General features: G+C 42.2%; 18 protein-coding genes and 1 pseudogene across 31 annotated transcripts; 5 read left to right on the plus strand and 14 right to left on the minus strand.

The window, feature by feature from the left end:
- Positions 1-22,318: 22,318 nt before the first annotated feature.
- LOC115679754 (beta carbonic anhydrase 5, chloroplastic) lies at positions 22,319-26,160 on the minus strand. 5 transcript variants are annotated; one of them, XM_030603450.2, is made up of 9 exons: positions 25,772-26,157; positions 25,606-25,673; positions 24,331-24,489; positions 24,178-24,226; positions 23,898-24,011; positions 23,641-23,694; positions 23,060-23,148; positions 22,858-22,960; positions 22,319-22,755 (listed from the first exon to the last, which is right to left on the minus strand). In XM_030603450.2, exons 1-9 carry the CDS (start codon positions 25,844-25,846, stop codon positions 22,552-22,554), a joined length of 915 nt encoding a protein of 304 aa, XP_030459310.1. In that variant the 5' UTR covers positions 25,847-26,157; the 3' UTR covers positions 22,319-22,551. The 5 variants fall into 5 exon arrangements, with proteins under 5 accessions (XP_030459310.1, XP_030459308.1, XP_056163374.1 ...); XM_030603448.2 differs by having other exon boundaries at positions 22,858-22,963; positions 25,772-26,155; XM_056307399.1 differs by lacking the exon at positions 25,772-26,157 and adding an exon at positions 24,597-24,658 and having other exon boundaries at positions 22,858-22,963; positions 24,331-24,510; positions 25,606-25,665.
- Positions 26,161-26,792: 632 nt separating this feature from the next.
- Positions 26,793-31,938, plus strand: LOC115679753 (dihydroorotate dehydrogenase (quinone), mitochondrial). Of its 3 annotated transcripts, none has more exons than XM_030603447.2 (11): positions 26,793-27,237; positions 28,356-28,438; positions 28,522-28,845; positions 29,061-29,316; positions 29,536-29,616; positions 29,689-29,796; positions 29,883-29,912; positions 30,702-30,839; positions 31,231-31,268; positions 31,352-31,451; positions 31,582-31,938. In XM_030603447.2, the coding sequence occupies exons 1-11, from the start codon at positions 27,103-27,105 to the stop codon at positions 31,654-31,656; spliced, it is 1,368 nt and encodes a 455-aa protein (XP_030459307.2). In that variant the 5' UTR covers positions 26,793-27,102; the 3' UTR covers positions 31,657-31,938. The 3 variants fall into 3 exon arrangements, with proteins under 3 accessions (XP_030459307.2, XP_056163367.1, XP_056163368.1); XM_056307392.1 differs by having other exon boundaries at positions 28,633-28,845; XM_056307393.1 differs by having other exon boundaries at positions 27,142-27,237; positions 28,575-28,845.
- An 880-nt stretch (positions 31,939-32,818) lies between these two features.
- Positions 32,819-37,520, plus strand: LOC115679738 (guanosine nucleotide diphosphate dissociation inhibitor At5g09550). The gene is made up of 13 exons (XM_030603429.2): positions 32,819-33,055; positions 33,251-33,313; positions 33,404-33,487; positions 33,708-33,815; positions 33,946-34,118; positions 34,235-34,346; positions 35,099-35,179; positions 35,263-35,325; positions 35,432-35,533; positions 35,665-35,789; positions 36,250-36,460; positions 36,927-37,001; positions 37,294-37,520. The coding sequence occupies exons 1-13, from the start codon at positions 32,969-32,971 to the stop codon at positions 37,345-37,347; spliced, it is 1,338 nt and encodes a 445-aa protein (XP_030459289.1). The 5' UTR covers positions 32,819-32,968; the 3' UTR covers positions 37,348-37,520.
- A 2,692-nt stretch (positions 37,521-40,212) lies between these two features.
- LOC115679727 (uncharacterized) lies at positions 40,213-42,557 on the minus strand. Its single transcript, XM_030603401.2, has 2 exons — positions 42,405-42,557; positions 40,213-41,804 (listed from the first exon to the last, which is right to left on the minus strand). Exon 2 carries the CDS (start codon positions 41,784-41,786, stop codon positions 40,266-40,268), a length of 1,521 nt encoding a protein of 506 aa, XP_030459261.1. The 5' UTR covers positions 41,787-41,804; positions 42,405-42,557; the 3' UTR covers positions 40,213-40,265.
- A 2,182-nt stretch (positions 42,558-44,739) lies between these two features.
- Positions 44,740-46,643, minus strand: LOC115679558 (nicotinamidase 1-like). Its single transcript, XM_030603171.2, has 5 exons — positions 46,391-46,643; positions 45,774-45,957; positions 45,424-45,557; positions 45,110-45,295; positions 44,740-44,983 (listed from the first exon to the last, which is right to left on the minus strand). Exons 1-5 carry the CDS (start codon positions 46,529-46,531, stop codon positions 44,891-44,893), a joined length of 738 nt encoding a protein of 245 aa, XP_030459031.2. The 5' UTR covers positions 46,532-46,643; the 3' UTR covers positions 44,740-44,890.
- A 1,228-nt stretch (positions 46,644-47,871) lies between these two features.
- On the plus strand, positions 47,872-50,745 carry LOC115679740 (fructose-1,6-bisphosphatase, chloroplastic). The gene is made up of 3 exons (XM_030603432.2): positions 47,872-48,556; positions 49,413-49,809; positions 50,091-50,745. The coding sequence occupies exons 1-3, from the start codon at positions 48,143-48,145 to the stop codon at positions 50,489-50,491; spliced, it is 1,212 nt and encodes a 403-aa protein (XP_030459292.1). The 5' UTR covers positions 47,872-48,142; the 3' UTR covers positions 50,492-50,745.
- A 36-nt stretch (positions 50,746-50,781) lies between these two features.
- LOC115679739 (UDP-glycosyltransferase 91C1-like) lies at positions 50,782-52,546 on the minus strand. Its single transcript, XM_030603431.2, has one exon. It carries the CDS (start codon positions 52,430-52,432, stop codon positions 50,963-50,965), a length of 1,470 nt encoding a protein of 489 aa, XP_030459291.1. The 5' UTR covers positions 52,433-52,546; the 3' UTR covers positions 50,782-50,962.
- Positions 52,547-53,681: 1,135 nt separating this feature from the next.
- On the minus strand, positions 53,682-55,894 carry LOC115679766 (costars family protein). Its single transcript, XM_030603466.2, has 2 exons — positions 55,741-55,894; positions 53,682-54,095 (listed from the first exon to the last, which is right to left on the minus strand). The coding sequence occupies exons 1-2, from the start codon at positions 55,819-55,821 to the stop codon at positions 53,904-53,906; spliced, it is 273 nt and encodes a 90-aa protein (XP_030459326.1). The 5' UTR covers positions 55,822-55,894; the 3' UTR covers positions 53,682-53,903.
- A 3,692-nt stretch (positions 55,895-59,586) lies between these two features.
- Positions 59,587-60,162, minus strand: LOC115679581 (uncharacterized). Its single transcript, XM_030603195.2, has one exon. The coding sequence runs from the start codon at positions 60,160-60,162 to the stop codon at positions 59,587-59,589; it is 576 nt and encodes a 191-aa protein (XP_030459055.2).
- A 632-nt stretch (positions 60,163-60,794) lies between these two features.
- LOC115679580 (probable glycosyltransferase At5g03795) lies at positions 60,795-63,850 on the minus strand. Of its 3 annotated transcripts, none has more exons than XM_056307395.1 (6): positions 63,578-63,850; positions 63,222-63,491; positions 62,808-63,098; positions 62,115-62,334; positions 61,447-61,604; positions 60,795-61,160 (listed from the first exon to the last, which is right to left on the minus strand). In XM_056307395.1, exons 1-6 carry the CDS (start codon positions 63,725-63,727, stop codon positions 61,059-61,061), a joined length of 1,191 nt encoding a protein of 396 aa, XP_056163370.1. In that variant the 5' UTR covers positions 63,728-63,850; the 3' UTR covers positions 60,795-61,058. The 3 variants fall into 3 exon arrangements, with proteins under 3 accessions (XP_056163370.1, XP_056163369.1, XP_030459054.2); XM_056307394.1 differs by having other exon boundaries at positions 62,115-62,338; positions 62,812-63,098; positions 63,222-63,497; positions 63,578-63,848; XM_030603194.2 differs by having other exon boundaries at positions 63,222-63,497; positions 63,578-63,846.
- Positions 63,851-64,571: 721 nt separating this feature from the next.
- Positions 64,572-72,873, minus strand: LOC115679579 (dynamin-related protein 3A). Of its 4 annotated transcripts, none has more exons than XM_056307390.1 (20): positions 72,144-72,873; positions 71,573-71,855; positions 71,462-71,490; positions 71,255-71,356; positions 70,914-70,982; positions 70,761-70,820; positions 69,926-70,039; positions 69,689-69,737; positions 69,478-69,587; positions 68,720-68,818; positions 68,517-68,609; positions 68,301-68,438; positions 67,647-67,760; positions 67,466-67,561; positions 67,228-67,270; positions 66,829-66,968; positions 66,562-66,708; positions 65,880-65,932; positions 65,652-65,751; positions 64,572-65,465 (listed from the first exon to the last, which is right to left on the minus strand). In XM_056307390.1, exons 1-20 carry the CDS (start codon positions 72,516-72,518, stop codon positions 65,184-65,186), a joined length of 2,496 nt encoding a protein of 831 aa, XP_056163365.1. In that variant the 5' UTR covers positions 72,519-72,873; the 3' UTR covers positions 64,572-65,183. The 4 variants fall into 4 exon arrangements, with proteins under 4 accessions (XP_056163365.1, XP_056163364.1, XP_056163366.1 ...); XM_056307389.1 differs by having other exon boundaries at positions 66,829-66,977; positions 72,144-72,871; XM_056307391.1 differs by having other exon boundaries at positions 68,726-68,818; positions 72,144-72,870.
- A 1,147-nt stretch (positions 72,874-74,020) lies between these two features.
- LOC115679719 (uncharacterized protein C6C3.02c) lies at positions 74,021-76,930 on the plus strand. Its single transcript, XM_030603388.2, has 5 exons — positions 74,021-74,162; positions 75,106-75,168; positions 75,306-75,386; positions 75,494-75,660; positions 76,544-76,930. The coding sequence occupies exons 1-5, from the start codon at positions 74,027-74,029 to the stop codon at positions 76,640-76,642; spliced, it is 546 nt and encodes a 181-aa protein (XP_030459248.2). The 5' UTR covers positions 74,021-74,026; the 3' UTR covers positions 76,643-76,930.
- A 956-nt stretch (positions 76,931-77,886) lies between these two features.
- On the minus strand, positions 77,887-81,427 carry LOC115679720 (gamma-glutamyl peptidase 5-like). Its single transcript, XM_030603389.2, has 4 exons — positions 81,059-81,427; positions 78,790-78,939; positions 78,493-78,660; positions 77,887-78,400 (listed from the first exon to the last, which is right to left on the minus strand). The coding sequence occupies exons 1-4, from the start codon at positions 81,365-81,367 to the stop codon at positions 78,296-78,298; spliced, it is 732 nt and encodes a 243-aa protein (XP_030459249.1). The 5' UTR covers positions 81,368-81,427; the 3' UTR covers positions 77,887-78,295.
- An 8,581-nt stretch (positions 81,428-90,008) lies between these two features.
- LOC115679641 (anthocyanidin 3-O-glucosyltransferase 7-like) lies at positions 90,009-91,424 on the plus strand. Its single transcript, XM_030603281.2, has one exon. It carries the CDS (start codon positions 90,009-90,011, stop codon positions 91,422-91,424), a length of 1,416 nt encoding a protein of 471 aa, XP_030459141.2.
- Positions 91,425-91,668: 244 nt separating this feature from the next.
- Positions 91,669-98,370, minus strand: LOC115679640 (methylmalonate-semialdehyde dehydrogenase [acylating], mitochondrial). The gene is made up of 19 exons (XM_030603280.2): positions 98,151-98,370; positions 97,951-98,048; positions 97,442-97,513; positions 97,164-97,325; positions 96,997-97,075; positions 96,723-96,877; positions 96,254-96,317; positions 95,844-95,923; positions 95,237-95,302; positions 94,888-94,938; positions 94,650-94,801; positions 93,574-93,664; positions 93,303-93,383; positions 92,870-92,947; positions 92,706-92,741; positions 92,567-92,610; positions 92,410-92,488; positions 92,072-92,162; positions 91,669-91,977 (listed from the first exon to the last, which is right to left on the minus strand). Exons 1-19 carry the CDS (start codon positions 98,173-98,175, stop codon positions 91,868-91,870), a joined length of 1,614 nt encoding a protein of 537 aa, XP_030459140.2. The 5' UTR covers positions 98,176-98,370; the 3' UTR covers positions 91,669-91,867.
- Positions 98,371-99,330: 960 nt separating this feature from the next.
- On the minus strand, positions 99,331-107,957 carry LOC115679639 (methylmalonate-semialdehyde dehydrogenase [acylating], mitochondrial-like). 3 transcript variants are annotated; one of them, XM_030603278.2, is made up of 22 exons: positions 107,866-107,957; positions 107,712-107,821; positions 107,059-107,140; positions 106,375-106,947; positions 105,636-105,730; positions 105,408-105,479; positions 105,148-105,309; positions 104,994-105,072; positions 104,756-104,910; positions 104,398-104,461; positions 103,636-103,715; positions 103,294-103,359; positions 102,913-102,963; positions 102,639-102,790; positions 101,669-101,759; positions 101,419-101,499; positions 100,413-100,490; positions 100,296-100,331; positions 100,162-100,205; positions 99,989-100,067; positions 99,681-99,771; positions 99,331-99,579 (listed from the first exon to the last, which is right to left on the minus strand). In XM_030603278.2, exons 4-22 carry the CDS (start codon positions 106,925-106,927, stop codon positions 99,470-99,472), a joined length of 2,139 nt encoding a protein of 712 aa, XP_030459138.1. In that variant the 5' UTR covers positions 106,928-106,947; positions 107,059-107,140; positions 107,712-107,821; positions 107,866-107,957; the 3' UTR covers positions 99,331-99,469. The 3 variants fall into 3 exon arrangements, with proteins under 3 accessions (XP_030459138.1, XP_056163291.1, XP_056163290.1); XM_056307316.1 differs by having other exon boundaries at positions 107,059-107,176; XM_056307315.1 differs by lacking the exon at positions 107,059-107,140 and having other exon boundaries at positions 107,866-107,951.
- A 460-nt stretch (positions 107,958-108,417) lies between these two features.
- On the minus strand, positions 108,418-109,778 carry LOC115679611 (uncharacterized). The gene has a single exon (XM_056307317.1). It carries the CDS (start codon positions 109,557-109,559, stop codon positions 108,537-108,539), a length of 1,023 nt encoding a protein of 340 aa, XP_056163292.1. The 5' UTR covers positions 109,560-109,778; the 3' UTR covers positions 108,418-108,536.
- A 1,996-nt stretch (positions 109,779-111,774) lies between these two features.
- On the minus strand, positions 111,775-113,885 carry LOC115679578 (L-type lectin-domain containing receptor kinase IX.1-like). The gene is made up of 2 exons (XM_056307296.1): positions 113,343-113,885; positions 111,775-113,250 (listed from the first exon to the last, which is right to left on the minus strand). The coding sequence occupies exons 1-2, from the start codon at positions 113,883-113,885 to the stop codon at positions 111,775-111,777; spliced, it is 2,019 nt and encodes a 672-aa protein (XP_056163271.1).
- A 3,102-nt stretch (positions 113,886-116,987) lies between these two features.
- LOC115679577 (L-type lectin-domain containing receptor kinase IX.1-like) lies at positions 116,988-125,274 on the minus strand (annotated as a pseudogene).
- Positions 125,275-133,653: the final 8,379 nt, after the last annotated feature.

Consider the following 133,653-nt stretch of genomic DNA (forward strand, 5'->3'; position numbering starts at 1 on the left):
TTTTTTTTGCTTTTGCACTGACTAAGCTTAGGCTTTGTATATGACCAAAAAATAAAGCTTAGGCTTTGTATGTTTGGGTGTGTAAAAATAGTAGCAATATTTTTACAGTTAGATTAACAAACAACAGTTAACTTCACTTTTCTTGAATTAGTTAACAGTTGGAATGCCCAATGAAATATCTCTTCTTGATAGATCATAAGAGATCATAAGTTCCACCTCATTAATATCTATAATTTAATAAATCCGATATAACGAAAAACTAACTCATTAAAAGGTAATTAGATACACAATGATTGAAAAACGGCACCTATATAAAGGGAAAATCATAAATGATTTGAAGGGCAACGTGGAAATTGACGCCACCGACCTATTCGATACATGTTGAAGGTAAACGTTAGCTTATTTAGAAACATGCCGTGATTAGAATATGACATGACGTTGGTATCGGTTCCATAAAACTTTACAAGAAAAACTTTTAGATGAATTTTATCGATTATGTTTTATCACTTCTATTCCTATTTCCATTCTTATATCTAGGCCGAATCTGCTTATCGTCAATCAAATTTTTAAAAGCAGGTTTGAATTCCCGAAATCCTCTTCGGACCTTTCGCAAACTTAATAATGTGATGAAGTCATCATGGATTTTTTTAGAAGAAATGCCCAAAGTAAATTGAGGTGCTAAAACATTCAATATAATGGAGCCGAATCACTTAATATTTTAATTGGAAAATTACAAAAACCATCTTCAATTTTACTTTGCTATATCTATGATTATCATTTCAAAATCAACAATTATCATTCTCACTTTTTACAATAAATTTCGAACTACATCTTCCGTCTACATATAATTTACCAAATTGTCATTTTGTGTTCCCAAGCTTGTTCCCATCTCTAAAAAATTCAACACTTTACCCAAACTCTCTTCCCATCGGACGGACTTGTAGCCTTACCCAGCCACTGCTACGTCTCCCCCTCCATCTCCTTCTCCTGTGCCCCCCGCCATTGCTTCTTTGAAGGCCGTCATTGACTTATGCTCCGTTTGTTTCGTAAAAAATATTTTCCTCATTTGCCGGCAGTTGAATCCCTTAGAAAAATGAGCCAACGTAAAACATACGCTTAAATTCAAGAATGATTTTCTCTTTAAAAAGTCGAAAATCATTTTCAAAAATATAACTAAATATTAACGCTTGAACCAAAGATTCTACGCTTAGGCACAGAAAACCTAATAGTTATTCTCAATCCCCAAAGTCTAGGATCGGATCCCCCGTGCCCAACTTGAGTTCAGGTCCATTGAGCCCAGGCTTGGGACCACTATGCCAGTGCCTGGGCCATTGAGGCCTCGGTGCCCGAGCTTGATGACCTAGCACTCAGGCCCGAATCCACAAAGGTTGAGTGCGGGACCCTAATACCCTTGCTTGGATCCCCAGCACTTGGCCTTGGATCCACAAAGGCCGTGCCTAGGTCTCCGATGCTTGGGCTCAGGTTGCCAGTGACCGTGCCTGGATCCCCCGAGCCCGGGCCTATCAAGGCTAGGGCCTGGGTCCCTAACGGTTGGGCTTGAATCCATCGAGTTGTAGCTTGAGTCCCGGAGCCGTGCCCGAGACCCCAATGCTTGTACCCGTGCCTGTATTCCACACAAGCCTTGGGGTTTCGAGCACGTGCACCGGGGACTCGAGCATGAGCATCGAGGACTCAGGTTCGACACCAACAACCCGGGGACTATTGTCAGGGACTCAAGCACGAGGTACTAGCATCCTAGGCCTAGCCTCCATGGACCAAGGCTCGAGTGTCAGGGACCTGAGTCTGAGCACCAAAACCATTGCCTAGGCCAAGGCAACGAGGTCCCGCACTCAGCTTTTGTGGACCAAGGCCTGGCTGCTAGGGATCTGGGCATGAGAACCAAGGTTTCGAGCCCTACTTCTGTGGACCTAGGACCAGTGCATGTGCTCTTGCTCAAGATTCAAGTGCCCGTGCTTGGGTTCCCGACGCTTAGGTCGAGATCCATCGAGGTTGGACCCAAGATCCTAGTGCCTGTGCTTGGTTTCCCAGTTGCTCGTTGCGTAAGTTACTAGAACTTGAATAATGTATGTGTATTTGGAAAAACAAATTAGATTTTCCTTTCCAAAGGACGAAAAGTACTTTCCAGATCTTTTTGGAATTTCAACTAAATACCAGAAAATATTATCATTTTTCTAGAAAATGACTTGTTGAAAAACATTTTTAAGAAATGTAATGTCTTCTACTAAATAAATGAAGCCTAAGATTTGAAGCCAGTGAAGGTCGATTTGCCAACTAACGGCCATTGCAGAGGTCGCGTGGCTCATAGAGCCTGTCACAGAGGTTCGTGGCTGGCCACGACCGTCCAATCTCGAGGCAATCTCGCATGACCTTGGCGATTGCGAGCTGTGGGCTCAAGCTGAGTTCGCGTAGCCTTACCGTCACGAGCCGCGAACGATCTCATAGACAGAGATAGGGTTGCGAAGAGAGACGCGGGCGAGGGCGAGGGCGTCGTCATCCATGTCGATGAGAAAATGCGGGAGACATTCTATGGACGTTTAGCACATTCGTCGTTAGGGTATACTGCGTTATTGGCTTACTCGTTATGAATGGACGTAAAAGTAAAGATTATAAACATACCACAGGTTCAAGTGCCTATATCAACATATAAATTTGGTTATCTGCTCGTACAAACATTTTAAGGTTTTGAAAAGAGTAAAATTGCGCACTTCATTGTTATTCGTCGTGTTCCCATGCCTTGTTCCTTGAATTCCATATATTAAATGTCTTTCTCTCATCCTTTAGGCTTTCCCTTTGCACATATTCATTTTCCCGTCAGTTCTCGTTTGAAGTAATCAAATTTCAAACTTGAATGAACGTTGTTTTGCATGCGGAGATATACAAAAACTTTGCATGGAAAATCGAAATAATGGGTAGTGAATTAAGGGGCAATAGTATGAAACAACAAAGATCATGAAGAGAAAGAACGACTACCTCCAGACGAGATCTAATTAGTATACATCACAGAAGTGCGTGAAACAGTACACAACCATACAAAAGCAGCGGAGAAGCGCAATATCAGCTAAGAGCTGACAGAAGTTCTGGCCTACATACGCAGCTCAAATGAATAACGCAATAGCAAGAACCAACGGTCTATGGATAAGTAGTGTCTGAAACATATGAGATGTCATACTCCTCATAAACTGAAGAAGATAACCCAAAGCACCCTGGCTCGATTATTTTGATGGCGGTGGAGAGAGGAAGGGAATGGACGGGAAAGTGGTCGGGATGGTGGTGGGGATCGAGGGAAAGCTGCTCGGAAGTGGGGGGAGAGAGACCTTTGGGACGGTTGGCATGGCGGGCAAGCCGGCTGGCAGCGGAGGGAGCGAAGTGGGCAGCGTCGGCAGGGAAGGCTGGGTGGTGGGCAGTGTCGGCTGCGGAAGAGTAGTTGGGAGGGTGGGCATTGGCGGCAGTGCAGTGGGTTTTGGGAGAGACGGCAAAGTGGGGATGGTGGGCAGGGTCGCCGCGGCCGGTGGTAGAGTCTTGTCCACGAGATGGCGTGCCGCTAGCCCACCGTCGAACAGCGCCAGCGCAACCAGCATTGCGAAGACGACCTGGCTGTGAGATGCCGTTGGAGTGAAAATTTGGTGATTCTCAAGGGATAGATCAAGCTTCGCTTTGGTTGGAGAAGAAGGTGCAATGGGGGATCTCTATTGTCAACTCAAATGTGTGATTTGACGATGGTGCGTAGGGTGCATGAGAAAGGCGTTTATAATACGAAGGTGGGTCCTTCGTGATTGGTTTTTAATCGATGGTAGGTGAATGATCGGCCATGTGTTTGATGAGAAAATGTGCAAAGACATTCTCTGAGATTTTCAAGTTTTTGGTAGTTCACCTTCACCCTCCTTCCCTGGTATAGTTGAGAAAACAGTTGACAGTTTCTTAACAAGTTTTATTTTTTTTTTCAAAAGAAAAAGGGGATGTTCCATCATGACATAAGTTGCTTAACTATGTGGCCTACAGCCATCTAACTTGGTAATTTCCAAGATTATGCTAATCTTTTTTTGTTCACTTTTATTCCTTGCATTTATGATATTTCTTTTGCACCTTGAGATCAAGACACTTAATTCGTATAAATAGCTACCTGAAATGATAATTAATTGTGTGCCCGGCTCTCAAAGTTGTAACGTAAAGAGACTATTTCCACCGCCGATATATAGAAGATAAATTCTTTTTTTTTTCCTTTCCAGTGAAGTATGGTGGTTTCTATATGTCATGGTCGCATCAACTTGTTGACTCTTAGGGTTTCCACATGTTGACCTTGCGTTTATGAAGTGGCGGGGATATTCTGGAGCCCCCCTTTAGTGGGTAACTCATGTAATCAACTTCGTAACAGATCATCGGTTAAAGAAGCTCTCGTTGCATCTGTACATTCGATGGATGTGAAGTTATAATAGAAATTATTGCTATGACTTTGCACTAAGGACTAATCTGTATGAAGTAACAAAACTCACACCTGTGGATAAAACTGCGCATTTATAAAAGGGAAAAAACCACCAAAAACCCCAAACTTTGCCATCTATGACATATTTACCCCGAACTTTTTTTTGTGACACCAAAAACCCCGAATTTGCTTTTTGTGACACATTTACCCCAATGTATTTAGTCCATGGGCATTTTCGTCTTTTTTGCTTTTTCTTTTTTTTTTTCTTTTTTTTTCCTTTCCGGCGAGGGTCGCCCATCGCCGGATCCGGCAGTGAGGGCCCTCGCCGGCGCCGAGCGAGGCGGCCCTCGCCAGATCCGGCGAGGGCGGCCCTCGCCCGCTCAGCGAGGTCGACCCTCGCCGACGCCGGCGAGGTCGACCTCGCTGAGCCTGGCGAGGGCCGCCCTCGCTCGCCCCAGCGAGGGCGACCTCGCCGGCGTCGGGCGAGGTCCGCCTCGCCGGGCGAGCGAGGGCGGCCTCGCCCGATCTGGCGAGGTCGACCCTCGCCGGCGCCGGCGATGGTCGCCTCGCCCGGGCGAGCGAGGCGGCCTCGCCCGACGCCGGCGAGGCGGCCCTCGCGGATCGGCGAGGCGGCCCTCGCCGGCGCCGAGCGAGGGTCGCCTCGCCCGACCTCGGGCGAGGGCGACCTCGCCGACGCGGCGAGGGCCGCCTCGCCGGATCTCGCGAGGGCCGCCTCGCTCGACGCCGGCGAGGGTCGACCTCGCCAGATCGGACGAGGGCCGCCCTCGCTCGCCCGAGCGAGTGGCGGACTCTCGCCCGACGCCGGCGAGGGTCACCCTCTCCGGGCGAGCGAGGGCGGCCCTCGCCCGACTCAGGCGAGGTCGACCCTCGCCCGACACCGGCTGTCACGCCCCGAACCCCAACGGGCGCGCGACACCCCTTCCATGGTCGTATTGAACGCGACGTCCCAGGACGCGTCGCCGACCCAAACGAACTACGCAAGCGGAAGCGAAATAAAACAACCCAGACAGTAAAATATGACGAAGGGATAGCACAAAACAATAATTCCAAATACACAACATTAAAACGGAGTAGTGGTTGGATATCCTACTTCGCTATACAAAAGAGGGGCACACAAAAATATGGGGCAACTTGACCCGTCCTTGATCTCCGAGATACCCTTGCAGTGTCTCCAGTCACTCATGGTCGCGGATCTGAAATGGTTATATAATAACCGTGAGAACGAGTCTCAATAAGCAACCCCCTATACCCCACGTAGGCCAATGCGTACCCCGACAAGTCGTACATGCAATCTACCCCATAACATATAAAATCCACGTCATTGTACTTACCTCGCCATCAAACGCATGCTCTGCACGTTAGTTAAACGTGGTAATGCAATATTAATAGTCTAATAACATATCACAATCACTCAAGCACCAACCACACTAGCACTCAATCAATCCAACCAATTCAATCACACATTCAATCACCACCAATCAATTCAATCACACTCAACTCGCATACGTGGCCGAACAACTTTCCACGACCTCCCAGGTCCTTTCACACTGCCCGCGCCACTGCGCCTCAGGCCCAATCTCACAGCCCGCGCCACTGCGCCTCAGGCTCAGCCCTTAGATCAAGCCAGGCTCGGTCCCGCGTAACCACGCCTCGGGACATTTTTCCCCTTCCATTGACCGCGTAACCTACGCCTCGGGTCCGGTCATGCCTTTCTCGCCACACCCGCGTAACCACGCTTCAGGTTGGCAGCCCTCCGATCAATCCGGGCTTTTCTCATGCACATGCACCATAACACAATTCGCAATTTTCACAAATCATACCAATCGAACTCAAGGCATGCTCATCACAATATTCCACCAACCCGACCTTCAAGTCGGTCACATTCAGCTATCAATTCCACTCACAAATGCCACGATAAGCCAATCATTGACCCACCAACAATAGCCACAAATATGTACCCTCAATCATCCCAATTTCAAAACACAAGCTCACGATTCCGACATTCAAGTCAACACATTCAATTAATCCAATTCACCCACAAGCGCCACGACAATTCAGTCATGCTATTTATCTCAGTCAATCACTAAATTAATCACACAATTACCGCCACAATAATTCACAAATTGAGCACAATCAGTCAAATCAGCCCACGCCTAATTTAATTCCTAACCCGGTACCAAACACATCCTAAACAAGTCTAAAAATACCCATAGTCCTAAATAAGGAATAGGAGGTCACTTACTTGATTTTGGCCCGGAGAAAATCGGCTCGGGCCTAAAATGGCCCGGGTGAACAGTGCCGAACTAGGCGCGGGCACGGGCCAACGGGCACGGTGGCCGGCCAACACGGGCACGGTGGCCGATCGGCGTGCTCGGGGCGCGCGGCGCGGTGGCCGAACGGCGTGCCCGGGGCGCACGGCCGAGCGGGATGGGCGACGTGCCGACGACGGCCCGGCCTGAACGGCAACGCGCCGGGTGCACGGGCGAGCGACCGAACGGGACGGGCCAAGGGCCGAGCCGGCGAGCGGCCTGGTCGCGTGGCAACGGGCTCGGCCACGGCCTAGGCAAGCTCGGGCACTGGCCGGCAAGCGGCTTTGGCCGGGCTGGGCTGCTGGTTGGCCGGGCTGGACGGCCGAGCGATGGCGGCGACGGCGACGGGCGGCGACGGCGACGCGGCGGCGATGGCGGCAGCGACGCGGCGGCGACGATTTGCCGGAGGGGAAGGAAAGGTGAGCCGGGGAGGTGGTGACAACGGGAGAGAGAGAGAGAAGGAGAGAGAGAGATCGGGGCAAAGAAAAAGGGGCGAACCAGCGGTGACGGGGCGGCACGGCGGCGCGGCCGGGCGGCGGTGCTTAGGCGAGCGGCTCTGGGACGAATCGGCCGTGGCCGGGACTCACGGACGCGGCGGCTAGACGGTCGAGCCGAAACAGGGGTGGACCGGGAAGAGAGAAACAGTGGGAGAGGGATCGAGGTCGCGCGCGGCCGGAGGCGGCACGGCGGCGTCCACGGGTGGCCGGGCGACGGAGGACGAGCCGGCGGGCGGGGCAGGGGCCGGGCGCATGGCGGACTCAAGCGTCGGCTGCTGCTGCGCGTCGCGGCCTTGAGCAGGCAGAAGAAAGCGGACAGGGGCCGACGAGCGGCGGTCGCGGGCGACGAGCGGCGTCACGGCTCGGTCGGGCGACGGTGGCGCGAGGCGGACGGCGAAGGGCGGTCGGCGGCGACTGGTTGGACGAGCAAAGGCAGAAGCAGAACCAGTCGGGGTCGACGAAGGAAGAAGGAAGAAGGAAGAAGAAGGAGAGAGAAGGAAGAAGAAGAGAAAGAAGGAGAGAGAGAGAGATGCGTGGATGAGTCTGACAAGGGGGGGGCCAAACGTGCGCAAGGGGAAAAGGTGACCGGGAGAGAGAGAGAGAGAGAGAGAGAGAGAGAGAGAGAGAGAGAGAGAACGTGCGCGGTCGGAAGGGGGAGCGTGCGCGCGGAGGAGAGAGGAGAGAGAAAAACAATAAAAAAAATTAACTTCAATCAAATATTAAATGCGATCCGATGACCCAAATTCAAAACCAAAAACGATCTACCGGTCCAAAATAAGCCTCGCATATAAAAAGGGACAAAGGCCGAATTAATTAAATCAAACTATAGCGAGGGAGGTCTACTAGTCCAAATTCGCACCTGGTCAAAAACTCCCCTTTTCCATTATTCCTGACAATCTCAACGCTGGCTACGATAATATTGACACCGTCCAATTTATTTCGTCCTGAAACTCCCGAAAATCGACTGCCAAGTTCGGGGTCTAAATAACGGCCGAATTCGATCGAGCGCGATTCTAGCGAAATCTCAATTTTAAAACAATAACCGAGAGTGATCAGTTCCCGGGCGAGATTTTACTATAAGCACACTGACGAATTACACGTTTTATAAATCCCAACTATGGGCCGAAATTCGGAATGTCACAACTCTTCCCCCCTTACAAAAATTTCGTCCTCGAAATTTACAATCCAACCCAACTATTCAAACAAATGGGGGTATTGGTGTCGCATCAACTCTTCACTTTCCCACGTCGCACCTTCGGTTCCATGGTGTTCCCAAATCACTTTAACCATCGGAATTGTCTTGTTCCGCAACACTCGCTCCATTCTGTCCTCGATCCGAACTGGTTTTTCCACGTACGACACTCTGTCGTCCACGTCTATTTCCTCGTAGTTCAGCACGTGGGTCGGGTCCGGTTCATACTTTCTTAACATTGACACGTGGAAGACGTTATGAACTTGCGACAAATTCGGCGGCAAGGCGAGACGATATGCCAACATCCCAATCCTTTCCAAAATCTCGAATGGGCCTATATACCTTGGACTTAGTTTCCCTTTCTTGCCAAACCGAGATAGTCCTCTCATCGGTGAGACCTTAAGAAACACATGGTCGCCAACTCGAAACTCCAACGGTCTACGCCTTCGGTCTGCGTAACTTTTCTGACGACTCTGAGCTGTTCTTAGCCTTTCCCGGATAATCTTTACTGTTTCTACCGACTGTTGAACCAACTCTGGACCCGTTATACTTATTTCCCCCACTTCATCCCAACACAACGGTGTTCTACACGCTCTGCCATAAAGTGCTTCAAACGGCGCCATCCCAATACTCTGCTGAAAGCTGTTATTGTAGGCGAATTCGACTAAATGCAGCTGTTCCTCCCAACCACCTTTAAAATCCAAAACACATGCTCGCAGCATGTCTTCCAATGTCTGAATCGTCCTTTCAGACTGGCCGTCCGTCTGAGGATGATAGGCCGTACTGAATTGCAACTTAGTCCCCATGGCCAATTGCAGACTTTTCCAAAAATTCGCAGTAAACCGAGGATCACGGTCCGAAGTGATCGATACCGGTACTCCATGCAATCGGACTACCTGCCGTACATATAAATCTGCATATCTTTCTAGCTCAAAATCCTTTCGCACTGCCAGGAAGTGCGCTGATTTGGTTAATCTGTCCACTATCACCCAAATAGAGTCGTGTCCCCTCTGGCTCCTTGGCAATCCCGTTACAAAATCCATTGTAATATGTTCCCATTTCCATTCTGGGATTTCCAACGGTTGCAACATCCCACCAGGTTTACAATGCTGTGCCTTCACTTGTTGGCACATCAAGCACTTAGCCACATGCCTGGCCACATCCGCTTTCATTCCGTTCCACCAATAGTGCTGTCGGAGATTCTGGTACATCTTCGTGCTGCCCGGATGAATGCTATAATTGCTCCTATGAGCTTCCGATAAAATCTCTTCCTTAAGTTCCAAATCATCGGGCACGCACAACCGTCCTCGAAACTTAAGAATTCCGTCCTCGGACGCTTGGAAGTCCGGTTTCCTCTTAGTGCCATCCATCTCCAGAATTTTCTGAATCTCAGGGTCCGTAGACTGTAACGCCTTAATCTTGGTTTGCACTTCCGGTTCAATCCTTAACGTTGCCACCAAACTGGAGAGGCGTCCTACCTCGAACTTAAACTCTGAGTCTCGCGCTTCTTCCAATAAAATCCACTCTTTGACTATTAATTGCACGATGCTCGATTTCCGGCTTAAGGCATCCGCTACCCGGTTGGTTTTTCCGGGATTATACAAAATATCACAGTCATAGTCCTTCAAAAGCTCCATCCAACGCCTTTGCCTCATATTCAATTCTTTCTGCGAAAATAAATACTTGAGGCTCTGATGGTCCGTATAAATTTGGAACCTTTCTCCATATAAATAGTGCCTCCAAATCTTAAGTGCGAAAACAATTGCTGCCAATTCCAAGTCGTGAGTTGGATAGTTCATCTCATGAGGCCTTAACTGACGCGATGCATAAGCAACCACCCTTCCATGTTGCATTAGCACGCATCCCAATCCTTTGAGCGAAGCATCGCTGTAAATCTCATATCCTCCCGAATCTGAAGGGATCGTTAGCACTGGCGCAGTCGTCAATCTCTGCTTCAACTCCTAAAAGCTCTCTTCGCACTTCTCCGTCCATTCAAACTTAGTCTCCTTCTTAAGCAACCTTGTCAATGGAGTGGCTATTGCTGAGAATCTTTCCACAAATCGTCTATAGTAACCTGCCAGTCCTAAGAAGCTTCGAACCTCAGTAACCGTCGTCGGTCTCGGCCAATCCATCACTGCTTCAATCTTTGCCGGATCCACGGAGATTCCTTCTCCGGAAATTACATGCCCAAGAAATGCTACTCGGTTCAGCCAAAACTCGCACTTGCTAAACTTAGCATACAGTGCATGCTCTCTTAACGTTCGTAGAACCTTTTCCAAGTGTACCTCATGTTCCTCGGGGCTCTTTGAATACACCAAAATATCATCTATGAAGACGATGACGAACTGATCCAAAAACTCCTTGAATACCCGATTCATTAAGTCCATAAAAGCAGCAGGGGCATTAGTCAGTCCAAACGGCATTACCGTGAATTCATAGTGCCCATACCTCGTCCTGAATGCCGTCTTTGGGATATCCTCCTTTTTAATCCTCAGTTGATGGTACCCCGTCCTCAAGTCGATCTTTGAAAACATCGATGCTCCTTGCAACTGATCAAATAGGTCATCTATCCTTGGTAGTGGGTACTTATTCTTAATGGTCACTTGATTTAACTGTCTGTAGTCTATGCACAACCTCAAAGATCCATCTTTCTTTCTCACGAATAACACCGGTGCTCCCCATGGAGACGCACTCGGGCGGATAAAGCCTCTATCTAGCAACTCCTGCATTTGGACCTTCAATTCCTTCAATTCAGACAGTGACATCCTATAGGGCGCTTTCGAGATTGGTTCCGTCCCTGGGGCTAACTCAATCACGAACTCCACTTCTCTATCGTGGTGGCAGTCCCGGCAATTCCTGAGGAAAGACATCGGGAAAATTGCACACCACGGCTATATCTTCTAGCTTCGGCTCTCCAGCCGTCGAATCAACTACATTTGCCAGAAATCCTTGGCACCCTTCATCCAGAAGCTTGGCTACTTCGAGCGACGAAATCCAAGGGATCGAGGTTCCTCCTCGGTTTCCCACAAACTCAAATCTAGGATGTCCAACCGGATTAAATTGGATCACCCTGCTACTACAATCCATAACAGCTCTCTGTTTGACTAGCCAGTCCATACCGACAATCACATCAAAGTCATGCATAGATAAAACCGCCAAATCTATCCTTTCTTCCCTATCACCGATCACTATCTTACAATCGGGACATCCCAACACAATCAGTACTTTATCATTCAGCGGAGTAGTCACACACAGCATAACATCAAGCGGTTTTGGCTCAATCCCAGATAATTTAACGAACTGCTCAGATATAAATGAATGCGACGCCCCCGGATCAAACAAGGCATATGCAAGCATGATCCACAGAGAGAGACCGTACCTGTGACCACGCCAGGCGCGTCCTGAGCCTCCCTCCTTGCCATTGCATATACCCGTCCTTGGGCCGGCGGCCTATTCTGATTGGCCGGCTGGATAGCTGTAAACTGATTCCCATTCTGGGGTGGCGGCGGCGGCGGCAGGAGCGAGTGACCCGGCCTCGCCTATTGTTAGGACATTCCCTCATCTCGGTGGCCCTTCCACCACATGTAAAACATACTCGCCCTATTTGGGCAAGGTCCATTCCCGTGCCTTCCTCCACATAGCCTACATGGGGCGTTCTGATAACGGTTTGGCTTCCCAATATTCCTCCGAACGGAAGGGACAAAGCGACTATTTCCTGCCATGGGTCTTTTCCCAAGTTGACGGTCGTCCCTAGCCGGGGCATACCGCGATCCAGAAGCGGCAGCTCGATCCGTTTGATCTCGCTCAATTGCCTGGGCCATTTCATATATCTCGTTATAACCCCTCAAGTTCAATGAGATCATCTGACTGCGAAGGTCCGGCTTCAGCCCATCCCGGAACCTCCTAGCTTTGTCCATTGGGTCCTCCACTATTCAGGGGCAAATTTGGACAGCCTTGCAAACTCGGCTTCATCGATCTACCGACCTCCGACCTTGGCGAGTCTCATGAATTCTCGCCGTTCGTTTCGGCACTTTCTCGAGAAATACTTGCCGTTGAAGGTCTCGGTAAAAACGGTCCAATTTGGGGCAGTACCAGCGGGGAACACTTGACCTTTGGTGGCTCTCCACCAATCGCTGGCATTTTCCTGAAGTTGGTAGACTCGCTAGCGTTACCTTCTCTTCCTCAGCACACCCCAAAGACCTCAAAAGCTTTCTCTAGCTCTTCTACCCATCTTGGTGCACTCGGGTCACCTCTCCCATCAAACCTTGGGGGTTTCAACCTCAGAAACTGCTCGACCAGCTTGGACATTGGCCTGATTGCATTTACTCGCACTGGACCAGGATTTCCACCAATCACATTATTCCCCTGACCTCCATTATCCCCAATAATCTCACTAGCAGCTGCAGCGGCGACAGTAGCACTTCTTTCCCCCGTCTGTCTACCTGATAATATTCCCGCATCCTCTAGCGCCCTCCACATTTCATCTACCCTGGGGTCCCCCATTAGTTCAGCTAGCGGGACTACGCGACCTCAACCTCGACCTCGACCTCGACCTCTACCTCGACCTCGGCCACTCATCTTATTGATTCTCACAAACGCTCACCTGCTAAGTTCCACGCAAGAATTAAAAACCTAGGCCAACTATACCAGTCTAAGCTCTGGGCAGTGAATCACAACAATAATTCACTAAGCAGACAGCCAATCACATACAAGACTCAATCTCGTCAACCGAGTTCGTGCACTTACCTCAAGTCCCGACGCACCCGCACCTCACACATTATTGCATAAAAATCACTTAGCAAATCACAATCACACGATCCTGGAGTACGCATTGCACACAAATTTCCCTAATCGGCTACCCCGAAGTCATCGCTCCTTATCACTCCAGATTTCGACCACTTGGATCGAGCTGACCTTGCTCTGATACCAACTCAACGGGGATGTCACGCCCCGAACCCCAACGGGCGCGCGACACCCCTTCCATGGTCGTATTAAACGCGACGTCCCAGGACGCGTCGCCGACCCAAACGAACTACGCAAGTGGAAGCGAAATAAAACAACCCAGACAGTAAAATATGACGAAGGGATAGCACAAAACAATAATTCCAAATACACAACATTAAAACGGAGTAGTGGTTGGATATCCTACTTCGCTATACAAAAGAGGGGCACACAAAAATATGGGGCAACTTGACCCGTCCTTGATCTCCGAGATACCCTTGCAGTGTCTCCAGTCACTCATGGTCGCGGATCTGAAATGGTTATATAATAACCGTGAGAACGAGTCTCAATAAGCAACCCCCTATACCCCACGTAGGCCAATGCGTACCCCGACAAGTCGTACATGCAATCTACCCCATAACATATAAAATCCACGTCATTGTACTTACCTCGCCATCAAACGCATGCTCTGCACGTTAGTTAAACGTGGTAATGCAATATTAATAGTCTAATAACATATCACAATCACTCAAGCACCAACCACACTAGCACTCAATCAATCCAACCAATTCAATCACACATTCAATCGCCACGTCAATCAATTCAATCACACTCAACTCGCATACGTGGCCGAACAACTTTCCACGACCTCCCGTGTCCTTTCACACCGCCGCGCCATCGCGCCTCGGCCCAATCTCACGGCCCGCGCCATGCGCCTGGTGCTCAGCCCTTAGATCAAGCCGGGCTCGGTCCCGCGTAACCACGCCTCAGGACATTTTTCCCCTTCCATTGACCCGCGTAACCTACGCCTCAGGTCTGGTCATGCCTTTCTCGCCACACCCGCGTAACCACGCTTCAGGTTGGCAGCCCTCCGATCAATCCGGGCTTTTCTCATGCACATGCACCATAACACAATTCGCAATTTTCACAAATCATACCAATCGAACTCAAGGCATGCTCATCACAATATTCCACCAACCCGACCTTCAAGTCGGTCACATTCAGCTATCAATTCCACTCACAAATGCCACGATAAGCCAATCATTGACCCACCAACAATAGCCACAAATATGTACCCTCAATCATCCCAATTTCAAAACACAAGCTCACGATTCCGACATTCAAGTCAACACATTCAATTAATCCAATTCACCCACAAGCGCCACGACAATTCAGTCATGCTATTTATCTCAGTCAATCACTAAATTAATCACACAATTACCGCCACAATAATTCACAAATTGAGCACAATCAAGTCAAATCAGCCCACGCCTAATTTAATTCCTAACCCGGTACCAAACACATCCTAAACAAGTCTAAAAATACCCATAGTCCTAAATAAGGAATAGGAGGTCACTTACTTGATTTTGGCCCGGAGAAAATCGGCTCGGGCCTAAAATGGCCCGGGTGAACAGTGCTTAGAACTAGGCGCGGGCACGGGCAAACGGGCGCGGTGGCCGGCCAACACGGGCACGGTGGCCGATCGGCGTGCCCTGGCGCGCGGGCGCGGTGGCCGAACGGCGTGCCGGGGCGCACGGCCGAGCGGGATGGGCGACGTGCCCGGACGACGGCCCGGCTGAACGGGCAACGCGCCGGGTGCACGGGCGAGCGACCGAACGGGACGGGCCAAGGGCCGAGCAGCGGCGAGCGGCCCGGTCGCGTGGCAACGGGCCTGGCCACGGCCTAGGGCAAGCTCGGGCACGGCCGGGCAAGCGGCCCGAGCCGGCCTGGGCCGGGTTGGCCGGGCTAATGGGACGGCCGAGCGATGGCGGCGACGGCGACGGGGCGGCAGACGGCGACGCGGCGGCGGCGATGGCGACGCGGCGGCGACGGCGACGCGGCGGCGACGAGCTGGAAGGGAGGGAAAGGTGAGCCGGGGAGGTGGTGACAACGGGAGAGAGAGAGAGAAGGAGAGAGAGAGATCGGGCCGAGGAAGAGGGCAAACCGGGCGGCGACGTGGCGGCACGGCGGCGATCGGGCTGGGCGGCGGTGCTAGGGCGAGCGGCCGGACGAAACTGGCCGGCGGCTGGGACTCGCCGGACGCGGCGGCTAGACGGTCGGAGCCGAAACAGGGAGGGACCGGGGAAGAGAGAAACGAGGGAGAGGGGCGAGTCGCGCGGCGGCGGGCGGCACGGCGGCGTCACGGGTGGCCGGGCGACGGAGGACGAGGCCGCGGGCGGGCTGGCGGCCTGGGCCGGGCCGCAGCGGACTCCGCCGGGCGAAGCCGGCTGCTTTCGCGTGCGTCTGTCATGACAGAGCCGGCAACAGGCGGACAGGGCCGACGAGCGGCGGTCGCGGGCGACGAGCGGCGTCACGGCTCGGTCGGGCGACGGTGGCGCGAGGCGGACGGCGAAGGGCGGTCGGCGGCGACTGGTTGGACGAGCAAAGGCAGAAGCAGAACCAGTCGGGGTCGACGAAGGAAGAAGGAAGAAGGAAGAAGAAGGAGAGAGAAGGAAGAAGAAGAGAAAGAAGGAGAGAGAGATGCGTGGATGAGTCTGACAAGGGGGGGCCAAACGTGCGCAAGGGGAAAAGGTCACCGGGGAGAGAGAGAGAGAGAGGGAGGGAGAGAGAGAGAACGTGCGCGGTCAGAAGGGGGAGCGTGCGCGCGGAGGAGAGAGGAGAGAGAAAAACAATAAAAAAAATTAACTTCAATCAAATATTAAATGCGATCCGATGACCCAAATTCAAAACCAAAAGCAATCTACCGGTCCAAAATAAGCCTCGCATATAAAAAGGGACAAAGGCCGAATTAATTAAATCAAACTATAGTGAGGGAGGTCTACTAGTCCAAATTCGCACCTGGTCAAAAACTCCCCTTTTTCCATTATTCCTGACAATCTCAACGCTGGCTACGATAATATTGACACCGTCCAATTTATTTCGTCCTGAAACTCCCGAAAATCGACTGCCAAGTTCGGGGTCTAAATAACGGCCGAATTCGATCGAGCGCGATTCTAGCGAAATCTCAATTTTAAAACAATAACCGAGAGTGATCAGTTCCCGGGCGAGATTTTACTATAAGCACACTGACGAATTATACGTTTTATAAATCCCAACTATGGGCCGAAATTCGGAATGTCACACCGGCGAGGGTCGACCTCGCCTGAGTCGGGCGAGGGCCGCCCTCGCTCGCCCCGGCGAGGGCGAACCTCGCCCGACGCCGGCGAGGGCCGCCCTCGCTCGACGCCGGCGAGGCCCCCCCTCGCCGGAAAGGAAAAAAAAAGAAAAAAAAAAGAAAAAGCAAAAAAGACGAAAATGCCCATGGACTAAATACATTGGGGTAAATGTGTCACAAAAAGCAAAATTCGGGGTAAATGTGTCACAGATGGCAAAGTTTGGGATTTTTGGTGGTTTTTTCCCTTTATAAAATTCTAGTAAAAGTTTTCTTGATAACGATTGATAAAGTTGCAATGATGATCAACGTGATCGTATTTAAACTAACTGCACAGAGAAATATTCTGGTGTTTTCTCAACTTCTCTAATTTCCTCGGGAGGCAATGCAGACATTGGAAAAGTTAACTTCAAACATCCAGCTCGTTGTTGCTCATTGTTTATGAAACCTTTCATCTGATCATCATAACCTTAATTGTGACAAGTGGTCTGTACACACTTGACTGGATACGATCACGTATAGGTTTAGATGTTAGTTACATCACCAGATTAATGTCTTGTCTTTGTGATGAAAATATCTTAAATTGCGTCACTTTAAAGTTAATTATTTTTCATCTTATATTCTTTCAAACTTGTGCTTCCCTCAATAACGTCCTTTTCCTGCTACATTTTCCACCAGGATATAACTTATAAGCACCATCTTCGTGTCAATGCATGGCATAAAGAGGCCAGAGAAGAGGTTTACACGTACATACTGAAAATGCATGAAGAGCGACGAAATGGGCAATCGCTAATTTTAATAAATATATCCAAACTAGTACAACACCACATAAACATCACTGAAAAACTTTTATTCAATACAAAGAACTGACTCTGAACATATGTCAATCGTGCACACAAATAAAAAAAAGAAGAAAAAGAAGGAGAAACTCCCAATCATGCGTACAAAATAATGACCATATAGCACAAGCAACATCGTTCCACCAACAGGAGGGACGCTAATACGTTCACCGCTGAAATCTCATCGGTCGCAACACGGACACTCTCAAGGGCTAGCCGTCTAGGATGATGGTGGTGGGGCGAGGAAGGGGATGGAAGGGATTTTAGGGAATGAAGGGATGCCGCTTGGCATCGGAGGCAGAGTGACCTTGGGGAGAGAAGGCTGGGTTGGCAATGTGGGCTGAGGCAGAGTTGGGATGGCGGGCATGGGCGGCACCACTACCTTCGGCAATGTCGGGATTGCCGGCAATGGGGGTATTGCCGCCGGATTCGGCAAAGTGGGTATGGTGGGCAAGGTCGGTATCGATGGGAGACCGGCCTGTAGCAGATGACGAGCCCCCGAGCTCACATTGATGCTCGAGAAGAGAACAGCAACGGAAAGTACTAACACGAAGCTTTTGGAGAAAGCCATTGGCGATTGGGATCGGATTGATGCGATGAAACGGTGTTGCAAGCAATGCAATTTGCCAATTTGTTGAGTGAGGAATTTGAGGGATGGATGTTGGGATTATATAGGAAGAGAATGTGTGATTTTGGGTTGTGAGGTTGGTGACTTGCCATTGATATGGTTAAGAAAAAATTGCAATCTTGGTTTGGCATTCTTGTTAGCTCACCTCCTCGTCTCAGTTTTCCATAATTAAAGACAAAATGTCAAATTTCGATAGGCGTCGTCCATGAAGTCAAGCTTGGCCTTGCAATCTCAATTTTACATTGCTAAATCCAATGTCAAATGGAGTTTGTCATGACTTAATTATTATTTCCACATGATCGATTCCGAGTAATCCTCCGTTCAACGAGGGTTGCTCTTCTAGCTTTTGGTTAGGCAGTTTAGCGTTATGATCAAAGATTCAGTGCTGGTGTTCGCTTCGTACTTTCGTTTCTAGACAACCTTTGACAGTCGGTGTCTGATTGGGTTGGAGGAGTTAGGTGTCTATGCACACAGGCAAAGAAATTTCTTTTTAGGAGTGAAACAGAGTACCACTTTTCTTAGCCAATATAAAAAATTAATTAAATTTCATGCTATCTCTGATCTTTTATTTTCCCTTAAATGACATTGCGCCTACAAGCTTGTGACGAAGTAAGGTAACTACTGTTAATTCCACATCGTTTATCAACGAAATTTATGTGTTATTCATATACACGTGTCTCATTCTACTTATCGATTTAAACTTTTTGGTTTGACGTTCTAACATGATATGGGAGAACCGAGTTTGGTTTGACCCAGTTTATTTCGTGTATCTGGCATTCTGCTTGGATGGGAAAACGGGTGTTAATCCCACTCAGTTTAAATTTTTGGATTGGATATTCTAACAATTGATAAAATTTGAGTTGGTTATAAATTTGACTCAATTAAACTAAACATTGGGACTTGAGAAGAGGGAATTTGGCAAAATTCCGAGCAATAAGTTGTTCGAGAGGCAAATTATACATCGATTAGACCTCATCAAAAAGTGATCATGTAAATTAAACTCGCGGAGAAAATTATGATTTAACAATCTATGTGAAAATTCATGTGAATACATTGAAGGCTCCAGAGTAGAGATTAATTATCTTTCTACTTTATTTCATCAGCAACTGAAATGCTTTGCCATGTACAAGCTCAAGTCGATCAAGGGTGTGAGTCGCGTGACCAGATTAATTCTAATTCTAAATTTAATCAAATTGCACTGAAGCATCTTTCTGTGCATTTATCCACGATTAAACTAATTCGGAATATTTATGCAAGTGTTATCGTAGCAATCTGATAAAGTTGGCTTTGTGCCACGACTAGAAATATTTCATTTTAATTTTCCAGATATTGTTTTCTTTCTTTCTTCCCTGAAATTAGAAATTTGCCTTGATTGATGCATCACATACGGTTTCGATTTATCCAAACTAATTAGTCCTCGCATAATTCTAGCGCGCTCTATTGCATAGACATTGTCAACGCTTGTTGAGAGTCACGAAGAGATTAAAATGAGCGCAGGACATTACGAATTAATGGTAGTTGACATAAATGAACATATATATGACAAATTCTTCTTGTATCATATAGAATTACATGAAATTATACACTCATAGAGTCTAAATAGGCCTCTTAGAAAGCTATACCCCAAGCACGATATCAAATACTTCCTAGAACGTCACTCTTTCTAGGAGTAACACATGACGATATCATACAAACCGCACCCATCTTCACCACTTCATCATATTCGACCTTACATGCGAAATACAGATTTCAGCAGTAACTTATAATGGCATCATTAGGCCATGTAATGATCATGAAATACAGATTTCAGCAGTAACTTATAATGGCATCATTAGGCCATGTAATGATCATGATTTCAAGGGTTAGTGGTGGTCACGGAAGGCACGGGTAAGTCCTTCGGAATCGAAGGGATCGAAGGGAAGTCTGGCACTTTTGGGAATTCAGGAACTGGGAAGCTTGGCAGCTCGGGCTTAGGCAAGGTTGGGATTTCGGGGAGAGGCGAGAGTTCGACCTTGGGTAGGGATGGGATTTCCGGGAGGCCAGGTATTTCGGGCTTGGGGATCTCCGGCAGCGATGTGTCGAGGAGATGGCGTGCTCGGACCGAGTTGGCACTGCCGCTTAGGAGAGAGAGCGCGACGAACAGGAGGGCGCATTTGACGAGGGATAATTGGTTTGCCATTGGTTCAAGTTGCTATCCTTTGAGAAGGGTACGAGAATGATTGTTCGAGGCGTGTGAGTGTGGCTCTGAAGTGCAAAATTCGCACTGATTTATAGTCGGGGGACGAGGAGATTCGAGAGGATCTAGGACATGGGGTGATCTGAACAGTAGAGATTGTTCAACTTCCTATCTGTCTTTGCTTCCACAAGTTCAAAAGATCCAATCAAACACCTCCAAGTCTTGTTGCCAAAAATGGATTAGATCACTGAATATGTCATCAGGTAGGTGAAATGTATGATCGTTCTTTTTCTTGGACGGGCAATCACGCCCCCTACGATTACACGGCTCTCTTTCTATCAATAAAAGTAGACAATTCAGAAGTTAAAAGTTTCTGATGCATTGGTTCAATCACTAAAGCTAGAATGTGGCTCGCTACGCTAAGTTCCTGGCCACGTCTCAACTTTATCAACTTTATCGAGGAGGTTTCTAAAGCAGATGTGGCGGGTTCATGTTCCCAAATAAGGACATAGGTTGATTAACTATCAATGCGAGCAATGTCATATTGAAATTGCATTAGCCATATACATAACGATGCACAGTACTTTTGAAGGTGTTGCAGGGATGTAGCTTCGTCCAACTACTTCAGGGGTTGTCAATTCTTTTCACTGTTGAGGATCATGCGGGAACGAGACACCAATATCTAAGTTTACCAATCGGATGCCGGAACAAGACACCAACATCTAAGTTTACCAATCAACGGGAGTATTAACATTTGGATGAACGAATCTAAGGATGATTCATATAGCCAGATTGCAAGATATGTCATGGGATTGTTGCTACAAATCTATACTACCATAGAGAGGGAAGCAAATACTGTTTAGGAGCTCTAACCAGCCGCTCGATCATTTGCCCTTATTTCTTTTTCCTAAATAAGCAAGAAAGTTGTAAGATCTTCTTGCTTGATTTCATTTCATAATCTATACCGCATTTCAAAAGTCATTCGGAAAGTGTGATTATATTCTTTTGGCTGCCGATGTGGGACTACGTACCCACATTAATACATTAGAGATCGCACAACAGAACTTTGCCGAGTTCTTGCTTCTTACATCTTGTCCATGCTACAAGACCGTTGGGGAAAGTTTGCCATCATCTTCAAAGAAGATCCCAATTCAACTTCCCCCAATGTAGATAGAACAAGGGCCAGATCTTTGAAACCTTTGCTTCTAAATTTTGTGCGAGCAAATTGGAGGGAAATGTGTCGGAAAAGTGTCAGAAAATCCTTAAACATTTGCATTGGTGCCAATTGAGTCATAAATCATTTTTTTGTGCTAATTGAGTCCTAAACATTTTGTCTTTGTACTAATTTGATCCTTCCGGCTAATTTTGACCGGATATTGTTGACGTGGGCGTCGGTCGGCCGACGGCCAGCTGCCAAAGCTGACGTGAACAACTTTTAATAATATTTTAATATTTTTTTGAATTTTTATTTTTTATTTATTCTTTTTATTTTTCTTTTTCTTTTTCCTCCCCTCCCTCCTTCCTCTAGCCAGTCGCCGGACCGGGGATTGGCCAAAGGCCAGAGGCTAGTGAGGCTCGCCCTCACTGGATGGCCGTGATGGCGGCCTCGCGCTGGGCTAGCAAGGCTCCAACCCTTGCCATGACTGGGTGAGGCTCACCTTCGCCGTCACTGGTGACACCCTCGCCAATGGCAGGCGTGGTTTTCCGGCCTTTAGCATCGGCGACCGGCTAGAGGAAGGAGGGAGGGGAGGAAAAAAAAGAAAAAGAAAAGAAAAAAATAAGTAAAAGTTAAAAAAAATTATTAAAAGTTGTTCACGTTAGCGCCGGCCGGCGTCCACATCAGCAAAATTCGGTCAAAATTAGCTGGAAGGATTGAATTGGCACTATATTAAAAGGTTTAGGACTAAATTGACATAAAAAAAAGGTTTAAGATTAAATTGGCAATGCAAAAGATTTAGAACTTTTCTGACACTTTGACACTTTTCCTGCAAATTGGAAGTACGATGGAAGCGAAGCTAACAGTTTTTGGCTCTTTGATTGTAACTTGCCATGCAAAAATGATCAATTTCGTGTTGTGGATCGACTCGATATTTCCTTCTCTAAGCAGAACCTTCGAAGTTTAAGCAGGTATTTAATCAAGGAAAAGTTGAGACCCACCAAAATTTACAGAATATCATGCTTTTCTGGTACATCATGGCACAATTCAAGTTTCAGATTCATTTGAAACTTCAATTCCTCATACATAATCGTTTGGTCACAGACAATACATAAGAGCATTTGCCAATGCCATTCCGGCAGAGCCTGGCATTATTAACAAAAGAAAGTTCCTTGGCCAACCATATTAACTTAGAATTGCAGTTTATCGTACAGGTAAAGGACACGTGAAGAGTAAGACTCAGCTCCAAAATGAGCGACCAGTGACTGCAATCGTGTCCTTATTTCCTCTCGAAATGGTTTTATAGTAATCCAGTGTCCATTTCTCAAACGAGCAATCGACGAAATTATAGTAGCCGCCATGGAGAGAGAGGTTTCCCCTCATCACCTGTTCTTCTATCCATGGATAAGTGAGCAGATTTAGCAACGAGCGATTCACTGATTCCTGCACTCAGAAGCAGTTTCGAGGCATTAGACCAATGCTGTTCGTGATTTCAAAGTGTTATCTTATACAAATCAAATCCAGTTGTTACGAGTTGTCTCCTACCTTTTCACAGTGCCTGCACTGCTGGTCTAAACTGAGGTGAGAAGCAGCTTCCTTGGTGCTTAGTCTAGCATTTTTCCCAACTATAACCCAACTTCTGATGAAGCTACTGGAAGGAGACATATTGTATGAGAACATAGAATGAATAGGTAAAGCTGACTAGCTGCAACTGAAGGAGAATTAGAATATTTTTTAACACCACAACCTTGAATTATCTCCATCTGTATTCTCCATGCTCATCAGTGCGCGAATGCCCCCGCAACAGCTGTGGCCAATTACTAGTATATTTTTCACCTGTGCAAAGAAACTATTATTTTCCAAATCTAAATTACGATACCAGGAGAAAAAATTAAAACTAAATGCACTAGTAGAGCGTATTATCCTTACAATCCCTGAACTATATGAGGTTCAATCACAATCTCATGAAACTTTTCGCCTAAGATACAGTCATGCAATTTCAACATTTCGCCTCTATCTTCGCCACATATAGAAAAAGAAACAAAGTATCAGCATCATCACTGCCACTCCACATCATTCTCTTCCCAGTTTTGTAACACTCAAAGTTCTTCTATGGGAAAATTTTCCTCAGTGAGATACATTTTCCCTGAAAGTCCTCAAAGTTCTGTCAAGAGCATCACAAGTAAACAGCACCGAAATTTTAGGTGAAATTTCCCACTTAAATCTACAACAAGGGAAAGCGACTTAATGGTACAATTTTAACTATGATCTTTCACAATATGTACCAGAATAATGAAGGCAAGCATGCCATTAGGTTGAATTACTTACTTTAAGAGAATTTACAGCAAATTCTAGCGCGGCATTGGTTTCTGATGGTCCGCTCTGCACACATAAGGGAAAAAGAGGAAGGAAGCATAAATTATGGTATTTTTTACCACTAAGTAGCAGACCTGATGCCTCCCATCCCATACCACACCAAAATCTTCATACTCAAGTCATCAAACAGTATAATAAGTTTAAAAAAAGAAAGGAGAAGGAGAAAACCCGAAACAAAGAAAAACCATTGCAAAATGCCAAGTAAGCACCTCAAATGGCGGCACAAGATTTGCCACATTCCGAACCGTGAAGGCTTCCCCAGGTTCCAATCCTAGGATGACAGAGGGACAAACCCTGGAATCTGCACAAGCAATCACCATGAACTGTTGTTTGAAAGAGTTAGTTCAAGAGATATGTACGTCTTATTCTTAAAGCAAGATATCTGAAGCAAAAAGTTGAAGACAAATACATCGAATTGTTGAGCAAGGGAAACACACACAAAAAGTGGATGTCTATATATACATTTAAAGAAATATAGCTATGCTATACCTCAGGTGCTTGACTCTCGGCAAGACGGTGATAGAGCTCTAAATTTTCCCTGCTAGCACAAAATAAGATATGCCTAAGCCTCACTGCTCATCATAAAGCATTAAATTTCAGTGGTCAATACAAGTAGAAAGTAGTTAAGTAAGAAGCTCTTACAAGTATTTCTTCTCTTTAAAAGTCAGAAACCGTTGCTTCATCTCATTGAACGAGTCATATCCTTCTGTTTGTTCTGCAGTCTTGTATTCATCTTTCCTAATTCCGTGCATCAGTCCTGGAGTCTCCTTTGATGCATTCCTTCTTAAACCCTGCTTCTTCCTGCAAACAACCAAGCAAAACATGTGCAGAGGCGAAAACATATTTATCAGTACATTGCAGCCAAAGATTTGGTCAGGCATGGGAACCAACAAAAAAGAAGCATTCTTATCTCTTAGGATCAACCCTGAATGTTGCATTGTAGTCGTACGTAATCATAAATGTACAACATCTCCTAAAAATAAACCACCAAATAATAAAAATTAGAAAACTTTCTACTATGTGATAAATGTGCCATTCACGAACATGCAGACAACAATTTCACTCACATTACATGAATTTTAGGAGTGGGGCAGAAGATTTAAGAACTTCTAGTTAGGGACAATAAGCTTCCTAGACAGATAGAAATCGATGGTATCACAAAATCAATAAGTTCAAAGCTTCAATAGGCATGTGAGTGTTGTATTAATTTCATATTTCCAGAAACTGGCAAAAGGCAGGTCATATGAATGTGGCAATCTGCAACGAAGGAGGCTGAGACATTCCCTTGTGGTGTAGCCAGTCAAGAGAGAAAAAACGCAAGCAACAAGAAGTTGCTGGTTAAGAGTGGTTACCAATGTACTACTTGCTCCTTCCATCGAATCCAAAAATAAAGAGCACAGAGTCCTGTTATGTTGATGAAGAGTGGTTCAACAGGGGAGAGAGTGAGAAAGCCCAAGGAGGAGCTCTAATACGAACTACGTATCATCATATGGTCTATTTAAAGTCTCCATAGGAAAAAAGGCGCTTAACCAAATTGCTGACGCCAAATAGCTGTTGCATCAACAACTGGACAGGAAGTCCATAGTTAGGCACAGCAGTAATGCGACCGGTATTCAATAGACCTCAAATCATGAAAATTCATATTCACACAAAGTTCGGATTTTTCGCTCTACAGAGTTGTTTGTGCCTACATGCTTCCGACATACCAAAACGACATTGTCTATGTTACAACATATTTTACGACCTACTAATCCAACATGTTCAACTACCTTAATCAACATTGCTCACAAAATTAACAAAAGTGAGAGCTCCAACAAGCATAGACTATCAATGCATATGGAGATAGCACTAGCAGCAGCCAATTCACCACATAAACAAAGCTTTCAGCAGAAAAAACCAAATACGGCACTGAATTACCTGGAAGAAGATCCTAATTTTAAATGGGTCTGCTCAGTTTCCCTTACTTTGAGCTTAATAGCAGAGATCTGCATCAACAACAACAAACAGGAGATAAAAAAATTCAAGCACAGATTGGACATATCTCAGACTCAGAGCGCGAAAGATTGAGAGATAGAGAACCTACCCGGGTCGTTCCAAGTAGTGATCCCCTGCAAGATTCAGAGGGGAGAGAAACGAAACTCGGTGCAAGATTCGCCATTTCCTCCGGCGCCGAGCTATGAAAACAGGCGTTGCAAATCCCGACCAGGGGTGGTCAGAGAAAGCAGAGAATGATCGGCAACAGCTGGCGGGACTTCAGATCTGTCCGGGATAATAAACAAGTTCGAGGAAGTGGTTAGGCTGTTGGTGGGATCGACGGACACTTGTCCCATCTCCAAGAAAGACGGAGAAACCAAGGTCCAGTTGTCCGCAACGTGTTTGATTTTATGATTAGCCGATGCTTAGGCTTTTGTGCTTATGAATTCATTACTGTTTTGTTTAAAGGTCGCTCTCGTTTAATTCTCCGAGAAAAAACCAAGTGCGTGCCCTTTTGTCGTTCGATCAACGGGTAGGCGAGAGCATGAACTTTTCTGCTTGACCTCGGGCTCAATCAACCCGGTCTCTTTGGGCCTAGCGAGTATCACAAAAAGCCCGACCCCAACCGCTCGTCCATCCACACCCAATATGGGTGATTAATTTCAGGGCGAATAGATTTCCACCCTCAAACTGGAAACAGGACCGGGCAGGATAGATTCTATGTTTGTGAAACCGAAAACCGACCCACCTGATCTTGGAACCGATGATTTCTTCTTCTTTTTTTGGATTTCTTCTATTTCTTATGATAGTTTCCTAAACATTTAAAAAAAAATTACTAATTAGGATTACTTGCATGCGGCCCTACTGATAAAGGGATCGGAGAATGAATATGTTAATATCATAAGTGTAAGTTTCGATTCCCGTGCTTTGCCAAAAAGCAAAGCCAAAGTCAAAAAAAGAAAGAAAGTAGAATTAGAGAGGATGGATAAGGTTTCAAAAATTTGGAATTGAGAATCGGTTCGATTTTTCAAGAAATCATCTAGAACCGTAGGTCCAATCTGGTTTCCAAATTGAATCAAGGCCGATGCACACCTTTCACCGCAACAGACCCGGATGGCCCCGACAAATGGAACCGGGTCCGATGTTTCCAAAAGCCTAACGCGAACGCTGAAAAGGTGGGGACAGCTCGCAAGTCGCACGATACACGAGCGTGGGGGCGCGAGGAATCAGGGTTTTACAAACAACCTCGGCCTCTCTCTCTCCGTGCGCTAAAACCCCTCACCGTCTCCTCTTTCACCTCTCTCTTTCTCTTCTGTAGCTCCCCCCCCCCCCCACCCTATCTCTCCCAATTTCTTGCAGTAGCTTCTCGACTTTCCCTGCATGCATTTCTGAACTAGCTCAGCTGGTTGTTTGGCTTCAAGTCGTCGTCGATTCGGAGTCATGGCTGCGAGGGCTTCAAGGAAGCTCATTTCTGATTATATCACCAAGAGGGCGATTTCGAGTTCCGTCGGGAGCTGCCGGCATTGCTCTTCCGCTGCGGAATCTTCTCCAAAAATCCCGCATTTCTCCAAGAAAGTGAGCTCAAAGTTCTCTCTTTTTTTTTTCTTTTGTCCTGGGTCAAATTTGTGTAAAAAAGGCTTGCTTTTTAGCATTACCCTGATCAAACTTTCATTTTGGGCGACTGAGTGAAGTATTTGCTCTAGGATTCTTGTGTTTAATTTGTTGGCCTTCGGGTCAAAAATGGCGATTACGACTTAGCGTTGTGATTTTTAAAAGTTGAAACTTGGCTGCTGAACCTGGGTTTCATAGTTCAAAATTGGTCACCGATCTTATGGTTAGGCCTCTTTATGACTTTATTGGCATTGGAAGAACTAATTATTACTCGGAAAGTAAGAATTGGCCAAAGACGGATGGATTTAGGACCGGAGACAATAGATATCTAGAAGGAATGAAACGGAAGTCGTGCGAACGCAAATATAGCGATTCCGATGCAAGTGCAAGTTGAGTTCTGTTAGCATGAGTTAAAGCTAAGCATAAGTTATTGATAGAATCTGCCAACCTGTAATTTTGACATCATTTGGTTTTTCAAATGCTGGTTTTTTAATGTTCTTCTGTCACTATCTGTACATGATGCGTTAAGGAATTTGAGATGTCAGTGGGCATTGGACTGCTATTACCAAAGTAGGTTTGTCCAGGGATAGTTTAAGCTTTTGTCATATTTCCATTTTCTTGAAATTAATTTAAAATTTCTTCTCTGAGGAAAGTAGTTCTGTGTTTGGCATAGTCTGGAAACTAGAGATAGTTTACCCTAATTTTGGCTCTTCTGTGCTTAATTTTCTCTGTTGAATAGTTTTCTGAACTTATTGTTGCCTGTTGGAGATGAGAAGTTGATTATTGCCTCGCGACGCCGGTGCCATATAAATACCAATCAAAATGCTTCTCTCTAACATATAACTTAATATGTTGTTGTGTAAAGTGCAATTTGCCTGTTTAATTCAGCATGTTCAAATGTCAGACCTGCTCAAGCTTTAATTTGCCTGTTTAACATATAACAGTTATTCAGTTCCATTGGATTATTACTTTTCCAAAGATCCTGCTCAAGCTTTAATTTGTCAGACCACATATTATTCTCATTGCAACTTTAAAGACATTTATGACTTTGACATGTAAAATTGGTCTCAAAACAACTGTAGGGGAGATTGCTGACGGGAGCCACTATAGGCCTGGTTATAGCCGGTGGAGCTTATGTGAGTACTGTAGATGAAGCAACTTTCTGGTACTTGTCGTTCTTTAGATATATTTTGAACGTCTCTTCATTTTTGGCTATGAGATTTACCTTTACATCATTTCAATTTCCAGTGGATGGCTGTTCTCAGCAACCAAACTAGTGAATCCGTTCTTTGCTCTTCTAGATGCTGAGTTTGCCCATAAACTAGCTGTAACAGCTGCTTCTCGTGGCTGGGTTCCTAGGGAGAAGCGGCCTGATCCGGCAAATTTAGGGCTGGAAGTTTGGGGAAGGAAGTTCTCCAATCCCATAGGCCTTGCTGCTGGCTTCGATAAAAATGCTGAGGCTGTTGAGGGTTTACTAGGGATGGGCTTTGGATTTGTAGAGGTGGGCTCTGTCACGCCAGTACCACAGGAGGGTAATCCAAAGCCGCGCATCTTCAGATTGCGTGAAGAAGGGTGAGAATTAATTCATTTTCTCATTGTCAATTTGATAATGATGTTGCTGTGTTAATTTAGGCTATTAAGTCATCTTCTACATAAAATTCCCCTGGAATTAAAGGGTGAATGCCTTATAAGCAGCACGGAGTTTCTTAATATGATTGTGTAAACATTTCAACCTTGCCTTTGTTTCTTTGAGGATATTTATACCTTCCTTTTTTATTTATGAACAGTGCTATCATAAATCGCTGTGGCTTCAACAGCGAAGGCATAGTTGCTGTTGCTAAGCGACTGGGTGCCCAGCATGGTAAAAGAAAGTTGGATGAGACCTCAAGCACATCCCCTTCATCCATTGAGGAAGTAAAACATGGAGGAAAAGCTGGTCCTGGTATTCTTGGTGTAAATCTTGGGAAAAATAAGACAAGTGAAGATGCTGCTGCAGATTACGTACAGGGGGTCCATACATTATCGCAGTATGCTGATTACTTGGTAGATAATTTGTTATGCTTCATGAGAATTTTCATTTGTGCAAGTTGCATTAGTTCTGGCCTGCAATACTACTAGCTGGCCTTGCTTGATGCGGTGATTAATAAGAAACTCTTAATTATACTGAGAATGCGTCCGTAAATCATGGTAACCTGGAATTTGAGTCAATCTTGATCTTCTAGGAACCATTGTTTTGACCATTCACATGCTGTTTGTTTGCAGGTTATTAATGTTTCATCACCAAATACTCCGGGATTGCGTATGCTCCAGGGAAGAAAGCAGTTAAAAGACCTTGTTAAGAAGGTACAAGTAGTCTGAGTTTACTCTAAAATACCATTATTAGATGCAGGTCTTGTTAATATCATATTTCTTAAGATTCAAGCTGCTCGTGATGAAATGCAATGGGGTGAGGAGGGTCCCCCTCCTTTACTTGTTAAAATTGCTCCTGACTTGTCTCGAGAAGACCTTGAGGACATTGCAGCGGTATGCAGTTTTGTCCTACTGTTTAACATGCTTTTTCTTATTTCTTTCATTTAACGTTCTTGATGTCTTTTTGCTCTTCATTACAGGTAGCTCTTGCTCTCCGCCTGGATGGATTGGTAAAATTTCCTTTCTGGGCTTTCCAATCGTCTTTTCTCAGTTAGATGTGGGTTGGTTGAATAAACTAACCTCACATGAATATAATCGTAGGAAGTCTCTTTATAGTTGTTGACTGTCAATTACTTCATGCACAGCTGTAGCAGAAATATGGAATCAATTGAATAGAAAGAATCAAATCGGAAAAGTATGCTTTGCTCTACTATAAATTTAGATAGGACAGCCACCTATGACTCAGAACAGTTAGAAGTTTCTACCATGAAAAACAAATTTTTTTGTGCTTCCTGCATGACACATTGAGGGGTTGGAGCCAATAGCAATGTTCTTTACCAATAAAACTGCCAGCTACCAAATGGCTATCATTTCATGACTTCTTAAATCTGTCACACTTTAGAGGAGGGCAATAATGGATGCCTGATAGATTCTTGCAGTGCTTAGCCAGGAAAGATATGTTGAGGACGTTTTTGTTCCAACTATAGCTCCTTGTAACAAGTTTCAGTCCTCAAACTATTCATCAATCCGGGGCATTGCCTTTCCCTACTAGTCTTCACATTTTGGGAGTAGAAACTGTCCTGAAAATTTTCGGTCATGCTATACTTGAAACCCTATTTTAACTACACGTGATTATTATACATGTCTACAAAATGTTCTCTTATAGTGCTGTCTTATCAATATAGTATGCGTTGAGTAACTGCTGTCGGACAGTGTTATTTTGTCTTGTTGCTATGCCATTTTGAAAGACCTTGTTTAATTTGTCTAGATTAAACTACACTTCTATTTTTTTTCTCTAGATCATATCAAATACAACCATCTCTCGACCAGATCCTGTGAACAAAAGTCCAGTGTCTGAGGAGGCAGGTGGTTTGAGTGGCAAACCTCTCTTTAACTTGTCTACCAGAATCTTGAAGGAGATGTACATTTTAACACGGGTATGTTGGACTCTCATCTCTTGTGTGGCTTATTTTATCGATGCTGCTTGATCGTTTGAGAATATGGACTTATTCATGGTTAGCATGATTGGAATCGGTGGTTTTGGCTCAAGTAGGAATTAATCAGATGCCCCCACCATTATAGTCGTAAAGGATAAAAAATTACTTTTTGGTGGGTTTTGGGCTCTAGGCATTGTTAAGAATGCAAAAGTGATCTTTTTACTTGTGGATAAAAGATATGTGCCTTTTAAACACTCACATATGGCAAGGAGGATGCCAATTTCCAGTGTACTGTACGACGGCCCTTTGTATGTATCGTATTGTGCATGGACAACTTGCTGTGGTCTTATTTCTTGCGAATTTGCTTAAACTGTTATTTATAATTTTCCAGGGAAAAATACCTCTGATAGGCTGTGGGGGTATAAGCAGGTAAAAAGCTCTTTTGGCATCATGTTGTCAGAACTATTGCCGGCATTCTCGTTCCTTTCCTAATTTTGTTTTTCCCTAATCAGTGGTGAAGATGCATACAAGAAAATAAGAGCTGGTGCTTCTCTTCTTCAGCTTTACACAGCATTTGCTTATGGGGGTCCCGCCCTAATTCCACAAATGAAGGTCTGTTTATTAGGCTATTTCTTTTACATGAGATTCTTAAGCATTTACATCTTATCTATTCAGATTCATCATTTTTCTAATTTCTATCCATTTTTGCTGTCCACCTTGATGTGCTTGTATCTTCACCCAGGCTGAATTGTCGGAGTGCTTGGAAAGGGATGGTTTCAAGTCTATACTCGAAGCAGTAGGTGCAGATTGCAGATGATTAATTTGAGGCTCGTATCATCAGGCTTTGAGACAACGCTCGTCAGAAAGAGTTAGACCTTTTTTGTCCATGGGTTGGTCATTTAATCTTTGTGTTTTATATAAATCTGGAGCTTTTTCTAATTATTCGCTCCATTTTTCCCCTTTAATTTCTCTGAGGATTTGTATGGTGATTGGGACTCTGGGAGTTGTGTATTTATACCATCCCATGTATGCGACATCGTCAAAATTCTTCGATGTATTTCAATTTTATTGAGTGGAGGGCAAACAATGCTTCTTTTCTTGGTTTTGCGGGGCTTGCGTGGTTTGATTCTCTTAATTCGGTAGCTGCATGTGTAATTTGTTGCGATTTTCACAATTTCGGAGGCACTGTGCAAAAGTGACCATGCTATTCTTTTTGGGCATTGCGATAGCAAAGCTAATATGTACCAGCAGGCAGAAACATGCGAAGGGTATGCTCAAGTTACTTGCATTAACCAACAATTTCTTGCCGATTGATATGACAATCGCTTATCAAGAAGTAAAGGGACAGAAAGTTTTGAAATATGGTACTACTGAGCTATTGGCTCATCTCATCACATATGGGATGAGTCCATGCACCAAATAATGCCAGAAATAGTATGATTTTCACTAAAATTTGTTTACTAAGGGATTTTGCTAGATCTTATTATTAGAAGTTTGGGCAAGTGAAATCCATGAACAAAGTGATTGGTTCATTTGAATACACCATATGACATTGCCAAATCACTTTTTTAATCAAAGGTCCCGTGAAATACTCTAGTTGTTTTTAGCATCTCTCTTTCGCCGAACACTATCACAAATCTTGTTGAATTAAATAATGGAGCTACCAATAAGTAGACGAATTTCTCTAGTGACTTTACAATGGAATTGACTGGCTTGTACAACGGTTTTTTTTTCGTGCTCTATCTAAATTTATGGACTTGGAAAAATCAATTCATGTCATTGGATTTGATCAAGTCATCCAATTTATAAAAAGAAAAAAAAAACGAAAGTTTTAGTTTATGTAAAGTTATATCCTCTCTAAGACAAATGATTTGCCCTTGTTCTTATTCATCTCAGATTCATTCCCCGAGTCAAATTAAAAACCACACAAACGGTCTTGGAATTCTCCACTTGCCTCATGAAGCGGAAACATAGCAGCTTTTCCCGCTATAGACCAGGTCTCCTTATGTCGCAAGAAACATATTAACCATCACCCACATCACCAATCTCTCCCCTGTCAAGGCCAACAATAGTCACTTCCCTATTTCCATTTCGCAAGCTCCATCGCCTCGAAGCCGCGACCGACCACCATGGACGAGGAGTATGACGTGATTGTTCTCGGGACGGGTCTCAAGGAATGCATTCTCAGTGGCCTCCTCTCTGTTGATGGTCTCAAGGTATGTAATGTCAAGTTGAGATCTTTATCTGTTGTGGTAGTTGATCAATTGAACTAAGCAAAATCTGTTATTAAAAGTTCAACTTTTACAATTTTCTGGAATAAATTTGATTTGCTTTTAGATATTTTATGGACGTTTCGCATTGATCTTATGGTATCTGATATGTAGTTCACTGAGTTTTGTTGATCAAAACAGGTCCTACACATGGACAAGAATGACTACTATGGAGGCGAATCAACCTCGCTCAATCTTAACCAGGTGAAGCTTTTAGCCTTGTATTGAAACAAAAATTGAGACTGCTTTGGCAATTTCATAAATTGATGATAAGTCTTTTTCTACTGCAAATAGCTCTGGAAACGTTTCAGGGGAAGTGACAAGCCTCCAGAAAGTTTGGGACCAAGCAAAGAATACAATGTTGATATGATTCCTAAGGTAGTGACAACATACAATCTCGTTAAGCTTTTTTTTTTTTATCTCTGCTCAAATGCCAGTGGTCCCTTCTTAGAAACGTTGGAATTGCATCATCAAAGCACTCTCCTTTTAGCTTATTCTGTATCTTTATAATATATATTTCATCCATCGGTTTGAAGTTTTTTTGAATGCACTGCATTGTTACAATGATAATTTTTTTTTTCTTACGTGCTTTTTCCAGTTCACAATGGCTAATGGTGCTCTGGTGCGCGTTCTCATTCACACGGATGTCACAAAGTACCTGAACTTCAAGGTTGTGGATGGTAGCTTTGTGTATAACAAAGGAAAGGTACGAAAAATGTGCCTTCATATTGCAATTTTCATTCTTTCTAGTAAAGAATCTCTTAAAATTTGAGAAGTCATAAGACGTACTATTCATGGTCTGAAGTGAGATTAATACAAGGCCATCTTGCCTCTAGATTTATAAAGTTCCAGCCACTGATGTTGAAGCACTGAAATCGCCTCTAATGGGGCTTTTCGAGAAGCGACGAGCACGAAAGTTCTTCATTTATGTCCAAGACTATGAAGAAAATGATCCGAAATCTCATGAAGGTTTGGACCTCAACAAAGTTACAGCAAGGGAAGTTATCTCGTATGTTCCTCGCACTTTTCTGTTGCATGAGAATTTGAAATTTTCATGCATCCATAGGTATAATTGTATAATCTCTCTCTCTCTCTCTCTCTCTCTCCCTCCTTTTCTTTTGGCAGCAAGTATGGGCTAGAAGACGACACAATTGATTTTATCGGTCATGCCTTGGCACTTCATATTGATGACAGTTATTTGGATAAGCCTGCTATGGATTTTGTGAAGAGAATGAAGGTTCAACTTTTCCTCCACCATCTTCCTAGCGATTCCCTATATAAAAGACTGTTCTAATTTTTTCTATGCTTGATTGAGTTACAAATGGGACTGCCATCTGCAAAATGAAGCAGATCTCTTAGGCATTTTCAGTTAATATCAGGCGATAGACACAATCTGGTATATTGCCATATAGTTTGACTGATGACGTGAAGAGTGATGGGTTGAAATTATCCAAATAAGCTGACAAATACCAAATGAATGGGGGACTGAACAAACATTGTATTATGGTCGAGGATTTTGGTAAACTTCATCAGAAGATAAGAGCTTCATCTGTACAAAGAAAATAATTAGTGCACTCTGCCACTTGTAGATATTACAGCTATCTCTTCGTAGTACGAATGGGACTGCCTTCTGCAAAATGAAGCGTATCTCTTAGGCATTTCAGTTGATATTGATAGGGCGATAGATCCAAATCTGGTATATTGACTAATAGTTTGACTGATGACATAAAGAGTGATGCATTGAAAAATTAAAAATACGCGGACAAACACCAGATGATTGGGGGACTGAACAAACATTGTATTATGGCCGAGGATTTCGGGAAACTTCATCAGAAGATAAGAGCTTCATCTGTTCAAAGAAAATAATTAGCGCTCTCTGCCATTTGTAGATATTCTTGCTATCTCTTCTTAAATGCTGCTGATTAATAAAAACTCTTGGCCATAGCCATATGATGGTAATCAGCGCCCTTTGCTACTTGTCATCTAAAGCTCTATGCAGAGTCTTTGGCACGTTTTCAAGGAGGTTCTCCTTATATCTATCCTATGTATGGACTTGGAGAATTACCTCAGGTTTGTCCTCAACCTTATTGCTCTTTCATGCATCAAAACAAAGTATAATGTGCTTTGCAGTGACATACATGCTCCATTGCCAGGCATTCGCACGTCTTAGTGCAGTTTATGGTGGAACTTACATGCTTAACAAACCACAGTGTAAGGTCAGTAAGTGGATATATGTTTATACGAAGAAAGTTTAAACTTTTCTGAGTGAAGTGAATTGTCAGAGTAAAGGTAAGATCCAATTTGTTCAATGTGAATTGACAGGTAGAGTTCGATGCGAGTGGGAAAGTCATCGGTGTCAGTTCTGCAGGAGAAACTGCTAAGTGCAAGAAAGTTGTTTGTGATCCATCGTATTTGCCTGGCAAGGTAAGCTCTCACATTAAGTCAAGTAGAATGAAAAAGCAGAATTTTGGCATAGGTCTCCTGGTAAGAAGGCATTATTGCAGCTCTGTGATCATATTGATTATGTGCCTTTTGCCTTTGGCTTGACTTCATAGGTCAGGAAGGTCGGAAAAGTCGCTCGTGCTATCTGCATAATGAGCCATCCAATCCCGGATACCAATGATTCTCACTCAGCTCAAGTCATTTTGCCGCAGAAGCAACTTGGTCGTAAATCAGACATGTACGTCTTCTTCGCATGTTGTAAAAAATAATTGTCACTGGATCCCTTGGGATATGGATTAAAGTTATAGAAGACCTCCTAACCTTGCTTTTAAGTTATACAAGACCTCTCTGTCTTGCTTTGCATGTTTGTCGGCGGACTCATGGTTCACAGCAGATACATTCTAGCCTAGACAAAAGCATAATATACATGTCTGACCAGAATTATGATAGGAATATGAAATGCCTACACCATCTGAAGATATAACTGGATTGGTTTGAGATGGCCTCCACAATAATGGCATCCTTTATCATGTGGAGGCCGTAAAACTTTTGGCAGGAAAAGCTTGGCATATAGAACCAGTGCCCTGTTTGTGTCCTCCTAGGTTTAATTCGATCAAATATTCATTACATGAGAATCGATTTCCAAATAGATAGATAGAAGTTTATGATGTGTGTTTCAACTTGCAACTTTCTTTCAGGTACCTGTTCTGCTGCTCCTATGCTCACAATGTAGCTCCAAAAGGAAAATACATAGCTTTTGTGACTGCTGAAGCAGAAACCGATAACCCTCAACAAGAACTAAAACCCGGTATCGAGTTACTTGGTCCCATGGATGAAATATTCTTTGATATATACGATCGATATGTGCCCACAAACAACCATGAAGTTGACAACTGCTTTATATCAACTGTGAGTGGATTTTCCTGTCTCCTTCTCTAGGCATTTTTACTTTGGGTGAAATTTTATTAAGTTATTTCATAAGAGAGCACAAACTTAAGTTCAGAACGAAACACATTTTAGCTCTACCCATACCAGGTCCTTCATTTATTCTAATCAAAAGGAGGTCTAGAAATCAAGATTTCTAAGCTTGGGATAGTATTTTGAGTTTCTATAGATCTAACAAGTAGTTGCCTTCTTTCGCCAGGGACACTGTTTCCCAAACTGGTCACTTTAGTTGCAGAATTGGTACATCTTCTGAGTATAAAATAGCTTGGAACTGAAACTTGGTGCATGTTTCACATACCTAACGATTCAATGAAGTAAATAGCTCTCTTGGAAGGACAGTTTTTGCTGATATTGATGGCTTCGAATGTCTTGCTTTGGCTTTGCGTTATGCAGTTGTTAGATTTTTCACTGACCAGCAGAAATTTTGCAGAGTTATGATGCATCTACACATTTTGAGAACACGGTGACAGATGTGCTTGCGATGTACAGTAGAATTACTGGAAAGGTAACTCAACTTTATACTTTTCTCACTTGTTTGTAAAAAACTGTAAGAACGAGGATAATATAGAGTAGTACAACATTGTCCCTATTAAGGGAAGAAAAAAACGCATCTGAAAGCAGCACAGGTTTCTCTCTTTTTGGCATATAGAGCTAGATGGTGCAAAATTGCACAGCCATGGTGATTATACATATCCTAGCAAGTGTATGTAATTAACAAGTTAGTAATGACAAAAAATGCTGTCAAGAGAGGATTAATCATCTTATACTTCGATAACGCTGGTGCTTCAACATTGCAGGTTCTCAATCTTTCCGTTGACCTGAATGCTGCAAGTGCTGCCACAGAGCAATGAGTTTCTTGAAATGCTGCCTTTGCTATGGCTACCCTGCACGGTGACCTGAACTTTTGCTGCACATGGCAATATTTTTGGTTCCTCTAATCCGTTCATCTTATAATTCAGTAAAATTTGATATTCAGAAGCACATTTATCTCAGATTGTTATTTCACTACAATGTTTCTACACAACCACTCAGAAAGAGGAACATCATTAGCTGAGATACGACACTTTGATTCTAAAGTAGCAGCCCCTTGTGTTCACGAGTAAAAGCACAGAAAACAGTGGAGATCCTTCCAATGCACACATCTTACGAAGGTGCATTTGGTTAAATCAGCTAGTGCTTATTCCAAAATTTCGTGTGGCGTGGGTGCTCACAATATCTAAGGTGAATATGCAGAGACATTTCAGAAAACCAAAGAAAGGCAAAGAGGGAACAATTTGATAGTCAAGATTCAGAAGTATAAAGATAAAACTTGAGAATGGCTATATCCCAATGTCGATTTAATCATCTTCGCACAAGCTCACTCAAGATGACAGGTCAAGAACATGATGCTCCAGGGTGAACTCCGAAAAATTGAATACATGTATCAAGGCACGAAGGTTTCTTATTCCACAACAATGAAAGCGCTTTTTACTCTTTTATACTCATCTGGAAAAGAACATCTTCTATTCTAATGGATTCGGATCCACAACCGTGGAAGAGGGACATTTCTAAGGCACAACAATGATACAGTACAGCCTTCTTAATTCTTACAGCACTAGTGCACCAAGCACGACAACACCTCATGATGTCTTAAAATGATTTTAAGACTATCTATGAAGTTTTTATACTTAATTACGAGGTCTCGTTGCAATGTCGTGCGGTAGTGCTAAAACTGGGTCAATCAGTGTAAGAGAAGAAACTAATCCGCATTGCCAAAGCCCCAAGTTGAATACAGCGCCAGGTATTCAAAGCCTTCATAAAGACTATATTTAAACGCAGGGGTGAAAGAATCAACTCTTGTTATGAGTAATTCATTAACGCAGATTTGGTTGAAAACTAAACCAACCTTTCCACTGGCTATCTGCAAGTACAAATGCAATGCACCTTCTGGGAGAAAATTTCAAATTGATACCCAAAGTGAGGTCATTTTCTAAAAAAGGGATCCAAAATGGACATAGTACCAAATAAGGGCCTGAAATGCCCAATCAATCTCAAATAGGAGCCCGGAATTCTCAATTAATCTCAAGTAAGTCGAGTTCGGCCGGTCAAATGCCTCGCCCGGCAAAGCACGTACGTATTCGGCGACTGAATAAGAGTAATTTCGTCTTTTACTTTTTAATTTTTTTTTTTTTTCTTTGCCTTTTCTTCTTCTTTTTTCCTCTTTTCCCTCCGGCCATAAGGCCGGGCGGAGGGCCGGCATCGGGCTCGGCGTCAAATGCGTCGGGCTCGGGGCGCCCTCGCCAGGCTAGGAGGGCGAGTTCGCTCGCCGGTCAAATGCTCGCGGCCGACAAGCATGCCGACGTCGGCGAGGGCGACCCAAGGTCGAGCGACAACAACCCTTGCTCTCCGGATTCGGCAAGGGTCAATTTGCCCCTTTTACTTTTTAATTTTTTTTTGTTTTTCTTTGCCTTTTCTTCCTTCTTTTTTCCTCTTTCCCTCCTCGCCCAACATAATCGCCAGGCCCCAGGGAGGTGGCCCTCGCCTAACGCCGCAACCTCGATCGGCCCGGCTATGGCCGACAAAGGGAAAGAGGAAAAAAAGAGAGGAAAAAAAAACAAAAAATTAAAGTAAATTATTCCGGCTCGGGCCAGCCCTGCCAACGAACTCAAGCCCTTATTTGGACTAATTGGGCATCGGGCTGCCCTCGCTGCACTTATTTGAGGACGGCGTAGTTGCCCTTGACGTGATCCGATATAGTTGCCATGGGATTTTTCTTTGTTTTTTTTTTTCTTTTTGCCCAGCCCCACGTCAGTGAGGGCCCTCACGGCGTCGGGCGAGGCCGAGCGGCGGCCCTCGCCGCCGCTCGCCCTCGGCGAGGCGAGCCCCGGGCGACGAGGCTCGGTCGAGCGACAACAACCCTTGCTCTCGGCTCGGCGAGCCCCTCGCTTCGAGGCAAGGGAGGGTCACCCGAGGCTCGCCTGGCCTCGAGCGAAGGGCGGCGAGCCTCGCCGCTCGCCCGCCGGCAAGTTCGCCCCTCGCCCAACCATGGGGTCGCCCGCTCGCCTCGCCCGGCCCCGGGCAAGGGTAGCCCTCGCCCAACACCGGCGAGTTCGACCCTCACCCGACCATGGGTCGCCCTCGCCCAACGCCGGCAACCTCTGCCGGCACTGGCTATGGCCGACAAAGGGAAAAGAGGAAAAAAAAAAAGAAGAAGGAAAAAAAAGGAAACAAAAAAATATTTAAAAAGTAAAAGACGAAATTACTCTTCAGGCTGCGCGAGCCGCGGGCGCGCTCGCCTCGCTCAGGCGAGGGCGAGCGAGGCGACTCGGCCTTAGCTGACGTCAGGCGAGCCTTGGCGGCGGCGGGGCGGCTCGCCTCGACGCGGCGAGGGCCCTCGCTGACGCCACGGCGAAGGGGGCCCCAGCCGGAGGGCGGAAAAAAAAAAAGTAAAAAGAAAAAGAAAAAGCTAAAAAGACGAAAATGCCCATGGACAATGTATATCGGGTAAATGTGTCATAACAAAGTTTAGTTGTACTATGTCTATTTTGGACTCCTTTTTGAAAAAATGATCTTATTTTGGGTACTGATTTGAAATTTTCCCCCTTCCAGGACCCTCACAGTCCCAAACATAAAGTTCATCGGGCAAAAATGATGGCAGAAATGTCTGCCGGCTCTCATATTTGATTCGGCAAAACACAATTTTTTATGGAAAAAAAGTAACATATCTTCCCCAAATAACACAGAGGCAATGAGGGACTATAAGTTCTTAATACAGATTTTAAGCTCTCTCTCAAGCGGTGTCCTCCATCTCTTCGTCGCTCAAATCAAGATCTGCCAACAACTCTTCCAGGGGAACAGAGGGTAGATCTCCATCCGTTACAGACGCCACCTCAGATGGCTGGTAATCTCTGTTTCGGTATAGTGATATGTTGAACCTGATATCAGGGTTTTCCTCGAGATCTCTCAAGAATTCTTCATACTCGGTGTTCACCTTCTCCTCATCAGCCCTGTTTCTTGTCTCGTCAACCTCCATATTGAGAGATTTAAGCTTCCACGAACGAGGCTTGCCGCGTTTCCTCTGGCGTTTCTCTTCATAGCTCTTCTTTACCAGAATTGCCTCGGGGAGACTGAGACCTTTGTGTTTCTCCAGCTCCATGTCATTTGTATTTGCACTATAAAGGTCATAGCCGAGGGCGTAGTCACCAGGGCTCAAAAGATGACCAAGATGTGTCCTAATGGAGAAAATCAGGTCATTCTTACCGAAATCTGATACACGAGCCACCTGCGCATCAGCTAAGGCATACCTTGAGCCCCCAATATTAACCTCAGACGAGACCAACTCCACGTCTAACACAATGTACTCAACAAGCCGTCGACTAGTAAGCAGGGACTTAAATGATGTCCTCCAATATTGGTCAGCATCTAAGAAACATTGCCTCAGAGTAAATGGATCGAGTAAGGCAATGCTGTTGGTAACCTTTGAACATATAACAAGAGGACCAAAATTTCCCAAACTCACTGCAACTTTAGGAGGCAGACAGATAAGGTCCTCACGACAGATCGGACTTATCTCAACCGAGAAAGTGTGCTTGTAGTTGTAGTTATTGCTCTTCGTATCATGAGACACAAGTTGCTTGTCACTGCGACTCCTCACCGGAGCAACTTTACTAATGAATTCAACAAACTTCACACCATGGCTGCGATTGGCAAAGAAAAAGTCAATTCCTTGATCCATCTGCTTGATTTTTATGGCATGAGCTGCAGCGTCGTGCTTGAGTATCAGTTGCTCCAGGTAAAAGAATGTCCTTCTGTGAGAAACATGCTGCCTTAGCTGAACAGCAGCAACCCACTGATCAGGGTTAGCCTGAACCCTGGAGCAGGACTCACACATGTGCTCTTGCTGAACATACTCAACGACATAGGCCTGCTCGAGTATTGCACCATTTAGAACCTCCTTCTGAACTCTTAGCCTCACCTTAATCCTCTTGGAGTGAGGTTCAGTCCAGACAAATTCAGCATGCACTAACCTGACTCTATTCATATTCTTCAGCCTCTTGACACAAAAAGTCAAAAGCTCCTTCGACTCTAACTGCGCTTTAATCCATGTTCTTGGAGGCTGCAAGTAGGTATCACATTCAGGACAATGAGTAATTATAACATTCTTCTGTAGACCTTCTGTGATGTCAACCTCAGACCGCAAACATTTGACGCACATATTGGCAGCATTAGGCGCCATTGGAATACCACATTTGCAGCACAAAACGCTGCCCACAGTTTGCTGAACCGTAAACATGCCTGCTTCTTCAGCCATGCTGCTATCTGCAATACACTGAAAATTCACAGATAAAGACATTAGAACACCAGAAAATCCAGAAAAGATATCAAAGCAAGACAACACATAGGCATATCAGCAAGCCGGAAGAAAAGCAAACAAAAATACTCATCAAACTTCCAGCTCCATACAATTGACAAAAGTCAAGCTTTAGCTCGTTCCCGTGAGAACAAGACTGTGGGGCACGGATTTCTGAAACTGAATCAAGTTTTCATTTTCGGGACTGATTATCGCCATAACTTTGTAAAAATTCAACTGGGTTGATTGAAAACCGTTCTCCGCAGTCCAAAATTCAGAACTTTTTTTTCATTCAAGCGATCAGTCTAAACTCCCAATCACAACGAACAATACAAAATCCGCTTCAATGATCCCACAATCCTCAACTATTCGGGGGACATGGGCGACAACCTCATAGATGCTCCTTATCTCAGCGAAAGACAACAACACATGAACAAGTTGAATTCGACAACAACTGACCCAACAAGAGCAAAGCATTGGGACACGGGTTTCGTTCGGAAGAGACAAAAAATGAAGAACCGAGGAACAGAGACACGTAAGGACACATCCCAAGAAGATGAAGAACAGAAAAAAACAGACCTTTCTTGAAGTTGACGGCGCGATGCTCAAGAGGACGGTGGAGCTTGGTTTGAGGATTGCTGAAGAAGAAGAAGAAGAAGAAGGAAGAGGAGGAAGAAGAAGGCAAATTGGTCTCCGCCTAGGGTTTTAAGGCGGTCTTACATCTTAGAAGGGGACACGTAACGGGCTAAAAGAACACCGAACAAAAAATAGAGAAAAAAAAAAAGAAAATTATAAAAAGAACTGAAAATTAGGCTAATTTTTACATTATGACCAATGTCATAATCTAGGTATATTATCTATGGGGTGATGACACAAATGATATATGAACTGTGGTCCCTCAACTTTAAATCTGTTTGATGTGATTCTTGAACTTTAGCCCAATGTATAATGTCGTACCCGAATTTTTAATTTATTTAATGTGGTCTCTGGACTTTTAGTACATGTTCAATTTAATCCTTAGGCTGTATGAAAATATTTAATATTGTCCCTGAACTTGAATGATTAGAAGGACAACAGTGAACATTTTCATACAATTCAGTGACTAAATTGAACATGTACTAAAAATCATATTTAACAAATTAAAAGCTCAGGAACGACATCGTGCATTAGTCTAAAGTTCAAAGATCATATTAAACAAATTTAAAAATTTGGGACCACATTACCATTTATGTTGTTTACCCTTATTTATCATAAAGCTAATTATCTAATCTACGTATAGTATCTATAATTATTGGAAGAGGGTTCCCATCCTTCATTTTAGACAATCAAATCCCTTTATTTTCCCATGAATATTCTTTAATATCTTAACTTAGATATGTATTATTTGTGGACCAAAATGTGAATTTCAAAATTGTTAACTATCCTTGGGTTTTATTACTTCAATCTCTTTTGCCACTTTCTCATTCTCATTCTCATGCAATGGATCTGCATATCTACCATCGAATATATTACTTACATCTCTCATTCATTTTCTCATTCTTGTTTCTTCTCGCTATATTTAAATTTCATTTTACTTGGTCTAAGCCTATTTTAAATTTAGGAATCAAATAGAACGTTCGAAGGTTCCATAATTTAAGTTATAAATGTGCACAATCTTGCATGTGCAAGAATTCTAGTTATTATTATCTGAACTCGTGTTAGAGATTTTGTTATTATTTACGTAAAATTTAACAAAAAAATTATTTATCTATCAGTAATAGTTTATTTTTAATGAAGATTACCGATAAATTTAATTTTATTTGAATTAATTTTAATTTAATAAAAGTAGCTACTAATTAAATTGTTTGTATATTATTTTATCTCTCATAGCTAATCTTAATAATGTTCAATCTAGCCGAGTGACTTGACTTGAAATCTCTTGCCATAATGGGTTCTTTGACCAGAAATTAGATTTTTATACTTTCGTAAAGGTAGATTACTAAGTGTAATTTACATGAACTGATAGGTGATTTACGATTATTGATTATAGGTTCTATGGCTTACGATAATTCGTGGTTAGTTACTATGGTATTGGTTAATTACCAAATGATAGCATTTTTATTTTACGAACTCTATAGCTAAGTTACTACTCCAAAAGGGGAAGTACTAGCTATAGGACTTCAAACAAATTTCAGTTATGGAGGTATAATGACTAACAATAGGAGTTGTAAGTTATGACCTACCGAGAAAAATTACAATATTATTGGATAGTTACTGGGTGATAGCATTGACTTGTTAAGTATTATAAAAGATATTTACTATTAATGATGGAAAGTTACTGACCATTGTGAACCATCAGTTGCTGACCTTATAATTACGATCATCAACAATTAACATTCACTCAATTGACCTTATAAGATTTAATTCATCTTAAACGTAGTAATTCCTCTTGTGATCAGTAAATTGAGTTAATGCTAATTGTTGACGATCGTAATTATATTTATTTATAGTAAATTGCTAGTGAATTGCTAATAAAATCTAATCATCGTAACGTACCTTATTATATCATAAATGCAAAATGATGTATGTAAATTATATTTTGTGTTCGTAAAATAACTTTCACCATCGTAAGTTTTCTATAGATTCCTAAATATTGGAAAATGCAAAAATTATCTTATGATTTGTAAATTACCTTTTAAGTCCGTAAATTGCCTATAAACGGTAAATCAGAAATAACCAGCCACTTTGCATACGAGATGGAGTGCCATAATTTCCACACGATACCCGGAAGCGCCTCATATAAGAACTAGAAGTATGGCACATGATCAAATTAAGACTAAAAACATAAGCACAACACGTTCCATCATGTTCTATCGAGTGTCCACTTATACACTTATTGCTCCAAGCTTCTACCGGACATGAAATGGGTGGGGTCTGCGCTAAACTGCTCTCCGTTGTTCCTATTTTATCGTATGTCTCCAAGAAACTCGATCCGACATGGAATGAACAGGAACATTACACACGGGGGCCATGTAGTATTGTGTGGCAGATGATATGTTCTTATTTCTACACAAACTGTGATGGGCTTATGGCGCCTCCTTTCCATCCAGCCACAGTTGATCAACTATCTTGGCTCCTCTTTCCTTAGCCATGTACAGGCCTACATGATGCATCAGTTCCTGCCAAAGACCAATTTGATCGAGCATAAGGCATGTCTTTTAGCCGATGCTTTTGTTTCGAAAGCGTGTCGAAAGTATGCACGCAAGTTACAGAATGGCATGTAGGGGCATAGCGCGAGATGGTACCTGCGGATGAGCCATGGCTCCTTTCGTGTTTCGGGCAACATGGAGAGGGACGTCGAAGGTGGCACAACCCCGCGAGTACACTACTACGTCCTTCAGCGGTTTGAGGAAGCCGAGGTTTCTAGCTGATAAGGTCGAGCAAACAAAGTCCAGCACGCATATGTCCGTGCATATCCCAACCACCAGCATCTTCACACACCACAAAAATGGTTACTTTAGAGTCAAAGCTATGGTATGGTGAACTCCTCCTTCAGTTAGGGAGGCCAATTCTGCTGGATGTAATGGGAAAAGGGAAAAATAGATCACGGAGTACTCACGGTTTTGATCTGATTCTTCTTTACCCAATCCACAAACACGTTGGAGCCGTCGCTCTCAAATGAGCCTAAATACCCATCATAGCAATCTTTGCGCCTGATCGTCACGTTTGGTTCTTTCTCTATCCATCTCAGAGCTGCAATTTGACAAAACCGATCAATATGTGCTTGCATGCATGCGGGCGTGGGAGAGATTAGTAATTACTGCCACTATCTCATTCATTCTCAGAACAAGGATCACTGAACTAGATGATACCACCACACGATCAATGTGTTCATTTCTACCGAATGAACATGCGCATAGATCAAACTAGCTAACTCCAGGTTATTCCATAAGATGCTGGAGAGCTTACCAGGGACCAGATTCGATTCATCAGTGCCAGTGATGCAGTGAGGAGGATAAGGGTCCTCAGGCTTGTCGGGTTGGTGAGAATCAAGAAATGCGAGAACAGGCCATTTCTTGTCGCAGAACAACCTGCCCAACCTCGAAGACTCTTCTACCATGCTCGAGATCTGCTCGTTGTGCTCTCTGGGAGCCTAAATTACGAACAGCAAATACCAAACACATAATGATCAGCTCTCAAGATCTTCAAATACCACAGTGAAGACCAAAACTTTGGGCAGATTTCGACTAGTTTTTTTTATGGAAAACCCAAACCCATGAGCATATAAACCAAGAAAAAGTATGCAACCAGCCAGTATATATAACATAGACATCAACACAAACACTTGCCATGCGTCCCTTGGCACATTAATTATATAAACGTGTGCAAACCAATTATAAATATATAACAAATGACAGTTCTTGATGAGGCTCACTCATTGATCAACACTTGCCAAACGTCCCTTAGTTCATCAATCATCGATTCATGATAGATATCTAGGCACAAACTTCATATGCTGCATCCAAAAGCATAGTCATATCGTAAAAAAATGAGCTAACAAGAGACACTGCTTAAGCTTTACTCACAAGATTTCCAGCACCAACAGTGCAAAAGCCATTGATGATGTCCACAAGAACAAGCCCCGTCTCTCCATCTTCACCCAAGACCGCGCTTTCTTGCTCGAGTGGAAGCTCGCTCTTGAGTAGATCAACCGTCGGAGACACCATGGTTCTCCCTTTTCTTGCTCTTCTTTTACCCGAGAGGAATATAGGAAGAGCCACGGAGAAGGGTCATATGAATCACAGAAGATCAAGCAGAGACAGAGAAAATCTTCCCAACTTTTTTCTCGCAAAGCCAAAAAGGGGTGTTCATGTGCTGACGTTAGGACAAGATAAACTAGGATAAAAATTCAAGCGTGAGCGGCCCTCCAACCTAACCTTGTCGCCTTGTCCGTGCTGTGATCTTCTAGATTAAAGCAAAGCATGATTTTTTTTAGGGAAAAAGACACAAACGATCTCTGAATATTGACTCAATATATAATTTAATTCATAAAATTTTAATTTATTTAATATAATTCTTAAATTTTATTCTAATATTTAATGTGGTTCTTCAATTTTTAATTTATTCAATATCGTTTTTGAATTTTTGGTACATGTTTAATTTAGTTCTTAAACTCGATCAAATTGAACATTAGGTTAAAGTTCAGGCACTACATTGAACAAATTAAAAGTTCAATGGCTAAATTATACATTGAATTAAAGTTCAAGGATTGTTCGTGTCATTATCTTATTTTTTTATTTGAATCCTGAGATGAAATATGAAATAAAATGGGCAGTAGGGCTGTTTGATCAAGTTGGAAGGATACTGTTGTTGCCTCACCCAATTTTCAATTTTTTCCCTCACATTTGTATTACCATATTTCTTAATGTTATCATAAAAGGAGCCTCTTCATTATCTTTTTTACAGAAAAAAAAATCCACATTAATACAGAGATGTGAATCAATGTTCTAAAGTTTTCCCATTTTAGGAAAAGATCCAATACACTATTCTAAAGTTGGTCTCACCTTTCTAGCGGCATAAGAAATTTGTACAACAAAAGAAAATGTCTCTTATTTGATTGAAATAATTAATTCAAAGTTGTGATCATGAATGACTATTTTTGTAATTGGAATAAATGATTATTTAACGAAGACCATTATGTAGGAAGAAGTAGGAAGAAGAGGCCGACACACATGTTTTAGTGCATTGCTCCAATCCGTGAGATCATGCATTCGATCATCCTCTGCCTCGTTTCTAAATTCTCGAATAGACACCAGTATTAATAGAAATTCGGTGTTAATCTAAATAAAAAAATATCCTTTTTTGATAAGGCTTTTCTAATAGACACATGTGTTAATCGAAATTAGATAATTTATATACTTCTCATTAAAAAAAATTATTGATTAATAATATTTTTATTGCCAATTTTCTGTTAATAAAAATTAAAAGACAGAGATGAAAAAAGTTAACGAGAAAAAGATAAAAGAAAAAAATTTTGGAACCACCTTGGTCTTCTGCTACCAATTGCTGCCAAGATAATCTGCAGCACTTGCTTGCTTGCTGCTGCTGCTGACCGTCGCCTGGGCCACCGACAGTCTGCCGCCACCACCACCAGAAACTCTCCATTTATCCATTTTGCGAATAGAATCATCTCCATCTCAACTTTAAACCAAGTACAATCTTCTCCTTCGTCTATCGAAACTCCGAAAGAAAGAGTGTTCTTGTACTTCCCATGTAGCCACCACATCGAGGATCTTGATTTGACCCTTCATTTATTCTCAGTCCTCGAGACTATTACTATGCGATTATCCTCGACCCTCGAATACCCATTTCCATCGACCTCTCCAAAGTCCCTCCTTTTCATTCCCAAGACCCAGAATTTTCGTACACTGCCAAACTTTCCTCCAAGAAACGGGCTTTGCGCCCCGAAAATGGCTTCTTTTCCTGGGTTGTCAGTGAGGTGCCGCGTGGCCGGAGGTGCAACGGAGAGCCGTAATGAATACCGCACATTGGTAGAGTTCTTGGGTAAGGCGGGGATTGGTGTGGGAGATGATGTGGTGCTGCTGTTTGATCACATACAGTATGCTTGCAAGAGGGTTGCTTCTCTTGTGGCTTCTCCTTTCAATTCCAGCTTGGGAAAGCAAGCAAGTCTTGTTGGTGGGGTGGGGGGTGAATCAGGCAGAGATGCCCCAAAGCCTCTGGACATCGTCTCTGTGAGTGAAGTTGTCCAGCTCAATCTGTGTTTTTTTTTCGTTGGGTGCAGCTTATGTGTGCGATCATGATACCTGTCGATGTCACTTGTTGGAGTCAAGTACTCAATTTGCAGATTTCAGGAGGTTTCTATGTGATGGTGCTTATGAATAGGACTTTGTCACATCGCTTAAACATGTCAATCAAAAGCTTGAAAATTTATGTTGTAGAAGTCAGCTTGAAAAATTTATGAAGCATATCTTCTGGACTTTTGTGTGAGATGAAAGCGCCATACTTTTCTTTGTCAAAGTTTGAAGTTACATCAACTTTCGGCAAGGCAAAGTTGAACTCAAGCTACAGAATTTGGCTCGTAACTGAACCGATTATATTGTAGCAGGGGCAAATTCCACCATTGGTTTTTGGTTGCTTTGGCAAATGGGCACTCTGTAAAAAAAAATTTGCTACGTGCGGCGTGATCAAATTTCATTGTGATTGACAGCTAGAAAATAAGTTCTGAACTGATTGCCAATGTTTTGGGGACAATAAAGTTGCCATAATTTAGTGGTTGGGGGCTGGCTAGCTTGGTAACTACCCCATATTGACATGGCGTTAAGAGGTAGCCCTTGTATATTCCGAAAGAGTCTGCTTAAACTTGGGATGGAACAGATGTTTGATTCCACTGGTTGAGAAGCGATCTGACTCTAGCCTTCTAGCTCCTACTGCTTGCAACTGTAAGAAGCTGGTCTAGATTGCTGATCTTCATGATGATGATGTTTGAGTGCAGTCGTATTGTTAACCGTAACATCAGTTATTTCAAGACTATATAGTTACTAATAAGAGAGACAAAACATGTCTGATGGCTGTGTCTTCATTGCGCAGAATGAAATTATCTTGTCGTCTCTAAAGAATTCTGGAAAAGTTGCTGTCATGGCTTCAGAAGAAGATGATACTCCAGTTTGGATAGCTGATGATGGCCCATTTGTTGTGGTAACGGATCCCTTAGATGGTTCTAGGAACATTGACGCATCCATTCCCACAGGATCAATTTTCGGCATATATAATCGGCTCGTGGAACTTGATCATTTACCTATAGATGAGAAGGCTCAGCTGAACTCACTGCAGAGTGGAACCAGGCTTGTAGCTTCTGCTTATGTTCTCTATTCTTCAGCCACGATTCTCTGTGCTACCTTTGGTTCCGGAACACATGCTTTTACTCTGGATCAGTCTACAGGAGACTTCATTCTAACTCATCCAAATATTAAAATTCCTCCTAGAGGTAATTCTATCTTATGATCAGTCTAGTAGAGCTGAAGTTAATAATGTTGAAAAATTCATATTAGCAGCAGTCCAAATGTATGGTTCCAAGGAAATTTCTATACGATTTTGCATTTTTCAGGTAAGGGTGATATATGCTGACTGAACTTGATCCTCTTTCCAACTATTGTCTCTGAATTTTCCAGTAATATGCAGCATTGATGATTGAGACATTCTTAAATAGGAAATTTTATGGAGCCAAAATGGAAGCTTTTCTAAAAAAATTTTCCCTTCTGGTGTCAGGGCAAATTTATTCTGTAAATGATGCAAGATATTTTGATTGGCCGGATGGTTTAAGGCGGTATATCGACACTGTTAGGCAAGGGAAAGGAAGATACCCCAAGAAATATTCAGCACGTTATATATGCTCTCTGGTGGCTGATTTTCATCGCACTCTGCTGTATGGTGGCGTGGCAATGAATCCTAGAGACCACCTCCGTTTGGTGTATGAGGCAAATCCTTTAAGTTTTCTTGTAGAGCAGGCGGGTGGCAAGGGCTCCGACGGCAAAAGTAGGATTCTTTCTATTCAACCTGTGAAGCTGCATCAAAGGTTGCCACTGTTTTTGGGCAGTCCGGAGGACATTGAAGAATTGGAGAGCTACGAAGATGTTCAGCAAAAAGTAAATCCTGGATATGAAGTTTAGGTAACCCAGTTGTGTTGACCTGATGGGTTTCCTGATTATGGTACTCTACCTGTTACAGTTTTGGGATCGAGTCACTCAATATGTATTTTTTTTTTTGGTTGAAACTCAATATGTACTATACTAAATATAAATCAGCAATTCCTGTATAATGCATGCCAAATTAGGACCAACTTTTTGTGCAATGTTAAACGATAGGGCAATTAAATCGATTTTCTCTTGAGCTTTATCAGATGATACGTGATTGAGGATTGGCATTTTGCTTTGTCTAAGTCACTGAAGTGTGATAACAACTATCAGTGCCTCATTCACAATATATAGATCCCTCTCTTCTGTAACTAGAACAAGAATACAACATATACCTAATACATTATAATGGCATACTGCTAATTACGTGGACTAGAAGTCTACAACTCTCCATTCCTCAACGATAATGCAGACATTAATGCCTCTCTCCCAAGATATGACGTCTTTTTAGCTATCACGGGTCTGTGATGATCCTTTTCTGCGGCTGTACAGGAACTCTACAAAACTGTTGATGTAACTGTCGTGAAGATCCTGGTCAGCGAAAATTTTCTGTATATGAGCTGCCTTCACCCTCAATCCTTCTCCTTGATCTTCCAGCATCACAAGTCTGATGGACTTGGCGACTGCATCTCTGTGAAATGATCCATCTTCATTTCTGGGCACCTCAAACCCGACCCCTTTTTCCACTAACAGCTTCGCGTTAAGGCCCTGGTCATCTACCATGGGCATCAGAATCTGTGGATGACCAAATCCAAGTGACTCAATGATAGAACTCCACCCAGAATGGTATAGGCACCCTCCGATAGCAGGATGACCAAGGATTGCCAATTGCGGCGCCCACCCTATTGAAACCATACTCCGTTCTGAGGTTCTCATCAGAAACCCATCAGGAAGCAGTTCAGAGATATCGAACTCAAGTCCACCGGGCGTCCTGAGGATCCAGAAGAAAGGCATCTTGGAGAGCTCGAGCCCATATGCCAACTCGTGGATTTCCTCCAGAGGCATTTTGTATTCTGTTCCAAATCCCACAAACACTACAGACTTTCTAGCTTGTTTGTCCAACCATTTGGAGATGTGTGACCAATTTGAGCCAGTTGCCTGATCAGATACTTTGTTCTTGGACATTGGTGGCAATAAACCTACTGACAGTACAGGTTTCTGGTAGAGTTCTCTAAGAAGGTTTAGATATTCACCTTCAAGCTCTGAGCAGCTTCTCACAGCAACAAATTCACAACCATGTAGAGTCGCTGCCCACCTTTGGCTGCCTGATAAGCTGGATATATCAGGAAAATATAAATTCCTGAACATCTTTTGTGCCTGGTGACGACCTTGAGACACCAGTGAAGTTAAAGGAAACCAGTCTGGAGTTACTGCAAAATCTTCTGGCTTCTTTCTCCGGCCAAATGACTCGAGCTCTGCTGGCGGCCCTAAAAATGCAAGTGTACAAGCAGCATATGCACTAAAATATCCGGAAGGCACACGGAATTTGGCAGCTATTTGTGGGATCCAGCATTGAACAAAATCAAATAGTATTAAGTCGGGTGAAATCTCGCACAAGAGCTGCTCTAGTGCCTCTCGTAACCTGTCACAGGCCTTCCTAAGATACTCAGTGCACTCTAATTGCAAGTCTATAGTAGCCTCGGAATTCTCTGGCAGACCATCGACTGATGTCAGTGGAAGCTGGACAAGCTGTATGTTTTCCATTAAGTTATCAGGAATTGGAGGCAATCTCTGTATATTTCTGGGAGTAGAGATGAAGGAAATATTGATCCCCTTCGAAGCCAATCTTTTGGCCAATTCGAAATATGGAAGGATGTGGCCAAATGCCAACCATGGGAACATCATGATTTCATAATGTTTGGAAGCCATTTGTATCTTCTCTGCAAATGCAAAGACGTTGTTAATCCTCTTTTTCATGAAAACTTGTTTCGTGTTGATCGTTTAAATACTACTTTTCTTGGCATATCCTTGGCACGAGATTCGTGCTTCTAGAAAATCATCTGAAGGAGAGTATCTTGCCCTGTCACTTATTCAACATTCCTCTTATGCATATATGCTTTGTTCCTCCCAGTTGCAGATTATGCTCGGTTCAACTCCTTTATGCTACTGATGGGAGGAATGTTGGATGCCTCCCATCAGTATCTTGCAACTACGTCAGGTATCATATGAATCGTTTAAACTGCAAATTGGCTCGATAGTTATAACCTGTACCACAAATTGTCGAATATAACATGAAAGCTGTAATTTTGTTCCTGCCCAAGTAGTTGGAATAAATCACCTACTGTTTTCTTCATGAACATTTTTATAATCACTGAGAAAGTCTAAGATGGCATTTGGTGTATTAGGGCATGTTTGGTAACCATTTTATTCCCGGAAATAATTTCTCCTTAGAAATGATTTTTTTTTTATTCTGTTCCCGGAAACAATTTCTAAGTATTTGAAAGCGTTTGGTAACAGCCCAAAATTTCTTTTTATTCTTAGAATAGAAAAAGAACAAAAATGCGTTTGTTAACTGCACCAAATTTCTTTTTATTAATAATATGTTAATTTTTTTGTTCTTTTTTTGTTCTTTTTTTTTTCTTCTTCTCCTTTTTGGCCATGGCTGGGTCGCCGGCCATGGCCGGTGACCGGCCATAGGAGAGGGCGAGGGCTGGACCCTTGCGGCCTGGGCGACTCTAGCCCTCACCCTCAGCAGCTAGGGGGACCCATTCCTGTGGCCGGCGAGGGCCACGACGCCCTCGCCGGCCACTGGCCAAGAAAGAAGAACAGGAAAGAAGAAAAAAAAAATCTCTTGTATTTCTTATTCTTGTTCCTAGAATCAAAAAGCAACTTTTTTTTAGCAACTTTTTTTTTTACTTCTTGATTCTGTTCCAAATCTATTCCTTAATCACTTTTTTGTTCTAGAGAACAAAATTGACTGACATTACCAAACGAATTTCTGTTCTTTTTTTTTTTGTCTCAGGGAACAAAAGATCAGAGAATCTAAAGCGTTATCCTGACATGAAAGAATAATTTTATTTTCCCCTAAAATAGGAGGTTAAATTTCATATTTAAGTTGGAACCAATCACCGGCTAAAGCCATTCCGTACTTCTCAGTGAAGACGCAACAATTTTAGAATCACTCGAGCAAGAAAAACCACTGCTACTTTACCGACAAATAAAACTCTTCACAACATAGGTCCCTTATACAGTAGGACAAAATGCCCTTCAGATAGCATTTGGTTTTACTGAGATCGAGTTCAAGGAGCAACGACGACAGATGAAATTGTCCAACACAATGTTGACTTTCCTGAACATGTATACAATCCGAGATAAGATACAAGCCATTACATAACAGAAAACACAGTAGTGATTATTTTCGTGACTGAGCCAGGTGGACCAATCAACATCAGCTTGTTGCCACTGCCGCAGCTGGTGGCGAGGGTTTAAGAGTGATTTCAACGTTGTCATGGACCCCTTGTAGCAGGAGCTCTCCATCGTAAGTAACAAACTTGCGCTTCTTTGCTGCTCTTAGAGTCCCAACCAGTGCTTCAAATATGTTTGCACACTTGTCATCATGGAATAGCACGCCGAATGTTACCTTGAGACAGGCAACAACGTCAATTTGGCGACTGGATTGTTTTTCATTAGAATCTCATACTAGGTTGGTGGTGTACGGAAGAGTTGCATAAGTAAAAGCAGTCTTGATATGGCAAAACAGCAGGACAAAAGTCAGCAATTCTTAGCTTAACATATCAACTGAGATCTCATGAGGCCTAACTTTCACACATCATCACTAGAATAAAGTGGTCAAAGACACGTATCAGGTCTCTTACCAACCTTCATATGCATATTTCAGTACATGTGCAAGCCGTAGCTCATTCCAGCAGGACTACCTAAACTCATTAAGAACATTTCTATCTCTTACAACTGCTTGGTTTCCATTTCCAATGTCAATGACAAAATGCTGAAAAGAAAAGGTCTGGGACTTTGCTGCTAAAGTTGGGTGAACAAGGTATAAACTGCTTAACCAAAAAGAAGAAAAGGATCAATCAAGGGCTTTTCAGTTTCTGAATGACATTTACACATCCTCAAGTGGAGGACATACTGCATCTGGGTATGAGCTTGAGCTCTCGTCCCAATTACACCTATTTCCATTTCTCTGCCTATTTCCTAGTTTTCCTTAGTTAAAGGTTCTCCATAGAAAGTTTATCCAGAGAGAAAATGAAGTTAAATTTTTTGGATTCAGTTGGATAGGGGTAGTAAAGAAACTAACACCAGGTGGGCAAATTTAAGTGTGTTTCAATTACTAATCGAAGGATACAAGATGGACACGATTTTCTTATTAAGGACACAGATTGTTGTTTGAACTTCCTGTGCTCCTACAGGAGGGAATAGTAACAAATGGATGCCAACAGGATACAAAAAAGATAAGAAACCGGATGAATTAAAAGCCTACTTTGCTTCATTCTAAGGATTACTAGTCGTATGGTTATGAAAATACATTTACAGAAAGTGAGATTGGCTGACACCGATGTGTTCTATCTCAAATTGCAAATTAGATAGAGAAAATCAACCTGCAACTAAGTTCAAACGAGGTGCTGAAACATTCAACAAATCATCCAACGGCCCATCATAGACCTAACTTAATTGGAATATGTCGCTGGAATCCTTACTGAGTACAAGTCAATTGGAACAAGTTACAGCAGATCTAGGTATAAAAGCCAAACTTTTTTCCATAGAAAAACGCATAAAAAGCCGGTATGTTGATGTAGCAAGAAAAGCAAGCTGAGCAATACTAGGCAATACTTGGAATGTGGCTTTAAGTCCAAATTTACGCAAGCTTCAAATGCCATCAGTTCAATCAAAAAGAACAAAAGGGCATGTTTCTATTTGGTTTTGGCACCCGAGAGTTTCGATGGCAACACCAAAAACGAATCTTCGAGATATCATCTGTACATGATGAATCTTGGCACACCCTTAAAATGATATGCTTGAATTCTCGAAGAATCAAAGATGATCCATCTTGATTTCTCTTTCCAGATCAGATGTCCAGCCACGCACCTAACTTGCATAATTGGAAAATTGAATCTGATCCCATATCAAATTGCTCCAGGAGATCTAAAATTCTTGAAATGGAAACGAGAATAGGAGGTGGGTCGGCAGCTTCAGTGGCAAAGAATGAGAATTTGACGTTGGTGAGCAAACAGATCGAGTTAAAAAGGGTCAAAGGAAAGAATGTGCACCTTGTAAGAGCCATCAGCTTGGATCTTGCCCAATCTTTTGATTTCTTCTTTGAGTCGCTCGACCTCTTCTTCTACGTTCATGGTTTCTTTTTCTCGTCTTTTTTTCCTTCCGATGTTGTCTTCCCCTGTTCGAAAACTGTATATATAGATATTACTTCGTGAATGCACATTATGCAGATATTTTCTGAGCAACGTTTTCCTTCACATAAAAAATCTCCAATTGGATTATCAAAGGGTAAATGGAGGAAAATGTCAGGCGCCAAGACTTACTATTTTATTTGCTTGAAACGAAAGATTTTGGTTGTCAAATTTTCGGTAACTAAATTATTCTGCTTTAAGAGTTGAACGAAATAAATAATTCCAAAAAGAATAATCATATAAGCATGGGAGGAGTACTAATCAGATTTGCTCGAGTCATTTAATCTTTTTTATGGTCAACTAAGGCAAATCCGAATCAAAATCTAAATAACCCACAAACTCGAACCGTTTTGTTTTTCGATTACCTTTTCATGCTATTTAGACACCTTACATTACACAGGATGCTTCTCTAGATCTGTAAGTAAAACAATCTAGTTACTCTGTAAGAAGGTACATCAGTATCCCTCAAGCCATGAAGTGGATTTGGTTAAACCATGGAAGAAGCATTCATGGCTGAACAGTTTCGGGAGGATGTAGACATGTAGTCACCCCTATAGCTCAATGCATGTAATGTCAAAATGTTCATTAATCATTGTTCAACTAATTCAGAGAGTAAAAGAACGAACTGTGTTTATTCTCAAAAGCAACAATGTCCAACTAGTATGGACATGATTATCTATCTAGAGCGATGGAGCAGGTGGTGATGCAGTTGTTCCTGGTTCTGGTGCATCGCTCTTGTAGGCAGACCTGTACTCGGACCACAGTTCGTAAACATTTTTCCCGAGCAATTGCACGAAGAAATCGTTACTGTAGTAATCCTTCATCATGGCATTGAGATCGGTGACGAATCCTTCTCTGAGGTTGTCGCAATACTCTAGGAAGTAGGCTGTGACCGCATAACCTTCATCCCACCTCGAACCCGAACCGGAACCTCTTTCAGGCCAGCTTTGGGACGGCCACCCCGCCTTCAACCTCACGTAATCTGCAATGCCAGTGATGAGTCCACTTGGGGCCATACCATTGCCATTCCATTGCCAAACCCGCGTGCTTTCGTGGTACAAGATTCCGTTGTATTCGGCGCGCACGTCGCAAGTGTAGTATTCGATGTAGTTGGAGTTCAAGCGAATGTTGCTGTTCGTAGTGCTGGCCACAGCAAAAGGATAACTTCCAATCCCAATATTGACAAAGTTTTCGACAATTAATGTTACTTTCTCGTATGGTTTCGCTTTGCCTATGCTTAGATTAAGGGTTTTCATGACATACTCGGAGGCGAGCTGCAGGATCATGATGGCGTAACCCGCGCCGATGTCGGTCTCAAACTTAGTGTTACCAGGGCTAGTTGAATTGTCAATGAGCTCATACTGAACGGTCTTGGCAAGGGTCAGGTATGATGACTTGTAATCATCCCACAATTCATCAACAGTCTTGCCTAGCAACTGCACAAAGAAGGCATCAGTATAGTGATCTTTCATCAGAGCATTAAGATCAGCAACAAACCCTGCTCTGATGCTATCGCAATACTCGAGAAAATATGCGGTGACCGCAAATCCGTCATCCCATCTTGTGCCGGACCCTCTCTTCGGCCAGTACTTGGATGGCCACCCGGCCTTCAGCCTCACATAGTCGGCGATTCCGTCGATTAGGCTACTTGGAGCCATGCCATTTCCATTCCATTGCCACACGTGTGTGCTCTCGTGGTAGAGGATCCCAGTAAATTCGGGACGTACTGCAGCGTCGTAACTCTGAATGTAGTCCGAGTTTATGTAAATGTTGTCCCCAGTGGTGCTGGCTACTGCATCAGGATAGCTCCCAATGCCATATGCTGCAAAGCTCTCTACAACCAAGCTTACTCCCATGTAGCCCCTTCCCTCAGCTGGTTTTTGGTCAAAAATTTTCAATACGAAGTTGGAGGCAAGCTCGAGCCTTTGGAGAGCATAAGTCAAACCGATTTCGATCTTGAACCTGCTGTTCCCAGGGCTTTCGTCAGTGACTTCAAACCCCTGTACTGGGATTGGTGCTCCAGGACTTATTGAGTCCACAACTCCAGTCTCACTGGCGCGAATAGTGTCTCCATTTTTGAAGGGCTCGTATAGGATTGATTGTATTGGTTCGAGAGAAACCACCAAGAGGAGGATGAGGAAGAGTTGTATCGAAGACATTTTTGCCTAGAAAGTTGAAATTGTGGCTTTGTATGGCTTGATCTCACACATCTTTCCGCATGGTTACTTATATAGATGACCCTGCACTAAAATTTGGTTGTAGAATTCGCAAATGCGGATCATTGGGTTTGCCGAAAAACTCAATGATGCCAGCAAAGTTTGGCAAACCAAATTGTCTTACAAATTGTTGTCTTCCTTTTCATGTTTGGTAGCTAGAGGCCGCAACCTTAGTAACAAAGAGAAACCAATCAATCATCAGCAGTCTATTTTTAGATCTATTCTATCTATAACTTTCAGGGAGCATATACTTGTTCTTATCTCATTATGGCGTTTGATATAAACATATAAATGTAGCCAAAAAAACACTATTTGATATTGTATTGGCAACAATTTCTTGAACATAACGTCCGCTATCACCTTGTCGTTGTTAGCCAAACAAGGCACCGAGAAATCACCATGTGGACTGCAGCAGCAGAAAACTACATGCGTCATACCGGGTGAACTAAAGAATATTCAAAGGAATCCTCCAAAACTGAAGAGAAATTTTTGAGAGAAAAAATTGGAAACTGATGTACCTCCTTCTAGTTTCAGATGATACGACCAATATAATAATTCAGGCTCCAATGTCAGAACAAACGGAGAGGAAATAGGTTGCAGGCCATGAAAAAGACGAACTTTCCAAAGTTAGTTTTGTTAGATCCAATCCAACCTTCAGACTTGCTCCGAATTTGTCATCTCCTGATTGTTTGCAACATATCGAAATCAGATTGACGCTAAACTTCATATCGAATCTATGGATTAACTTAGGCATCTGTTCAGTAATGTAGGTACTGGAAAAGATGGAGCTTCTTTTGTAAAATATTTTGTGAAGGTTGCACTTGCACTAGAAAAATTAACTTCAAGCAGTATCAATGTTGACTGTAAGATGATCAGTGAGGACGACTTATCTCCTTAATGATACGACGAGAAATCTTTTTTGATAGATTCCAAGTTTTTGGGAATTCAATTTTGAATTCAAATCAGTGTCTCATTTTGGACTGTTTTCTTTTTATTGCGATGGCATTACATTTCATCGTTTTGAAAAAAGAAAGTGATCTCATATTCTGTAGCTTTACACATATTAGTCGACCCGTCTAGTTTGTGAAGCTAAAAACAACAGGAAAGTTCTCGTTTTGTGTGGTTAAGGTAGTCTGAGAAGTTGTCTTGCCAACTGTTCTTAAGTAAGCGAGATGGGATGCTATCCAAGTGGCCATGAGCGTCAATAAAGTTTGAAGATTTACATGTGTATTTTCGGTTGAAACTTTTTGCAAGGAAAATTTGAAACGGAGTTTTTTGTTTCATGATTTACTCTGAGAGAGACGTTTTGTGGCATTGCCAAATTAAAAGGGAGAAAAAGAAGAAGCACAACTTCAGCTTGTTCAAGTAATTCTGGATCTGGAAGGGGAAATCTCTCCCTCTCTCAAAAATGCAACTAACACTTATACATAAGTACATAACCAAGTACTCTGACATGACAGAACCTGTAATTTGTGATCACACATAAAACAAATTATAAACGGACTTCTCTAATGCAATAGATTCTGGATCCATTAGTATGTTGTATATGGAGGCGCAGCAGCAGGTGACGGTGTCTGTGCCACAGTGGGTGCCGGTGCCGGTGCATAGCTCGCATATGCCGACTTATAGTCATTCCACAGTTCATACACATCTTCCCGAGTAACTGTACAAAGAAACTGTCGCTATATGTATACTTCATCATGGCATTCAGATCCGCAACAAATCCATCTCTGAGGCCATCACAATACTCGAGAAAGTACACGGTGATTGCATAACCTTCATCCCATCGCAGGCCTAATCCTCTCTTAGGCCAGCCAGCCTTCAGCCTCATGTAATCGGCAATGCCGGTAACAAGGCCACTCGGGGCCATACCATTTCCATTCCACTGCCACACATGCGTGCTCTCATGATAGAGGATTCCTGTTAACTCTGCTCGGACGTTGCCACTGTAACGTAGTATATAGTCAGAGTCCAAGCGTATGTTGTTGCCTATCATGCTGGCAACAGCAAGAGGATAGCTCCCATTTCCCTTACCAGCAAAGCTTTCATAAGACAGTATCACTTCCATGTAACCTTTTCCCTCACCTACTTTTTGATTGAAGGTTTTCAAAACGAAGTCAGAGGCGAGTGAAAGAACACGCAAGGCATAACCATCGCCGATATAGAACTCAAACTTGGAATAACCGGCATCAAAAACGTTGCCAAAGGTTAATTCTTATTGGATTCTTGCAGTTGGGCTAATAGGAGCAACTCAGATTGCTCGAATTGGTACAAGAGCAACTACCAAGAGCAGGGGAAGCAAGAGCCGGATGGGAGTAATTTTTGCAAAAGAAAATATGAGCTTGCACTCTTGCCTTGTTTCTCTATTCCCTAAGAAAGGCTATATATAGAAGTTGGTCCATTGCTCATCGTATTATTTTAAAAATTGCAGGAGAGTGCCCGCACTCCACTGGCAATTTAGCTGTTTATATATGTTTGTTTATGCCGTTGTTTTGTAACATCTGGTTGGTAGCCAGAAGTCCACACGAAATGTCCATATGTATAAGGAATACGAAGGTACTATCTGTCCATCCGAGAAACTTACAATTCACAAGCCATTACCCTCTCAAAAACGTATCTGGGAAATGGAACGGAAGAGCTCACGAATGCATAACAAAGAACGGATTAATAACAGGGAGTTCTCTGAGATTGTATGTAATAAAGGAACAACATCTGTGGAAGAAGAGTACAAGGATGCTTCTCTCAAAAAGAGAGTAAACTGCTATCAAAAGCATGGCATTGCCAACTGTACATAATCCCCATCTGTCCAGAATATTCTAAGTGGGAGCTTCAAATGAGCAATTAGATCAATTACAATGCTATACATGCGCTTTGGTTCAAAAAATGTGCCAAAAGGATCATAGACAGGACGGGTTTAAGAATATCATCATGTACAGAGGTAAGGTTGGAATGGACAAGGACAAATCAATACTTGATGGCGTGATGGCGAAGCCATACTTCATACATGACCAAATGAAATGCGTCATACCGCATCGGAGGTGTATTCCATGTGAAGTGTCTCTGAACCTGCTTACCAAACACGTGATATAAAAGATGGAATGAGAGAACTAACCCATGCAATAGGAAGTTACTGAGAAAATTGCACAGAACATACAAAAGGAAAATTTTCTTCCAGGATTAGACTCTAGTTTCTTGTTCTTTTTCTTTATTTTGCTAAAGTAATGCCATCAGCTAATCAACTAGAGCCACAGTCCACATTTGGCTTCCCCACCTGATCCACCAGTATTGTTGAAAGCTAAAGTCAGGACAAGCATAGCACTGTAGAAAGTATTATAACAGGGACTGCTTTTACCTTAACTAAATTCCGATGCAATGCCATGAATTCTGCATCTGAAATGTTCTGAAGAATGTGCTTCAGCTGATAGACATCACTCTCCTTAAGTATGACAGAGAATTTTCGCCAGTCCAGGATATCATTGAAAGGCAAGTCGTAGTAGTCAGACATAATCACTGCCAAACAATAGAAATTTACCAATTAGAGAAGCAGACGTTGGGGCAGCCCAGCTGAGAGCAAAAGCATTGGAGGCTCAGAAAAGGTAAAAGACAAAAAGGCCATAGTCATCCTTGCAGATTTTTAATACATGGAAAATACTAGACTTCTGAGAGTTCAACGTTTATTATACTTTCTGTGCTCAAATCCAAAAGGGATGATGCACAAGGGTTTAAAGGCACAGTGAGTAAGAACTAGAAGGGTTGCTTATCCAAAACTTCTTTCGAGCAACATTGAAACTCCGAGTTTTTCTCTTTTTCCAATAACAGCTTCAAACCAAAAGAAATGGAAAGTGAAGTATTATTTAGACCATTATGAACTATGCACCAGTGTTTTTCACTTCCAGGCATTCATGCATTTGAAGAACTAGCCTAATCGTCAAGGGCCAATATAACAGCTTAAGAATAGAGATATGAACTAATAGCGTCCTTGCCACAACAGCATAAAATGTAAACAGAGAGTAATAATACCTGGTACACATCCATAACGGATTGACTCTGCTATCCATGGACTGTTGACTTCCGACTTTCCAGGGCATATGCAGAATTTAGCCTCATAAAACTTGTTATGCTTCCCTGTAGTTCCATTCTTTCGGCTGTTTTGGATATCAAGTTCAGCATCGCCATTCCATACGGTCGTTAATGCAGATCTTACGTCGGAATCAGTTCGTCCAGCCCAGAAACCAAGCATCTTCCTGGCAGCCAAGCAAGTTAATTCTAACAGAAGTGAGTTGAGGACTATAATCCTCACTAACACAAGTCCTCAGTATTACTCGAGTATTCCTCATTTCTGATGTTTTGATCCTACCCTAAAGAACAAATGGGAATTAACTGACTGGATACCATACTGTAGATTAAGCATTTAAGCAGCTTATGAAATTCAGACGATCATAGCTTCAAAAGCTTGATCAAGCATGAGTGAGGTTTTGAAATCGGCAGTGAGTGACAGCTCCTCATATATTTTATTTTAGAAAGCAGTAGCACTCAATACATAACATTCGCATCAAACCAAACCAGCAAATGACACTTCCTTTGGTTTATTTACACTAAATCAAGAAAGTTATGCCATGTGAGATAAATGGCCTCTGTTCTACCATCCATCCATCTCTTTCATCATATAGTTTCTTCCAGGAGGGACATAAAATGAATTAAGCTATTCGATACATGCCTGGTGATCACATCATTTCCTCCGGGAGGATAAGAAAACGGCAGCCTCACTTGAGGAAGGGCGACATCTTTGTGTGGAATATACCCGTTGTTATAACTTGAAGAACACACAACACGAATCGAATTCTTTACAAGAAGTGGAGCGCCTTCTGTCGCTCTCACGCCGATGTCATGGCAAGTCACAAAGAAGTGATCCGCGCCAAGTGTTCTGTTCCAGTAAGGGAACTCGAGCATCAGATTCCGAACATAATCTCCGATGCCATTGGTTATGTCTTCCCAGGAAACTCCCTGCACATAAAGAATTGCTCCGAACATCAGAATCCGCGAGAGAAGTTTGCTTTCAGTGAGATGCGAGCAAATTCAGCTTGCTTAGAACCCAAGAAAAAAAGAAAGAACAGAAAGGAAGGAGACCTGGCCTCGCAGCTTATGGCAAGAAACGGGAAGAAAGAAGAGGTGAGCCTCATTGGGATCGAGTGTGACGAACCGGCTTTCACGAATGTTCTTGAAGAAGAACCCTTCGCTCGCGTACTTGCCGGTGAGCCTTCTTGGAGTGCGGTGTCCCCCCGGGTACACAAAGACCCTCAGCTTCCTCTCCATCTCTTCGTAGTCCGTCTTGAACACCTTCCATGAGTGGTAAACTCCAGAAGACAGATCCACATTGCGTTTTCCTCCTGCATCGGCCTTCACCTAATCGGAGTATGCCGAATTCAACAACAAGGAGAACACATGCACGCGCGCAGAGAGAAAGAGAGAGAGAGAAAGCCTACCATATCCATAGGATATGAGGAGAGCGTGGAGGAGAAGAACCAGAAGTTTTCGTACATAACGAGGAGTCCAAGTACCACTACGAAACAGAAGAAGCAGCCGCCGGCAGGAAGCCTCATTCGTGGCCGTGCCACCACGGATGGTCTCATCATCGTCACTCTCGAAGAAAGTACCGTGCAATGCACAACTTCGAGCTCGGCCGTTATTTTTCTCGGGAAGTGTGCGAGGGTTATGATTCGGAGCTGGTGGAGTTTTAACTTGAAATATAAGAGCGGGCGATGAGTATAATCTGTTTTGACAGTTAGAGTTGCAAAGAGAGTCGGTTAAGTTCGGTTTCTAACCTTTGATTCTTGAGTTCGTTTCGCTATGGTTGTTGTTGATGACGTGGAAAAAGCACAAGATAACAACCGTAGGATGTGCATCCACCAATTGACAACCGTTGATGGTGCCGCGGGAGATTAACACTAGTTTGCTCATTTTTCTTTTTTTGGTCGGAAGTTTGCTCAATTTAAATTACCATTAAATCTAGTGTAGAGGCTGGGGCTTCTTTCATCGTGATTTAGCTATTCTTGATTAACCTTACTATATATTTAGTGATCCAAAAACCTTGGTTACATGATCATTAGATCTTATTCTAACACGAATATCATCTTAGCATCTTTGCCTCGCGAATGAACCGTCATAGATCAAGCCCTCGACATGAAATGATGAAAGACAAAATGTCACCCACGCAGGAATGAAATTATCAGGTCTTTGTAAGCTGTAAAGAAGTTGGTCATATGCCCGTATAATAGTCCTTATAATATGGTCTATTTAGCTAAGAGTGAACAACAAAGAGATCCTTAAAACTCCACACGCCATGATTTCTCAAAAATCTCAAGTGATCCGCCATGTCAAAGAGAAGAATATCTCGAAAGCATCTCCCATCAGAGGGCACGCCGTAATCAACTGCAGTGAAAAATTGAATCTACACTAATATTTTTCCAATCACAAGACTTTCAAGCATCAAATGAGCTGTACATCGGCATTTAGCATCTTATTCATTCAGTACACATTGAATTCTTGCACAACCCAGATCACAGTTGTGCATAAGCAAACCCCAAAATTTCAAACAAATCTATGAAAAAACGCACAGATGCCATTCCTAATAGATCAAATCGGTTTCTCAGCTAGGTATAAAGGGACATAACATAAACTCGTGAGAATCTCTCAACGATTATGAGACAGTGCTGGTGGTTTTCTGGTTCCATTGCCTGCCAACTATCAAAGGGCATCTCATAAGGATTCCTCCATTAATCTCAGAATGAGATTTTCTCCACCAAAATTACACATCAAAAGAAGCTGCTTTCCAGAAAATGAAACAAGAAAAGAATCATCAGCTCCCTGTTACTAATTTTAGGAGCTTCCAAAAAAAATGCAACTATAATGCTACTTTGTAGATCAATAGAAGATATGCGCCACCAGTCATGACTCGTGCCTGTGCACTGAGGATATACGAGTCACCATTTCGAGCCAGCCCCACGGTTGAAAAGCTCTTGTGCGACAATGTCACAATGACATAGTAAGCAAAACCATGCAGCCTTGGACGTGATGAAGTAACCCTATGTTTCACAGATCAAGCGTTGGATAAAGACTGGGCATGTTAGGGCGTCCACTCCCATTAGAATCAGCATTAGCATAAAAGGGTGACGACTGCAGCTCTCCAGAGTGGGATGACTTTCGACTTTTTGGATTGTTCGGGGAAGCCCCGAAAGAATCACCAGAACTGCCGCTCGTTGTGTACATCGATGAAGTTGGTAACCCATGAATCTTCGGTAACCCAGTTCGATCAGCACCCAAACTGTAACCTTTTTCGACCGTTTCTGCTTCCAATGGCAATTCATCCAATGTCTACCGCAGAAGATACAAAAAAATTAGTCACCGAGCTAAAATTTTAGATATGTCGTGCAAGATAGCCTTTTTCTCTCCCACTGAGCATGCACGATATTATGGATCTCTAAACGAGAATCTCGACTTCTATTATTTTCTTTCTTCTCTTTCTATGCCTTCAGTGACAAGAAGTTCGGAAAAACTCACCCGGAAAGCTTGCTGAAGAACTCGGAGGGTTTCTCGAGTGCGCTTCCTCTTCATTGCTATTTCATCAGGTTCTTGTAACATCTCTTCAAACAGGTTTTCTCTGTTCACAGCCAATACTTGCAGAATTAGTACTCAAAAGACAGGCAAACTAACTGACTAACAAGAAAAATTAGCAACAGTGGAAACTGAACTTAAAAATTTTGACAATGAGAGTGAATATTGACCTACCTGTAAAGCTTTTTGATGAAAACATTGTGCAGCTCTCGTTTTGTATGATTCACCTGTTTAGAGAGAGTACATAAACATTAAGTTCCATATCAGCTCGTTTTTCATAGTCTTGAATTACAATCAGTGTTGGATAGTATCAGTTCAGAGACAACATTAAAGGTAAATAAAGAGCTAAAACTGGTCATCAGTAACCCTAATAATGACAAGGCAATGTAGCATAACAGATGACGTCTAACATGATTGCCTTGACCTATGAAGAAGCACAATAGCAGCATACAAGAGTCACAGACTCACAGAAAAGTGCTTCTCAGAAAAGTGGTTCACGCTCACAACAAAGCTAAGCATTTTAATTAATTCCAGTCCAAATACTCAATTGGGCAAACTGACTTTCACTTAATCATCCAGTTCAAGCTTCCAACTGAACAGACACGTGGCCAAAGAGGAAAGCATTTTCAAATACTGGAACTCTCCATATTTTATGAGAGAATAAGCAAATTGTGTTTAATCAAGGGACATCGCACAAAGTTTACACCTATTATTTAAAATGTCCAAGCACTCACACAAAATTTCTCATGTCATTCAAAACCCAATTGTAAAAACCTTCAGAGCAACTAGTAAAGTTCTCTTAGGTACGAGAAGGACATGGAAAGGCGGAAAAAACATGAATATCTCAAATACTCACCAGGAAATGCATAATTGCTTTCGGAATAGAATCCTCAATATTCTTCCTCACAATGTCATAGTATGATCTAAGCAGCAGTTTCGTTACTGCAATTTCAATAGCCTCCTGCTCTGAATGGCTTTCAGACGGCCTCAAAACAGTTGGGGGCTGAATCAAACAAGCAGGCATTAAATGCCTCTAGCCAAGAATCTTGCCACTGTATTAAGCAATTGAATGCTACCAGAAGGATGTGGATGATGCACATGGACCACAACGTGAAGCGCATACCTCTCTCAAATGAATCATAGACATGGCCAGCTCCATGTTGTGTGCAGGCTCGTTATGTGCCTTGCTTGTTGAACTCTCTTTAGCAGATGTACGGCTATCGCTGCCACCAAATATTGACGAAATACCCCAACTTGAACCACCTGTGTTTCCTAACAACCATAATTATAAATAAATTTTACAAATACAAACATTATAAGATAACATAATTTAGCATCTCTATAAGCACTCCAAAGGACTAGCTCAGCCCTCTTCCACCTCAGCAAAGCAAGAGCAAAAAGTAAAGCCACAAAAGAATATACACGTAAAAGGTCCAAGATACAACATAACTAGCACAATTGCTTTAGATATTCAACATACTATTTCTCATTTAAATCCGTCATAGCTTCAAGGGTGACTTACCAGAAGGAGCCACTTTCTCAGCATCCGCAACAGGCCGGCCACCCTATTTACTCATTCAGACAAATAGAAAGTACCTCAATTAAACAAAATGAAAAGTGATATTTCATAAAAAAAAAAGTAAGATATAAATCCTTCACCAGTACATCCATAACAACCACAAAAAGGAGATGATGTTTCCTTGTCTCCTAGTTTAACTAAGAAAAACAAATGCAAGCAGGAAAAACCCAATGTTACACACCTGATCAGGTACAATTCCATTGACTTGTCTGGCAAGAATAGCTCTAGATTTCACACTCCTCTCAGATGTCGGTGCCTTATCAGTTTCTATACCATCCTAATCAACGAAGAAAATGGTAAGGATGTTCCGAAACATGGATGTTAAACCATTGCAAAAATACAGAACAGTGTCAATGAACTACCTTCTGCCGGGAAAGAGGTAAAGAAACCCTGGAGGATTTGATCTGCTGCATTGCTATCTCCACAGCTTTGCTCCCACCAACAAAATTTGGGTGTGAAGTATTTATGTAGTCCATCTGTTAAGTTGGATTAGCTTATGTCAATATTAAAACGAAAGAAATAAACTAAAGTGTAGAAAAACAATAATCCTGACCAATGATCATAGGAAGGCCATCAAAGAAGAACAGTATAGGAAGACCAAAAGAATCATAATTTTGGAATAATACTGCTGGTACAGCACTAAAATAATTTTCCTGGAAACATAAAATAAAAATGACAGCATATTAATAATCCTCCCTCTACTCATTGGGAAACTATTCCCACTTTTGGACATAGTTGTATCCTGATCACCCGACTATGTCCAGTGACAAGCATATATATCATCAAGTGACCCAAAGAGTCGTGACTTCTAATTGAGGAGAACAAAGCGCATCTTATCAATGCTACCAATATATGCCAGAGAAAGATCTCTCTCTCTCTCGGTATGCCACACTTGCATCTGAAACTGTATCTGCCGTCCTCCAAGACATGTCATAGATAATGAAAGATTACACGATAAAACTACTTTCCTTCTAATACCAGACAATTAAAACCTAAGAATGAAGAGATCGCCATACCTCCATCTCAATAATGTGACCTATCATAGTCTCGGATGGCTCGAGACCTTCCCGCAAAAAGTTCCCTATTACTTCATCCATACGCTTTCGCAAAACCGGAAAGCGTTGCAATTCATTCACAAGACAACGATGGCTAATCTGAAGAAAGGACTTGAAAATTAAAGGACTGAACAAAATAATTCCTAGGATACAATATGGCGATCTCATATACACAACCTTGATTAACTCATCATATATGAACCTGGCACATTGAATACTCGGATCTAACAATCGAGCTATTTGCCTTCGAATGAGAACTTCAAAAGGTACCTACAAGAAACTAATCAAATTAACCACAGCACATTTTATCACATGGGAAGTACCACATGATTATCGCATATTTGACAAAAAAACATTCAGAAGGAAAAGAAGATGCATACACCTACTTCTGGCACAAATAATGCAGATTTAGGACCCGTTGCATTCTGAATTGCAGTCCGAATATCGTCATCAGTCAAGTCCTCACATGGATCCACTTCCTGTAAAACATATTAACAAAAAATATTGAACAAATCAATATCAGGCAGAAACTCAGCCAATCGTCTACGCCGCTAGATGAAAATCAAGCCCATGAAAGCACTGAATGTAATTTTAACGAAACGAGTAAACAATTTGTAATTTATCACTTCCTAAAAGACAGAAATTGAATGCTTTCGCTATCAAACAGATCAATAACCCTCTAAAGTGTCTATTGAATTAGATAGTGGAGGTCGCGACAGATAGTAACAAGATCTGCTCCGTTGCAGCATTGCATATGAAAAAGACATCTCAAACTCACATTAAAAGTTGACAATGTCTCATAGCTACTGGGTCACAAGGCAAAAAAGCCAAGAACCAAATGAGAGGATAAAGTGTCATTATTCCACAACCGCCAAGTTAGATTGTCGTCATGCTAATCAACTGCTTGCCTCCAGGACTCGGTGACAAATAACATATTACAAGGAAAAGATCAAATAAAACAAAATAAAGACAGGCACAAATATGGCACGAAGAGATGTCAATGGCAAAAGAGATAACAAGCAAACAAAGCCACACTCAAACTCAGGCATTAAACTTAACCAGTCATGAGCCAAGGAAGCAGTCCAAATGCTACATAAATTGCAAGTATATCTCCAAAAATTTAAGCCAGTATACACACCTCTAAACTTTTGACAAAAATTGATTGAAAAATGTAATGTATGCGTGCTCCACCGGACAGCTCAGATGTAGACATTTCTTCATTCTTTCCCTCGACCATTGAAGAAAATGCTGTTTTAAACAATAGTTTGCGAATTATCAGTGAGCTAAGAAGCCAATCCAGCAAATTAAAACGAAAATATAGTGAAACCAAAAAAACAAGTAAACGTTACCATCAGAGTATTTGGACAGAATGTTCAGTAGCAAGGCTCCCTGACCAGCCTATTCAGCAGAAAAGAAAGGGGAAAAAGTGACAATGGTGAAAATTAATCCGAAACTCAAAAATTCCAAGACTACAATAGGGGAAAGCATAGCACACACAAATCAATTGCTCAGCCTACAAAGTAACTTGTGTCTCAGGGAAAACTAACGACCAGTCATCACTCAAAATAGAAATGGGAAAACCACACCTTTGATTCAGTTAGTTCTCCATAGCTAGCATGCTCCTTTGCAACAGAAACCAGCGCAGAGCTGATGCGAGACTTTAGCCCTGGAAGCACTGCCTTGATATGTTGTACTAGTATCTGCAAATAAGTTGTGACAGCACATCAGATCTGTTATCAATACAAAGGCATCCTGAACACACCTCAACTCTATAGCTCTAGTCAACTCCATTTCTTCCTTTGCATTCTGTTACACAGGAACCCAGAGCCCAAAGGGGACCATGACTAAAGCCTTATCTTTCAGAAGAAGCCTTTTCATATGACAGTAAGAGCCTCTTAGCATCATTCTTCAGCTATCCGAATTTATCTTTGAATCTGAATCTTCTTTGGTATCCAAATTTATCTTAGAATCTGAAACTTATATTAGGTTATGCAAACAGAATATTTAGGTTACATATCAACAACTCCGTCCGACGAATTATATTCTTCTATAAGTAATAGATGTAATTATTAAAAGAGTAAATGTTCTAGTACAATAGCAACATATAAAGAATAGAGACAAAAAGAAAGACAAGCAAAAACTAAAGAGAACTAGTACTAAGTGAGGAGTGTCAACTGCATAAAACACATTACCTTGATATTGCTATCCTTTCCCCCTCAAGTGATTCATAAGAAGTTCTAAAATTTATTCTTAGCCATGACTTGTCGAGCGAAAGTAAACATATATTACATGATATGCAACGTATTTTAAGTTATAACATGTAACACGACTTCGATGCACAAAGGAGCACGGAATTAAAGATATTGATTAAAAACAGTATTCGATATTAAATTTTCCCTACTTGACTGAAATTTCCCTTACCTGATTCAACTTCTTTGCCAACTGAGGAACACCACAGCGATCAGCAAGGCCGTTGTATACCTGCATACGATACCAAGAAAAGGATTAAAACAAACGCTCAAAATCTCCATCAGATACATAAACCCTGATAGGCAAGAGTTCATATATTCATACAGGACGACTACGGAAGAATTTTTCTTCTGCCACTCGTGCATCCTTGATACTCCGATTAAGCAAGATGTCCTGTCAAATGTCAATGTTCAACAGCCAAATTAGGCAGACACACAAATTATAAGCCACAGAATATTGACACAAAAATACACTCATGATGCCATCATAGAGCTGACAGCAAATTTCTATTAATGAAAATCAAATCCTGTGCGCTCAAAGTGATATCATTGAAAAGCTCAGAAAAGTAAATAATTTAGAAAAGTTCAATGCTCCCCTTAGCTTCAAAATTATTGTTCAAGGTCATAAAAAATGGACTTTATCATGTCTTTCATGCTATCCAATACCTCTTGGCTGCGATTCACAACACCCACATAACCTAGTCGCAGGGGGATCACTTTTCCAAGCAACAGATTCCGTGCGTCTGTACCTCTGTCCATAATGTCTAACTGAAGCCACAGAAGAAAAAAGACAGAAAAAAACATATAAAAGCAAATAACAGAGAGAATTTTAAATGATTCACAGATCTTTCACTGATCGATCAAACGCCACACCTTAGTGATGACACCAATTGTCCGATGCCCTGGGCAAGTAAGGATTCTAGGTTAGACTGAGCCCCCAAAAAAAGGGAATTGCATTCGATGATCTGCTATAATAAAATGTACCATCAGGATCAGCCATTCCAGCCATCTGCAGAGCATCAGAATTTGCTAAATCCGAGTTTGCTGGCGTGACTGCCAGTATCAAACAGCTCGGAACTTTGATGTAAGACATTATCATCGTCCTAATGCGTGCCTCTATATCAGTGGGCTGATCACCCACCGGAACTTTGGTCAACCCAGGCAAATCGACCAGCGTGATGTCTAGAACATTAGGAGAGAAAATCTTAAGACGAATCTGCTTGTCCGTGACACCCTTATTCCCACCCGCTTCCCTCTCTGTCTCGGCCTGTGACCAAGGGGAGATCGTCAAAAGACTAGATAAGACTGATGCCCAGTCAAGACTTGGACAAACATCGGAAAACAACATGAAACTTGAAGCGAGCACAACGTAAGATGCGGCAAATCATATGTTCGAGCACAAGTAGCCAGCAAAACATCCAAACCTCGCTGTAATGCTACCATCTCAAAATCCTACCGGAACAAATCCCAATATTCATTATTTTCCTCGACCTCTACCCGAACTCAGGAATCTAAAAGAGAAGAGATCAAAACCGCGGCGGGGTGGGGGAATCACCTGAATCTCTCTCCGAATCTCGGAGAAGTCGTGGAACCGCTTCCCAGGCAAGTGCAGGAACTCGCCGTACTCCTCCTCGGACCCGTCGGGCTTCCGCTTGGTCTGGAGGAGCTGGAGGACGAGGGGGCGGCGGGTGCAGATGTCGTTGCCGCGGGGCAGGAAGTCGCGGCCGACGAGGGACTCGAGGACGCTGGACTTGCCGCTGCTCTGGCTGCCGACGACGGCGACCTGGGGGAGCTCGATGGTGGACTGGCTCCCCAGCTGGGCGAAGATGTCCTGGAGCTTGTTGACTATGGGGATCACGGAGTGGCCGAGCGGCGCCGCCGTCGCCGCCGCCGCCGCCGCCGGCGAAGGGGCTGCCGGTTCTTCCGCCATGGGGGGGGAGGCGCGGCGAGGGGGCAGATCGGCGACGGGGGAGGGGGAAGCCCGAGCCCGAGGGTTTCGGGGCACAGTGCCGGTGCGAGAAGAGTATGCGCACTTCTAGAGAGAAGGAGAGAGAGAGAGTACTGGTTGTGATTTGAAAGAGGTTAGAATTTGCGATTGGGGGAGAGTTAGGGCATGGCCTACGCGGCGCGGGACTTTGTGACTCGGTGGCCGAGTTGAGTCGGGGTTGAGTCGAGGCCGAGTTGGGTTGAGTTGAGGCCGAGTTGGGTTGCTCGGGAGATTTTTGGGAAGAATCGAAATGAAAGATCCTACGTTTTTTTTTTGCCCCTCTTGGGACTCGTCGATGGCCTGGCCCTTTTGGGTTTCGCAGGAATTTTCGTAAGGTGGTTTTCGTTTCGGAGTTACCACGATTTTTGGTACTTGTTTCCCAAGCCAAGGCTTTTCGAGAAAAAATGGAGGATTTTTTTTTTTGTCGAAAAATGGAGGATTGATTCGTAAATTTCGATGATTCGACTCGAAAGGCTCTTTTTTATAATTACCTGCCCGTCTTCTAATTATCGGCCATTTTGCTGACAAGGGAAAAAAGAAAATGTGCGCCTGTTGCTGCCAAGCAAATACGAACGGCGATTCTTATCGAGGAGTATATAGACGATGTGGTCGTTTGTATGTTGGAACGATAAGGAACAAACATTGGAGATGAATTGCCAGAGATCACTGTCTTCCTCTTCGATGGATTAGCTTCTCGTTTTTGTTTCGCTAGTTCTCGACGAAATATCTTTTACCGAACGTTGGATCTTCGGCTTCTTTTTTTTTTATATGAATCGGGTTTTGTGGCGATTCGGATAGAAAACAATCGATACGTGCCTAATTCTGCTAGCTAAACGGTAACGAGTAAAGAATGCAAATAGAGAATTGGTAAATTGCAAGTAAAATTGATAAGGGTTATCAATTACGGATCCTCTTTTACATTTCTTTCCCCTAGCCTTGTCTAGGCTCACACATAACGTAAGCGTCAAAAGCGGTTATAGTTCAAATTTCAATTCTATCGAGATTCTAGGCCTTGACTCCATTTGCTGATGGTCGAACAAGCTTACACATTGACGGTTCTCGCCCGGTTGTCTCTACTCCAACTTTCTCATCGGGTTTACAACCGGCCAGCTTTATCGATTCTCAATCGTTACCGATTCTTATCGACAGTAGTCGCCCTGCCTTCATCGTGGATCAATAATTCAGTCGATTTGTCGACAACGCACCGTGTGCCTTCTCCGAACTATAATACTTCGTGTAATTTTGGGTGTCAAAATCAAGATGATGCTTCTTGGATGGAAGAAGGGATTTGGGCAAGAGAAAGAAGAAGGCTTTGAATGAGTCAAAACTCGGTGGGGCCCAAACGAGTCGAGATCTTTCTGGATGGTGGATCCATGGGACGAAACGGAGGCCCCAAAAGCATCAATTTTTTACGTTTATGCCGATATTCTTTCCCTTTCTATAAAAGGCGGATGCGAAGATCACATGCAGTCGCGTCTACGCATTTGCACTCTTTTTATCGGTCAAACGAGGAAAAACCCTCCTTCTCTCCCTCTCCGCCGTCCGCCGCCGCAACACCGACCGCCGCCATGCCTCGCCGCTCCGGAGGTGATCCCTTCCTCCTCTTCCTTCTCCTCTGGGTTTTGCGCTGTCTCTTGTTAGATCTAACGCCTGCTCCCCTTCCGCTATCGGCCGTTCTCGTACGCGCGATTTCTCGTCTCGGTGTCCGCGGGTAGCTAGGGTTCTGAGCTTTGACGGTACTTGTGTAGGTTTGGTTGTTGAGAAGATATGAGGAGACGGATGAAAGTTTGGAACTTTTGATGTTGTGTGTGTGTGTGTATAGATGCTTTGAGTTTACTGGTTTCGTGTCTCCCGGAAAATGGGAGTGGTCTGTCGAATCTTTGGTTTGGTTTGGGCTTTCTTCTGTTAGTTGTTGTTGTCTTCGCTAATTTGGCTTGGGGACAAGTAGCTAGGTCCGCTGTCATGTTTTGGTTGGATTCTGATGCGAACTGCCGTGGATGTTGGTCCATTTCGCCTCAAAGTTTGTGCTTTTCCGTCTCACTTGCTGAGAAATTTAGCTATGCAACTTGGGCATGCATCTCACGGTGAGACTGCCCTTAATATTTGCTGTCTCGGTGAATGGAGCCTGGGACAAGCAGTTATGGCATGTTTTTGGCTACTTCATTTACCTTGGCTGTTCTCTCCTCCTGATTGTGTTTCTTTATCGTATGATTGGGGAATTGGAGGATGAGTGCATGAGGTCGATGGTGTTTGAAGCATTGTTGTATGTCGCAGCTCTCATATGTGGCTTTACGAGCTCTAAACAATGATGAAGTAAAGATAGGATAGAGCACACTGCTATTAGTTCTAAAAGAATTGATCTTGAGCTATGTTATCCCCTTTATCTTGTCCTGCTGAGCCGTCCTAAGAGCTTCGTTGCCCTTTTGCATTTTACAGTTATCAAACTGACTTCTGTTAACACATAAGTGACCGCCTTTTATGTAATATGCTGATTCCGTGCTGCTGTTGTCTCAAAATTCTTTTTCTGCAGGAAGATCTGCTCCCCGTGCCGCCCCTCGTCCTGCACCTGCGCGCAGTCCTCCTCCTGCACCAGGTATTCTTTTTGTGCATGTGACATTCTTTTGAAGGTGGACCTGTTGGCATGGGAACACAAGTTCTATGATGTAACTATCCAAAGAAAGTTAGCCTGCATGCCGCTAATGTGAATGATCTGCTTATATCTCGAAACAGTTAACCATGCTCCTCCTCCAGCCCCTGCTCAAGGTGGCGGCGGTTCTATGCTAGGTGGCATTGGTTCGACCATAGCTCAAGGTATGAGTCGACGATACATTTGTTCCTAAATGTTCATATTAGATACGTCCTTTCAATGATCTTCTGCTTTGAGACTCTAAGATCTTATTGCTCTGATTGTACAATAGGTATGGCTTTTGGTACTGGAAGTGCGGTGGCTCACAGGGCTGTAGATGCTGTGCTTGGTCCGCGCACTATTCAGCACGAGACAGTGGCAGCTGCTGCCCCTGAAGCCACTACAAACAGCATTGGTGGTGCTGATGCATGCAGCATCCACTCCAAGGCCTTCCAAGATGTATGGGTTTCTCTTCCTTTGAAATGCCTCATTAACAGTCATAGGACTTGAACTTATTGGGTGAAGAAAACAGTTTCTAGTATTTGGAGGATTATCATAGCATAGTGGAGAAGAGAAAGTATGGATGATTTGATGAATAGCTGCACTGGCGTTAGGTTTTCAGTCCTAGGGGTGAGCAAAAAATTGGGAACCGGACCGAATCGGCCTTACCCAACTTGTTTCAGGTTGTTTCTGGGAAGCATCAGTTTGGTTCTCGGTTCCAAAACCTTGCAACCGGCTTTTAATTGGTCCGGTTCCCAATTCTTATGTCAGAGCCACTGGTTTGACCCAAGAGCAATGAGGTCGGTTCCAGATTAGAACCAATATAGAAAGAGTCTTGCATAACCTTATTTAGAAAAATAAAATAGTGAGATGCAATTGGGAAGAATGAATTTGAGACCTCCAACTTGAAGTAGGCTATAGGACCACCTTGACTAACAAGACTTCATTTTGTCATAGGCTACACTAAGAGTATGTAATATCAATTAGTTGATTCATACAAAATAAACCAGGTGCCCAAGTACAATTGGGATCCAGCCAGGCCGGTGCACATATAAATTGGTTCAATTTCCGTTTTTTTTTTTCTTTCGGGATCCGAGACCTATAGTGTGCATTCCAGGTTTCGGTCTTGGTTGATTTGAGGTTGTGGATAGTTTAGAAGTTATAACTGATGAATTTAGAACATAATTTGATTTCATCCCCTTCCCCCCAAAAATGAAATCTTGTTAGGATCTGATGTGATGATGTCAATGTCTTTCTGTATGGTTTATATTGTCATATTTCGGTGCGAACATATTTTCAACTTTTGACAGTTATATATCCGTATTTCCTTTGTATTTGGCAGTGCGTTAACAACTTTGGGAGTGACATCAGCAAGTGCCAGTTCTACATGGATATGTTGGCAGAGTGCAGGAAGAACAACGGTTCTATGCTGGGAGCCTAACTCATATCATCGTCTCTGTCATCCATTACCATGATTAGGAAAAATTCGTTTGAATATTTCTATGTTGTCACTGAGTCTGAGATTGAACTGGTGATGGGGAAGCAGTATTCTGTCTTTGGTTATCGTTTACATTGAATAATCCCGAGTCAAACCTATCGAGGTCGGAACTTTTTAAAGTATCATAGCCTTGTCAAACCGTCATTGGAACGGCTTATGATTGGGATAGTAATGTCTTGGGATGCTTTTGCTGTGGAAGAATTTACAATCTGATGACCTTCTATTGCATAATTTTTTGTGGTGGGAAGTGGAATGCCGAGGCATGATTATTAGTTCATGTCTTTATGAACATATCTATACTGTTAAGCAGGTTGAGGTGCAAGTTACTGTGAGAAAATACTGCTCCGGAGACACGTGTCTTTTGCACGGAGAGGGTCCGCCTGCTCCGGAGACACCTTGTTTTAGATGCGATGGCACTGATATCTTTCGTGTATCGTACACTGTAACTGGTTAGAAGCATGAAGTTGTATCTGAAATTATCTTGCCGTCACTAATCACTATTGATAGCACTTTATCAGGAATAGTCGTATCCACTACATGTCCTCAGACGATTTCCGACTTAGATAGGTGGGGGAGTTGTTAAGTCTCATCAGAGGCGACCTGCAAATTCCTTTAAGCAAAGAGCGTGGGTTAGAAAGAGCACTTATGGGACACTTTTGCTAAACATAATTAGGCAAAGCGTTTGGTTTCGGAGGCATCCTTATTCAAAATCGTGCTTTCTTAACTTTTAGCAAGGGTGTATTGGCTACTTCAAGCTTTAGTTATAGCTTGAGTAGTGCCACGGAGACATATGGCGAAAAAGGAAAAAAGAAGAACGAGCGTTTTGGACATTTCTCAAAAAATAGCCATATTTGAATATGATGAGATGATAGCTATTTTTTTCGCCTTGGCATCTTTAAATAGGGCCGGTGGAAATATTAACGAAAACCTTAAAATTTTTCTTCATCCCTATAATTGATCAATTTATGCCTACATCTTAAAGAATTTAGTGACAGTAACTCACAGACTTGCTGAAGCATTTTGCATGAGAAAATGTAGTAGTCCATTAGATTTGACCTGCCAAATCGCGAGGAATCTTCCGATCCAAGGAAAGTCGTGCCGGAAGCAAATCAAAGTGTGTTTGAATTGGTAAACGTTTGAATGTCAAAGGCAGATGAAAGGTCAGATTCAAGATGCCAGATGGGAAATACAGCAACCAGGTAATGTTTTCTCATCAAATTGACAAATGGTGGTCTCAGTCAACTACTTGGAAAAAGCAACGCATGCTTGCCGAACTCGAACCAAATTTCTAAGCCTCCACTACACCCCCACGCACGCAATTCTCGATCGTTGACTTCGCCCACTTTTGCTTCGTCTCTCCTCTCAATAATTATCAGACGTAATGCTTCAATTAGGGGGCCAATCAATGTGGCTAAACTCCCATTTCCTGCTCTTAATTAACTTCTCTGCACTGCTTTCATTTGCCGCTTTGGAAGCAACGTAGAATATCCCAAGGTATAGACAACTAATACCCTCCTTCTCTTTTCCTCCTCTTCTACTTTTTTTTATTATTGTTTTTTTTTTGCTGCGCTTTATTTTTGACAATCAAAGAAATCATTACGAGAAACCACCCTTGAGGAAGCTGATGCAGAGCCTCTTCCATGCCTCCCGGTCCGGCTCACACGCCCCCATGCTGGCCTTCAGTTCATCAGCATACGACCCCTACAAAGGAATATGAATGAGAAAACCGCCAGCTCCTAAACTTGATCTTTTCGGTACAAAAAAGGCGAAGACGAAATTGGATGGAAACCTACGGTGATGAGGCCGCGGAGGAAGAGACGGTCGATGAGGTGAACAAGAATGTCGCGGGTGTACTCCGGGTGGCCTTGGATGCCCATCATATGATCCCCATAGCTAAACATCTCGATCCCCGTTTTGTCCGACCACGCTATCACCTCTGCTTTTGCCGGCAGTTCCTTCAGCTATTTAAATTTCCCAAATTCAAAGTCTACCCTCATATTTCTTTAATCCAAAAAAAAAAAGAAAAAAAAAACGTTGTGCCATCGATTTAATTTTTCTCTCCTCTTTTCTTAGGTTGTAAGGTGTTGTACCTCATCCTGGTGGCATTCGATCACAGAGAGTTGCGCAGGAAGTTCGAGTGATGAGAAGCGCTTGGAGGATGGAGACAGTTGTATGGTTCTCAGTCCTATGTCCCATGATTTGGCACGTTCAACTCTGCCTCCCAGTGCACGCCCCAATATCTGTACAACCAAAGACAAGAAGATGATCAAGAAAGGCGCCGAACTTAAACTAGATGACCACAAATCGAAGAGAAAGAGAGAGAGAGAGGCGAAGAAGAAAAAAATCTAAGACGAGCAAATCGGTTTGTCCTGTCACGAGAACAACGACAAGTGACCTAAGGAAAGATAAGATTCCTTCCAGCAAAGCAGGTACACAGTGTTGTCGAATTGACATAATGGCAGACAAAAACGAGGGTCACAAGGACGTGTCGAACCAGATAATCCAGCATTTAAGGAGTGCCCTACACTAGGATCTTTTCACTGACAATGCAACCCCACGACTTCAATTCGACAAATTTCGCGAGTTGCTAAATTGGGTTTTTAAGCATATGACTGATGTGCGTAAAGATGAAGGCGAAAAACGAAATAGGGCAGCGCTAAGAAAAACGAAACAGAGAGCAGCTCAGCATCAAATTCAGATGAAATGGACAACTACTGAACCACCGACAGTCCATGTCCGACTCACATAACACGAGCGACTTCACGTTTTATGTCTCTGTTTTTTGCAGTTTGATGTTGGTTTCGTAACTGATGGCAAGGATTTTTCTGCAAATGAAACACATCACTAACCGCAAATACATGTTGCCGCTGCAACTGCAATTAATTAACGTAGTTCGCAGAAAAGACCAACTTGAAAAACAAACAACACCACCCAAATTCAAGATCAAAGCGATCTGTCCATAAAGAAAGCAAAGTGACAAGACATTAGAGGCTGAGAATACCCAATGGCAGCTCAGCACCATTTTTATAATGAACTCCTTTGGCAATCTCTCCACTGACCGTTTTCGGGATTAATGTCGCGTGCAGCTAAAGATAGCCCACATCACCCTTCAGGTCAAAGAGAAACACCATAACCCACATCATCGCCTACCATAGTAAAGGCCCAAAGAATGACAAACAAACATAGTTTACTCACATTTTCCATTTCTGGGCTGTATCGGACTTGCCCTTTTCAGGAGCATTTTTCAATTGTGGATTTGATTGCCAAACAGTGAATCACTGATTTGGCGAGGGTGATACTTGGGACAGCTCATGCGAAAGACTCGTTTCGAGCCATATGTTACCCGAATTTGGCATCACTAGCACGTGCGAATACGAGCCATATTCACGTGTGCTGTGAATCAAAGTGGGAGCAGTTGAAAAAGCTGAACTTGGGCCACCCTGCTTGATTCTATACAGACGTGTACCAATCTCGGGTCCCACGAGTTGCAAGATATCGCTTGCCAGGATTATGAATATTCAATCCCTGAATCTCACAATAACACATCATGTTTGACTCGGAAAATGTCCGGCCATCTTGTGGGAAAAACATGGAAAAATGGGGACTTGAAGCAGAACTTGTTGCCGGAACCAGACCCCTTAGTCCAAGGATTCACTCAGTAACCAGTAAAAAGGAGACACGAGGTCGACCCGGCTGGTCCGGGTCGGTGTAATCGCATCGACCTACCCGCCAACCAAACTTAAAAGTTCGATTTTTTTAGGAACTAAAGTTCGATTTCATGGACCACCAATTCATCAAACGTGCGATGGGGTGCCGGGGCCACTCCCAGCCCCGGAAACCGGCTCGTGACAGTCACAGTCGCGTCCCCCTTACGGTTGTCGCCATCTCGTATTTACTGGCGTTTCGCCGCTGTCCAGTTCAACGCCTCGCAATTTCGTCCCCCTCATAAACACCGTCAAAAGAAGAAGGAAAAAAAGTTGATTCCGCCACAAAAATGCAAAACAAAAATTGACAATCAGCAGTCGAAAAAACCAGAACCACTTTCAAGAGACGATTTTTCACGTCAAACTTTCATGTACTGATGCAGAATGAAAGTACCCATTTGGACTTTGAACCGGTTCAAAGATCTTCAGATGGTTTTCAAAGCCTCTCGTCGACCCGATTTCCTATTCGAATCAAAGATTCTATATCGAACTCCGATCGGCCCTTTTTTCACGCAGAAACAACCGGAGGAAACTATAAAGAGAGGAGGACAGCGTACGAGGATGGACCCGCGATGACCATACGATGTGGCCAAAAAAAAAAAAAATGAAAAAAGAAAGCAAGGAACGATTTTTCTGGTAAAATTGCAATGATTACCTGGTGCCCGAAGCAAATGCCGAGGACCCTCTTCTTCATGGAGTCGAGCTTCCTCAGCAGGCCGATCAGGCGGCAGATCCAGGCGTCGTCGCCGTGGGCGTCGCTGCAGCTGCCGGTGATGACGAAGCCGTCGTAGAGCCCGATCTCGCCGTCGCCCGGGAGGTCCCCGGCGGCGGCGCGGTACACGTCCCAGGCCTCGCCATCCTCGGCCAGCATTCCCCTGAAGACGCCGTGGTACCCCCCGTACTGCCTCCTCATGTACTCCGAGTCCTCCGCGCACAGCAGCACCGCGAACCTCCTCGCCCCCATCCCCTCCCCTCCCAACTCCAAACACGCCCCCACACACAGAGAGAGAGTTAGAGAGAGAGAGAGAGAGAGAGAGAGGACAACGCCTTCTTCTTCTCGTCTTCTTCTTCTCCTCCGCTCTGTCGAAGAGGACGTCCTGCGTCTGCAAATATGATTGCCATGGCCATTGCCAGGAGCAGATTTATACAAAGGGATTGCCCGAGAGCTCAGGAAAGGGTCGTACGGACCGGGGTTGAATTTACGATTCTGTACCCGATCTCGCGTCCTATTCCCATATTCGCCCCCGCCCTTCTTTCGTTTTTTCTACCCCCTTTCCATATACTGTTGGCCGATGCGATGCTGGTCGGAGTAAAATAGGGTTTTCATTTAGACGGCCAGTTTATGATCGGGAGGAGAAAGTATTTAAGCGGTTTGTTGGGACCGTCGAATCAGCTGACCGATCAGAACTTGACACGTGTCCTCAGCGCCACGTCACGTTGCAACATCAGCGGCTGACTCGGAACCATTAAAAACAATAACATAGCTCGGCTGCGCAAAAAGTTTCTATGCTTCGCTGGGAGTCTCACCCCCCTCGCCGTCGCCACCGGTGGAGCCGCCGGCGCCCCGCGCGTCCGCGGGTGGTGAGTTCTTTCGGAACCACGGGGAACTCCGGTAGAGAAGCTCGTGCTTTGCCCTTCGCTCCTTCTCGGGGAAAAGCTCGGTAGTCGTTGGTCACGAAGACGATGGAGGAGGTGGTGACCGGGACACGGTGCTGACGGCAAGGGCGCAAACGTCGACTGGGCTGTGGAGAAGGAAGAGAAGAAATGGGGGGGGGGGGGGGGGGGATCTTTAAATTTTTATTCCGTGTGGGCTGATGATGCTGTATCGTGATTTGGCACTATGCACACATGTCACGTTTCTAGTGCCCGCGAAAAAAAGAAAAAGAAAATCCTACTGTAGTCGATAACCACCGAATAATATCTCACGAGGAAAGGGAATCACACCGCGCAAAGGAAAAGAGAATGTGTATCTTGATTAGAATATGGGGCAGATTCGGAAATCTAAACAGAGATCTTATTCCCAAAACGAAGAATCCTTCGGCCAACCCAAACCCGACGTGAATTCTCGTACTATTCAGCTGACGAAAAGTTGGTTTGCGAGTAAAAATAGGGTCGTCTCTTAAAGACCGTCGAGTAATGAAAAAAGGGGACCGCAGCCCGAGACGCAACAGGAGAGAGAGAGCGTGTATCTTGATCAGATTACGCGACAGATTCATCAATGCCAATGGAGATCTCATTCACAAACGTAGATTTTCTTCAGCCAACCCAATACAAATTCCCAGTCTTAGGCCGGGGTCAGAGTGGAATTCCACGTTTGACTTTTGCGCTCCGAATCAAGCCCCGCCCCTCGCGCGGTCCTACCGCTAGCGGGGTTCGCGGCCGGGCTAGACGTAAATGCGGTCGTCCGATCGAACGAACGAACGACTCCTTTTGACAATTGATTCCAAAGTCGCCCGCCCGTCCATGGTTGCGTACACATGGACATCCATTTGAAGGACATAAAGCTGGGTTCTCCACAGAAGCAAATCGCTTGCCACACCCTTATAAGTGTGCGATGACACGGTTCTAATTTGGTAATCTCCTAATGAGATCAAATCCCCATTGACGATTGCCTCTGTCGACATTCCCCTGCCGTTCTATCTTGTCGTCTCTGTCAAACCTTTACCGGACCCAATAACAAAGGTACCTTCAATTTGCAAGGCACGAACAGCTATTTTTGGTGCAAGAAGCAATCCCTTGAACGAAAGCAAAGGACAAGGACAGATTTGAAAGCGCACTTGGCGTGTTTGTGGCTCGAAATCGAGGCAATTGACTCGTGTGGTAATCTAACCATACAGATATATTTCGAGGCTGCGCGATATTTCGACGCAAATTCATCACCGTGATGAAAAGATCGTGACCCATTTGATGGACCGCGATCATTATTTCTCGTTTGACTCCTGTTAATGCGGACCAAAATTCGTTTAACATAATTATCACGCTGTCACATAATTGCCTTTTGTTTTCATTTTGTAATTCGCATTAGTTTTTTTGTTAGACCTGTCAAACGGGTGGATCAGGTCATGAATGATCCGACCCTAATTGACCCATTAACCCATTTACGACTAATTTATTCATAATACAAATCTATTGACCTATACCAATCCAACTCATATTGCTAAAATACTTTCATATTTAATCCAACATTGGAAAACAAATACCAAAACTGAAATGAGAGTGCAGAGTGACTGATCATGAGATCAAGAGAGAATGGGTTGAGTTTAGGTTAAATCGTAAACCTATTTACGACCCATTTATGACCGATGTTTAAACTCGTTTATTATTCATTTACCGAATATAACTAGTTTATATAATAACTCAACCCATTATATATATGAATGATGGGTTAATAAATGGTTTTATGATCCATTTTGACCGGTCTAGTTATTCTAAATATTGCAGAAATCTAAAATTCCATTTCCTAAATTACTTCAAATCAATTCTCTTTCGCATACTACTAATTAATATCCATTATCATCTATCATAAGCAACTGCACATCCAAACGATAATGCCGCGGATCTTGGGAAAATTATTTCTTCTGAATCGAAACGAAAAGGCAACTACATACATGGAGAAAAAGAGCAAAACAGAAAAAGAAATCGTCTTAAGGAAAGATTCCCATTATCGCACGCGATGACTTTAAATTTCTTGGACCGACCTTATAAAGATAACGGAATCTTGGTATGCTTACGCAAAGTCTTAATCGACAATAGTGCATTATTCCGATAAAAGAAAATGTGGGTCGCCCTAGCTATATTTCTTCCTGTGTGGTATGCCGATGCTGCCCATAGTACATTGCGTCCCAAAATTGCACGTAATGTGGGTTACAAGTGCAAGACCTAAGCAATGTTATTCTATCCATCCATACCGATTGTTGTAACGAAGAATGCACGCATCGATCGCGATTGAAACTTTGCATGGAATGTAGCCGAAACGTGCATGTCGAAGAGACCCCGAATTAATTAGGTCTTAATCTTCGGTTTTTAGCTCTTGCTTGAAGCTTCTAATCAAAGATGGACAACTAGTGTTGCGGACCCCATTGGTTTTAGCTCTTGCTTAAAAGCTGTTCTTGCGTCTTTTGGCTAATGGACATTAATTGAGTACTAATGAGGGATTACGCTGCCAGTTAGCGATCACCGACGAAGAGATCTTCCCACAAATTGGATTGCCACGTCCCCGCCGACCATGCAAACAAGCGTCGTGGCTTGAAGAATAATGTTTAACCAAATAATAAAAATCGCTAAACACGTGATAATCTGCAACGGAGACGATTTGTGTTGGTGAATAAGTATCGATCTGTATTGATTTTGATAATTAAATAATCGGTTTTACATATTTCATGAGGACTGTATGATTGAAAAAGGCACCGATCTCTATCTGGTGTTGGCGCTAGAATAAACGTTCCTTCGACTCGAGGGATAATAACACAGACAATTCTAGAACTTTGGCCCAACGTGTAATGTGGCCCCTAAACTTTTAATTTGTTCAATGTAGTCCCTGAATTTTAGCCTAATGCTCAATGTGGTCCCTGAACTTTTAATTTGTCCAAATGTGGTCATTGGACCTTTGATACATGTTCAATGTAGTCCATGAATTTGAATTAATGGAAGGACTACATTGAACATTTTCATATAGTTTAGAAATTAAATTGAAAATGTACCAAATATTCTTAGACAACATTAAACAAACTATAAGTTCGGCGATCACATTACATGCTGGATCAAAGTTCAGGAACTGTTCGTGTCATTTTCTTATGGCTCGAGAACGAATTATCTCTTTATACGTATAGCAAGTTCGTGACGGTGTAGTCCATCGAACTTCAATTTTTCCTCACGAAGTTCCGTTATAGCCCCCGTGCATATCAGTAAGAAATACGGCGTACGGCGAGGGGTACTTTAGTAATCTGGACTCGAACTATAAAAGTTCCGCAATTTGCGCAGCATTTTTAAATGGAATGCGTTATGGCGAGGGGTACTTTGGTAAAATGGGGGAGGAGGACAAGAGCACCTTGGTTTAAGCCCTTAATGCCTCGTTAGGCAACGCCGTTTCCAACAAAATCCGCGGGTTAGGTCCGAACCATGTCCCAAAAACCTAAGGATGTCAGGGATGTCGGCGGACGGGATCACGTGATATTCTATCTCCCGCTCACGCGACATCTCGTTACGCTATTTAAATTATTAAATTGGATTACGAAGTGCGACTCTCGATAGCCATGTGAATCTTAGTTAATTTCGCATTTCGGGTTTTGACGAATTTGGCGCTTAGATCGGCTTCTTCTCCAAGCATACCAATGTCTCTTGAATTATCGTGGTTTTGTGACGTAACTTAAGTACGGAATTACTAGAATTTTAGATGGTCCGGTCGTGTGCCCATATATAGCTCCGTAGATATGGCGCATTGAAAACTGCGATTCTCAAATTGTTCTTTATTCCCTTGGGATTAGCGCGATTGGTCAAGGCGTTAGGGGATTTCCAAATTCATAAATAGGAGGTTGTTCGTTCTAGCTAACCGCGTCCCAAGTTGCTATGTGTCTTTGACCTGCATTTAACCTGTTCGTTAGGCGCTCGGGGTGTTTCGTGCAACTCGATGTAATCGGTTTCTACATTCCGCACCTCTCAATTATCAAGATGATGACGATGATGGTGGTGGTGGTAAGGTATACAATCTTTTTTATGGTGTCCATTAAACCTATCAAAATGTGTTATAAACCCATATTCAATGGGTGATAAATGGGTTTGGAATGATATTGCTCAAAATAATATGAATGTTAAATAGGTTCACAACTTATTTAGACCAAACTCACATAAATGATTCTCTTTTCACTTTTTCTCGTCCTCGTTTGATCTCACGTTCGCTTGCTCCGTGCCCTCACCTTAGTTTGGGTGTGGGTTTTCTTAGATTGCATTAAAAATAGAAGTCAATTTGAGTTGGGTCAAGTATTCATTAGATTTGTATGCATGGAAATAGGTCAAAATGGGTTAAATAGACCAATTCGGGTCGAATCTTTTTCGACCCGATCTGACACACCCGTTTGGCAGGTTTAGCCGACATAAAGTCCGGATAATTAAGAATAATAATGCAAGCAAAGGCTCTAAAGTGTAAGTTTCAAGCCGTTTTCCATTTGAAGATCTAATCGTTCAACTCCAGCAAAAACAACCTCAATTTGACAAGCTATTTCAAGGGGAAAATTTTCCCACGAATCAGATTTATAAACCGAAGTTCCGTTTGTTTCGAGAAAAATAAGCGATTTAATAAATACTTTTCTAAAAATGATCGTTTATATCACGTGTAAAAAAATATTTTCATTGTCCATGAAAGTATTTAAACATAAATCGTCATCGATAATGAGAACATTTTTCATTAACTAATTATTTTAAGCGATATGAGCGATTATTTTTAGGAATTTTTTTTATAAATTATTTATTTTCCGTAAAACAAACGGCGTCCGGATACAATCACGTTTTGCAAAATCAAGCGAACCTATATTCACGCAAAACAAAAAGATTCAGCGATTAAAATCTCAATTTTTTCAATTATTTCCCTTTTCATCGACTTACTTTAAATACTTCGACTGCCTCATCGTGACGTGGAATTTCTTTTAATTACAACTTTGGAGTTTCATTAATTAACTTCATTAGGTAACATCACACGTGTTAACAGAAGCATTGCATAAAACGCACGCATTTAAAGATCTTCACGAGTTGTCCCAAGATGTCACGCGTTTGCGAAACTTGCAAATTTCTGGATGACGACGAGCCACGTGTACGGTCCACAAGGCGAGTAGATCTTTGGATAGTTATTGCTCCATTAATTAAATTTTCAGCACATTTTATTTTTTTAATATCACCAAAAAAAACTTAAACTGATACACCTATAACAAATTTATCCCAAATTAATTTTTTTACAACAAAAAACTCAAAAATGATATACATGCGATAACTTCACTCTCTGTTAAATTGGATTAATATCACGAAAAATCGCAAATTAGTACACATATACACTAGTCAATTGCCATGTATCTTCCAACTCAGAAATTTGACCGTAAAATTTGTCACGTGTCAACTAACAGTGGGTAAATTTATCATTGGTGTAGCAGTTTCAGGTTTTTGAGGGTAAAAAAATTAATATAATGTAAATTTATTATAAATGTATCGATTTAAAATTTTTCGTAATATTAACTCTTTTATTTTTTATGATTTTTGTAAATTTTATTCTTTCTTGTACTCACCGCCTTTTCAGACGTGTGAAACGACTTGTCGGCTCCTGAGCATGGACCAAATCCTATGAAGGCCGACAAAGGCATGCGAAGGCGACGTCATTTAAGGAGAGAGGTTACTGCTAAGCTTAACCAAATTGATTTATTAAATGAATATATTGGGCAATAATTTCTATTAACTTTTTGTAGGTCATCGTGAAGAAATAGAGGAGACAAGTATGACATTTTCATCTTGGAGTGTCGTATCGAATCGGCTTTCTCCGAGTAGCTGACTTTTCTTTTAACATTCATCACGAAAGTATAATTTATGATTTGCATTGGAGTAAAAAAGTAAAAAGAATTAAGTAATCTGGTCCGGTCCATCAGTTCGGTCCGATTCCTTATGTGGAATTGGAAACAACCCAAAATCAATCGGTTCGATTTGATTCCCCGATTCAACTCGGGACCAATGCACACCCCTACCGCGTACAATAGTGTTCAAAATCTAAACTGATGTGTAAATTTCTTTCTTTCTAAACAGAGGGAAAGCCATATTGATGGAAAAACTTACGCCTATTTGGGGTATTTTCCTTTGAATTCAACACTAAAAAAGGGTTAACTCAAAAAAAAGCACCAACTTTAGGTCGAGAGACAATTTGCCCGAACTTTTTTGTTCCATAAAAGCATCAACTTTAGGTCGATGGACAATTCGCCCGAACTTCTTTTTTTCCCATAAAAAGCACCAACTTTAGGTTGAGGGACAATTCTGGCTCGAACTTTTTTTTTGTCTCATAAAAAGCACCAACTTTCATTTAAATCCCAAATTTGGCCCCCTATTGACTTTCTGTCTGGAAGTTACCCTTGTTTGAGAAAAAAGTTATGGTGGTGAGCCCGACGAATCTATTCTATGGCGTACGTCGACGGACGGTGGTCTACAACTTTAGATTACGACAAAACGACGAAGTTTGGCGGAAAGATTCAATCTAGAGATATTTTGACTTGGTGAAGTGAAGGAGACGAACAGTTTCACCGTTATTCTTCAAGTTGTGGTTCGAGAGAATAAGATAATGAATAATGCTTTAAATCCGAATGAAGTCACGTGGATTTATTGCTAAGGTGGAATAGTCAAGTTGGAAAATCAATGGTTTTAAGTCAATAAGGGCCGATTTGGAATTTAAGTGAAAGTTGGTGCTTTTTACGAGACAAAAAAAGTTCGGGCCGAATTGTCCTCGACCTAAAGTTGGTCCTTTTACGAGACAAAAAAGTTCAGGCCATAATTGTCCATCGACCTAAAGTTGATGCTTTTTTATGGAACAAAAAAAAGTTCGGGTCAAAATTGTCCCTCGACCTAAAATTGGTGCTTTTTTTTGGAATTAACCGCACTAAAAAATACATCAGCCGCAATATCAATGAGAACTCAAACTTACAATAAATAAAACACCGGAGAGGCAGGTCAAAGCCGAAGAAGTGTAAAAAAAAAATTCGAAAATTCAAAGTGGAGAAAGAAGACGGGAGGAATAATTGCACTTTCGCGACAAGTTTTAGGACTTCTAATCTATTTGTTTTTTTTATAGATATATTATATTACATGAATAATTGTCCAAAAAAGTCATAAACCTATCGTACGACAGCTAATTCAATCCTAAACTTTTCAATTGTGTCAATTCAATCTTAAACTTTTTGACGATTTGTCAATTTACACATAAACCTTTTTTTTTTGTCAATTTAGTAACGTTTGCCAATTTATTCCTAAACCTATTATTTGGTTATTTGGCTGGAAGGACTACATTGGCAAAACGTTAAAAGGTTTAGGACTAAAGTAACAAATCATCAAAGGGTTTCGGACTGAATTGACATAATTGAAAGGTTCATGATTGAATTGGCAAATTGTCAAAATGTTTAGAACTAAATTGACGCAATTGAAATGTTTAAAACTGGATTGCCCTATGTACAATAGGTTTATGACTTTTTGGACGATACTTCTTTACATAAATTCAATGCGGTAATAGATTATTGATATGATTTTCAGCCTATTATAATGTTTTTTCCATGAAGATTGAAGGAAGATTGTTACGTACGTTTCCGAACGGAGGGTTAATTTGCATTTAAGCAACAGATCAAGAAACGAAAGTTAATGAGTGCAAAGTCACGCGTTACACCTATATCTGAGTTCTTCATTTTGCAGTTGACAAACTTACAACAATTGATCTACAACGTGAACTTCTCCATCTTTGTACAGATTTCTCGGTGAACTCTCTCTATTTGATCCGTCGCAGAAGCGAAACCATACACATTTTCGCTTGTTCCGGCGCTGATCCACATTCGGGTTCCGGTTAAGCGTGACTACGCAGCATTCGTTTTGTCGAACACATGACGATATCTCATTCCGAAAGCCAGAGAAAGCGGCATTGCGCTGTTCTTGCATTTCCTTTCGGCGGGCATGCTCGGCCTCTCCTAGGACTAGTGTGCCGGTTAGCGCAGGCCTCGATGCTCGATGCACGATTTTCGTTCTTTAGCACGGCAAGATCGAATCAACTGATCTTTTCGCAAGTAGAAAACAATCTCCCAGACAACATAACAGCCTACGACGTAGAGGACGGCACGCCATCGGACCATGCGTTCACAGGGAACCCGCACGAACCCGCGAATTTATTCCTCGGGGCCGCGCCCGAGAACATGAGGAAGGCCATGGGTGTAGCAGTTGCGGAGACGGGTATGGGGATCAGCTGCTTGATATCGGATGTGTTCTTATCGTTTTCCGGAGAATTGGCGGAAGAAATGCGCATTCCGTGGATCCTAGTGTGGATTTCGATGCCGTATCCCCTCTATGTATACACAAACATCCGCCTGATCCAGCAAATATGTTCGAACTCTCTTACTGCAATTCCTGATGTCAATAATGAACGTGTCCACAGAGTCATCCCGGACGTGCCCGAAGTTCTCGTCGAAGATTTGCCGGAAGGAGTTCTCGCGCCGGGTGACTTAGAATCGGATCTGGTAGGAATTCTGGGTAACCTTGGAGCTCTATTGCCAAGAGCTAGCGCGATTGTCATGAACTTCTATCATGAACTAGATCCTACTGCTCTCACAAACAGTCTCAGGAGTACTTTGCCAAACTTGCTGTACTTGGGTTTTCTCACCTTATCGTTACCACCGCCTCCGAAGCCACGGTCTCCGCCATCGGAAGCTGACATAAACAGCCACTGCATATCTTGGCTAGAAAGGCAAAAGCCTAGATCCGTCGCATATATAGGATTCGGGACATTAGCAATACTTCCTGAAAACGAGCTTCATGCCTTGGCAGAGGCACTTGAAGAAAGTAATGTCCCTTACATTTGGTCCCTACAGGGCAATTCGAAGGAAAAACTCCCGAGCGGGTTTCTCGAAAGAATCGGCGCAAGAGGCATCGTAGTTTCATGGGCTCCACAGATCGAAGTATTAGCCCACTCGTCGACCGGCGTATTTGTAACTCATTGCGGGAGCAATTCTGTGTATGAGAGCGTGGCGAATGGGATGCCGATGATATGCAGGCCTTTCTTTGGAGATCACAGGATGAATGGAAGAATTGTGGAGGAGGTGTGGGAGATTGGTGTCCGTGTTGAAGGCGGGGCCATTACAAAGAAGGGTGTTCTCAAAAGCCTCCAGCTTATTTTGGCCGATCAAGCAGGTAAGGAGATGAGAGAGAAGGTCTGCGCGCTCAAAGAGCTTGTTCAAGTGGCGGCCGGACCTAATGGCAGAGCTGCTGAGGACTTCAGGACTCTGTTGAAAATAGTTTCAGGATCTTGAAAATTGTTGAAAGAGAGAGAGGCCAACAGTAGTTCCTTTTTTGAGCATTTGTATGTGAATTTCAGTTGAAATAAGTTCTCACATCGAGACACATTTGAAAAGTCGAGATACTTGATCGAACAACAAAAAAGTTCAGGTATTCGATTGTAAAACAGGAAAAAGTTCAGATATGTCGTAACCCCTAAAAAAAAGTAGTCTTGCTAGAGTACACCAGCAAAGTAGTCTTGCTAGAAACTCATCCCAATTCCAATTCCATGACTTTCCTTTCTTAATCCATTCCTTTCGTTTATTAATTCCAATCCATTTCCGTTTCTTCGAACCAAACATAGCCTAAGAGCCAGTACAGAAGGAGTTGAATTTGCAAGGAAGAAGATTTCTTTACATTGATTTATTCAAAGGTTTTCCAAGAAGGTCCAGGGAGAATTACAGTCTGATGCACAAGATCACTTTTGAGAAGTTGGCATGGCCAGCGAAACTCCACTTCCACTAGGCAAATCTTTCCACTGTTGAGTCACGGTTTTGATCTGGGTGTAGAAGTTAACCCCGGCCTTGCCTGAAATCGAGACAAAGTAAAGATTAGTGGACAGTCCAGATTAAAAGGCATGCACTCTCTATGCATTTAGAGTTTTTGGAAAAGAGCAACTTACCATAGAAGTTAAGGTCACCCGCAAATGAAGCCTTGGAACCAGTAAAAGAGAAAAAGGGCAAAGGAACTGGGATAGGAACGTTGATGCCAACCTAAATCGACACCAGGTTATGTCAGACATTTGTGACATGCAAGTTCCACTAGGAATTAAAACTACACAAGCCAGGGGAGAAAAATTGTTTTCCCTCTAATAAACTGCAAGCCACTAATTTACAAAAGTGAGATTTTCTCCTCTGACCCTTGTTACTCTTGGTACGAAACTAATTGCCTAGGTCTACCTATATCGCATTCCATTGAATGCAGCGAGAAAGAATTATCAGCTCAAGAGAACTATAGTACCTGTCCAGCTTCAATCTCTGTCTGGAATTTCCTTGCAGCTGCACCAGATGTTGTGAATATAGATGCTCCATTTCCATATCTGGGGGAAAAAAAGACCGGCATGAGTAATTTGTTCCAAGCCACAAAAAATCATGACTCGTTGCGGAAATAGAAATACTTGTTTTTGTTGACAATGTCCAGGGCCTCTTCAAAACTGTTGGCCTGCAAATCAAATGGAAAAGCACAAGTACAGGTTAGTGAACATCCATTTCAATCAACTAGAAACGTGTTTCAGAGAAGCTAATATGTAAGCAGACCTGCATGCAAAGCAGAACAGGGCCAAAGATCTCCTCCTGCTCATTTAGAATCAGAACTTTTCAGAATCATTTGAAAGAGTGAATACAAGCACTTGTCAAAGGATAGACGATTTTTTTTTTTCAAATTTTATAAACAAATGGCTAGATAACTTAAATGAAGATACCTTGTAGCAGTCCATGTCAGGCTTGACATCAGCCAAGATGGTGGGCCCGATGAAATTACCATGTTCATACCCAGGGACCTGAGATGTGACCATTCGAAATTTTCATTGCATTCCTCTGTAAGTTAACTATATTATAGCTTCATTCTGTAAGATGTACCACATATTTTTTTGTTTCGAGGATGTCAATATTCATTGTTCACTTAAAAGAAAACAAAGGATGGAATTTTACCAGAGTATAGAACTAATATCAAACACAAATTCAATGAGAACATAATTGTAACAACATTAATGCATAAATAAATTCCACTTCTTTTTCATCTCATGAAGAATCCCCTCCGCTAACTGCATTATTTGCTTAATAATCAAATTATGAAGGTAATGCAACATAGCATCACATAGGTGCCACCAATAAATTTCATATGACATAGCTTACCACTATGTTTCTCCCATCAAGCAGTAGTTTGGCACCATCACCGACGCCAGATTGTATCAGGTTGCATATCCGTTCCTTTGCCTGCAAATAGAATAAACGCACATGCCATGTGAATGAATTATGACATCATTTACAAAGATCCAAACTACCAGCACAAGTACAGCCACAGGACCAATCAATTGCAAGTTTGACAATTATTCTCCATCATCAAAATATTAATAACCCGGACGTGCTCAAAATGTCAATAGGTTTTTGAACGCGTACTACTTACTTGCTTGCTAATAACTGGACCGAGGTCTGCATCAGGTTTGGTTCCACAATCCACTTTAAGTGATTGTGCTCGCTCCACTAGTTTGTCTTCCCTGAAAAAATCACATTGAAAACTTGCAGTTGGGATTCTATGTTCAAAACAACTTATCTTACAACACATTTTCCACACCGACATACTACATACAAGCCAAGGAGATTATAGTTACACTTATGACAATGACTACACAGAACACTCTCGTAACACTTAAAGTGTTTTGATGCAAAAACAAGCAAAATCTAAATATCGGACAAGAAAGGCTCACTGAAATCTAAAAGAAAACTTGACTGACAATAGAAAATGAAAAGCAGGAGGCATGAATAGGTAGGTGAAACATACACACTGCAACCAGCAGAAACAGCTGAGCAGAAACTTAACCTTAGTTGTTTTGAATTTCGTTTTGATTAATCCAGTGAACAGTCCGGTGAGGCAAACATCAAAAGAAAAGAAAACGAAGGACCGAAAGTGAGTAATCCAAGCCCTACTTCTTTTGATATGTAAAATCTTTTTCAATGTTCGAGTCATTTGCGAGCTGCAACCATACTCAATGCTTCTATATCGATAGAGATTATGAAAAGATTTTATCATCTTATCGATATATTAATAAGCGAATGCAGGACTTCATGAGATTGAATATCCCAAACAATATCAATAGCAAACTACCTTTGCACATGTTAGTCTTAGAGTTAGCTTTTTGTCCACTAGCATTTTTTAAGAATTAAGCATGAGCAATGGTGTTGCACTAATCATTAGGTGCTCACCTAGTTATGCAACTGTACAAGCATCTTTAGAAATGAAAGAGAAAAGGCAAGATGGATTGCAGCCACTTCAATGTAGGCCCTGGAAAAACTGTTTAACAGGGGTATGCTAACAATAGACAAGCACGTGAACACGATGCCAACGTAACAAGGACAGAGAAATTTTCCTGATGAGTCTGTAGTGTCCTATTTGTGATTCTACATAACATCCTATTAAGAGAGAGCACATCCAGAAGTCTAAATTTTGACAACAGAGAAACTGACAGGAAACACATAGATTACCATGACTTTGACTCTCCAACGAAAACCACTGTGCTCAGCGCCATACATCTCTGTCCAGCAGCACCAAATCCAGCAGCAACTAGAGCGTTTAAAGTTGCATCAACACTTGCATCAGCCAAGACAATGGCATGGTTTTTGGCCCCCATATTTGACTGGAGAGCGAATATGGTAAGTGCGTCACATTCTCTAAATTCAATTTCTCCACTATAACTCAATAAAAGTATGACTCCGCACTTACTTGAACACGTTTTCCCTTGGCTGATGCTCTTGAATATATGTGCATGCCAGCCTTCAAATCATATGAAACACCACATCAAAAGATAACTCAAGTATGACTAATCATATTATCCTGGCCTTTGCAACTCGTGGACTTAAGTGGCTTTACATTTACTCATGCAGATGTAGTGGTACTTGCGGTGCATCTCATCAGTAATGTTTTCAAAATCCTTTGCAAACTATCTTCTAAGACTAGTCAATATGAAAGGACACATGATGGTGATAGTCAGTTAAAAAAGAATTACTTGTCCTCATCCACTGAAATGCCATGTGCGACTGACAAACGGATTAAACTCCACAAGTTGACTCACCGTATTGGAACCAACAAATGACACAGCTCTGATGTCGTCATCATCACAAATAGCATTGACGATATCCTGCCGAGGCACACCACCATAAACTTGAATTAGAAAAATAGAATTTCAATTAACACGTACAATTTGAGACCTAATACACTGTAAAACTAAATTGACGTAACATTATTATAGCAGAAGCTATTTAGACCAGGAATCTTTGCAGATATTCAAATTAAGATGTAACAAGATACTAGAAATATTCCGGATTAGAAGCTAAAAGTGGTTTATGTCGTAATCTTCAGGTCCTTACGAGTATAGTAAAGTATGACAACATATACCAAAAGAGAAAATCAAAGCGAATTCATTTGGATGAAGTACTGGAGTCGCACCATATCTATTGATATCATACTCTTTTCTCCCAATGAATAAGTTTCTCTAAGCAAAAGAATGAACCATAATGGGGCTACTGCAGTATAATGATTATATTGGATAACCAAAAGACATGGCAGTGCCAGAAGGACCCCTATATTGTCATGTCTATTGCCAAGTCCAATCTAGAAATAAAACACAAAAGAACAATAATTTCAATTGTGGCATCATCGAGGCAAAGTTGGGATCGTACATTTGTTCCATGAACTATATTGAGTACACCGTCAGGCAAACCAGCCTCCATTGCTAACTCTGCTAGCATGATGGAAGCCCCTGACATAGACACAAGGAACGTAGGAAGAAAGGAAATTATTAGAAAGACCAGAAGAAATAATTCTGAACATGATTTTGCAGAGTAGAAGACAGTAGAATGAATAAAAGAGCTAAAATAGAAAAGCAATTGAAAATACGAAACCATCAACCAAATTGCAGTTCATTCAATGAAGAAGAGATCATAATTCATGATGATGTTCATTATGCCTGTTACAGGCATTACTGCCAGAGCTTTAAACTGCCTATGCTTCATAACGAAGTGAAATTATAATAACAATTGCGCCCATGGCCAGTGAGACGTAAGCAAGCTAAAAAAGACCTCGAGCTCACCCGGATCTTTCTCGGATGGCTTTAAAACAAAGGTGTTACCACATGTCACTGCAACCGGAAACATCTGGATATATCCATTATAGATCGTTAATCAGACATTGTCAGAGTAAACTGGTGGAGATGAATTGCAATATAAGCAAGAGTACATACGGAGTATTTTGCTAAAGTGGAATCTACTTATGTCATCAAGCCATAAGTTCTGTGTGGCTAGTATTTAGACATTAAAGTGTCTAAATTTGACAATGCTCGTTTTATTCTCTAAGTCTGCTTTAAGCCAAAAGTTTATCCAACAGTGAAACATTAACATTAGCCAAACAAACTAATGGTGTTTGGCCTCTACCTTAGGCAATATGTAGTTGTCTATGAAGTTGGAGATGAAAATCTTTCGCTACTTGAAATCAAAGGTCAACGTAGGGGCATATTTCAAGACTAATAATATATACAAAGGAAATCAAATCAACAAGCTTACCCATAGAGGAATCATTGCTGGGAAGTTAAAGGGACAGATTCCAGCACAAACTCCAAGGGGTCCTCTGACACTGTAGGTATCGATTCCACTGGATACATTGGAAACATACTCTCCCATCTGAAGTGTAGCCATCCCACATGAATGTTCTACCACCTCTGCATATTTGGTGTTTTGGAAAATATTCAATTAGTTGGAGAGAGATAAACTGAGCGCGGAAATTTTTTTCGTACAACGACTTCAGATTAACTGTCGAAGGAAAGACTCAAGGACCAACCTAGCCCGCGAAAAACATCTCCTTGTGCATCCTTCAGGGTCTTTCCCTGTTCGGTGGTGATGTTCATGGCAAGCTTATCCTGAAGTGGATATTACACAACATTCCATCAACTGAAGGACATAAGCTAGCGATACAGAAGAAATGCCCACATATTGAGACATGCTTACAATGTCTCTCCGTATAAGCTGTTGTAGCTTGAACATAATGCGTTGACGGGTCGTGACTGGTGTGTTCCGCCAGGAAGGAAATGCCTTTTTCGCGGCATGTACTGCGGCTTTGAACTCTTCATTTGTAGTTAATGGAAGTTGCGAGACAACTTCTTGTGTAGCCTATAGATAGTCAAAATCAGTACAGTCCGTTGCAGAAATCACATGTCTACAAGGAGAAACTAATGGACAGACCAAAAGAAAGAAAATGAGAGCGATGCCAAGGCAACTGAGCTTACAGGATTTATCACATCAATGAACGAAGATGATTTTGAATCAACGAAAGCACCTCCGATGAGATTGGGAACCCTCTGAAACAAACACAGATTATCAGATTCGAGAAAGAATGGAAGTGATTCAACATTTGCAACGCCGTACTCTCGTCATTGATGTCATTGCATGAATTCAAATTAGTATAAAATGCATTCATCATCAACTTTTGAGCACAAAAGAGCTTTCGAATCACTTTCAACTTACGTATCTTCCAAAAAGATTGAAACAGGACGATCCTACGAAATAGGAAGTAATCCCACTTCCAGGGATCAAGGATTAAGCAGTCTTATCCCAAATAATGAACATAACACCAAAATCAATGTCTATGAAGCCAGAGCAAAAGATCATTTCCCCAGTAAAACAAGAAAATCAGAAAACTTAAAAGTCGTTCCTTTATCTTAAGAAGTCCTGCCCATTAATGCATCGCTTCCGAAACACCACATGTTCATGCTAGAAACCAATAAATTAAGCTGACCGGCGGTTGCCCATGTCGCGAAGAAGGTTCGGTCGCGGTAGAGAAGCGAGAGCTCCCAAAAGCAAGAACCTGCGGCCTCAAAGCCTGCAACTTTTTCACTGCAACAAAGCGTCGCGAATCAAGAATCGAACTTTTCCCAACCAACGAACGATCAGCCATCGAATTTCAGCAAAAAGCACAAGACCCACCAAAATCCGTACCTCTCTGAATCGAAAACCGCAGCATGGTTTCGGTTTCGGTGATCAAGTGAGCCCAAGCGAGGCCAAGTGAAGAACGTCACTCTTTTATATTCAGATCATCTCCGACGAATATAATAGTCGAGGTCAGTGATCCAGTGCGCTTCCAACAGAGCAATCCACCAATCTAAGCCGTTCGGTGATGGGCAAGAATCATTCGGGGGATACTCGAAATGGGACGGAGTTGCGTTGCCATAACCAATCTAAGCCGTTACGTTGTCCTTTAGGACATCATCAGATTGGTCGTGAGAATTTAAAGATAAGATCGAAAACAGGAAAGGAAAGGAAAACAACAAAAGATTCCGACTGGTTATGGCCCAAACACAAAGGCATTTTTATAGTGAAGAAAAATTTCAAGTGGGAAGGAAGGGTGGTCTCGATATGAAGAACCAACCGCGCGCGCGTGCCATTTTGTTTGGATTCTCTGTAATATTTACAGCAGACAAACTGAGATTCTACAGTGAAAAAAACAAAAAAAATTCATTATTTCTACAGAAAATCATCTAAAAAGACTATAGATATAGATGTGACAGGCTGTAATGTCTTTTTTTTTTTTTTTTGATACTCAGGATCCGGCCTGGCACCCTTCGGGTGCTCATGGCTGTAATGTCTTTGATATCTATTCAAAATAATATTTCGATCTCAAATACTATAATCGACAAATTGGACAGATTTTAGACATTGTTGAAAGATTCTAATCATGTTTTATCAAACCAGATGCGAAAGACAATCTTGTTGCCCGACTAATTTCTTTTTATAAAAAACGAACTGCTATTGAAACCCTGCCCATTTCAAGAGAATTCACTTTTCAAAATAACACGATAAGTGAGATATTTCATAAATTTTCAGCTTAAAACTCTTGGATGGTTCTTTGGGCGCGGGAATTTTAGTAGCAATGAGCTCGTTTTCTTTCTTTTCTATTTTTTCTTCACTGCGAATCGAATGTGGTGACTGTACAGCACGCGCTTCCATTAGCGTGTGAATCGTCTCTATTTCTCATTATTAGTTTACAAGTAAGCAAGCTTATCTCACTAATCACAAACCACAAACCTTTGCTGTTGAAAGCCAATCTAGTTGGGTCTCTGTACCAGTTCAAACACAAGAAGAATACTATACAAAAAACCAAAAAGAGGTTAATATTAGATTAAACAAAAGAAAAAGAATAATTGACTATACAAAGAAGTAGGATTTTCTGGTGGCAAATATTCACAGGAAATATTTTAACTAAAAAAGAAAACTGATAACATAAAATCAAATGGATCTGTACAGCTATAAGTAACTACTTATACAGTCAATAAGGATCCTTCTTCAGTGCTCTCTACCACATTCACATTGTCATTCCATTTTTGAGTCACTCTTTTCATCTGGGTGTAGAAGTGAATTCCGACTTTCCCTGCGAATCCAACGATCTCAACATGTTAACTTTTCGTGTGGACCGGTTTATTCCAAGGAGACAGACAAACAGAACGCAGCGTACTGTCGAGTGTAATTTACCATCGAAGCCGATATCGCCCACGAAAGAGGGTCTGCAGCCTATAAATGAAGCAACTGGCAAAGGATCTGAAACTGGGACGTTTATACCGACCTGACTCAAAATCAGAACATTCCAGAACATCAGCTAGAATTATTCTCTAAAGCAGAAAAAAGTAACATGGAGAAGAAAAGTAACTCCACTACAGAATTCAATATTTATCACAAAAAATGTTCAACACCAAAGACAAATAAAACCATGAGAAGGCTTAAGCATCGAGCCGACATAGATTATGCTACTTGTTTGTGGCCATCAACTGTTATGAGCATACCTGTCCGACTTCAACCTCTGCCTGAAACTTCCTTGCAGTTAGGCTGGACGATGTGAAGATAGATGCCCCGCTGCAATTCCTGCAGGAAATCAACATCACGTAAAGAACCGAGCAGAGTATATTCTGCTTTTGCCAAAAACAAAGGTAAGGAGAAAAAAGTAGATTTTGGATACTGATTTCTGTTGATGATGTTTATGGCTTCTTCAAGGCTTTCAACCTGAATAAAGAAGGAAACACAAAAAATTACTAAAATTTGTGTCCCCCAACAGCGATTCCATCTCCAACCAAGAGCTATTGAGGTTGTTACCTGCATGCAGAGGAGAACTGGCCCAAAAGATTCATCCTGCAGAATAGTAATTGGTGGGAACTCAAAATATTCACTTTTGTTAACTTCTGTGATGAAATATAGTCTGCATTAAGCTACCTTGCAACAGTCCATGTCGACTCTGACTTCGCATAAAATGGTAGGACCAATGAAGTTGCCTTGTTCATATCCTGGAACCTGCATGTAGTTTGATGAGTGTCAGAGTTCTTTGATGATGGTGCAGAGCGACCATAGCAACAATCACACAGAAATCATACGTTAAGGTCCTCAGTGCCTTTTCTTGAAATTATATTTAGTGAACTCAGAATTAGTGCGTGGAAGTTGTTCTTAAGCATCAGACGAATGGCTCATACAAAAAGCAAATAGGCACAATTACAAAGGGTCCCTTAAAGCAGCCTTGCTCTTCCTACATCTCCCAAATTCTAACCACCCCAGTAGAGCCAGCATACTTGTGAACAGGAGTAACCACATGGTGAGCTGATCTGGTAACCTCTTCTCCAGAAAGTTCTGACTAAATTTATCTCAATTAGATAGATCAGCAAAGCTGTTTAAAATAACTTCATGAGATATCTAGCACAAAATATCCCATGGTTGACAACAGAAGGAAGCAAAAACTCTAAGGGAAAAAGCCAAGGTTTGTTTGCCTGTTCTTCATGTGCACAAAGACAATCATTCACACTAGTGGATACACAAATGCCCCAAGCACGTCTTCACGTACTAAGAAAACATTGCAGCCTGCACTCTAAGCTAAAATGATCGACTAAAGCAGAAGATGGCTACAGCACAATTGGTACCCTAAATTGCAGGGTAGATGCATCTGTCCGTATTTTGTAAGGAAAAAGTATCACCAGTGGAAGGCATGGCTTTGTCTCAGCTGTCTATGAATGCCAATATGTCAAAAAAGGCTTCACAGGACATATCTTTAACTATAACTGAAACACAGAAGTCTCTTTAGAAGAATGCTCTAATTACACTTTACACACGAAAGTAACTTTGTTTGTTGGCAAATCCCATCTAAAGCTACTAAGTTTCAACAGCAAAGTTACGTGTCTGGAAGAATAATAGACATGCTCAAAATAGAGAACATTGTCGTAAAGGCAGTTACCACAATGTCTCTCCCATCAAGCACAAGTCTCGCACCACATTCAACACTTGCTTGAATCGATTTGCAGATTCTCTCCCTCATCTGCCAGTCAAATCACAAGATAATCAAATTTAGACACACATGCAGCTTGACCAAAAGGCAGGATGCCACTGGTTCAAAAACAAGCTTAACAAAATAAATCTGCCACCGAGGCTGAGTGATTGAGAAATTTTCCAGAGTCAGACAGGTGAGAAGCAGACCATCTAAATACCTGTTTGCTGATCACTGGACCAAGTTCTGCATTAGGTTCTTTTCCAGAATTCACTTTAATGGTTTTGGCAATCTCCACTAGCTTACTTTCCCTGGAGAAAGAAAAGACGATCTCATGTCAGCAATCACACTAACATTTGTCTTAATCTCTTCATAATAAGAACAAAAATGAAGAAGCGAAAAGTAGTAAAGTTTATCAGCATGCCTCTCTTTCCAGATATGAAATTTTGGGGGAAAAAAGATTCGTGAAATGTTGATATTTTGTCTGCTCACTCATCCTAAAGTGAAAACGTCATCAGAACCATATAAATCCTTCAAACTTTAAGCTATATCTTCATTTGAAAACTCAATAGTAATGCTAGGGATAACAAGAAAAATTACTGAGTGGCTTGACAAATGGTTTGTAAATAATCAGATTTTGGGATCAATCAAAGTGATTGGCTACACCTAACAAACTTCTATCCATTGCTTTGTAAAAAAAGAAAAGAGCTTTAAACTCTGAGATTGTCGGACTACTTGGGATGCTTTTAAGAAACATTTTTAGTTTTTATTTTCATAAAAATGACCATCAGGTAAAATGAAAATGAAAACTCTCATTAGGAATAAAGATTGTGAGAACATGCTTGTGACCAATCAAATTATACAATTGGCCTTTTCTTTTCCTTAGGTTTTCCAATACCTCCATTTTTTGTGCGGAGAGAGAATAACAAAACATGGAAAAGCTATTTTTCCCTTATGAATCTTGAAAAGTTTTTTCCTTGTTTCTGTTTGAAAACTGATATCAAATCACCGAATACTTTTTCGAGGCTTGTTTATCATTCTCCAATGGAAATTAAAACTAAAAATTCAAAGATTTCAAAGATTAAACAGGCCCTCAATGTTCCTCTTCTTTCAGAATCAGGGTAAACGACCTGAGATGGACATCAAGACATATTTATCTGTTACAGCAAAGCTTCACATGTCTACCTTACCATCTACTTAAACCTCCAACAAAGATGGCCATGCTGAGTGCCATGCACTTCTGTCCTGCAGCACCAAAACCAGCTGCAACTAGAGCATTCAGAGTGGCATCCATGTTGGCATCAGGCATCACGACAGCGTGATTTTTTACTCCCGTGTTGCACTAGAGACAATATTCGGCCAGGCAATTCACATTGGCTTCAACCAATGGATCAGTGAAAGAGCAATAACTCTGCTCAGGAGGATGTTATAACAGCATATGGAAGGTAAATATATGCTACTTACTTGAGCGCGTTTCCTACAAGCAGATGCTCTTGCATAGATATAAGCGCCAGCCTTCAAACATTTGTAAACAAAAGTTAGCCAAAATGCATGATATCCACAACATAAATAGAAATACTATATTACAACTTTTAAAGGTAAAAGAGAGATCTTCAGAGACCCAATCTGGGGTCTCAAATCTAAAGTGAAATAAAAAAGTTTCACAAAGGAAAATAATACCAATGAGTTCAACTCCAGCAGTTGAAGGAAATTAACTCATTGCATCTATTAATAATTAATAAAAAAAATAAAAGTGGGAGAAGAATCTGAAGGGAAGGGCAAAAATATCAGCACAATAAGGCACACTGAAGCAATTCGCAATAGGACAAGATAAAGTTCACTTACTGCCTCAGGACCAGAAAATGTGATGGCCTTAATATCCTCATGATCACATATAGAATTTAGAATATCCTGTCCAAATTTGGGTAATTAATCATATGTGAGGTATCAGACTCATATCTGAATAAAAGTCGAGTTCAATTTGCAAAGAAGGACCAGGTAACACTGCACAGTGCACACCAAAAATAACAGACAAAATACAAGAAAAAAGTAGGTTTCATTGATAACTTTATTCAAATCAATAGGCTAATTAAATTATGGGCAAATAAGGGCAATACACTCACTGTCTGAGGAAGGGAACCTTTATAAATGTGAAAGCAAAAAATTGTTTGTTCATTTGAAACTTACATTGGTACCATGAACAATGTTTAAGACACCATTAGGCAATCCAGCCTCCATTGCCAACTCGGCAAGAACCACAGAAGCCCCTGAAGCATTATCAGACTTTTGTCATAATTTTTAAGTCTGGATCTGCATACATTAACTCATGCCTAAAGAATAACCAGGACAACTGATCTGTTATATAAATAAAGCACCAGTCTATTACAGACCTTGGTGACTAAAAGTCATTTAAAAAATAATTCACGGGAACAAACTCAAAAAAGCAAAACCTGGACAACTGATCTATAATAAAATTAAAGCACCAGACCATTATTCCTCCAGTGACTAAAAGGTCATATAAAAATAATTCAGAGGAACAAACTCAAAGAGAAATATATAGACCCCATACAACCCTAAGATGCGGAGTGCATTACTAGGAGGCTAGTAGCTTAACAAATTCCAATACAAGCAAAAGTTTCCATACAAGAGGTTATGTACTCACAAGCTTCGTGACTCCAGGTATGCTTAAGAAGTAACAGACAAAACTATAAAAAGTAACACGACAGTAAATCGTAAGAAGATCGACTTATCCACAATGCAAAACTAGTGTTATACATGAACCATCCAGATCACGAATACAGTGAACTCAATTTTAATCTGTGCCAATCATGCAGCTGCAGTGTGTGAATAGGAATGTCATTAAATACATGCGCATGAAACTGCCCTCTGCCTCTTGACCTTACATGCTTTCTGTAATTTTCCGAAGAACAGAATTTACTAGTGAGTCACCTGGATCTTTCTCGGATGGCTTCAGAACAAAGGTGTTACCACATGTGACAGCAAAAGCAAACATCTGCATGCACAAAATGGCATTAGCAACACTGTTTTTGTTCTTCACTCAGCGTGGTCCAGAGCATGTAGCCAGCCTGGAAAAGACTAATTAATGTTTCTCTTTAGATGAACTCTAGCGTGTATAAGTACTTTTCTTTTACAAGCCTAATAATATGTCAGCCTCATGAAAAGCTAATTATCAATGTTGAAGCTTTAAAGTACATTGTGGCATTATCTAACCGAGCAATTAACCCACCAAGAATTGTAAAATAAGCAATATATGAGAAAAGAGAATAATAGAACTTAGCAAGCATACCCATAAGGGAATCATTGCTGGAAACTCAGCAGGACAGATACCAGCACAAACACCAAGTGGCTCTCTCATACTGTAAGAATCAATCCCTTTAGATACATTTGGAGCAAATTCGCCAATTTGGGTAGATGCTGATCCACAAGCGTGCTCAACAACCTCTGCAGCAGAAAGAGCAACTCCATAGTGGGACACCAACAATGGCACTTGGTCTAAAATGTGTAAATGAATGGAGAGCACAAACCTAACCCACGCCAAACATCATCATACGCATCCTTCAATGGCTTTCCATGTTCGGTAGTGATGGTCATAGCAAGCTTATCCTGAAAAGACAATCATCATGACTTGGAAACACTCTGAATAATTGCAACAAAGTAAGAAAATCAAAACAAACTAACAATATCTCTACGAATCAACTCTTGGAACTTGAACATGATTCGTCGACGAGAAGCAATTGATGTGCTTCGCCACAATGGAAAAGTCCTTTTTGCAGCGAACACGGCAGCTCTGAACTCCTCGTTTGTAGTAAAAGGAACCTGAGAAACAACTTGCTGGGTTGCCTGCATATTTAGGGCACACGGACAAGTCAATAGTCTCCCTAGCTACAAGAAAATTGCAATTAGATACTCTACTATAAGGAAACTGCTCCAAGACTTACGGGGTTTATCACATCTATAGATGAAAACGACTGTGAATCAACAAATCTCCCACCAATGAGATTGGGAACCCTCTGTCACAGCACCCAGTGATGTAAATCAGTTTCCAATTCAAGCAATATAGAAAGGACAAGGATATGGAACACCTCAGGCTGAAACTCTCTTAAACCCAAGATTGCTGGGATAAGCCTTTGTTGGGCTATCTCATGTGAAGTTACATGTACACTTACTGAGGGGTTCCGTAGTCTCCAAGATGGCTCAGTCACCGCTTGATCATCGTTTATCATGGCAGACGTCTGCGGTCTCAAAGACTTGAAGTTCCTGACTGCAGCATCAAACCATCTAGGTCTCAGGAAACCGAAGGCAGATTTGCAAAAACTTTTCCAGATTGCTTTTGAAAAGATGGAGGTTTATCCTGTCTAACTAGATTTCAAGTTGCAGAAGGTGTTAAAATGATTTGGAAGGACAACAATATGTCCAAATCCTTTTGATTGACTGATAGTCTATGCCAGGGAGAAAAAAAAAGAACTGATGCAGTACGACTTAAAATTTGAGTATTGCAGAGTTGAGCTGAGACAGCTAAAACTTATTTTACATTGATAAACTGAAATGTCCGATTCATCACGGCTCAAAAATGGGGAACCCTATCCCACTATGCACCATTTAACTAAAAAACAAATAAAAACATGCAAACTATGCTAGCTTCCACTCCCGTTATTTGTCAGATCCATCTTCTCTGATACTTAAATTCTTCAAAATAGCAAAAGAACACACTCAGCAACAGCCTTTCCACAAATAAATCTGAATCACAAGCATATGCCGCACGACATTGAAAAGCTTACAAAGCTAAACATGAGAACCAGTTCACTAATGAAGAAAATTTAACACAAAATCAAATGATGCAATTATACAATGAGTGACTCTCTTGCTGGAATCTCGATGGGTAAATAGAAATCAGATAGTTGTCACCTGTTACATTTCCTTGCCGAATTTTAGCTTTGACATTGTAAACATGCTTTGGAGTTGACATCAACTCAGGATTGCTCTGTCTCAATCTTTTTAGAATTTGACGAGGCTTCAATCCAGCTTCTGTCATCTCTTTGATGAGCAAAACTTCATTTTCATTGAAGCGACGGGCAGAAGGGTGCTCAGAGATGTCCTTAAGTGGCTCGTGATTGTGAGTTCCATTTTTAATCGTGAGAATCCACAGGCCATCATCCTTCTTGCCCATGGCCTCAAAAGGACAATTCGTAAGCCGAGAAGCCGTTTTCCTCTTACGGCTATGTTGTTCTCCAGAGGAATCATCAGCAGTTTTCCGCCTATTACGGTAAACACCACCTCTATCACAGCCAAGGATCACGAATTTGTCCCTCTTAGACTGCTTTATTGTCACTACATAACCCTGCGATACAGCAAAATCACCCACGTGTTGAATAAGTTCTTCACGATCTACAAAGGTTCCAGGAGGAGGAGGAAGCATTTGAGGAGGTTCCTCGTCCAGGCAGTTATCCCCATCCATCATCGACAACCGAAAGACTCTCCCTGCGGTGCATTGCCACAGAAAGCTTATAATCTGAAATCTCTCCCATAACACAACCATTTATATGAAAAAAACCTAGCAACAGGAAGTCGAATACGAAAAAACATACGCACCTAAGGCAACACCGCAGCTAACAAGTTATACCCTTTTACCCCCGAATTCCGCCTTTCGTTGAGGAAAAGAAGAGCATGGTCCCTTCAGGGTGTACGTGTAAGAAAGGAAAAATAAGGGCTGCCTCCATTTAGTGCACCAGTAAACCACATCATCAAAGAAGAGGGGAGAAACAAACGACAGCCCTCAAATTCTCACAGCTTCCGAAACATCGAACCAGAACCAATTTCAAATTCATTCTTAGTTTACGATACACCCTCTGACCATGCTTAGCCTAGCAGCAATTTGAGGAGAGTGAAAAATGGAAGACACATCGGAGCGGGCGAGTCATCAGATGATCACGACAGAAGCGAATTCACTTGACCACGAAAAATCAAGAAAAGAACAAGAAAGCTCGAGGCTCCACTAACCCCTGGAGGAAACAAGAATGCCAACATGTGGGCGCGAAGCAGGAAATCTTTCTGGGGGAGCGAATAAAAAACACAGATGGGTCGGACATACCCATTGCACGAAAGCAATCAAACAGGACAACAGGGATCGAAACTTCAAATTCAGCTGCCCCTTTTACTACCGATAAATTAGAGGACACGATCAAAGAAGCAGCAGCAGCAGCAGCAAGAGAAAGCTCCAAGAACGGAGGGGGTCAGAGGATTACCCGTCAACGAAGGACCAGAGCGCTTCCCGAGGAGCGCGAGGCGGAGGCGCGATCCTTCCCTTCCCGGCCGCTGCTGCTCTGCAAAGAAGTGGCCCTGGAAACGACACAGACTAGTTTTTTTTTTATTTTTTATTTTGGTCAAAACGATACAGACTAATTCGCCTGAGAAAATATTTTACATTCTCTCCGTTTGCAGGCACGGAGACACACACACCGGGAGCGGGAGAGAGAGAGAGAGAGAGAGAGAGAGAGAGAGAGGGAGAGAGTCCTCTAGACGGCGTCGTTTGCAGGTGGCGTGAAGGACGTATTGCAAACCGCTGCAATAACGAGGTCGTTTTAAGGCAGCATGGATTCGGCCCGAACGAAGAAGCCCATCTTCTCTTTCTCTTTCGGTTTTGGGCCTACAAGAAAAGTTCTCGGCCCAGACGAAACGGAGGAAAATAATTTTTCGACTTTTATATTAATTTTGACGAAAATAACAATAAGATTTCGAAATTATTTATCTATATTTTTACCTTTACAAATTTTAAAAACCTTTTCGAAAGAACAAAATCTAAAGCGCGGGAATTATTTTATTTCCAGTGTGACTCAGTAGTTCGGGGAGTATTCTCCTTCATCAATATTATGATTTTCTATTTTTTTTCCTTGATTCGTTGGAATTTGACATTCGGAAAATCAGTTTTGGAAAATTATTAAAAAAAAAAAATACAACCGTAGAGGATATTTCGTCTTCTTTATATCTTTAATGGATATAAGTTAATCTTCATAATTAAGTTTAAGCCGGAAAAAGAAAATGGTGGGCAGCGAAATCCAGAGAAGCAAAGATCATTCCTCAATCAGCAGCGAATCAAGCTCGAGCGAGCTCATCAGTACATCATCATCGAGAGTCGTATCCTCTTCTTCTTCTTCTCCTTCTCCATACCTCGTGACCGCATCGCCGACGCTCTCTTCTGAACCGCCGCCGGAACAGCTCTCGCCTTCGCCGCCGCCGCTCGAGCCGTCGCTGCTCGCGCGCAACCTCCGCCCGCACGACCTCAACCGATCTTCCAGCGCCCTCCGCCGCGACTCGTGGCTCGCCGCCGTCCACCGGAGTGACTCGATCACCTCCCAGTCGTACTGCTGCTTCTGCTCCGCCAGCCGGCGGTCCTGATTGGCCCTCATCTCGATCGAGCTCTTCTCGCTCTGCAGCCGCATTATCAGGGACATGGCTTCGTCCGCGGCCGACGCGGCCGCCATCCGCTCCTTCTCGAGCTCCATCGACGCCGCCATCGCTCTCCGCCGCTCGATCTTCACCATCTTCCTCAGCGCTAGAACGTCGAATACTTCATCCTCCGGACACGAACATTCTCTATCCTCCTCCTCCTCCTCCTCGTCATCTTCTTCGACGAGCTTGTTGGCTTTACCGGCAATTCCTCTCACGAGCGCTTCACCGGTCACCGATCCGTTCCATTTCGGCGAATCGAAAGTCTCCAGAACCTTCAAATCGACACGATTTCGAGAAACCTTATCCGCACCTCCTAATTCACTCGCTTTCCGTTTGAACTCACACAGAAATCGGACAATCTCTTTGCTGCCGAGGCCGAACGGCGAGACCCTGAGCCCTAATCGCGCAACCAGCACGAGAGCGACGGCCGCGAGGACCTGGCGGGAGCATCGGATCGCCGAAACAACGCCGCCGCCGCCGCCGCCGCAGCCCTCGCCATCGCTCCCGCTGCTCAGCGACTTCAACAGCGACGCGCACCGCGGTTCGGAGAGCCCGATCAGGAGGTGGTGGGAGGAGAACCTGCTGAGCGAGTCGAGAAGGAAGCACGCGATTGCCAGGAGAGAGAGAGGGCCGAGGAACCGCATGTGGTCCCGAAGAGGCTCAGGCCTCCGTAGCTCCGCCGCTCACCATGTCCGCGACGATCGGCACAGTCGAAATCCGACGCCAAATCATGGCGAAGATCGAAGCGGAGAACGGATTGAGATGGAGATATCCATCTGGTTTTAGAGAGAGAGAGAGAGAGAGAGAGTACGTGGAGATCTTGGGAGACGAAGATGGCGGCGGATAAATCGAAAAAGGTGAGCCAGATCATACCATACCTTTTTAAATGGAAATATTTCATAATAATTCGTTTATATCTGGAAAGAATTAGATTTTCCATCTATATATACATATACTAATATGCACTAGTTACTAGAGAAATTTGAAAAAAAACAAGGGCTTTTATTACTCTTCACTTTAGGAAGAGTGAGATGCCAAGTCGACCTTCTCTTTTAATTATATTTATTGATTGATGAGCGAAATCTCTTCGAAATAATGACGAAATAGGAAGTCATTGTTTCTAGGGAAAATGACACAAATAATCTCTGAACTCTGATTCAATGTGTAATGTGGTCCCTAAAATTTAACCCAATAAGCAGTGTGGTTCCTGAAATTTTAATTTATTTAATATAGTCCCTAACTTTTGGCATATGTTCAATTTAGTTCGTGAATATATATGAAAATGTTTAATGTAACCATTCCATTAAATTAAGTCTAGGGACCAAGTTAAACAAATTAAAATTTCATGAACCATATTACACAGTAAGCTAAAGTTTAGGGACTACATTAAACAAATGAAAATGTTAGATACTGCATTGCACATTGGGCCAAAGTCGCGGGACTGTTTATGTTATTATCCCTTATTTTTAGACGATGAAGTTAGGACACCTCCAAATCTTGTTTGTTTGCACTTGTGGGAAAGCAAAAAGTTTTTTTTTTCCGTTAGAATTTAATATATATTTTGAGTTGCAAAAAATCACGAAAGATTATATGTTTATTTATGTGTCAATATTTAAGTGTCGTGAAGTTTTAAATTTGAAAAAGTCAAAATGCATGGACCGCGATAAATAAATTAAGCAAAAAATAAAAATGAAAGTCAATTTGGATAGACCCTCAATTTAAAGAAAAAGAGAGAGAGAGAGAGACTAAGCCAACATCTTTATTATGAAAATCAAGTCAAATAATACAAACAAAGGGTATGTGTGAAGTATCTGAATTTTAACTCGTGCTCATGAGTTTCCAAAGTCAATCGTATTTATAAGAAAATTACATCATGCATGTTGCAAGCCCATGAGCAGCATGGGTATTTTACTAGTTTTAAAAATAATTTTCAAAGAAGGAAAAGAAAAAGGAAGGAAAGAAATCATGCCAGCCTGGCGCATGAAATTTTTTCCGACTTCCTTCATTTTCAGTTGAATATGATGGAGTAATCGATGTTTTGTGACAACTTGATAAGAGAATTCTAAATATCTCCATGTCTACACCGGTCGCGTCACGTATAACAGTTGGGATCCACGTTAGCGATTTTCGAAAAAAAATAAGTCCGAAGAACCGACAAATCATTAAAAAAATTTAGGATGTAATTGGCCAAATTAAAACGTTCAGAACTGAATTAACATCATATGACTATTTTTTGGGTAATCATCCTAAATTTTTATAGTAGTTTCAATGTACGAAGAAGCGGATGATTAGGCTCGCAACTCGGCCGAATCCTATCGAGAAAGAGCAGATGCATGGAAAAGTGGTCGAAATGCCCCAATGGACCACGTGATCACCCTCGAGAACCATGCAAAACACAAGTCCCATCGCCATTATCGTTCCATCATTTGCTATTTTTTTTTTTTTATCTTGCGCCAAGTGGAACGTCCATTGCTTACGTTCATCTTCATCTTTCAGTAAAGAAGAAAGTGGGAGGAAGGTGGGAATTTTCTATTCTGCAGCGCACCAGGCACCATTTCTAGGATTTACGATGAGCTTGCACGATTTCCAAAATACATATGAAGTGTCAAAAGTCCTTTTGATAACGCAGCGAATTCAGCGCTGCTTCGAAGCACGAGAAAGGATTCTTTTTAGCCGGGCGATCCACGCAAAATTTTTGGATCAAACACGAACCCAGCTATGAACTCAGAAACCACACAAATTCCCATCGTATGTATCTTGCTATTCGGAAAAAAATTGATTCGATCGATCCTGTTTTGGAAAACTTCAATCCATGAGAGAGGCAAAGTCGTTCACATGAAACTGTTTTCGACAACCCATCTAGCCTATCGAGATCGAAGGGGCGACGGAAGGGGAAGGTGATTGGGATGGTACATGCAATGAGGAACTGGTTTTGCAAGCGAGGCTCGAGGTTTCGTCAATCTTACTTGTAGTAATGTTTGCGGCGATACAAGAAGATACTTGAGACAATGTAAATGTATCTTGCGAAGGACCAACATACCTCATGACCTGCATTTTCAACGGGAGTGAGAGAATTGGAGCTTCGAAATTGAGTACGCTAATGGCTTGCCTTATGGAAGGACGACTCGTGTAGTCCGGATGCACGCACCAGAGTCCAACCATCATCAAGCATTCCATTTTTTCTCTCACAAACTCTCCAGACAATCTTGGATCGGCTGCATCGAGAAGCATCCCTAAACCATGTAGATCCCAAACCCACTCGACTAATGGTAGCGAGTATTCTTCAGTTGACCCTCGCTGAATTGACCTCTTTCCGCATGCTATTTCGAGAGCAACCACTCCGAAGCTGTATACATCCGATTCCTTAGTGGCCTTGCCTGTTATGAGACATTCGGGGGCCATGTATCCGCGTGCTCCTGCTAAGACGGTGATCTGTGACCCCTTATCATGATCGACAAGCCTAGCTAGGCCAAAGTCCCTAAGTTTGGCATTGAACTCGGTATCCAACATTACGTTGCTCGATTTGATATTCCTGTGCAAGACGCATTGATTGCCGAATTCATGAAGATAGAGCAATGCAGAGGCCAAGCCTCGAGCAATTCTATGTCTCATCTCCCACAAGAGTAAGCTAACGCCTTTAAAGAGATGCAAGTCGAGGCTCCCATTAAGCATGAATTCGTATGCGAGCAAAAGTTGTCCTTTCTCATGACACCAACCTACGAGTTGTACCAAGTTCCGATGCCTCAATTGGCTAATGATCTTCACCTCGGACGCGTACTCTTTGATCCCTTGCCTAGAGTTGCTCGAGACTCGCTTGACTGCCAAATAGGAGTCCGATTCCCTCAAGCGACCCTTGTAAACGCCACCGAACCCGCCTTCTCTGAGATTCCCTTTCTCGTCGAAGCTGTTTGTGGCGAGAGCTAACTCATGATAAGAAAATTTCCTAGGCCCTGCTCTCTTTCTAAAGTCATCATCAATATTGTCTATCTCATCAAGCTCTATCACATCTTCCTCTTCATTCTTAACCCGTTTCCTCCTCGAAAGAAACCAAATAATAACTAGACCGCTGCCCAAAGGAATCGCGACGATGCCCAACCACAGTGCCAAAACTCTATGATTCCGATCTCTTCCATGGACTAGCGGGTCGGCGCTATCTGTGGAGAATTCCCATGATAGGATTTTGTGCAGCTCGGTGTAATCCCCGGTGGTGGTCGTGAAGCCGACAACAACCCACTCTGGCAAAACTTGGCTCAGGTTGACAGGAAGACTAATGTTGCCGAATTCATGCGCGTCTCCATCCTTGAAATTAGTGAAATTGCGCTCAATAAGCTGGCCCTGGAATCGTAAGAAATCCAAACTTCGGCGGTAAGGCCTTCACTTATCGGGTGATCCCATTCAGTCAGAGCACTGGAATTTAGGGAATGGACGTTGGTGCCGACGTGCGCGAACCACGGATCCCGCATGTTGGTGAAAGTGTCGAACTCCACGGCCAAAAAAGAGCCCGTGGGTGCAGTGCCCGGGGCCACAGAAGAAGGGTCTACGCTTGTGAGCCCGAGGAAACTGGCTTGGGTGACACTATGGTCGGGAATGCGAGAATCATTGGGAGCAAGAAAGAAGGTCAGTCCGTCACCGTAGTGTGTCTGGTTTTGTGTATCAACGATGAAGGCGAAGTGGGTGCCGAAATTTGTGAAATGACTCGTTGCGGTGTTGTATAGATGCAACGGTTCGCTATATGTGGCATGGCCAATGCTACTGCATGTGTCGGACGGGATATGATCATGGGTGAGGTCGATGTATCCGTCTTTGAGAGTGGCGAATCCTTGTACCTCTATGTTCAGGGTACTTGAATTGAACTCGGCAAATTTGAAGGAGAGCGGGGCGGAGTAAGAGCTTCCGATCGCGGAGACAATGAAGGTGGCGAAGAGGCCTAGTCTTGGAAGGTGGGATTTATTGAAGATGCTAATCTCCATGTATCGCACAACTGTTAGAGGTAGCGACAGAGATCTGGTGTTGGGGGTTGAAGGTGTAAATTGATACATAATAATAATAGTACGTCAATACCAATCATGAAGATGACAACAGGTTGCAATCATTGCACTAAGGTCCCCGTCTCTTCTCTCAAACTCCCCGCCAAAAGAAAATGAATGAAAAGAGGGACGGCTTAGTGAAATTTTCCTGTTCTCACGTCCATGTCCGAATATTCCGAGTGAAAAGCACATCACGACGAATTACGGACAACGATTGTCTTTCCTTTTTTTTTATCTGACTTCTTTTAGTTTGTAACACTCGGTTTGGAAGAATCGTTTCTCATTTGTATAAAAGCAAGAACTCAATACTCAATCTGATTCTTTCTTCCTGGTCTATTTCTCTCTTTCTGCACATTTTGCATTGTTCAAGGAATAAGACTATTGAGCTCTAGGACTGGCATTCCTGGTCGAAAACTCAAATGTTTGATGATAATGATGTTAAGAATTGGCGATAATTCGAACAAGTAGACTTATTGACGTCCCTTTCGAGCTAAATGTGCAACAATGAACGAGTTCTCTTCCACTCCCATCCGACCGGCCCTCTTCACAAGCTACTTCGAGAGCAACCACCCTGAAGCTGCATATGTCCGGTTTGTTCTTTGCTTTGCCAGGTACTAGGCATTCTGGAGCCATGTATCCTAGTGTGCCCGCTAAAACTGTGGTCTGCCACCCTTTGCTATGGTCCATGAGCTAAGTGCGGGTTGGCAACAAGCCAAAAATGGATATGCTTGGATTCACATTGAATTATGCCTATAGGATTAATCAGTCTAGGTAATATAAGACAAATTCTAGTACAATCTCTTGACACTAGCCGGACATTGACGGAATACGACATTCAAATGTATCTATCACTATCGTGAACGATTGATATCTTCGAAATTAATCGAGTGAGCAAAAACAGATATACAACAGCACTAACTGATAGTAGTCAAGAGGGCTTGGACTGCTTGTGCTATGATTTTTGCTTGAACCATGGCAATCAATGGCTGTGTTAGGCGACATAAGCGTCGAGGCAGTGATATCTAACCACGGAGAGGTTGATTGACATTGCAAAACAATCTCTTTGATACTGAGGCCAAACGGCACGGCCTTGAGCCCTAACTGCACAACCAGCATAGAAGCAACGGCCACGAAGACCTGGCAGGACCATTGGATCACCGAAATGCCGTCCTCACCATCACTTACGCCACTCAGCAACGTCAATAGCATCACGCATTGTGATATAGATAAAGGCATTGATTTTTCAATCAAGGGAGAAGAATATGGAGACATCAATCAAAATCACAAACTTATTCTAAGAGATGTTATAATCAAGGGATTGATAACTTTTATAACATAATCTCTTCATTTATTGTTTTTCATTGTTGTATTGTTTCCTTACAAAGTGTAATGGTTTGTCATATTTTTGTAAAGTGGAAATCATCTCAACAATTGTACAATGAGATCAAGAATCAAAAACTTTTTCTTTTAAGCTACGTTTGGTGATTAAGATAAAATTTTAGTATATGATAAATTTTTTCATATCCTATGTTTAATTCTTACCAAAGATAATATAAAGTCGGATATAAGAAAAACGTAGTCTAGATAAAGATATCCCATAGGGGAGGTGAGATAAAGAAAAAGTAGGAAGAATGTGCGAATTTTCTTATGTGCAGTGCACCAGCAACCATTTCTAGGGTTTGCAATGAGCTTGTATGGTTTCACGAATGCATATGAAGTGTCATAAGTTCGCCAACTAGTTCCTTTTGATAACGCAACGAATCCAGTGCTGCTTAAAAACATGGGCAAGGATTCTTTTTAGGTTTGATCCTTAGCCTTTAAACAAGAAAAGTTCAGGTTATTTGATTTCCTTCTTTTCTAGTGATTTCTTGCGAGCGATATAACGACGCACGATCCACAAATTTTTTGGATCAAGCACGAACCCAACAATGAACTCAAAAACCACACAAATTCCCACCGTATGTGTCTTGCTATTCGGAACAAACGATTCAAACGACATTGTTTCGGAATACTTCAATCCATGAAAGATGCATGATCCACACAAATTTTTTCGACAACCCGTCTAGCCCACCGAGATCGATAGGGCGACAGAAGGGGAAGATGATTGGGATGGTTCATACAATGAGGAACTGGTTTTGCAAGCGAGGCTCGAGGTTTCGTAAATCTTGCTTGCACGGATGTTTGCAGCGATAGAAGGAGATGCTTGAGACAACATTAACATATCTTGCCAAGGAGCAACTGTTGTAAAAATAAATGGCTTTGAATCAAAAGAGCAATCAAGTCGGATTTTGAGGCGTGATATCACTTTCTTTAAGGATTTATTTGCCCCACAATGTTGCTAATGGTCACCGGCAAAAATCCTCCAGGATACAACAAAGTTTCAAAATAAGAATACTAGATAGCAATTCTAGTATTTCTGTAGGGTCTCTCTAGGAAACAATTGAAAATGATGGCTGTAGTTTTCGAAAGAAGACTTGAAAAATTGATTTCTATTTTTTCTTCTTGCAAAAAACTGACATATATAGAAATCGGTCTTAAAGAACATAGGCAACTCTTCACGAAAGGTTGCAAAGCTAACAAAGATATTCCTTCGGAAGAAGTTACAAACTGAACAAATGCAACCCTTCGGGAAAGATTGAAAACTGAACAAATATAATCTCCAAAAATTGTCTTGAAAAGACACATGTAAAATTCGGAATAAAATAAAATAAAAATATATATAAATAAAATTCCGAATTTTCATAATTTCAAGAATTATTTGATAAACAAAAAACAACCTTTCGACTAATAAAGATTAATGAGATAACCTTACGAAATAAAATAAAAAATAAAAGGATTAGTGGTAAGTGCGCCTAATAATCGCGCCAAAATCGCGCAATTATTCGTACACCCGTACGCGGGTATTGTGTGGACTAGCACACACCCCATTGTCTTCACTCTAAAGAGCAAGAAGATATTCACAGTTATAAAATGGCCCACTTTCTCAAAACTTTCCTATGTGGGACAAAGGAAAGAGCATTATTTTGTTTGTTTTATAAACAAACATCAAACAGCAACATACCTCATGACAGGCATTTTTTACGGGAGTGAGACAATTGGAGCTTCGAAATTGAGTATGCTAATGGCTTGCCTTATGGAAGGACGACTCGTGTAGTTCGGATGCGTACACTAGAGTCCAACCATCATCAAGCATTCCATTTGTTCTCTTGCAAACTCTCCAGACAATCTTGGATCGGCTGCATCGAGAAGCGTCCCTAAACCATACAGATCCCAAACCCACTCGACTAATTGTATCGGGTATTCTTGAGTTGACCCTTGCTCAATTGACCTCCTTCCGCATGCTATTTCAAGAGCAACCACTCCGAAGCTATACACATCGGATTCCTTAGTGGCCTTGCCTGTTATGAGACATTCAGGGGCCGTGTATCTGCGTGTTCCTGCTAAGACGGTGGTTTGTGACCCCTTCTCATGATCTACAAGTCTAGCTAGGCCAAAGTCCCCAAGTTTGGCATTGAAGTCGGTATCCAACATCACGTTGTTCGATTTGATATCCCTATGCAAGACGCATTGGTTGTCGAATTCATGCAGATAGAGCAACGCGGAGGCCAAGCCTCACGCGATTCTATGTCTCGTCTCCCACGAGAGCAAGCTAACGTCCTTAAAGAAATGCAAGTCCAGGCTCCCATTAGGCATGAATTCGTATGCGAGCAACAGTTGTCCCTTCTTATGGCACCAACCTACGAGTTGTACCAAGTTCCGATGCCTCAATTGGCTAATGATCTTCACCTCGGACGCATACTCTTTGATCCCTTGCCTAGAGTTCTTCGAGACTTGCTTGACTGCCAAATAGGAGTCTGATTCCCTCAAGCGACCCTTGTACACGCCACTGAGCCCGCCTTCTCCGAGCTTCCCTTTCTCGTTGAAGTTGTTTGTGGCGAGATCTAACTCATGATAAGAAAATTTCCTAGGCCCTACTCTCTTTCTAAAGTCTGTTGAAAATATGGGATAAATTGATGGGTGAATGAATGAGAAATTGATGCTCAAAGAGCACCCTTGAGTTGGAAGTGGGAAGTGGAAAAACAGTGGTCCCACATTGGAAAAGAAAGAAGGCTATGGAGTGCTTTATATACAGTTTCATTCATTTGAAGTGGTAACTATCATAGCACAAACACTATGCCTCGCAGGCAGGCGCAGGGGGGGTGCAAATCTGACGCCTGACAAGCTAAAACTTGGGCACGATTGCATGGCCGAAAAGTGGGCCTCGCGACGAGCTCAATTTTGCCTTTTGATTTATTTTTCAACTCAAGTTGTTACAAATTTTAAATTTGTAACGTATGGTTAATGGCGTTAAATTATGTTGTTATAGAATTAATTTTATAACGGCATATTTAATCGGCCGTTATTCTCGATGCGTATTAATTTTATAACGGCAGATTCAATCAGCCGTTATTATTCCCGAAACGCTTCACCCTAACCTTGTAAATAGATGCTTTTCCATTCTATTTTTAAAAATCATCGAATTATTCCTCTCTTTCAATTCTCTACATTTTGCACCGTTTTTCGATAGTGTTCGGTTCCGGTTTGTTCAAGTTCGCCGAAAGCTTTGAAGTGCCGATTTCTTCTTAGCTGTCAACCGTTGTATCCTGGGAGACAGATGTTCGCGAAACCTCATACACGTGCTGGATGGAACGAATCTGTTTTAAGGAAACTGTGTCCAACACAGGCCTCGGTATCCATTTGTATCGATTCTAATTCTGTTATTGTAATTTCATTTCTTTACAATTCTGTATTGTTCGTAATATTTATACTACTGCCAATTTGAATTTCACAACAATCTTAAAACAAATTCGATTCGATTTGATTCGTGCTTAAATTCAAATGGCTACTGGAAACGAAGTTGTGGACGTGGCTGCTGACAACATCGCCAAAGACTCTGCCTATGCCTCCGCTATCCAACTGCTTGGCTCATCCTCTGTTCCTTCTGCAGTTTCTATCCACCATGGTGAGAAACCTGAAAAGTTTGACGGATTGAACTTTAAAAGGTGGCAGCAAAAGATGTTGTTTTATTTAATAACTTTGAATCTTGCGAGATTCTTGATTGAGGAAGCTCCTAAGTTATCCGATGGAGAGACGGATAAGCAAGTCTTCAACGCTGTTGAAGCCTGGAAGCACTCTGACTTCCTATGTAGGAACTATGCCATGAATGGTTTACATGACTCATTGTACAATGTCTATTGTGCAATAAAGACGGCAAAGGAGTTATGGGAAGTTCTGGACTGGAAATATAAAACAGAGGATACCGGAGCAAAGAAATTTGTTGTTGGTCGATTCCTTGATTATAAAATGGTGGATTTTAAGACTGTGATAAGTCAAGTGCAAGAAATTCAAGTGATCTTGCATGAAATTCAGGCTGAAGGAATGAACTTGAGTGAAACCTTCCAAGTGGCTGCTATTATTGAAAAGCTACCTCCTGGGTGGAAGGATTTCAAGAACTATTTCAAACATAAGCGAAAGGAAATGAACTTGGAAGAGCTGATTGTTAGACTTCGAATCGAATAAGATAATAGAGGATCTGAACGCAAAGGGTTCAATCCTACTACAGCTAAGGAAAATGTTGTGGAGCTTAGGCAGGGCCACAAGAACAAGAAGATTGCCAAGCCAAAGTTGGGACCAGAAGGAGGAGTTTCTAAGAACAAGTTTCAAGGAAAATGCTTCAACTGTGGCAAAATGTGGCATAGATCTGTGGATTGCAGACTTTCGAAGAAGAAGAATTATGAGACAAATATGGTGAGTGGCATCGCTCAAGACGTGTCAAACATAAACCTTTTTGAAATGATTTCTGAAGTAAACTTAATTGGGTCCAATATGAAGGAATGGTGGATTGACACTAGTGCCACTAGGCACATATGCTCTAATAAAGATATATTCACAAATCTTGAACCAATTAATGGGGAAAAGGTTTTTATGGGAAACTCTGCCTCTTCTGCTATCGAAGGCCAAGGGAAGGTACTACTGAAGATGACATCTGGAAAAGAGCTGACTCTGAACAATGTCCTATATGTGCTAGAAATTCGAAAGAACCTGGTCTCTAGGTCTCTGTTGAACAAGCATGGATTTCGTATGGTGTTCGAGTCAGACAAAGTTATTTTGTCTAAATTTGGAATGTATGTGGGGAAGGGATATGTATATGATGGGCTTTTTAAGCTCAATGTAATGAAAATTATCAATAAAGATAATAAGTCTTCCGTTTATTTGCTTGAGTCTTCCAATTTATGGCATGGTAGACTAGGACATGTTAATTATGATACATTGCGTAGATTAATTAACTTGGAACATATACCTTCATTCCAAATTGATTCAAAACATCAATGTGAAATTTGTGTTGAGGCAAAATTAACAAGATCATCATTTCAAACAATTGAAAGAAACACCGAACCCCTTGAATTAATTCATAGTGATGTCTGCGATTTGAAATTCATACAAACGAGAGGTGGTAATAAATATTTTATTATCTTTATCGATGATAACACTAAATACTGCTATGTGTATTTGCTTAAAAGCAAAGATGAAGCCTTAGATAAATTTATTCTCTATAAGAATGAAGTTGAAAATCAACTTAATAAGAAAATTAAAAGATTGAGAAGTGATAGAGGTGGCGAGTATGAAGTGCTAATTGGTGAATTCTGTACGCAACACGGAATTATACATGAAATAACTGCGCCTTACTCTCCTCAATCAAATGGTGTTGCTGAACGTAAAAATCGCACATTGAAAGAAATGATGAACGCGATATTACTAAATTCAGGTTTGTCTCAAAATATGTGGGGAGAAGCTATATTGTCAAACAATTACCTTTTAAATAAGGTACCTTGAAAGAAAGAGGATAAAACCCCTTATGAGTTATGGAAAGGTGAGACCATCCTACAAACACTTACGAGTGTGGGGGTGTCTTGCAAAAGTGTCGGTTCCAATACCAAAGAAGACAAAGATAGGTCCTAAAACGGTGGACCTTATCTTTATAGGCTATGCACATATCAGTAATGCATATCGATTTCTTGTACATGAATTTAAAATTCCAGATATACACAAGAATACGATCATGGAATCTATGAATGCATCATTCTTTGAAAATGTATTTCCTTGTAAATCCAATGATGGATCAAGTTCATCTAAACGAAAGAATGAAACTATGAATGAAGAAAGTCATGATTCGGCTCATGAAGTTCATGACTCAGATCATGAACTAGAACCGAGATGTAGCAAAAGAGCAAGAGTGGAAAAATCTTTTGGAAATGATTTTCTAACTTATTTGTTAAAAAATGAACCATTAAATTATGCAGAAGCTGTGAATTCTTCCGAGGGACCTCTATGGAAAGAAGCAATAAAAAGTGAAGTTGATTCTATTTTGCAGAATCATACTTGGGAGCTAGTGAATCTTCCTCCTGGTTGTAAGCCTTTAAAGTCCAAATGGATTTTTAAAAAGAAAATGAAAGCAGATGGCTGCATTGATAAGTATAAAGCCAGACTTGTGATCAAAGGATACAAATAACGAGAAGGCTTAGATTACTTTGATACTTATTCTCCTGTGACGAGAATAACTTCCATTAGGATGATACTTGCAATTGCAGCATTGCGAAATCTAGAAGTACATCAAATGGATGTAAAAACAGCTTTCCTAAATGGTGATTTGGATGAAGAAACCTACATGGAACGACCTGAGGGTTTTATAGTTCCAGGACAAGAAAGGAAAGTTTGTAAATTGGTGAAATCATTGTATGGCCTAAAACAAGCACCAAAGCAGTGGCATGAAAAGTTTGATAATGCAATGATTACTAATGGATTTAAGATCAATGAATGTGATAAATGTGTCTACATTAAAGAGACAACAAATGGCTATGTCATTTTGTGTCTTTACATAGATGACATACTAATTGTTGGTAGTGATGATAAAATGATCAAATCTACCAAATATATGTTGAATTCAAGATTTGACATGAAAGATATGGAACCTACTGATATGATTTTAGGAATTAAAATCACAAGAACGTCAGAAAGTCTTATTTTAAACCAGTCACACTATGTGGACAAGATTCTTGGAAAATTCAACATGAATGATTCTGGTATTACTAGAACACCATTAGACAATAGTCTTCATCTGTCTAAGAATAGAGGAGAGGGTATTTCTCAAGTAGAGTACTCTAGAGTTGTTGGAAGTCTAATGTATTTAATGAGTTGTACTAGACCAGACATTGCCTAAACGGTTAGTAAATGGAGGAAATATACGAGCAATCCGAGTGCTGACCATTGAAAAGCAATAGCGAGAGTATTTAGGTACTTACGATATGCTCGGAATTATGGCTTGCATTATACCAGATACCCACTTGTTATAGAAGGATATAGTGATGCGAACTAGATATTTGATATAAAAGACTCAAAATCTACTAGTGGATATATATTCACACTAGCAGGAGTAGCTGTATCTTGGAAATCCTGTAAACAAACTGTTATAGCCAGATCCACAATGGAATCTGAATTTATAGCTTTAGATAAATGTGGTGAAGAGGCTGAATGGCTACGCCATTTCTTAGAGGATAGTCCAAAATGGCAAAAACCTGTGCCACCAATAAGTATACATTGTGATAGTCAATCTGCGATTGGAAGAGCACAGAGTAATATGTATAATGGTAAGTTTAGACATATACGTCGTAGACATAATACCATTAGACAACTACTCTCAACAGGAATTATCTCTATTGACTATATAAAGTCAAGGGATAATATTGCGGATCCGCTAACCAAAGGGTTAAACAGAGAGTTAATTGAGAAATTGACAAGAGGAATGGGACTGAAGCCCATGAAAGAATAAGTTGGTATAAAGGAAACCCAACCTAGTTGATTGGAGATCTCAAGATCTAGGTTTAAAGGGACAACCTAATTATATAAACTTAGTGATGTCACTGTGGGGGTTATCCCTAAAACCATTCCTATATAAAATATCAGTGATATTGTAAAGAAAATGATAGCAATTTTGCTTTAATGATTCTTAAGTGGAGTAAACAAATTACTCAAAAATTAAGTAATCACCTATGTGAGAGAGAAGTGGGGCCGCTTCAAAGGAGAATTATTTAAGGGCTAAATTCTTTAGAAACTCTTGCAGAACCAGGTTGATGTTCATGGCCAAAACGAACATAACTATGAGAACTGAACAAACGTTTAGATGATTTATGTGTGAAGTGTATGGTTCATTTACATAAGAAAGCTGGACAGTTCAAGGACATCATGTCTACCGGACAACTAGTAAAGTAAATATACTTTCACAAGGGAAGGTTCAAAGGGTAACACCTACCTATCCTATGCAGGTTTCAATTGTTGAACACTATCACAGAGTCAAAACTAAAACAATTTTCATTCATGTGGGGGATTGTTTGAAATATGGGATAAATTGATGGGTGAATGAATGAGAAATTGATGCTCAAAGAACACCATTGAGTTGGAAGTGGGAAGTGGGAAGTGGAAAAACATTGGTCCCACATTAAAAAAGAAAGAAAGTTATGGAGTGCTTTATATACAGTTTCATTCATTTGAAGTGGTAACTATCATAGTACAAACACTATGTCCCGCGCGCAAGCGCAGGGGGCTGCAAATCCGACGCCCAACAAGCTGAAACTTGGGCTCGAGCGCACGTCCCGTGTACATGATTGCATGGCCGAAAAGTGGGCCTTACGACGAGCCCAATTTTGCCTTCTGATTTATTTTTCAACTCAAGCTGTTACAAATTTTAAATTTGTAATGTATGGTTAATGGCGTTAAATTATGTTGTTATAGAATTAATTTTATAACGGCAAAGCTGTTATGGAATTAATTTTATAACGGCATATTTAATCGGCCGTTATTCCCGATGCGTATTAATTTTATAACGGCAGATTCAATCAACCGTTATTATTCTCGAAACGCTTCCCCCTGACCTTGTAAATATATCCTTTTCCATTCTATTTTTAAAAATCATCAAATTATTCCTCTCTTTCAATTCTCTGCCTTTTTGCACTGTTTTTCGATAGTGTTCGGTTCCGGTTTGTTCAAGTTCGCCGAAAGCTTTGAAGTGCCGATTTTTTCTTAGCTGTCAACTGTTGTATCTTGGGAGACAGACGTTCGTGAAACCTCATACGCGTGCTGGAGGGAACGAATCTGTTTTAAGGAAACTGTGTCCAACACAGGCCTCGGTATCCATTTGTATCGATTCCAATTCTGTTATTGTAATTTCATTTCTTTACAATTCTGTATTGTTCGTAATATTTATACTAATGCCAATTTGAATTTCGCAACAAAGTCATCATCAATATTGTCTATTTCATCAAGCTCTATGACATCATCCTTTTCATTCCTAACCCGTTTCCTCCTTATTAGAAACTAGACAATGGCTAGACCGCTGCACAAAGTACTCGAGACGATGCACAACCACGGTACCAAAACTCTATGATTCCGATCTCCTCCAGGACTGGCAAGTCGTCACCATTTGTGGAGAATTCCCGTGATAGGATTTTGTGCAACTCGGTGTAATTCCCGGTGGTGGCCGTGAAGCCGACTACGACCCACTCGGGTAAAACTTGGCTCAGATTGACACGAAGACTGATGGTGCCGAATTTCTGCGTGTCTCCGTCCTTGAAGTTAGTGAAATTGACTTTCAATAAGCCAGCCCTGGAATCGTAAGAAATCCAGGCTTCAGCCGTAAGGCCTTTGCTTTTTGGGTGATCCCATTCAGTAAGAGCACTAGAATTTACCGAATTGACGTCGATGCCTACGTGTGGGAACTGCGGGTCCCACACATTGGTGAAAGTGTCGAACTCCACGGCCACAAAAGAGGAAACCACGGCCACAGATGGGTTCGTGCTTCTGAGCCCGAGGAAGCCGCCTTGTGTGTCGCTATGGTCGGGCAAGCGAGAACCATTGGGGGCAAGAAAGAAGGTCAGTCCGTCAGCAAATTGTGTCTGATTTTGTGTATCAATGATGAAGGAGAAGTGGGTGCTGAAATTAGCGAAATGACCCATTACGGTGTCGTATAGATGCAAGGGTTCCCCATATGTGGCATGGCCGACGCTACTGCATGTGTCGGACGGGATATGATCATGGGTGAGGTCGATGTATCCGTTTTTGAGATCGGCGAATCCTTGTACCACTATGTTGGGTGTACTCGAATTGAACTCAGCGAATCTGAAGGAGAGCGGGGTGCGATAAGAGCTTCTGATCATGGAGATAATGAAGGTAGCGAAGAGGCCTAGTTTTCGAAGGTGGGATTTATTGAAGATGCTAATCTCCCTGGATCACGCAACTATTAGAAGTAGAGACGGAGAACTGGTGTTGGGGGTTTAAGGTGTAAGTTTAGATATAAATAATACTAGCAATAACAATAGTACGTCAATACCAATCATAAAGATGCCAACAAGTCGCAATCATTGAACTAAGGTACCTGTCTCTTTTCTCAAACTCCCCGCCAAATGAAAAGGAATGAAAAGAGGGACGGTTTAGCGAAATTTTCTCGTTCTCACGTTCATGTGAGAATATTCCGAGGGAAAAGCACAGCTTGACAAATTACAGACAGCGATTGTCTTTTCCTCATTTTATCTGACTTCTTCTAGTTTGTCACACTCGATTTGGAAGATTCATTTCTTTTTGTATGAGCAAGAACTCAATACTCAATTTGATCTTTCTTCTTGATCTATTTCTCTCTTTATGCACGTTTTGCACTTTTCAAGGAATAGGACTGTTGAGCTCTAGGATTGGCATTCCTAGTCGAAGACTCATGTTTGATGATAATGATGTTAAGAACTGGCGATAATTAGAACAAGCATGCACATTAACGTCTCTTTTGAGTTATGTGCAACAATGAACAAGTTCTCTTCCACTCTAGCATCCGACTGGTCTTCTTCCGCATGCTACTTCGAGAGCAACCACCCCGAAGCTGTATATGTCCGCTTTGTTCTTTGCTTTGCCAGGTACTAGGCATTCGGGAGCCATGTATCCTAGTGTGCCCGCTCAAACTGTTCGCCACCCTTTGCCATGGTCCATGAGCTAAGCGCTGGTTGGCAACAAGCCAAAAATTGGATATGCTTGGCTTCACATTGAATGATACCAATGGGATTAAACAGTCCAGGTAGTATAAGACTATTTCTGGTACAATCTCTTGACAATAGCCGGAAATTGCAAAATTAACGTTGAGCTTTAATAGTGTGGCCAATCTATAACTATTGTTACCGATTGATTTCTTACGAATAAATTGAGAAAGCAAAAAAAGATGTACAACAACACTAACTGATAGTAGTCAAGAGGGCATGTGATGGTGAAGATGCTCTGGAGGGAGGGCTATCCTTTGAGGAGATAGTGTGCGTGGAGTGCTCGAGCTCTGATTTTTGCTTCAACCATGGCAATCAATGGCCGGGTAAGGCATCATGAGCGGCAAGGCAGTGATATCTAGCCATGGAGAGATTGATTGACATTGCAATCAATCTCTTTGATACTGAGGCCAAACGGCAAGGCCTTGAGCCCTAATTGCGCAATTAGCACAAGAGTGACTGCCGCGAAGACCTGGCGGGAGCGTTGGGTCACCCAAATGCCGTCCTCACCATTGCTTTTGCTGCTCAGCAACGTCAATAGCGACGTGCATTGTGATACAGATAGAGGCATTGATTTTTCAATCGATGGAGAAGAATATGGAGATGCTATAATTAAAGGATTGACAACTCTTATAACATAATCTTTCATTTATTATTTTTCATTGCTGTATTATTTCCTTACAAAGTGTAACTGTTTGTAATATCTTTATAAAGTGGAAATCATCTCAACAATCGTACATTGAGATCAAGAATCAAACACTTTTTCTTTTAAGCTATGTTTGGTGGTCAAAATAAAATTTTAGAATAGGATAAAATATCCTTTGTTTGGTTCCTATCTAAGATAAAATAAAGTCGAATATAATAGAGATATAATCTGTATAAATTATAAAGATATCCTATAAGGGAGGTGGGATAAAGAAGAAGTAGGAAGAAGGTGCAAATTTTCTAATGTGCAGGGCACCAGACACCATTTCTAGGGTTTGTGATGAGCTTGCATGATTTCCTGAATACATATGAAGTGTCATAAATTCGCCAACTAGTTCCATTTGATAACGCAACGAATTTAGTGCTGCTTAATAGCACGAGCAAGTATTCTTTTTAGGCTCGATCCTCAGCCTTCAAACAAGAAGAAAAGTCCAGCTGGGGGTTCGAGGTGTAAATTTAGATATAAATAATACTAGTAATAATTGTCAAAAGTTTAGAGGATGGAAAGCGATTGAAGATTGGAATTGTGTATTGCTTTTCATATCAAACAAAGTGTAATTACAGCCCTATTTATAGTACAAGAAGTCTAGATGATTAGGGAAAGAAAATATACAAAATAGAGAATAAAAGATTCCCTAAGATTGCCTGATATGCAATATTCTAATTTTCCACCAATACACCATTCAAGATCAATTAAGATCAATCAAGCATCGGCAACGGTATCTTCAACACTCCCCTCAAGCTTGGCGGTCTATACACATCAAGAACGCCCACTTGCTTAGTAGATATGAATGTTGCCTGTGACATAAAGCCTTTGTGAAAATGTTTGCGGGCTGTTCTGTTGTTCTTATTCCTTTTGTTTTGATCACCCCATTCTGAATCTTATCCCGATGAAATGACAATCAACCTCTATGTGTTTTGTCCTTTCATGAAAAGACTGGTTCATTGCAAGTTTGAGAGCAGCATCATTGTCGCAGAATAAGACAGTTGGTTCTTTTACCCATATACCGAGATCTTGGAGTAGACCTCTTATCCAGACTATCTCGCAACTAGTCTTTGCCATTGCTCGATATTCTGCTTCGGCAGATGATAAAGAAACAGTTGATTGTTTCTTCGTTTTCCATGAAAGTAATGAGTCTCCCAACTTTATACAGAAACCCGTAATAGATTTCCTACTCATGGGACAAGTAGCATAGTCTGTGTCACAATTTGTCATTTCCATGTTGTTGTCCCGAGATAATAATATCCCTAATCCCGGACATCCTTTCAAGTACTTTATAACTTTCAATGCAGCATTCATGTGAGACTGTTTTGGGGCATGCATGAACTGGCTGAGAATCTGTACCGCATAGCAAATGTCGGGTCTGGTCATGGTCAAATAAATGAGTTTCCCGACGAGTCTTTGATAAGCAGATGGATCTTTAAGCAAAAGATCCTTGTTCATGGGTGATAATCCTTTATCATACTCAGCTGTCGTCAATTTGATATTCTGTTCGATTGGAATAGCAGCTGGCTTAGATCCCGACAATCCTGCTTCCGAAATGATCTCCAAGACAAATTTGCGTTGGTGAGACGGATGCCCTTATTCGATCGTGCAATTTCTATCCCGAGGAAATATTTGGGGATCCCAAATCCTTAATGTGAAAGGTAGAGTGCAGGTATTTCTTGAATTTCTCAATGGCAGATGCATCATTCCCCATAATCAGTATATCATCAACATATATAAGTAAGTAGATTGACGATGTACCTTGTTTCCATGTGAATAATGCATAGTCGTGCCTGGATTGTTGGAACTTTGCATTTGTAAGTGCATTAGTGAATTTGGCATACCACTGACGAGAGGCCTGTTTGAGCCCGTAGAGGGATTTACGAAGACGACATACACTATTCTCCCCCTGTCTGCGTAATCCCGGCGGGAGGTCCATGTAAATTTCCTCTTCTAGATCCCCATGGAGAAAGGCATTGTGGACGTCCATCTGATGGAGAGGCCAATCACGAAGAGCCGCAATAGAAAGGAAAGACCGAACGGTGACTTCTTTTGCCACCGGTGAAAAAGTTTCCGTATAGTCGAATCCTTCTCGTTGTGTGAATCCCTTCGCGACTAATCTGGCTTTATAACGTTCTATGGATCCGTCTGCTTTGTACTTGATTTTGTATACCCATTTACAGCCTATGGGTTTTCGATGAGGTGGTAGAGGAACGAAATCCCAAGTCTTGTTTTCCATTAGAGCTCCTAATTCATCTGCCATTGCCTGTCGCCAACGAGGATCTTTGGTAGCCTCGTCATAGGAGGAGGGTTCCTGATGCTCAGAAATTTTGCTAATGCAGCACATATGTTCGGGTGAAAGGTGAGCAAAACTAACATAGGAAGTAACAGGGTATTGAGTACCAGATTTACCCAAGGAGGAGCAAATATAATCCGATGTCCATGTAGGTGGTCGGATTGTGCGGCTTGAACGACGAGGATTCACTGGTGCAAATGAAATATCATCTTGTGATTCAGTAGAGACATTATTCGACGATTCGGGAGAACAGAAGTCTTAGACATTGCTGGTGGTGAATTGTTGGATGCCCCATTATCCATATCGGTGCGAGACTTGCATCAACATCGGGGGATGCTAAGGAAGGTGTCACCGTGGGAGCATAATCAATTGTGCTTGTGGGGATCATCTTCACTTAAGAATAAATGATGAGAAGTAGCCGGATCTTCTTCCCGATGTGAAGATAACTTATCCTGGAATGGGAAAGTATCCTCATGAAAAATTACGTCTCTACCGACAAAGAATCGTCCAGTGGAAGGATCAAGGACTAAATATCCCTTTTGAAGAGTTGGATATCCCATAAATACACACTGAAGGGCACGAGGACCCAATTTGTCCCGAGGGCCAACGTAGATACATAGCATAAACATCCGAAAACACGGAGGTGACGAATGTCTGGACGTTTGCCAAATAATAACTCGAAAGGAGTCCTTCCATTGAGAATACGAGATGGAATCCGATTGATTAAGTAGGTCTTGTGACCACACAATCTCCCGAACATTTCCGGAATTGAAGCTTGGTATTTAAGGGCTCGAGCAACTTCTAAGAGATGACGGTGTTTTCTTTCGACAATCCCGTTTTGTTGGGGAGTGTAGACACAAGAACTTTCATGAAGAATCCCATTGGAGAGAAATAATGAAGAGCATTCATGATTAAAGAATTCACGAGCATTATCAGTGCGAATCCGTTGTACGGATTTGTGAAACTGATTTTTAATTAAGATGAAAAAATTCTTGAGATGAGAAAGTACTTGGGCCTTGGATTGCATGAGAAATACCCAAGTTGCTCGTGTATGATCATCCACAATTGTGAGAAAATAACGCGACCCATCACGATGTGGAGTGTGATATGGTCCCCATATATCCATGTGTAAAAGAGAGAAAGCTTGATTGGCACGTGATGTGCTTTTTGGAAAAGGAATTCGTGATTGTTTGGCTAATGGACATATAGGGCATTTGGGATGAGGAAAGGAGGCACTGTGGCCTAGACGCTGATGAAATAAAGGAACATTTCTATTATTATGGGCATTACATAAGATGCTTTTATTTGAAGGAAAAGGTGCAACATCAAAATCCTTGGGGAATGTGGCCCAAAAATAGAGTCCCTCGTGATTTTTACCCAAGCCCATCAGTGTCCCAGTCAAAAGGGCCTGAAAGAGACAGACATCAGAGTTAAAGAAAACCCGACATGAGTTGTTTTTGCAAAGTTTGGACACGGAAATGAGATTAAAATGAAAGTCTGGAATGAATAGAACGTCTTTGAGTGTGATGAAAGAATTTAGCTGAACATTTCCAATTTTAGCAACGGAAGTGTCACTTCCATTCGGAAGACGTACGGAGGTATGAGGGGAGGACTTGGTAATTTTGGAAAAGAAACGTTCATTGCAGACTATATGGTCACTAGCACTGAATCAATAATCCATGCTTTATTCGAAATAGCACTCATCAAACAATAGGAAATACCCGCATAGCTAGGCTTTTTGTCCTGTATTCCCATCGATTTAAAGCCCTCATAATTTGTTGAGCGATCATTATTGATGGGCTGGTTGGCCTTGGCATTTGCCGCTATGGAGACATCTCGTTCCCTTTTTTCTGCCGGCTTTCCATGCAATTTCCAACAATTTTCCTTAGTATGATAAGGACATTTGCAATAATCGCAAAATTTACCTTTGCCTTTGTTGGATTGAGCCTTTGATGATGTGGCAGAATTTGGACTATTAAATCCTTTCCGGCGGGTCGATGTAGCGTGATGCTTGCCGTCGATCGGGTGCCGCGAGGATCGTGATGAACCGTCGATCTCGCCACACTCCTGGGCCGTCCGATCGGGTGATTAAATCGTGGTTGCTCGTTCCAAATGAAGATACTTCATCTTCTTCCCCGAGGAACCCTAGTGCCGTGGTGAGTTTCTTCCATGGCCGGACCTCAATGCCACAAGCCGCTTGCCCGGCGAGGCCTTGGCCGCAAGGACGACGCGGTCCCCCACCTTCATATACTCCGATGAAGCCAAACGCTGGGATTCCTCCTGAACCGCAAGTTGATAGATGCGGCTGAGCGTGGGGACGGGTTCCATGGCCAAGATCCGCTCGAAAGCGGTAAGTATGATTCATTTAGAATAAGCAAAAAGCGTGTTACCTTTTCCCGTTCTTTCATGGCTCGATATTGAGCCAATGTGGTCTCGGGTCCTTCCAATTTTTCCTCGGCCATTTCGAGTTCGTTCCACGTCGGACAACCGGTTGAAAACGAGTAAATCGACAAATTTCCTTGTTTGAGGTCGATAGGGCTTGAGTTAGTAAGAAAATTTTAGCCATGTCAAGTTTCCCGTACATTTCTCGCAAATTTTCCCATATTTTCTTCGCGTCTTCGTTGGAGGAAGTCGGCGACCTCCGGCGTGAGGCAGTTCCCTATCCAGGTCCGCACGAGTTGGTTGCATTTCCTCCATTGTTGTGCAAGTCGATCGTCGGTCGGGATTGGGATGGTGCCGTCAATAAAGCCTTCTTTGTCTTTGGTAATTAACGCTCGCCGGAGCTCGCGGGACCACACGAGAATAGTTCTACGGTCCGAGAGGCTGCCGGGTGACGAGGCGGAGTTCGGGTGTCGGCGGCGGACGTATACGAGGGATCGCGGGTTACGGCCGTCCGCGCGACACCCCAAACGGAAGAAAACCGGGTCCGTAGGTCAGGTAGGGATTTCCTCCGAAACCCGACGAACCCGATCCATTGTGGCCCGAAAAAGACCAACCCGATCCATACCCTGAAATGGGCTCGGTGACGAGTGGTGGGCCTCCTCCTGGCCCGTTGTTTTCACCAGGCTCTCCATGAGATTTTGGGCTGAGCTTCTGCGGTTCGTTTGGCCCCGAATGGGTTGAACTGCGCAGGAACCCATTGAACATATGGACCAGAAAAAAATTGTCCAGGGTTAGTTTGAATGGGCCCCGAAATGGGCTGTACTGGACCCGATAGTCCCTCATTGGGTCGTGTGTGGTCTTGTTCTTCTGTTGTTGAATCTGGTTGATGCTCTGTGGAAGTATCCTCTATTCTTTGATTGTTGAAAGATGCTTCAGAGTCTTGGTTTCTCGGCATGATATCTCCCTTTGGAAATGCAGGATGTTGGTGTGCGGAAGTGATGCTGTGCAGAAGCTAGGTTATGTAGGAAGGCTCTGATACCATGTCAGAAGTTTAGAGGATGGAAAGCGATTGAAGATTGGAATTGTGTATTGCTTTTCATATCAAACAAAGTGTAATTACAGCCCTATTTATAGTACAAGAAGTCTAGATGATTAGGGAAAGAAAATATACAAAATAGAGAATAAAAGATTCCCTAAGATTGCTTGATATGCAATATTCTAATTTTCCACCAATACACCATTCAAGATCAATTAAGATCAATCAGCATCGGCAACGGTATCTTCAACAATAATCAATTAATCATAATAATGCGTCAATACCAATCATGAATATGACAAGAAGTTGCCATCTTGTACTAAGGTCCCTGTCCCTTTTATCAAACTCCCCACCAAAAGAAAAGGAATGAAAAGAGGGACGGCCAAGCAAATTTTTCTTGTTCTCGTCATGTCAAAATATTTCGAGTGAATAGTATAGCACGTCGAATTATAGACAACGATTGTCTTTTCCTCGTTTTATCCGACTTGTTATCGTTAGTTTGAACTCGATGGGGAAGAATCGTTGTCGGCGCTCTTATTTGTATGAGCAAGACCTCGATACTCAATTTGATTAATTTTCCTGGTCATTTCTCTCTATCTGCACATTTTGCACTATTCAAGGAATAGGACTGTTGAGCTCTAGGATTGGCATTGCTAGTGGAAGACTCAGAATGGTTTGTTGTAAAATTAACGAGGAAATTGACAGGATCTTGCATTTAAATCAATGCGAAATCACTGGAGAAATAAATGAGGAACCTAATGACACAAGAGATTTACGTGATTCGGTGCGAGTGTCGGACTCCACGAAAAGAGTCAGTGGGAAATAATCCCCGATAATCAAAGAATTAGAGTTATAATCGCTCATATGCTCTGAGTGTTTTCCACACTTAAATTACACTCAAATTTAAAGTGTTCATAAATAAATTACTCAATTGGGTGTAAAATTCATAGCACAAATTCACCGTATTCGGAGAATTCTTTGTGCGGCTTCAAGAAGTCCCTCCACTATTCGGCTACAAATCTTTTGTGCGCGGCTTTCAAAAGGAGTCCATTGTACTGCTTGGAAAAGTCAGAGGATAAACTCAGGCAAGGGTCGTGACCCATGTCTGGCGAGGGCTAGCCGGGACTTAGTCCCAAAAAAAAAGTAAAGGAAAGAAAAGAAAAAATAAAAAAAAAATCCATAAAAATTATAAAAAAATA

Source organism: Syzygium oleosum, unplaced genomic scaffold (genome assembly GCF_021117445.2).
Source record: "Syzygium oleosum isolate NSW1041296 unplaced genomic scaffold, Sole_v2.1 Sole_v2.52, whole genome shotgun sequence".
Lineage (NCBI taxonomy): Eukaryota > Viridiplantae > Streptophyta > Magnoliopsida > Myrtales > Myrtaceae > Syzygium > Syzygium oleosum.

Bases quoted from the DNA above. Each gene is read 5' to 3' on its own strand.
- LOC115679754 (XM_030603448.2), bottom strand. From the start codon at position 25,846: ATGGCGAATCTTGCACCGAGTTTCGTTTCTCTCCCCTCTGAATCTTGC. The intron at 24,012-24,177 runs GTATAGCATAGC...TTCAAACAACAG, and splicing joins CCGAGAGTCAAGCACCTGAG to TTCATGGTGATTGCTTGTGC. The intron at 23,695-23,897 runs GTGCTTACTTGG...TTATGTGTGCAG, and splicing joins ATCTTGTGCCGCCATTTGAG to AGCGGACCATCAGAAACCAA.
- LOC115679581 (XM_030603195.2), bottom strand. From the start codon at position 60,162: ATGGAAGTGATACTGTCTTATGAAAGCTTTGCTGGTAAGGGAAATGGG.
- LOC115679639 (XM_030603278.2), bottom strand. From the start codon at position 106,927: ATGATGGATGGGGATAACTGCCTGGACGAGGAACCTCCTCAAATGCTT. The intron at 103,716-104,397 runs GTGACTCACTAG...ATAATGCTTCAG, and splicing joins GCCATCCGAGAAAGATCCAG to GGGCTTCTGTGGTTCTTGCC. The intron at 100,491-101,418 runs GTAACTGCCTTT...AACTACATGCAG, and splicing joins TTGATGGGAGAGACATTGTG to GTTCCAGGATATGAACAAGG.
- LOC115679753 (XM_030603447.2), top strand. From the start codon at position 27,103: ATGGCTGCGAGGGCTTCAAGGAAGCTCATTTCTGATTATATCACCAAG. The intron at 29,913-30,701 runs GTAAAATTTCCT...TTTTTTCTCTAG, and splicing joins CTCTCCGCCTGGATGGATTG to ATCATATCAAATACAACCAT. The intron at 30,840-31,230 runs GTATGTTGGACT...ATAATTTTCCAG, and splicing joins AGATGTACATTTTAACACGG to GGAAAAATACCTCTGATAGG.
- LOC115679579 (XM_056307389.1), bottom strand. From the start codon at position 72,518: ATGGCGGAAGAACCGGCAGCCCCTTCGCCGGCGGCGGCGGCGGCGGCG. The intron at 71,357-71,461 runs GTGTGGCGTTTG...CTGTGGCTTCAG, and splicing joins CAATTGGTGTCATCACTAAG to TTAGACATTATGGACAGAGG. The intron at 65,752-65,879 runs GTAGGTCAATAT...GGCTGTGAACAG, and splicing joins TTCATCAAAAAGCTTTACAG to AGAAAACCTGTTTGAAGAGA.
- LOC115679738 (XM_030603429.2), top strand. From the start codon at position 32,969: ATGGACGAGGAGTATGACGTGATTGTTCTCGGGACGGGTCTCAAGGAA. The intron at 34,347-35,098 runs GTTCAACTTTTC...TGTCATCTAAAG, and splicing joins ATTTTGTGAAGAGAATGAAG to CTCTATGCAGAGTCTTTGGC. The intron at 36,461-36,926 runs GTGAGTGGATTT...GAAATTTTGCAG, and splicing joins ACAACTGCTTTATATCAACT to AGTTATGATGCATCTACACA.
- LOC115679578 (XM_056307296.1), bottom strand. From the start codon at position 113,885: ATGGAGATTAGCATCTTCAATAAATCCCACCTTCCAAGACTAGGCCTC. The intron at 113,251-113,342 runs GTCCATTCCCTA...TTACGATTCCAG, and splicing joins TCGCGCACGTCGGCACCAAC to GGCCAGCTTATTGAGCGCAA.
- LOC115679766 (XM_030603466.2), bottom strand. From the start codon at position 55,821: ATGAACGTAGAAGAAGAGGTCGAGCGACTCAAAGAAGAAATCAAAAGA. The intron at 54,096-55,740 runs GTGCACATTCTT...GCCTGTCTCAAG, and splicing joins AAGCTGATGGCTCTTACAAG to GTAACATTCGGCGTGCTATT.
- LOC115679727 (XM_030603401.2), bottom strand. From the start codon at position 41,786: ATGGCTGAAGAAGCAGGCATGTTTACGGTTCAGCAAACTGTGGGCAGC.
- LOC115679641 (XM_030603281.2), top strand. From the start codon at position 90,009: ATGACGATATCTCATTCCGAAAGCCAGAGAAAGCGGCATTGCGCTGTT.
- LOC115679719 (XM_030603388.2), top strand. From the start codon at position 74,027: ATGCGAAGATCACATGCAGTCGCGTCTACGCATTTGCACTCTTTTTAT. The intron at 75,169-75,305 runs GTATTCTTTTTG...ATCTCGAAACAG, and splicing joins CAGTCCTCCTCCTGCACCAG to TTAACCATGCTCCTCCTCCA. The intron at 75,387-75,493 runs GTATGAGTCGAC...ATTGTACAATAG, and splicing joins TGGTTCGACCATAGCTCAAG to GTATGGCTTTTGGTACTGGA.
- LOC115679580 (XM_056307394.1), bottom strand. From the start codon at position 63,727: ATGATGAGACCATCCGTGGTGGCACGGCCACGAATGAGGCTTCCTGCC. The intron at 63,498-63,577 runs GTAGGCTTTCTC...TACTCCGATTAG, and splicing joins CCTCATATCCTATGGATATG to GTGAAGGCCGATGCAGGAGG. The intron at 61,605-62,114 runs GTATTATTACTC...ATTGTTTGGCAG, and splicing joins CCGTTATGGATGTGTACCAG to TGATTATGTCTGACTACTAC.
- LOC115679720 (XM_030603389.2), bottom strand. From the start codon at position 81,367: ATGGGGGCGAGGAGGTTCGCGGTGCTGCTGTGCGCGGAGGACTCGGAG. The intron at 78,661-78,789 runs GTACAACACCTT...AAATTTAAATAG, and splicing joins TCGAATGCCACCAGGATGAG to CTGAAGGAACTGCCGGCAAA. The intron at 78,401-78,492 runs GTAGGTTTCCAT...ATTCCTTTGTAG, and splicing joins TCCTCCGCGGCCTCATCACC to GGGTCGTATGCTGATGAACT.
- LOC115679611 (XM_056307317.1), bottom strand. From the start codon at position 109,559: ATGCGGTTCCTCGGCCCTCTCTCTCTCCTGGCAATCGCGTGCTTCCTT.
- LOC115679640 (XM_030603280.2), bottom strand. From the start codon at position 98,175: ATGCTGCGGTTTTCGATTCAGAGAG. The intron at 94,802-94,887 runs GTAAGTGCGGAG...TTCGCTCTCCAG, and splicing joins CCAAGGGAAAACGTGTTCAA to TCAAATATGGGGGCCAAAAA. The intron at 92,948-93,302 runs GTAAGCTATGTC...GTCACATCTCAG, and splicing joins TTGATGGGAGAAACATAGTG to GTCCCTGGGTATGAACATGG.
- LOC115679739 (XM_030603431.2), bottom strand. From the start codon at position 52,432: ATGAAAAAGAGGATTAACAACGTCTTTGCATTTGCAGAGAAGATACAA.
- LOC115679740 (XM_030603432.2), top strand. From the start codon at position 48,143: ATGCGATTATCCTCGACCCTCGAATACCCATTTCCATCGACCTCTCCA. The intron at 48,557-49,412 runs GTGAGTGAAGTT...TTCATTGCGCAG, and splicing joins AGCCTCTGGACATCGTCTCT to AATGAAATTATCTTGTCGTC. The intron at 49,810-50,090 runs GTAATTCTATCT...TTCTGGTGTCAG, and splicing joins TATTAAAATTCCTCCTAGAG to GGCAAATTTATTCTGTAAAT.
- LOC115679558 (XM_030603171.2), bottom strand. From the start codon at position 46,531: ATGGTGTCTCCGACGGTTGATCTACTCAAGAGCGAGCTTCCACTCGAG. The intron at 45,958-46,390 runs GTGAGTAAAGCT...TTCGTAATTTAG, and splicing joins CTGTTGGTGCTGGAAATCTT to GCTCCCAGAGAGCACAACGA. The intron at 44,984-45,109 runs GTACCATCTCGC...GGTCTTTGGCAG, and splicing joins GAGCCATGGCTCATCCGCAG to GAACTGATGCATCATGTAGG.